The sequence below is a fragment of the Ascidiella aspersa genome, chromosome 2 (assembly GCF_963924565.1).
Source record: "Ascidiella aspersa chromosome 2, kaAscAspe10.2, whole genome shotgun sequence".
NCBI classification, from domain to species: Eukaryota; Metazoa; Chordata; class Ascidiacea; order Phlebobranchia; family Ascidiidae; genus Ascidiella; species Ascidiella aspersa.
The window spans coordinates 24,414,166-24,538,851 of NC_139448.1; the positions used below are offsets into that span (position 1 = coordinate 24,414,166).

The window sequence follows — 124,686 nt, forward strand, 5'->3', positions numbered from 1 at the left end:
TCGGCTAAAACTAACCCGAGTCTGACTCCAGCTGTAAGTTGGATATTTAGCAATCCGCTTATAGCGGTGTCATATGATTCAAAACCAACAATACATGGTTGGAAAATATTCAACCATATGATATTACAACTTTTAACAGATTAATCAGTTTCTGAAATTGGTACTGCGCAAGAACAGGTCGCACTCTAGCAAAACAAACCGACTTTGTCGAGGCCCGAGGCCGACTCCGCAGCACTGGTTGCTAAGACCATTTGTTGGACAAAACATAATAATACAATTAAATTGTACATTTTTGTACAATGTATAGATTTTGTCATTTTAAAACGTTAAAGTTTTTTTTTCCCATCAACTTACCGAAAAATTTAATCCACCCGGTTTGTTGGGTGCATGCTTCAGAAAAGCTGACACTTCGTCTTCTACAGCTTTAATTGTAGTCTCATGAGCTTTTATAACTGTGCCTACAATATATACATCAAGATTTTGGCCCCTGGATAACAATTATACTCAACAATTATTAATATGGCAGGCAACTCTGATAAATAATACTACAACATGTAATTTCTTTTTTTTTTTTTAATTTGCGTTTCAAAACATTCTCTGTTTACCATCAGGGTGGTTAATGTTCACAGAAGTTTGAATATCACACAAAAGTAAATTAGCTGGTAGTATTTCTACTAACATTATCCGTAATACACCTTATGTACATACCCACAATAACTTTACACAATTTAGATTCCATGAATGGTTTCTTTCCTTTTCGGCCTTTATAGCTGAAGGTAGACCAAAGCTTGTAGGTACCAATGTGCTTCATAGCTCTACGTATTGTTTCACCCACGCCCTTTCCTCTGGTTGACCGCAAGTATTGCACCTGTATATAATGTTAGCATTCAAAAATACCTAGATACGGTAAAATATGTAAGCAGTGTAGCATAGCCCCCAACCCCCTTAAGAAAATGATGTGACTTGTGGTTTTTAAGCCTCTTCCACATCTACAATTGGAAATTAAAAAAAGAATGCAGTTTGCTCGTCAGTATCGGTTATTTACAAAAAAAAATACACTGGCCCCTGAATAATCTAAATATTAATAGGCTTATTGCGAAATAATGCACAGATTTGATAAATTGCTATTAAAACAGGCATTGTTATTTATGCAAATACAAATTAAATATTATAATATCAATAGGTAGTTGGTTCATGCAGTCTGAAAAAATTTTGCAACCATGAATTTTTGTTTTAGATATTTTTTTTTAAATTTCTACAAGCTTTACGTCATATTGTACAAGATTTTTAACATTGAAAGCCAATACTATTTTTCCTTGGTTTATTATAATAACTTGTTGCTTTTGGACACACTATACAGACAACAGCTAGGTGAAAATGGGTACACTACTGGATTAAACATGCTGTACATAGCATTGTCTTTATGGTGAAACAAGGACTTTAATGTAAACAAATTTTTTTTAGCAAAATAAACATTCTATGGTGAAAACAAAAAAACTTACCAAATATCTCCTAGTTGTCTTGTTTTTTAAATTTTCTTCCAATTCAGAAAATTTGATTTCGTTGTCCAGTGGCACCATCTCAAAAAAATTGTTTTCCGCATCACTAGCGGAACTCTTAGTTTCCAGTAGTTTTAAAATTTTGTTTTGGTTGCCCAAAATCTTTGCTATTTGAACTAAAAACAATGAAAATATTTTTTTATCTTGGCAGAATTATTGTTTAAACAACTTGTTGCAAAAACAACAATAGTAAGAGCAAACATGAAAGGATTTAAAAGCAAAGTAAAAATATTTTTATATGCTGAAGCAATTTACAAAATCCTATAAAAGTTCTGTTCTATAATAACACATATAACCTAATTGTTTTAAAAAACAACCTGTCATTGTAGATTCGATGAATTCTTGACTGCTTGTAGTACCTAAAAAAACAAATATATACAAAAATATCTTACAATTTAATGATATTCATTAACAGGGCTGCAGAGTCGGACTCAGGACTCAAGGAGTCACCTTGTTTTGCTGGAGATGGACTAAGGACTCCAGTAAGACCACGTAAAACTACCCGGGTCCCGAGTCCGACATGCACATACGCAGTACCAAATTTTAAAACTCAAATGGCGCCAACTGGAAATTGTAAAGGTGTAAAAGGCTCAAGTGCACTATTTGGCTCCTTAAATAACAACAAGGTCTAGATTTATAGTGCAACTAACTTAATTCACACTACTTAAAGAGTACCACTTACAAAACTTATACACAAATTACACTTTTTTTTATTTTAACACATTTGATTTAACATATATATTTAAATCTGAAGAAATAAGGAAACTTCATTGCAAAGTAATAATTAAAGTCATGTTTAAGGTACTTTTACACAAGGCTTACATCAGTGATTCTCAACCTGTTTTGGCTTGCATCACCCCTACTAGTATTTTTAGCTTGGATTACTGTAACATCACAATAAACAAGATTGAAAAACCTTGTTGATTTGTTGCACTCTAATCGTATAAAAAAAAAAACTTAATAAAGCAAAAATGGGAATCCAAAGTAATTTGAAATGTCTCATGGCACCCTTGAGTGTTAGAAATTGCATCCCGGCTGAGAACCACTGGATACATCTTAGGGAATTTGAATGTATATTTTGAAGCTGTGGTTACCAACCTGGGTGTCGCAAGTGTTTTTTTGGGGGTCGCCATGCAGTATTTGATAAAAAAAAATTAATAAGAAATAAGCAATATGAACTAAAAGTTTCGCATTGTAGAAGAAAAAGCAACCATTACACTTTTCAATTAATAAATTAAGCATAGCTTCAGTCAAACAATGTGTAATAAAAATGAATGGACGCTCAAACTGTAACTTTAACTCATTGTGCAATGTGCACACTTAAATCTGGACATTTTAGCCAAATTTTGATACAATCTGTCTAGATTTTTTTACAATGTGAATTTTGCCATTTTTAAAATGTGTTTTTTTATTGACTCTGGTTTATGTATTATACACTATAATTGGGGGTCGGGCAAGTTAACGAAGACTTAAAAGGGGCCACAAGAAGAAAAGGGTTGTAGAACCACTGTTTTAAAGGTTACACTGTTTGGCACATTTATTTAATATAAATACAAATAAATACCTTCATCAAATGATATATCTCCAAGGACTTTTTCAGTATGAACATCGTTCAATGAAGACCCTTTATCTCAAAAACAAAACATCACATAAAAAATACATATTAGTTGTTTACTTATTTTAAAGATAAAATGGTATTCAAAATATTGGTTAAAATGTATATACGTTAATTTAATGAAAAGTACCCCGTTGCTATAATATTATTTGTTAATAAACATCTCCTCCAGTCTGTCAAAAACCTAAACTCAACTTTTGATAATCTCCTAGTAAACAAACATTAGCATCATACCTTCCTCATCTAAATATCTTCTTGGGCGCTTTTTTGGCCTTATACCTTCATGCAACTCACAACCCTCAATATTTGATGTTTCAAGAGCTTTGTTACACTTCACTAAAGCATCACTATAGTCATCTGAAAGGCATTGTTTATCAGCTTTCCAAAATAAATAACTAGCTGTATGTTTGGTAATGCAATCTCACCTGAATAACCAAATACTCTCACATTATATATACTCCAATTGTCTTTGTCTGGTAATTGATTTTTTTTTGCTTTTTGTTTTGGATGATTATGTGGCCAATAACATTTCTTTTTCTTCTGTAAAATATAAAATATATATACACTGTGTAAATAACTCTATACAAAATTATTAAAAAACCTAATGTACCCAACCATTAACAATAAACATACATTGAATTAGGTGTGTATACAGAAATCTAATAAAGAGGGTCTTGGATTTTCAACTAAGCAAGTTCCCCATTTTCCGTCTGATGCTAATGATTGCTTTGAAAAGCCATACAACGCTGTGGGACAGTGGGCATTAATTATTTCAAATAATTGCTCTGCAAGAAGTGGTACGCCTGGCAGTGAGCGTCCAAGTGAAACAAGATCAAAAAAATGAATACACCTTCTTCATAGCAAATTTTTTTGGAGTACAAATGAACTATTGTATTTGCTGAAGTGTCGATGAAACAATTGCCGATCAGCCAACCTGAACGAATAGAGAAAGGTGACAGAGAAAAAAGTCCAGTGTTTATGGTAGGCCCAGGAGTAAACAAGAGACGAAAGTCAACGTTTATCGATTTTGGCTTTGCATTAGCTTCATATGACTGAATTACATTAAAAAAATATTGTGCCTATACACCCCCTGGTTACGCCACTGCATTTAATCAAGTTTTACAAAGTGAGACTTTTCTGGTAATGCAAAAGTGTGACAAAGAGGTAAATATTATTTAGATGTTAACTGTGATAGGTATTAAAAGCCATTAAGAATTTCATCCAACAAAAAATATATTTACATCATCTGTTGTAAAAATCCATGAATTGCACACAACTTCTACCGTTTCTTCATCCAGAAATTCAACAATTGCAAAGGACATCTAAGTACAGTACAAGATAACTATTTATGGGAAAAAATAAAAATTTGAATAGTACATTTTCATCTTATAAATGCAAGAAAGCTTTAATAAGAAGTTGAAAATATTCCAAAAGAATACAGAAAAAACTGGCAAACTACTATACCAAAGCTGTTTCACATGGCAACCATGTGATCCATTTAATTCAGAAAAGCTTCTTTTCAATATATAAATGTAACTGTTTATTTACAAACTAATGTGTACCTTACCTTGTATCCACTTTTGTTACTATGTAAAATATAAATGTATTACCTTTTAACAAAAATAAATCCTAAAAAAAGAGTCATTCTGTTAGTGATTTTACCAAAAAGTGTCCCAAATGAATGATAAAACAATACATTATTTAAATCAGGGGTCGGCAACCTACGGCCCGCCAATGAAATCCATCCGGCCCGCCGTCTCTTAGACAAATCAGACACGAGTCTATTTCACATACTTTTTGATTAATTTAACTACATAATTGCAAAATTCATTATGCGTTTGGTTTTCTAACATTTTTTTATTTTCGGCAATGTAATACTTGTAAAAATTTAAAAGAAATATCTGTATACCAAACAAAAATCGGACTCGCTATGATAGTCGTACTTTTTTGTTGCCACGCATCCATGTCAATAAAAGTTTTTTCATGACAACTAACCAAGTTTGATGCATGTAATCCAGAGGAAACTGTTGAATCACGTTCACTGGCAACTCCAGGAAAGGTGAAATCCCTATGTGGTGCTCTTTGTTAATCTGGTCCCGGAAAGATTGATCACTTCTCATTTTAAATTTTACACATTCTTGGTATAGGTGATTCTTCCTAACCATAGACCCTTTTGTGTACAAAAATCACAACCATAATACCCATTAAATGATTTTGTTGATTTTACCATTGATCGGGCAGGGGCATCACATATAATGCTTTGAAGCTTGATATAAATTTTCTGACTTTTCCACATAAGAGATATAAATTTTCTGACTTTTCCACATAAGTTTATTTTGAAACAATGCTTTTATATCTTCTACAGTGTCTTCAAGAAAATCTAGATTAGCAGGTTTTGAACATCCATAAAATAGAGCAATTAGGAAACACACATGATGGCTGTAAATTATTAATACTGCATAGAATAGGCCACAAACATTTATTTGAACTTTTGAAAAGTGGCAACCCATCAATATTCAACCATATATGTAGGATGTCTGGAAAGCGCTCATAAAATTTGGAAAATTCAGATAAATGATTAAATAGCTGAGTTTGCAAGGAAAAGTAAAAATACTCCATTGAGGACCTTTGTTCCAAATTAACAGTTTTTGGAGTTGCTAGTAGTGTATGACAACTGGATGGCAAGTAAGAAATAACGGCGCTCTTTCACTATTTGTACGTGAAAAGTGAAACTCGAAATTTAGGGTAATACTAATTTACGGAATGATGAATGGTCGGAATGGTCGGAACGCTCTCTAATTTACGGAATGGTCGGAATTGTCGGAATGGAATGAATAGGGCCGAAACTAATTTGATGAATGGTCGGAACGGAATGAACTGTCGGAATGAAATAAACGAAGCTGTAGGAACAGAATGAACTGTCGGAATGAAATGAACGAAGCTATAGGAACAGAATGAACTGTCGGAATAGAATGAACTGTCGGAATGAAATGAACGAAGCTGTAGGAGCAGAATGAACTGTCGGAATGAAATGAACGAAGCTGTAGGAACAGAATAAACTTTCGGAATGAAATTAACGAAGCTGTTAGGGTTAGGGATGAACTTTCGGAATGAAATGAACGAAGCTGTATGAACAGAATGAACTGTCGGAATAAGATGAACGAAGCTAACCCTAACCCTAACAGCTTCGTTCATCTCATTCCGACAGTTCATTCTGTTCCTACAGCTTTCCTTCATTTCATTCCGACAGTTCATTCTGTTCCTACAGCTTCGTTCATTTCATTCCGACAGTTCATTCTGCTCCTACAGCGTCATTCATTCCATTCCGACAGTTCATTCTATTCCGACAGTTCATTCTGTTCATTCAGCTTCGTTCATTTCATTCCGACAGTTCATTCTGTTCCTACAACTTCGTTCATTTCATTCCGACAGTTCATTCTATTCCGACAGTTCATTCTGTTCCTACAGCTTCGTTCATTTCATTCCGACAGTTCATTCTATTCCGACAGTTCATTCTGTTCCTACAGCTTCGTTCATTTCATTCCGAGAGTTCATTCTGCTTCTACAGCGTCATTCATTCCATTCCGACAATTCCGACCATTCCGTAAATTAGTGAGCGTTCCGACTATTCCGACCATTCATCATTCCGTAAATTAGTGTTACCCCGAAATTTATGTTTAAAATTCCCTGCATAGCAAAAACATCAGCAGCGTACACCAAATAGTAATATTCAATATTGGCGCTGGTCTCTAGAATCCTATACCACAGCGTTTAAACAATTATTAAATCCTTGCACAATTTCAGTTAGGGTGTGGTTGGGTCAAGTAAAACTACATTTATTATTTAATAAAATACCTGACCCACCCACACGTAAATAATGTGCGTTATTGTAGGATTCTAGACCAGCGCCTAGACACATTTCTTGGTTATACAGTTTACTTTTATAGCATTTAACGATATTAGTTCGAAATTTAATTAAAGCCCTAAAACGCACGCGCAACGCTGCAGTTGCACGCAAAAAAGCACGTTTTCTGAGCCTTCATTATCGCAAACTAAACTCGCATAAACTGGGAACGCCGATGCTAACATAAGGGGTCATACGAAACACAAATGTTCTTTCCGATTGTTTCAATGTTCGACAAGTATGATAGATCTTGAACGTCACAATATGGGTTAGGTTTGATGTAAAAACAAATTTTATGCGGTACTTTTTTATGTCCTTACACAATGTAGAATTTTAAACTTATTCCAGCTTCTGTAGATGTTGTGTTTTATCGTTAATATTAACGTAACTCTATGTGCAATGTATAGTTTTGGAAATGGGATTCTAAGGTCTGGTTTAAAAAACTTGTTCGAAGAAAAAAACAAATCTGTTTTTTTAACTGTTAGATAACTTTTTTACATTGTTTCATCAAACGTTTTTAAACGTTTTATATAATACGTTAGAATTTTACATTTGTATAACATTTACTCTATCCATTTTAAACCTTAACTAAAAGACATTTTTCTTACAACGTTTCAGTCAAACGTTTAAAAAATGTTGTTTGTTAACATCAATATATGGTTTCGGTTTCACGCAACAAAAACGTTCTTTCAAAACGTTATATATTTTCAAGAAACAACAACCCAACTTTTTTGACTGAAAACGTCCTGCGAGCGTCGGCATGTTACGCTTATTACGACAACGTCTATTTTACGACTTTTGTAACGGTATTTAAACGTCATATATAATACGTTAGATTTTTACCCTGATATAACATTTACTCTATTATTTTCAAGCCTTAACTAGTGGACAACTTTCTTACAACGTTTCAGTCAAACGTTTAAAAAACGTTGTTTGTTAACATCAAAATATGGGCTGGGTTTCACGCAACAAAAACGTTTTTTTTTCAAGTTATATTTTTTTGTCTAAAAAACGTCTTGAAAACGTATGAATGTTAAGGTTATCATGAAAACGTTTATTGTACGACTTTTATAACATTATTTTGACGTTATATTTAATACGTTAAAATTTGACCTATTTAAAACATTTACTTCATTATTTTTCTAGCAATAACCAACAGACAACCTTATTACAACGTTTCGAATGTCGTAACAACGTTACGTGTTTGCTGGGCTTTGTTTGGAATCAATGTCAACTAAATGAAGAAATTAGATGGTTTGCTAAGGTCTTATAGTTACCAAAACCATACACACTATTTACGAGTTGACGCAATTTTGGAGATGGGTTAAAAATTTACCACTCTGATGTTCAAAGCTGTGCGAAACTATCACTTTCAGTAACACGTTTCGCATTAGTGCTAAGAAACGAAGGAAGAGGATGTCAATCACGTGTTAATTAGACCGTGGAATTTGCATCTCGTTGTAACAGCCTCGAGGGATCTTGACTTGTGCGTTAGACAGGTTTGTTCACTATTTTCGCGTTACTTTGGTAAAGCAGAAATCTGCACTGAAATGACGCTCCATCGTAGCTAAACAGCACTTAGCTAAATACAAATAATAATTGTTTCCGAATACCGACTACGCCATAAGTATATATGTACTAAATATGATGAACTGGTAACTATTTTATTGAACGATTATATTAATGGAAGTGGAACAGAAAGAGCGCCCTTTTGCAGCTCGAGGTAAATAGCACAACACACTAAATCGCGATTGTTGTGGCAGTTGTAGCCTATAAACTTATTGTGTTCATCGGTTTGCTGGTACCAGGGCTTTTAACCTGGAGTTGTTTGTCTATGTTATTATTTGTCGTAAATTGTTTTTTGTCTATGTTATTATTTGTCGTAAAACACAACAACCGGGATCAGTACGCTTATATTATAACAGGGTGGTCCAAGGTTGACAGCATCGCGGGCCACAATATTTCATGCATGTTCTTTGCGGGCCACAAACTTAAGGTTACAGGAGCGGATCAACCATTTTTGTTTGATCGGGGCATAAAATGTTAAAAAATGACGTCGCAAAGCATCGTCAAAGACTAATAAGCTTCAGAAACTTGCTACTATAGTCGGACTTATGCGCAAATGAAATGGAGTGTTGTTAAGACTGGGAAAAATGGGCGCGAAGCGTGAAAAAATTGCGTATTTGACGAAAATTGCGAAAAGTTGCGTTTTTTTAAATTGCGTATTTGAAAACTTTTCATTTAAAAGACTGATTTTTATAAGCTTGGAATGTTCGCGGAAACAGTACGACCGTACGTATCTTAGTAAAGTTTGAAGAGCGATGTTGCATACTACACAAACGCTAATACAAAGACGTTATGGTTTCGCGCAAAAATGTATTTACCAGATAAATTTGGGTAAAATTGCATCTTAGAAAGGGTAAGAGCGTTCCAATCCAAATAAAATATAATAAAGGTTTATTGTTTATCCAGAGTAAGTGTTTTTCAAGCTTGAATCACTATTTTTCTCTGCATGAAAAAGAGGCCTTTTGTTGACTTATTTCGGAAAGTCCCAGCACCAGCTATATATGTGTTTCACCTATCTTGGGTCAGCACAGCAATGAACAGGCTAAATTCTAGTTGAAGGCCAACATAATTAGTTTACTTATATAAATAAGAAATTTTTTTAAGATGATGAAATATTAGTGTGAATTAATCTGTGTCAATATTCTTTGTAATTTATTGTAGGTCTACACAGCATTTGTTGCAAACTGTTTATTAATTTTGTTAAAGAAGCGCTATGCTTTAAACGTTAAATACTTCAGCCAAACGAAATTATGTCCATTATCGGTAATCACTTTTTTGCAGAAAAAGTAGTATATTTGTACTATTTTTAAATTAAATTATTCAATTGACCATCATTTCGTAATGGCGTTGAAGACAGCCTATATTTTCATGTTGTGTGTGGTTGCCATTTGTCACTCTCAAGGTATGGTAGAAAATGTGTAATGCGTTTTACTTTAACACTGTGGTAAAGTGAATCAAGACGATCCAGAACAGCTTTCCGGTAAAATAACTATTGTATATACTACTACTTGTAACTAATATGTTATTTTATATTTTTTCGACATAAAATTTAATTTTTCCTGACGCGAACTTTATATTGCTTTTCACTATAATTTTTTTTGCAAACCCAATCCAAAAAATAGGCTTTTATACTTATATTATACAAAGCGTGAATCTTTTTGTGGTGTCCAATGCTGTACTTCCACTGAGTTCTAACGTAAATTTTTTACTTTGTTATAAAATTGACATGCGTTTTAGTAAAAACACTTTTCAGCGTTCCGGTAAGCAAACTATTCTACTTTTACGCCTAGTTTAACCTCTTTTTGTCGGTCAGGCCACTCGGCTTGAACTGTTAAACGACGAAAACTCACACAAACAAATATAAGTTATCAAAAACTGAAATGAATACCATATTTGATTTGTAATGTATGACAAAAAATAATTTCCAAAACCTATATTTTTGGAAGACACTTCTTGTTCACTTTTGGTGTGATGTATCCTACTGGGTATAGTAGTTTATTAAAAATTAGTGCCCTGATAGCATGTGGTATTTGGTATTATTTTTTTAGTAAGTAGAACATGAAGCGAACCCAAGAACCATCAAAACTATATGATAAAATGCCGGCATTTTGTTGACTGAATGGCCTTATTACTATTTTCTATGTTCCTAATAACCAGAACGTGGTGCACAACTCCGCCACATCAGACCATAGTTTGTATGGCTACAAGTTTACACATGACTTGCAAAACGGTCACGTCATTCAATTTTCCCCTTGTAAATTGCATAAAGCTAATTTGCTCAGCCGTGGAGAGAATTCGGATTTCGATGGTCGATACCTACTAAAAATATCAAGCAAGTAACCCATTTGGCATTTAGTGACTCATTATGTACACACTGCTTAAGAGCACACCCCCTTCAAACACCGTGTTTAAAATAGGTAATTTTATTACTGGAATTCAAAATGTTTGTCTTTTTTTGTCTGTCCGACCCGCGTGCGACATACGCTGTATTAGCTACTTTTTCAGTTTTTATTAATTTAAATATATTTGAAACTCTGAGGAGGATTAAACCTTGACCCCACTTAAACTATATCTTTATTTACTTTAACTACACGTAAATATTTTTTTTTCAACTTGTATCCGTTTTTCCTATGTTTTTACCCGCCCAAAAGAGCTATGCATTTACCACAGCATGTGTTGATGTGTTGCACTATGCAATTTATAAACTCGACAAATTGTAATCCTTTTTTTTTATTAAAAAACAAAAAATGATTATAAAACAAGTAGGTATCACGACGAGGTCGATTGACTCGACCTTTTCGGCTTTGGGTTCATTATCAAGCTACATTACACTTTCGTGTATTGTAAGCTATAGTGTACTTAAACCGAATAAATACTATTTTTTTATTGTATTTGTTTGTAATGGACACGAACAATAAATACTATTTTTTTTTAAATATTTTTTTGCCGTTAATTGCCGTTAAACGTTTCAATTTCATTGTACTACTTGTTTGAGCATAGAAATGACGTAGTTTTGGATCGGATCAGATTGTGATTTTTTTTGTCTAAAATGTCGGATATCGGTGTCGGAATAAAATGTCAAGTATCCGATATCCCTACTCTTAATTTAAAGTCAGTTTAATTTAAAAAAATATTTAAAGTCAAGGATTTTGTTCTCGTGAATATGCTGTTTCGCATGGCCGTTCCGCTTCGTCGCATTTACATGTTTAGGGAAGGAAGCAAACTCCAAATTCTGTTTTTATTACAATAGATTTAGTGTTCAATTTCACTTGGTCTGCATCCTATTAAAAGAATAACTGATAGAAGTACATTTATTACTAAGACGCCACCCTTATGCGTTAGTAATAACTTGCGAGTGCTAAAAAGTCGAAACTGGGTTACCTCAGCACAAACGTTTGATTTGGTCTAGCATTCTATGCAATATTTTATTCCTGTTTCCATACACCAATACTTATTATATTCCCATGTACTATAATGGCACTTTTTAAAATATTTCAGCCCAACTTGTTTGTTTGAGCGGTCAAAGAACCACCAATTCTTCCGGCGTGTTCAACAACTGGCAGGGTCAAATATGCAATGATACAACCCAAAAATGCAGAAATTCTGTTTACAACCTTGGTGCCGGAGGTAGGTGAAAGCCAAAGGTAAAACTAAACAACATTGCAAAACATCGGGGCGTAATCTGCTTAAAGTAAAGTTAATAAAAAAGCAAACTGTTTGCACTATTCAATGAGCATATACCTACACTGTTTGGAATGTACAGGCCTTGAGAAACTGTTGCATAATTACGGTGTTTATGTAAGTTCATTGTTTGCAAACGGATAGCATTGAACTTTTGAAATGTCCAATTAAAACACCTATAGCTATTTATACAGTTATTGGTTGCACAATTCTTTCAAGTGATATACTTTTTTAAACAGCGTTTTGGGAATTTGGATCTTGTGTTACGCCAGCAACCCCAACCCCCACATGTCAACAAACTGCAACCGATTTCCAAGTTAGCACCTACGACACGTGCGACACAAGTCAATGTAACACATTTACTTGCAACAACTGGATTCTTCCAGCCGGATGCTCCGCAACGCCACCCACTGACGGTTGGTTGTTTCCTTGTCTTGGCGTTACATTTTACATGATACATAACATTTGCACTGTGTTTACTAAAAAAAGTTTTATTATCTTCGCAAAAGCGAAACTTATTTAACTTTTGGCTTCTTCAAGCGTTTTGCTGTAGGTATATTTCTTAGTGTTTTGCTATAGGTATTTTCCTTAGTCTTTACCTTATATGCCATTTTCTTACTTTACTTAAAAGCCATATTTTTATGTTTTAATTTTAGAGGTATGAAATTTAAGGACCGAACAACAGGAATAAATTAATCACTTGTTGTGTAATTTACATTTCTGACCGACTATAATTAATATAGCTAATTTATATATATATATATTTTATATAAATATTTTCGATTTATCTCCCTTCTTTTCGCGATATGAAAACTTCTTAAGAGATTATTTCTAACACTGGTCCAAAGCAAATACATTACATTTTATATAAAGGAAAAAGAAAAAACGGTGTGCTATTAGGCTAGCCTTGTTACATCCAAAACGATAACAGCTTTATTTATTTATTTATATATTTATTTTTGACGTCATTTCTTGGATTAATCGATTTGTTCCGATAAACTTTTTTTGCCACTCCCAGTATAGGCATATATGTCTATAGGAGTTTTGAACTTTGTAGCCCGAACCAAGTAGGCTACACATTACGTCATTGTGACGTGTTAGTCATGGTTGTTCAGACGATTTTTCTAGCAGTTTCTCGCACCTTTCTCGATGTGAATTAACATTAACCTTTGGTTGTAATTTGTGTTTTTGTGTGATTATTTTACGTGCTTAATAAAGTAAACTAAAACAAATACATTTTAATGTTTACAAAGAAATCACACTGAAAAATATGTTCTTGCTACCACACTGACAAGCCTTTCATGTGTATTTTCAACATTAAACAGCTATTAAACCATATCTTTATTCCAGTTCGAGCTTTATTGTTTAAAATCACTGTTTTTAACGACGAGCTACAATAGCAAAGTTACAAAATGTCAAATTTATAAAAGTTATGTTAAATGGACCTTGAAATCTCAATTTTTGATTTACCATTTCAGATATACAAATCCTTCCCGGTTGCACACTTAAAGAAGCTTTCGCTGTCGATCAATGCCTCAATTCCTTCGTGAAAGGTTTGCCATACTCTGATGGGACTGCAACTTGCAAGTAAGTCAACAAAAGGTGATAAAATACTCAAACGTCAAGTGTGCGTAAAAACTGCCAAAAGTATTTTAGTTATACAAATTATTTTGGTCGACAAACCGTAATTAAGGTCATTTTAATATCATAACTTTACCGACCAATGTATCATAACATATTGAATCACATTACGCCTGATTAAAAAGTAAGCAAGATGGGCAATTTGACAACGTGGAATACATCAAACATTTAACTAGGGCGAGGTATTCAATTGCATAACCTACCTTTTTTGTTTTTGTTTTCTCAGAGTTCATATTAACAATGGGATGACATGCGGCATTACACTGCTCAACAAGTGCCTGGGTCAACATTGCCCTTCCATTTTAGATTCTATTCCGTTTGCATTATCTTCGCTATACCCGGCAAGTAATGTTTTGAAGTAAACAAAAAAATTATTTTAACCTGTTTGGAACGCATACAATTGTAAAAACTAATTGTAACTTGGATTGGAGACAAATTTTATTATAATTGCGTTGTGCTACACACACTTGCGATGATTTGCGAATTTAGTAAATTGGGCAGGAGATATTTCGTTAAATGTGATTTACGAGTAAAATGTTTATATTTTTTGTGTGTGGAACTTGAATATAATATTAAGGTATTTCATACGCGAAATGCAGTAAAATCACAATGCATTAGCTACGAACTACAATATATTTTTACAACATTACGACACTATATAAAAATGCAATATAGGCTACTTAACATGTTATATTTTTTATGTAAATACCATTCACCCATTTTATTCATTTTTTGTAATAGGTTAACGTATTTTTTTTGTAGATGGTGCTTCAGTATACAGCGACTTTCAGTAATATCGATGCTATTTTTAGCCTCCCCAACTTAAGCGACACTCTAAAAGAGCAAATTCTTCAAGCTGTTTGCCTTAATAACAATGCAGTTCTGTTGCAAAATCTAACGGATCTAATAAACACTGTTAACCTTAACCTGACCTTGGGGGAACCAGTATGCGATAATAACATCTTAAACGACCTGATAAAATGGTCAATTGACGCTCTACCAAAAATTCTTGCTGCCTCTTCACATGATGAACTTTGCACGTAAGTTTAATATTTTTTGGCCTGGCAAAATAATTACACTTTATTAGACTACAACTTTTATTAAGTAATCTTAACCGGTTAAAAATCTATTGGATTTACTTTCCGTTCCATGCCTCTAAGAATATCATACTTTTTGTTGTTCATAGCGAAGTAGATGCTATTTTGATTCAAGTTAAAAACGCCTGGCAGACACGTTGTAACAAAACCGCCGCACTGCAGCTCATCAAGGGTTTAATACCTGGACCTTACACACCCCTCTATGATGATATCGAAACGGCTTTCAACATCGTTGAAAGCTATCTACTTTCCTTCCAGCTTCCAGGCTGCACTGGTATATTTAAAATGTGTAATTTGGGCATTGATGAATCAGTTGGTACTGTATTGTAGATAACGATATTTTATGTTTTAAACGGTAGTTTTGGGGTCGAGAAAATTACTTAAATGCCACTATCGTGTTTATTTTTTTGCTAACGATATAGTCCTCATGATCTGCAAATTTGTTTTCAGATGCAACTACAGTAGCAATGACCACAACTTCCTCGGCAGTAAATCTACACAGGGAGATTGTTTACTCATTTTATGCTGGGGTTCTTTCAGTCGCCTCAGCATTGGTCTTGTAATAATTTGTAATATGTAGTGATGTTTAATTTTACAATCAATTATGTAATCCATACCAGTATATAATTATGATTTGCTTTTCATATGATTCAGGAAAATCCCATGATTTCTTTGGATCCAGAGCTGTAAATTTCCGTTGCGCTTTTTTGTCTTTAAATATACGATATTTCTACCAACCAACTTAAATTAGCTTAGGATAAAATTTATACATTTTATGTGACCAACAACAGAAACAGCGGATTTCTTTATGGTAATTTTTACATCAGTGACCCTCCTTTCAAGGAAAGGTCTTATCCGTTCTAGAAATTTGTTTTGTAAATTATGTTCTTTGGCGAAACATTGATTTAAGGTCGATCTCTAAAATAAATACCAGCATGCATCGTGTAATGGTTCTCAGTGCAAAAGGAATGATCGGCTCATGTGTTAAAGCATTTTTGTCACTGTTAATCACAATTTACGTTTATAGAAGTACATAAACACGTTTTTTTCATATTTTTTATGTATTTGGCTGCGTATTTCAAAGCACATATTTTGTACCGTACTTATTTTCACTTTTCTCAGCAAGATATGTAGGCCTAAAATCAGTTCACGCTAAGAATATAGAATGTAGCCGTGAAATACGTGATGCTTTGTATATATAACCTGTATTGTACCTTGCTACCAAAGTAAAACACTTTAGTATAATTCATTTTATTTAAACATCTCAATTCTTGGTAAAACATTAACATTATAAAACCATTCAAAACAAACACTATAGCCTAGTTCGTGTTTAGTAATGCTCGGTTGTATTCAAGGTTTCTTATCATCGTAAAAAACAACAGAATTTAAGAGTTTATGTATATTTTTTCCAAAACCTGATATCATTTAGCATGTTAAAGGGAATTGTTTCAGCTTTAAGGCGCCGTGCATGTGGCGCTCTATCACGAAAGTTGGGAAAACTACCAAATGCGTTTGCGCACTTTTCGGAATGTTTCCCATTTTTCCAATATCAAAAAAACATCAATACTATACCGGCTCTATTTAAATTACAATTTTTGTCAACTTGAAGCGGATAAATGATAAAACTTATCACAGCAGCTTCTAAAAGTATTCCAAATACGTATTTATTTTTTCATTCTTTCGTAATTTGTGATGCCCTTCCAATATCTTTGGAGTTTTAACGACAAGCATGATGTATTTGACAGCCAGTCTATCATTCTGTGAAGGTGCACAGAGTCCATTTTTTTAACGGAATTTTGGTAAATTTGTAAATATTATAAACAATTATGGGAAGGGCTAAGTTGTGCTAGGATTCCGAACATAATGTGTGCGTAAAACCTTGATCGCACATCTATACCATTCCATGAAGACTCCGTGTCTCTACGAAAACTGTTTTGAATGCATCAGAAAAAAAAAACTTGTAGCTCCATATTCTAAAAGAGTTGTTGGTCACAATAATTAGTGATTCTCAAACTTTTTTAGCTTACGGCTAAAAAAAAATCGTGCGGCCATGTGGCTATCCCTCCATCCAAACTGTTTTGTTTTGACTATTTTAACTACCTAAATACATTTTTTTCTAGTACGTCTTGACCTATTTGGAGAAATTTAGTTTTAACTCAAAGGCGACGTACTGCGTCTCCTCGCACCATCTAAAATGAAAGTTTTGGAAACTTAAACAATATAATCGCGCGAGTCGATAACATCAAATTGCGCGAGTTGATAACATCTTTGTAAGTAGCTTTAGTATTGAAAGTATACACTAAATCCAACCTAAAACTTTAACAAATGAACGAACTGTGTATAGTTTTCTAAAGATAACTTTTTTCTGATGTCACGTTTAGATTAACTTTGTGACGCCACGTGTTGACGTAAGTTTGTGACGTCACATTATGACCTAAACTCTGTGACGTCATCTATTTTTTTTGTGCGATTTATAGTAGCTCAAAGTTATAGGCTTCTATACGAAAGTTTGATGCGTAGCTATATAGTGGTAGAAAAAATACGGCTTATGGAGAAAGGTGCTAGTTAGCGTTTCACGGCCATTTATGAACACTTTTTACCTCAATTTGACGGATGGGTCGGTGGCTAACTATAGTCTAATCATTTGGAAGAGAAAAAACCTAAAATTGTTTAATTAGCACAAAATCGGCATTTACAGACGACAATAAACTATACCATAAAATTTGCCCACTGTAACGTAGCCGAACAAACTTTAACATCATCTAAATCGCGAGCGTAGTTTTTATTTAAAAAAAATATAATTACCGACCACAAGTTTATTAAACGTGAGTTTAAGCGCAAGGTATCCAAATTAAAAAAATCTACACTTTGTTCCATTAGTTCTACAGCAATGGTGCTCAACCGGGGGTTCGCAAAAAGTTTTCAGGGGTCCGCAAAAACTAATAAATATACCTTTATTAAATTAATTAGCGCTGGGAAACATGCATAAGCACAATCTTGGTGAGTGGTAAAATTACATTGCAAAATGTTGTAAATCGCATTAAGTGTGACGTAACACTTAGTTGTGATGTATAGGAAGATTAATTTTGACATGTCAAAAAAAGTCTAAATTTTGTCAAAAATTACACATTAAGTCAAAATTTGTCAAAATTAATTCAAGACAAAATCGTTTACAAAATACACAGACGTCATTTACAAAATTAGCAAAAAGCTGTAGTGAGATTTTTGAAATTGTCGTTCAGTTTATTATACTATCAAATTAATGATCAACTAAGCATTTTTCAAAGATTTGCATAATCCCGAAAAAATAACTGAATTGTAACCCACCGGTCGTCAGTAAAACATCAAAAAGAAATGACTGCTGACGTCGAAACATTAATGCAGTATTTTATACAACAAGTATTTTTTAACCTATGTATTCCTAATAGGTCAAAATTTTGTCAACATAAATTATTTGTAGGTCAAAATGTGTAAAAAATAAATTTTTCAAGTTAAAATTTCTTACGTTTTAGGTTGTAGCAACACTTCGTCACATTGTTATTTATCACAGAGAATTTTTTGTTTTATCGCTGTATCACCGTTTTAATATTTCGTCATGGAAATTTTTCTGTAAAAAACATCAATTGCCGATCTAGCAAGATTTTGCAAAGACACCATTTTTCACTGAGTCAGGCTTCGCCGGCTCATACGTACATCCGTTTTAATGTTAACGCATGTTTTGAAATTCGCAATATTGTCAACAATTCGGTAATTTTAGAATCGAATATGCGTTTGGCCCATCACGTGGCTTTGTCGATAGAATGGCTTTTGTTTTAGCCATATTGGGACAAAAATATTATTTCCGTGTATAAGAGAGTCGAGAGAAAAAGCTTAGCTGGAACCGCCCAATTATCACGTGATGCCTACGTATTATAATATAACAAATAACTATTTTATTGCGTATGTACGTCTTGCCTTTCTTCATACAGATCTCTTCTAACCCCTTTATAAGCTTGCGTTATAAGATTCTTTATTATTATGAATTATCATTATGAATTGTATCGAATGAGGTCTTGTCTGTTACTCAAGGAACCAATTGGAGTGCTCGTATGTTAGAAGCAGTCCACAATGAACACTTCAATTTGAATGCAGTATCTACCTTGTAGTTGTGAGGTTGGTACACCGAGGCACAAAAGACATTTAAATGAGTACTCATTATCACCCACTTCTACAAGGTCAAACAATAATCGCCCTAGTGAGCAGCATTATTCACATGTACTGGATTTTGGTGTATGCAATCGTTCGTAAAGATGACATGCGTTAAGCATTATCGAAACCACAATCACGCATTTCAAGGCTTTTTCTGAGATACAGCAGCAGAAATTACATTAAAAACAACGTGTCATAAAGTAATTTGGTGCTGTCTGTTACTTCACTCAACATAAGGTGAACTAGGCAGATATAATGAATTTTTTAAAAGAGCTAAACACAGACATTTTTTACACCAGAAAAATGTAAGGGGTCCGCGACTATTTTAAAGCATCAAAAAGGGGCCACGGGTACAAAAAGTTTGAGAACCACTGGTCTACAGTCTGCATTGCATAAGACCTTATTTGTATTATAAACTTCATTTGCGCCAAATACTTTATTGTGTGGTATAATTAATATGCCTCTTTAAAGTTGTGACTTTATGCTTAAGTGAACTACTTTTGTTTTGGTTTGAGTTCTGTCAAGGTTCGGGAAAAAATTAGCCCCAAGCCATTTCGAGTTCGGTTTGATTCCCCTTATTCATAAAAAATAATTTGTAAAAACAAGTCGAAGCAAAAAATATAGGAGTATTAAGCCGGTATCTGTCCGAAGTAAAATGCTAATAAGAACGCTGATCAATGGAATAAAGTGTAGCAAACTGTGATAAAGCCACCGATAAACCGTAGAGATCAGTGACCGACATTGACGGCATAGAATACTAAACGTAAACGAATTCCTGTGGTATAAAACGTCAACTGGTATTTTTCCTGTGTTATAGTTTGCCTTGTTTTTTTAACTAATTAATGCAAAAACGTAAAATAAGAGGTAAACAAACTCAATAATACGACCTGAAGAATTATAATTGTAGTTTAATTGCATTTAAAAGGTTGTTATAAATTCCCATCAGACATGACGTATTTCTGCCAATTTTATTTTACAGAGCGTGCTCAAATCTCATTGCTTAACAAGTTAACATAGTGCTAAGTTACGCCAATCTAGATTATTTCAATTTGGATTCAATCCTAGATGTAGGATTATACAATTTAGATTGTGAATATTTTTTTTTATTTAAAATACAAAAAATTATTACGCAGGTCTGGAATCATACCATATTTTTGTCCGGCCGTATTGCTAGCATTATTTGTGTTAGGGTGTGAGTTACCTATTTAATATATTTATTGTTTCCTTGTAGTTTCAATTTTCACAACTCGTTTTATTACTGCGAAAAGTTGTTAGGCTAACCCACATATTGTACGTAGCATGCTTTACTAATTGTTTTTAACGCTGTGGTAGGATTCTAGACTAGGGTTCCCTCCTTTTCCCTGCATTTTATGTGAAATGCACAGCTATGACCGCGGCCAAGCAGGAAACTGTGCGGGGGGATGCATTCCAAACTTTGCTTTGTAAACATATAAAGAGGGGTGACACTGAAGTTTTCGTGAAAGGTTGAAAAAATCTCACGGGTGCCCTTGCCATACTTTCCACAGTGGCCTTGATGTAGCTTTAGAAAAAATATCTGACTTGATGAAAGATTGTTGTATTTTAAAATCTGGTTTGACCTGAAAGACAATTAGTCCTTTTGATAAAATTAAATTACCCGATATAATTTGTTATATGTTTATTCCACTTTCTTTGCACATGCATATATTGAAAAGTTACCAGAAGTTGCACAGCGCCTGGAAGTCCATCTACTCTCTCAAACTGCTGAACAATAATTAGAGGAAGTTGTGAATGTTGTTTTTTTAGGATGATCTAGTTGCTATTTTTGATTACCTGTTGAAAAAGAACAGTGTTCATCAGAATTATTCCCACTGCTGAACCAAAGTGCCGTAAAGTCTATTAGTTATGGAAATGTAGCAGTATGCCTTTCTACAGATTGATTTTAATATCTCTTGAAGCCGCTTGAAAGTAGTTAATTTTTTTTTGTACACGTAACAAAATGGAATGGGATATTAGTCTATCAACCCCATATTGAACCCCAACCAAATTAAAAGTATGGTACACAATCAATTTTCCATATATGAAAAATTTAGGTGTGCACCTGCCCCAGAATGCAGTCTGGCCCGAACCCAAACTTGCACCATAACCAAAATAGTTTGGTCAGTATTATTATATTTTTGGCATTTTTTGATTACCAATACTCTTAACCCATAATTATGTGAAGATACCTTTTCTATAAGTCTGATGGATTGGCTACCGTACCAGATTTCCAGGCAAATAGAATCTTTCTAAATTTTGATATTCTGAATTATATGGGCCGAAAATTTATTTTCGGGACATATCTTGTTTTTGCCGTTATTTATATGGGCCGAAAATTTATTTTCGGGACATATCTTGTTTTTGCCGTTATTATATGGGCCGAAAATTTATTTTCGGGACATATCTTGTTTTTGCCGTTATTCTTTTTTGGTTTCCTATGGTATGTTTCAGACCGATTTTTGTCTGAAGCTTTAGAGAAAAAGTAGACATCATAGAACCTTCAATTTTCAGACATGGCATAGAGTGGTATGTAGGTGCTTTGTAAAAGTTTATGAGGCTGCACCCCCAGGGGCCTTTGCTTGGAGGGTAAAAACCTGAAATATTGCGTTTTAACACTTTGTAGCTAACGACTGCCATCTAGCAGCAGAAAAACTTTCATACAGAATTCGTTCATATTCGCTTGCTTTGTCCAGCTTGTGAAGTGACGAACCGACTCACCGCCTGCTGCGCTTTATTGTCCCGCGCGTGAGACTTTCATTGTGTGAAGTGGCACGTCCTAAACTGGGCTCTGTGCGACTTGCATTTTAAAACGAGGCTTCTCTTTAGTAAAATTACTTAATGCTGTGAAGAAACAACTTATTTTACCGCCGCAAATTTAAATGCGAAATCTGGTGGAACTCTAATCCAACATATCAACACCAGGCCTACACAACTTAAAATTGTGTGTTGATATGTTGGATTGGAGTAACATACTATACAGGTGCAAATGGCAAATATTCTCCAAATACGATTTTTCCAATATTCTCCAAATCGTATTTCATTGTATTGTCGCGGTAATACACAAAGAGGTAAGGCCGTGAATAAAGTTTCACCCACCGTACAATTAACGGAGGGAAGCATTGCGAGTAGAGATGTTCAAAGCAGAATATCGGCGACTCATTTATAATGCTTGCTTTCAATGCGGCGTTAGTTTTTTTTCGGGCGACCAATTACTTCGCGATAATCTTCGTCTAATAATTAAGTGTCAATAGGGTGTATTACCGCCGCAAGTTTAAATGCGAAATCTTAAGGCAGTGTACGCCTCTCTGTTAGCACCTGTTGTGCATCTTGCTCCAACCAGCATACTACCAACATCAGGCCTAAACATCTAGCAAAACTTTTGATTTAATAGTTTGCGTATTGAGAACATAATAGTGTTTTTCATATTGTTTAAAACTACAGATTTAAAGCCTGTTTTAACAGTGATTGCTCGGCCCAAGCCATGGTAAAAAATTACCTAGTAAAAGTTTGCAAAAGTATAGCAAACCATAGGCGGTAAACCATTTTTAGTCTTTAAGAGAATAATAATATTTGCTTTTCAAACACGTAAGCTGGTCAAAATTTATTAAAATGGCCATAAGCATTATCTATGTAAATTTTATTTATCAAATATATGTTTCGATCATTCCCCAAATTCTACGCCATATTTGAACCCCTTTCGCATCAAAGGCATATTTTAAGTGGGGAAGTTTTCGGCCCATATCTGTTTTTGCTTGCAGAAACAAGTTAAGGAAAATGAAAAACAAAATATATATTATAAAGTAGGGTTGGCAAGCCTGTCAATTGACCGGTGAAATACGGTCAATTGACCACACTTTATTTAACCGGTCAAATACTTATATTGGATTTAAATGTTGTAAATTTTTTAAGAGTTGTTTTGTTATTTGAGTTTTAAATAATCTTGATTGTAACTTTTTTAAAGAATTCAAATATAAAATTGTAGGGTTTACCTGATGCAAACACAGGTTCTGTGGTAATCACAAAGTGTTTGTAATAGCAAAGTAGATTTATTTTGTTTAGAATAAGTACACATATATCATGAATCGCGTTTGTCATAAAAGAAAACACTAGTTCCAGTGGTGGGATTCAGCCGGTTCGCACCGGTTCTGTAGAACTGTCCCACGAAATTTTATGAGATCAGCGAACCGGTTAGCAGCATTACTGGTTACTGTCAACAGATTTTTGCATCTTATCTGATACACCGAATTTTGAGATCCAAGTAGCTCACGTGCCAGATTGGAAACTTTGGATATTGCGCGGGGGAGATGTTTTGCAGCTGAAAAAATGCGCGGCTGAAAATAAAATTTCGACTTGAACTTGCGCGGCTGAAAATAAACCATCAGGCTACCGAAAGTTGTAAATTGCGAATTTATATTAAACTTACAGCGTTCATAGAATACTTGAATCACTGCGCAATTTTTGGTTAGTGTGCAGGCGCAGTGCGCAGGTAAATATTTAAAAAGTTGGATAGTATAGCATTTAATATGCAATATTACTCGAAATTGACTAATTTGACGTCACTAAACACGTGACCGTTGTCCACTGATGCGTGACCAAATCGCCGAACTGTGCGTTTTTAGCGTTTCGCAAGTGATTCTATATGATGCATTATATTATATACGTCTTATAAACTAGCGTTAAAAAATGTTATTCAACTTCAGTATGCGGCCCGCCAATTTTTTTTGTGCTTGTTAAGTTTCATACAGAAGTTTGCGCGGCTGAAGTTTTGCGCGTTTGCTCGAGTCAGATTTGCGCGGCTGAACACATTTTCTATAAACTGCGCGGCTGGGGTAACACTAATTTACGGAATGATGAATGGTCGGAATGGTCGGAACGCTCACAGTATTATTATTAAATATAATAACACTTGACCCACCTTCACCCAAACGCTAACCCCACCCTAAACCAAATATTGTGCGTTGGTTTAATAATTGTTTTAACTTGGTAACACTTAAATAAGTGAGCGTTCCGACCATTCCGACCATTCCGACCATTCATCATTCCGTAAATTAGTATTACCCCGCGGCTGTGACCGCGGCTGAAAGTGCTGGCCAAACTTTCCAACCTGGCTCACGTGTTTGTTTTTTTCATAATGTACAATGGTTAAGTTCTCAAGTAAAAGTTATACATTGTGTTAATTTTTTATAATTATTTTTTTTTCTTTTGTGATTGTTTGTCTGAAAATTGAATTGCTACGTCATAAGTACAAGTAAAAAAGCTGCTTTTCAATGTGGCTGTTATATAGCAGTGATGGGATTCAGCTAGTTCACACCATTTGCTGGAACCTGGGGTTGCACCCAGTTTTTGCAACTACTTTAATCTCAAGAATAGGTTGTCAGATAGTTTGGTTTATAAGAATGTGATAGGAAAAGAAGACGTTGTCTTCATAAAACGAAGTTCTGTCGTATATATAAAAATTATCTGTTTACTGCCTAAAAATAAGACTTTTTGTAACAGGACCGGTTTAAAATGTGACTTTTGCGATAGAAACTGCTAACAATAAAAATGTTTCCCACCACTGGGTATACCACAATCTTTTTTACTGATGCATTTATTTGTTGTAAAATTTAGTTAATAAACTTGTTGGCTTTACTTGGTGGTTGTAGTAATGGTAAAAGTTACTACAATACTGCTATAGCATTGCTTGCAAGATGGGCATTGTTTTGCAAAAATTCTTATTGATAATCAAAAAATAATTGTTTTTGTTTTGCAAACTAACCAAAATGTTCATATATTTATTTAAAGTTAAAATCAAGGTTTATTTTTAACTTTAATTGCTTTTTGATTGTGTGTATAGTATTTGACCAATATTTGACCTATTTGACCGGTCGACCGGATTTTATTTGACCGGTCAAATGCCCAACCCTATTATAAAGTACACAATACAAAATATTAAAAAAATAAAATAAAAAATAAAAATAAAGTAAAAATTGAAAATAACCACTAAGCCCTGAAAATATACCCCCTGACAAAATATACAACAACCTCACCCCCGTCTAGTAAGTCTACATCGTAGAACCTTCAAATTTTCAGACATGGCGTAGAGTGGTATGTAGGTGCTTTGTAGAAGTTTATGAGGCTGCATCCTCAGGGGCCTTTGCTTGGGGGGCAAAAACCTGAAATATAGCGTTTTAGCTCTCTGTAGCTAGCGACTGCCATCTAGCAGCAGAAAAACTTTCATACAGAATTCATTCATATTCGATTGCTTTGTCCAGCTTGTGAAGTAACAAAGCGACTTGCCGCCTGCTGCGCTTTATTGTCCCGCGCGTGAGACTTTTATTGTGCGAAGTGGCTCGTCCAACACTGGGCGCGTACGACTTGCATTTTAAAAAGAGGCTTCTCTTTAGTAAAATTACTTAATGCTCTTAAGAAACAACATATTTTACCGCCGCAAATTTAAATGCGAGATCTGGTGGCAACTCCAATCCAACATATCAACACCAGGCCTACACAACTTAAAATTGTGTGTTGATATGTTGGATTGGAGTAACATACGAAACAGGTTCAAATAGCAAATATTCTCCAAATACTATTTTTTCAAATGTTCTCCAAATCGTATTTCATTGTACTGTCGTGGTAATACACAAAGAGGTAAGGCCGTGAATAAACTTTCACCCACCGTACAATTAACACAGGGAAGCATTGTGAGTAGGAATGTTTAAAGCAGAATATCGGCGACTCATTTATAATGCTTGCTTTAAATGCGGCGTCAGCATTTTTTCGGGCGACCAATTACTTCGCGATAAGCTTCGCCTAATAATCAAGTGTCAATAGGGTGCCTTTACCGCCGCAAATTTAAATGCGAAATCTTAAGGCAGTGTACGCCTCTCTGTTAGCACCTGTTGTGCATGTTGCTCCAACCAACATACCAACATCAGGCCTAAACAACTAGCAAAACTTTCGATTTAATAGTTTGCTTATTAGGCACATAATAGTGTGTTTCATATTGTTTAAAACTACAGTTTAAAGTCTGTTTTAACAGTGATTGCTCGGACCAAGCTATGGTAAAAATTTACTGAGTAAAACTTTGCAAAAGTATTGCAAACCATAGGCGTTAAACCATTTTAAGTCTTTAGGAGAATGATAATATTTGCTTTTCAAACACGTAAGCTGGCCAAACTGTAATAAAATGGCCATACACATTATCTACGTAAATTCTATTTATCAAATATATGTTTCAATCATTCCCCAAATACTACGCCATATTTGAACCCCTTTCGCATCAAAGCCAGAAGTTAAGTGGGAAAGTTTTCGGCCCATATCTGTTTTTGCTTGCAGAAACAAGTTAAGGAAAATGAAAAACAAAATATGAAATATATAATATAAAATACACAATACACAATACAAAATATTAAAAATAAAAAGTAAAAAATAAAACATAAAAAATAAAAATTAAGAAATGAATATGAAAAAATAAAAATTGAAAAATAAAAAAAATAAAATCAATTGAAAAAAAAAAATTAAAACAAAATAAAAATCAACACTAAGCCCCGAAAGTATACCCCCTGACAAAATATACAACAACCGCACCCCCGTCTAGTTGTTATTTAGTTTTAATTCTCCCTGAAATAAGGTGATCAAAATTTTAGAAAAAATATAAGGAATGACTATTTTCCCAGCTCGTCTTTGTATTGAACTTGAAAGTGTCCACCCGAAAGACTTTAGATTTTGATCTAAGACAATTAAAACAGTATTTTTTCAATTTTTGGTGTGTCAGCTTTTAATACCCCACATCAGAGAACAAAAATACTTTAACATGAAGTTAGAGCCAAAACTACCTACTCCTATTGTCGCACATAGAGACCATGAAAATGGCCTAGTAATGCTTAGGCCTGTTGTAACTAAAAAGAGCTTGATAAATTTTTCCAATTTTTGTCCTATACTCATGTAAAGCTTTTGTAAAGCTTTTTTTCATTTTTCTGCAGGAAAGCTAAAACTATGGAAAAATATTTTTTAGCCGGTACTAAACTTAATGAATTGCACTTTTTCATGGTTCTGCAAAATTGCTATTCTATTTATTGCTAAAACTCAAACATTCCAATTATCATTAGAAAACTTTGTAAATAAACAAAACGTAAGACAAATAGCATGAATTAATTTGATTTTATGTATAAACCATGTCTTATAATGCTTTGAAAATTTCCTAAATTTTTTGAGGATTCTTGCTCAAAACTAATCTTACTAAATCTGGCCGTATAAACTACTGCAGTTGGCGGTTGTTTGGCTGTTTAAACAACCCAAATTATCATCTCTCGTGAAAAGTATTGTTTTGATGATTATAAAAATCTGTGTTTTGTGGAACTATGGAAAGTTGTACTAAATTAAGTGCAATTTTGTTCAACACGTACAATATTACTGATTTGATAAAAAAATGGAATTAAGTATACAGATGAGTTATTTGCTATGATGGTAAGTTAAAGGCTTGGTTATATGACATATAAAGCTTGGTTTGAATTTGATTATTTGAAAGTTCTGTTGATTGATTGATTGATTGATTGATTGATAGTCTGAACATTTGTATTTTGATTATCTGAATCTGTCCTATATTTGTGATCGAATTGATAAAAACTCCCAGTGGCAGCAGGAGGAATTCAGTAAAAAGCAAAGAAAATAGGTAATCCATGGCACTAATGTATGATTGTGAAGGTAAGAAGCTTATTTTAAAAGCCGGTTATATCAGTAAATACATGACATTTTTGATAAATCAAAGAGTATTCCATCATTTTCCTTCGGAGTTTGCCATGCTCTCCTGTAATTGATTACATGAATGTCATACATGCCTTTTACCACTATCATGTTCTACATATTGGCAATAAGTTTGACTAAAATGTCTGGAATGCAGAATCTTTATGGCTTTAAAAACAAAGGTTAATGAGAAATGCAACTGAGCACTACACTTGATTTTGGTATGTTCACATTATATACAGCATGAATAGTGCTCATACAAACAAGACTCTCCAATTAATAGTAAAAATCTTTATATTCTGTAAATTTACGTTTCATAAGGGTAAATAGAGTTTAGTTATTTTGATGCAACAGTTATGGATTATTAACTTTTCCAATTTGCTATATCAGAAATATAATTGTCATATTTTCAAGGAACAATGTCATGCTTGCTGGCCACTAAAAGAGTTTAATGTGCCTTATAAATATGAATAAGTTATTCTTCACTGAAAGTTGAAACATTGTTATTTGTACCAGAAATAATATTTCTTGATGTAGTTCCATAATCCATTGACCATTGATGACATCCAATACTGTCGAATAACACAGGAGAATATAGTTACAAATTAAGTAGACACCATCAGTTCCTAATATACATGCTTAAAGAGAATTTTAGGATTGAAGCCCAAAATTAAGCCCTGTTAAGTTTTCACATTACTATGGAAATTAGGGATTTGCTACAGTAGAGAAATGTTGTTATGTTTGGGTTGTTGTATTTTTGTACTGATTTAGTTAGCCTTTGTTTAGTATTTTACTGAAAAACTTTTATCAAAAAATGAGCCGTGAAGAAATTGGAGGAAGAATTTTTATTGGTGGTCTGGACCACAATTGTGATGAAGAAGTGTTGGAAAAAAGTTTTAACATGTTTGGGGAAGTTGTACAAGTAATGGTGATGAAAGATCGGGAAACCAATCGCTCAAGGGGTTTCGCATTTTTATCATTCAAGGACCAATCTTCTGCTGATGAAGCAATTCGCCGAATGCATGGTGTCGAAATTCAAGGAAGATGTGTAACTGTCAGAAAAGCAGAAAAACAAGCTTCATTTGGGGATAGGCCACGTCGTGGAGGTTACCGAGGTGGTGGACGAGGAGACAGCAGAAGTTTTTCTGGTCGTTCAGATCGTTATGATGAATCATATGGAAGGGGAAGGCCTAGCCGTGGTTTTGATGACTACAGGGCAGGAGGTCGGGACAGTGGCTACAACGATACCAGAAGAAGCAGTTATGGTGATTCTCGTGGTGTATACAAAGCTGATGATAGAGATTCTCGCAGAGGAGGATATTCCCATTCTGGAGGATACAGCGACTCGAGAATGGCTTCAGATACCAGGTCAACTGGTTATGACTATCGAAGGGCTGATTCAGGTGCAGACAGCTATCGCTATAGTGACAGAAGAGATGATGCTACTGCTCGCTACAGTACTGAAATTCTGTCAAGGGATCCTTATGGTGGGCGTTATGAATCACATGCTCGGTCAAGAAGTCCAGTTGCCAGGGTACCTTACAGGGAAGAAAGTCCTGTAAGATCTCGCAGAATGGATGCTAGGAGGGACTATTCTCCACCTGTGATTCAACGTGGAGAGCATGGAGTAAGAGAATACTCACCTGTTATAAGTAGGAGGGTAGATGCTTCAAGAGATCTGGATTATCAAGATCGAAGAGAATTTGTTGACACATCTTATTCGCCGCCAACATCAAGACGTGTGAGGGATCCTTCTCCAGATGAGTTTACAAGTAGATATGCTGGAGCAAATAGTGGTGATTTGGGTTCTCCACCAAGAGGTCGTAGCACCTACACTGCCTCACGAGCAACTTACGACAAATCTCCAGTCCATAAAAGTGAATATCTGCCAAGAAAAGATGTGGGTCGCACAAGAGATAGTGGTTATGCTGATAATGGAATGTCTAAAGATTATCACCATTCATCTAGAGGTTATGCAGCTGATAGGGGCTCAGGTAACTTTTGATTTTTTTCTGAAAAGACCAGTGTTTTCTGCTATTATTAAGTCTTAAGTTAAAAGCAAAAAAATGTTTTTTCGGTTGATGTGTTATTTACCAATGGTTCTGGAAAAATTTGGATACCCTGATTTTGGATTTGTAAAATACAAAGTAGTTTACATTTAGTGTGATTGTAAAAATGTGGTTATTATGACAGAAATTCAGGGTAAATTCTAAAACAATTTATTTCAGGTGTACATTGACATTTGACGAAGCACTGTGAGAAGGTAGTTTCTAATTTGATAGCTGAATACATACTAGCTAGTATCTATAAGTACCAAAAATTGTCCATTTTCTGTTTTGCAACTGTTACACTAACAGCGCTGCAGAAAGTGGCCAATGTTGTACATACAGTGATGTACGAAACAGGACTGTCAACATATTTCACTTTAAGTTATTACCACTACCAGTGTCTTGGATACTTTAAATATATTTGAAGCACCTCGTTAAACAATCTTGAAATATAAATGTGGCAACGTCTTAACAATAAAACTCAAGTTCCAGTTATGTTTCTAAAAAGAAAGCCATAAATTGGATTTATGTTATTATTACCTATTCTACATTATCAAGAATATTTTTCTGCCTTTGGCCAATCATATACTCAATTTATTTTAGATGGACCTTAAAGCTAACCATGCTGGCATATTTTTTCACTTGTATATGAAAAATGCAACATATCTAAAAATAACTGACTGAAACTCAATTGAATTGACAACTAGGGAAAAATAGAAGATATTTTGATCTCACTATTTGCTCCAGTATTCTAGTAACTGTTTTACCGAGGAACATAGCACTTGAAAACTAACTGAATGTATTATATATATTTTTGACAATATACTTTTAAATCCTAATGCAACATAGCATTGTTTTTATTATGAATGGACTATCCACTGTCCTAAATCTACAGTGACAATGCTATGTTTTGAATCAGTTAAATATTTGTACAGAAACAGTAAACTGCTTTTCTGTGTATTGGTATGAAAAGGAAAACAACAAATGTATTTTATAAAATATGGCTACCAGTATCACTGTTAATAATTTGTAAAATAAGCTAGCAGTACCGCTTTTGATATGACCAGTCTTGTCCTTGTTAAAGGTGGTAGATCATCAACTGGTCTTATGGAAAACAATGGAAATAGATATTCTTCCAATCGCTATCGTGGAGCTTCACCACCCACAGTGGCAGAAGTTGGTCGTAGCTCTTCAAAGCGTAGTGCTCCAAGAAGCAGATCACCAGATCAGAGAAATCGAAGATACTGAAAGAAGACACTGGCCTCTTTTTAAACAAACACTGGGAAATTACTAATTCTGTCATTATTTCATCAGTGAATATTGGTTTGTCGCTTGGCATTGTTTGTTTTATTGCAAAAGCAAATAGTAATGGAGTGCTAGTTATGTTTGATTAAATGGACGAATAGTATCAACAACATTATACCGGAACTTTTTATTTGTACCTAAACCACATTTTACTGCCTTTGCTGTGATCATCGTTTTGTTAATAAGATCGGCATTTTTCTGATGGTTGTAATCAAAAGTGGACTATATGGAATGTAAATACATGTTACATGATTTGAAATTATCAAACTGAATTAAGAGAGCTGACAAGTTGGTCTTCGACAGACCGTACATATTTTGTCAACTTTTAAGCAAACCACCAGGTATCATGAACAGGGAAACATTAAAAAAAAGTAATATATGAACACAACATCCACCAATACGCTTATCAGTATTGGCATAAAAATAAAGTTGTTAAAATCTTTCCCTGGTTCTTAAAATGTGACTTGCTAGAGAAAGGTTTCCAAATTCACTACAGTTTATTACTAAATATTTTTTTTAATGCGCAGCCACCCCATCCGTCAGAAATCAGTGCAGTTCTAAGCAAAAAGGTCTACGACAATCAGTGCATTCAAAGGATCAAAAAGTCCGACTTTTAGACTTTGAGGTCTTGGACAATGCACTAATTTGCATTAACAAATGTGCATAAGAAGATTAAGTTTAACAATACTTGACCCAACCAAACCCAAACGCTAACCCAAATAATGTGCGATAATTTAATAATTATAACGCTTCAGGCCCCAATACCTCAATTTGTGACGTAATAATCTTAAATACAATGGACGAGAAACCATCCGAGTTTGGGCTTTTTTCCCCAGCATTTAAAGAATTATTAAAATAACGCACATTATTTGGGTTAGGATTCGGGTTAGCGTTAGGGTTTAGGTGGGTCAAGTGTTATTAATCCTATCTCATATTTTTTGTTATCTTTTCTGAACTTTTAATGAATACTTTTCAATTTATCTTCGCCGGGAGTTTACCTAAAGGTCCAAATCAGTGCATTGCCAGGACCTCAAGGTCTAAAAGTCTAGACTTTTCTGCCATTGGATGCCCTGATTGTCGTAGACCTGTTTGGTTAGAAATGCACTGATTTCTAACGGATCGGGTGGCGCAGCTCATACACGTTAAGCTTTTTAAGTTCATAACAGTTTAATTAAAGTACAGGCCACTTTGGTGTAAAAAATAAAAAGAAGTGATTTAATAGTCGCCTGACTTTAAATATTTGATATTTAAATTGCTATACGCCACTTGAAGAAAATATTTTGTCATACGCATTTCCTTTTTTGCGCCCTAAAGGCTTGCCATACATCCCGGTTTGGGCGGGACAGTCCCGGTGTCCTGCCCTGTTAACCAATTTACCCGGATTTTTCAAATTTAAGAAAAAAATGTAAAACTCTTGAGTAAGCCATTTAGCAATTCTTTCTCAAAATTACGTAATACTTCTTAATTTTTAAAAGGCTGCCAAGCAACATAAATTAATTATTTTTCAGCGTGTGTTAAGAAATATTTTTCTGGGGGAGGTTGCTGGGGCTAATTTCATTTTTTGTGTGGTAAGTAAAAAAAATAAATAGATACTATCCAGCGGGTACTGGGAGATATCTTTTTGAGGAAGGTAAGCGAGCGCCGTCGCAAACCGGTCGCCCTTAAGCAATTTTTATTTACAAGGATTTTTTTCACGTACCGTATGACACAGTTTGGTGCTGGTATTATTAGGTCTAAACAATTGCTGCTACAATCTAAAGTTTAACGTTTGTTAGTAATTCTGGATCGATAAATGTCGCGAGTTTTCAGCTTTACACAAATCAATTTGGAGTCATAACATATTGATTGCCTTAACAAAAATAAGTTTTAATGTTTCCAACTTGAGACTTATATGTTTAAAAACTTCTTAATGTCTGTTATCCGCGCAAAATTTAGGTAGAGTTCGCAAAATTTTTGCGGCGGTTTTAATACTAACCAATTTTCAGTTTCAAACGAGATTTTACTTACGTTGGAGGCAGTATGACACCAGGATTACGTATTTGCTGAATATCACGCCATGCGAACAATGGCTGCTATAAAACTTGAGGTTTTACGTTAGTGAGTGGTTCCCTATCAATATATGTCACTGGTTTTCGTTGCGTAAAATATGTTTGACGTTCTTAGCCGTTGGGTGCAAATAATGTGTGCTTATTTGCATTGAAACGACTATAGTTTGCTATAGGCCTAATTCAGTAAAAAAAAACTTTTGCTATAGGCCTAATTCAGTAAATTACAAAAACTAGAATTATCTATTTTGTTTATATCTTTTTCCACGTCCCTTTAGTGTTTATATTTGTTAAAATTGTTGACATTTGTGCTACATGCGTGCCAGGGGCGAATTAATGACTTTCGTTTGGTCTCGGGGCATAAAATGTTTAAAGATGGCGCCACAAAGCATCGTCAAAAAATAATGTGGAACGACATTATAAGCTCCATAAACTTGCTGCTCTCGTTGAGGTAAATGTTATCAACGGAACCTAAAACAGACTCCAAACCAAAAGACTGAAATAATAACAACAACGTTGGATTAAACACATTTAGGAATAAGACCAATGATTAGGTCTAATACCTTAGTTGTTATAACGTAATAATCGACTGACGATGCCTTATTTTGTGGCGAAATATATTTCTCTTTTAAATGACTAGACTGGCAATGCCTTATTTTGTAGCGAAGTATATTTTTCTTTTAAATGACTAGAACTTATTAATGCCTGACTTTGACTAAGACAGAAAGTCTAAAGAACATTTGCTCACATTTGAAGTCATTGTCGTCATTTACGTGTAAGGTAAGGGCAAGGAGATATCTTAATATATTACTTATTCAGTTTGCCATACTTTTATGTTGTTCTTATTTCGGTCTTATAGTTGGAGTCGCGAATTTAACTCATGTCCTTATTCTGAACAGCAGTACCCTTAAACTCTTTACGTCGGATAAATTCGATGGAATATGCGAGCTTAACGTTGTAATTACGTTTCAGGGGGGTTTCACATTGACGACCATGCAACATTTTCGTATGACGTTATCCAAAAGTCTGCAATACATATTTCTGGGAGTCCATACGTTTTCGTAAATAGACTACAACATTTTCGTATGGCGTTATAGGAAAGCCAGAAATAAACATTTGTTTTATACGTTTCGAGAAAGTTAGAATTGACGTAATATAAGTCGGTTTTATAAACGGTAGCCTACTGGGAGTCAACAGTTTACACAAACAACAACGGTCTACCACAACGTTATTGGTCGTTTCTAATAGCCCATTAAAAAAAACGTTTTTCAAACATTAAATCGTTTACTAGGAAGTCTCTTCCTAGTAAACTTTGTTGACTTTCATGATAAAGTCTTATTTAACAGTGTCAAAAATATATGAAAATATTTCGCTCTTTTATTCCAATTGTTGTAAACAAGGATTTTTAAACCAGTTCATGTCGCAACTTTTGTGGGACCGGATGTGAAGCGGAACGTTAAAATTACTCTGAACCGACACTGGAAATTGAATGAATTCCGAAAAATTATGTGAATTCGAAAAACGCTACCTGATAAAAGGAAACGATTCAGTAAGTATTTTTTTAATAACGGTTTAACTTTTTAATCATAACTGTAATAGTTTTTTAATAAAATTATTTGTACTTTTGTTATGCATGATTGCACGCAATTGTTGCTATGCGCTGAACGCTGGCGAGTGGCGACTATCTACTAACTGTGCTAACAATTGCAAGTTTTTATACTTTACCACTCGAAATTATGGCAACCGACTACAATGAGCTTAAACATCAGGCAGCAAATTTTTATTTGGAAAATCAGGTACCGCAAAAGCTCGAAGAAATTTTAAACACCATGTTTTATGAAAATCCTACCGATGTGTATGGACGTTTGGTAAGAAGCTTTATTTGTTTGATAAATACATTTTTCAGAAACATTATATAAGAGTTCTGCATAAAACTACTGTTCGTTTTTAGGTATTTTGTTACCTGTTATCTGACCTAGGTTAGACTGTTGTGTCACTCTGCGTTTAATAGCACTTTACGCCGAGATTCGTGTGTTCATAATTTTTAGGCGTGCAGGTGTGAAATACTAACTTTTTGTACACCTGAGGTACGGAATCCTACCACATATAAACATTTTTTTTTCGAAATGTGCAATGTACTAATTTAGGTGTGCACCTGTCACAGAATGCAGACTGGATATGGTGGATTTCTTTAAGGGATGGTTTAAATTAATTAGTGGTGTTATTAGGCTACAACTCCAGATAATTTGTTATGGTAATAAGTTATTCCACTTGTGTTAAATCAAAATGGAAAAAAGTATATTTTTTCCCTTTTCAACTTCCTTTTTTTCTTGTGTCATAAATCCAACAGGTGAATGCAAGATATTCCTTACAGGACTTTCATAATAAATTGTTGTAAATAAAAGTGATGTCACATGCATTTTATTTCACTTTAGGCAGATTACTTCGATAGTTTTGCTCACACACCATCATTTGATCACTGCAAAGGACAAGAAGTTTTAGACAGTGGTGGAAATCCTGCTATTAAATGTTCTATTTTTGCTGTTGTTAAAAATCATGTTAAGGTGAGGTCATGTTTTGCCTTGAATTATATTTTTACAAATAAATAAAAACATTCTTTTTCGGTAAAACATAACTAAAAACCAAGCGCGCCATTTACTTTGACAAAAAATAGATTTTATTGTTAAGTACTCCCGAATATGTTGTGTTAAATTTTTTTTTACCAAAATGTTACTACAAAAATGATTTTATACAATGCCAAACAACTCTATTTTCAAAATATAATGACGCTTTTTACTTCTACTGCCAATTTTAACAAAAAAATAGTTGATTTTAACAAAAAAATATTTTGATTATTTGCAACTAACTTTGTTTACTTCCATTTGGTTTTATTAGTTTTTCTGTATGAAAATGTAACTTCCAGAAAAATTTGTTGCAGTAACAATTATTTGTATAAATGCTTGTTGTGGTAATTTCAAACTTATATTTTACCCTTATTTGTATAACATTGTCGTTTAAAAATTTGTAGCATGTCTCATCTGCTCAAATATCACTAGAAAGGGAAACAGCTAACATACAAGAGCAGCAATATCCAGAAAATGGTTCGGTTTATTTAATATTTATATTTTGTTCCATATAAACATTAGTTTGTTGACATCTTTGATTTTCGCACTCTTTTAAAGAACTAGGTTTTTCAATAAAAACTTTTATTACTTATTAACCAGCACATATTATGTTGGTAAAATACTATATTTTCCTCAGAAAAATAAATTGGAAAATTTACTATTTCAAACACTCCATTGGACGATTGTACATTTTGTATATCTTTGTTGAATCTTAAAGTGAAAACAGACATAACTTGTGGTTATTATATAACAACAATAGGGTATATCATTATTATTCTATAAGTAGCATAGCAAATTGACACATCTTAATTTTCTATAGCACAATAATAGTGTTAAACAAATATATAAGTAAAATTTACACATGCATTTTTCATATCATCCAAATCATGTCTCAAATAATAAAATCCTGAAGTAATACTTCATAAAAAAATGTTAAATCATTATCGACTTTGCTGTTTATGAAGATTTATTTTTTCACTTACCTATCATGAATAATTTGTTGGCACCAAAAATACCAAACTTCATGATTACATTTACCTATTTGTTTAGGTGTTACTAACCTTTACATGACATTTATCATACAATGTATTATAGTTTATCTATACTGTTGTGCGCAGAATCTATGCCAACCCCAAAAGAAATTGTAAAAACATGCTTATCAAAATTTTCCGATGAAATCTCTTCAAACCTAAAAGGGATTCCAGTAACAGATCAATTCCTTGTTGACAAAACTCTCAGGTATTCTGTGTACTGGGTCACTTTATTGAATGTAGTCTGGCATAAGAAACTCCAGAATGAATATTTCTAGTATCAGTTACTTATAATTAAGCAAAAACGCACATCCTGGACAAGGGGTGACTTATTAGTAACTTATTTTTGGGCAAAAAAGTCGTCCAGCATAAAGTTTTTCATGGTCCTGCCAACATTTTCTGAATAAACCAATACAAATGAAGAGTATGTACGATTACCTGGTAAAACACATAACGCGTAGTTGTAGGAATAGCTATTTTATCTGCTTTTGTACCACGCGTTTGTAACTAAATTAGTTTAAAAAGTGACTTAGCCTGAAAAGGGCTCTACGTGAATATATTCGACAAAACAACAAAAAACTTTTATATATTTAATAACGTTCGGTAATTGGCCAACTGGCTCCACAATTATCGCAATGACTTCGTCTACCTCTCAAATCTAAATTAAGCACTATGAAATGCATCTCAAATGCATAGGCAACCATATGTGACCATAAGGTCCTCGATGGCCTCAAAAACGCGATGTGCCATAGATTTTTACTGCTCTAGTTAAGATAAGCAAATTATATAGGCCTACCATGAATTATCTCAGACGTATTGTCGTTGTTCGGATTACCACACACGGTGTTCGTAGCGACTAATAAAAGAAACTTTTTAACCGCCCAAGTTAGAATTGAGATTTGTTTACGTAGGACATTGGTATTTACAAAACAAGCGATAGCAGCTGCGAAAACTTTTGTGAAAACAGGGAATGCATGTGTAAAGAAAATCTTGGATGCACAGAATAAAACTGTTCGGCTTAAGGGACCCACTACCGAAAAATATCGATTTTACATATACGTCGCACTTACTGAGTATGTAAATTCTGAAATATTTAGGAAAAAACAGGATAGAAAACAAACATTTCAAAGTTGAGACCCATACTGTAGGCATGAGCGTACAGATGCAGTCGACTCAAATAAGTATTTCCCTTGGTATACTTACAAAGACTTATTTGCTGATGTTCATTATGGTACGATACTTTTAATTAAGTGTCATACATGGCCTAAACGGCTGAAAAACATACAGCGAAACTGATTAGTTGACGTCTTTCACTCGCCTTTCTTAAACTCACTTCATACGATTTTCAAAGAAGCAAATAGAAACGCCTGAAAGCACATTTTTTGACAATTTGTATTTTGAAAAATGTATCGGTTTCTAAACGAAAACTGAATTATCAGTATAACTTATAGTCATTTTTTAGTGATTGGGTGGATGACGTTGAGCGTCTAACCTTTAAGCAATCCGACTCAAAAATAGACGAAAAAGGCGAGGATATGTCTCGCACACCCACTCCTTCTAGTGGAAAAAAAAAGAAACCTCCGTCAGTGAAGGCTAAAGCTGGAAAAGCCCCCGATAAACCGATTCCACCAAGAGAACCACAAGAAGCAAGAATGGAGGTTTGTTAACAGCAAAGTTCAATTTGTCGGTAAGATAGAATATAAATTCTCGAATTTTTTTTTCACACAGGGTTGCAGTTCGGTTAGTGCTACATCACTTGCTGTCCTGAAATCTGCCGCCTCCTATCGACAGCTGCCAGTGTTTATGCATTTCCGCCAGGTGGTATCACGAGCTGAGGGTGATAAGAAAAAGGCGCACCAAATTACCATGCCAACACCAGCAGTGGTCGTTTTAACTGGTGGAAAAAGCGGTCCAGGTAATGTGTCTTTCCTAGTAAAAAGGTCTATTAACTTTTTTGCTGAATTATAACCAAATAAAAAGTCTCAATGAAGCACCCTGTTAGCAATTCTCATTTACAGTGTTTCTGTGTGTATTATGTACAGTTGACCACTGGTCATCATTACAATGTTTGGCGTTTTTCACGCCTTTACGTCACAAGAGGAAATTAACCATTTGTATACCTTATTTGGTAGGGAAACTAAACCTCATCAAAACTGTGTTTGTGATTGCCAATCCAACCTGGGGAGCCCAAGAGTCGGTGGAGAAATTATGTCGTGTATACCAAAACATCGGCAAAAGTCTTGGCGCAAAATCGGTAGGTGTAACAATCGTTATAGCCAATTTAGTATCTTGCATCACGCAAGGTAAATGGCGTGAACGATTTGTTTATTTGCCATCATCTTGGCCAGCTAGAATAACACTCCCTTGAAAGCCTTAACACTTGGCAAATAAGGATATTATGTGATCTGTAAGAATGGTCGTCCGAGAATGGCAAACCAGAAGTTTCCTCAAAGGGTAAAACAATCCACATTTCAAAACTATAATACAAATCGTAATCCTCAACTGAGTTTCATATTACAACTAAGCATACAAAGTGCTTAAAGACTTAACATAAAATAGGAAATTAAAAAAATGATAAAATATATATATTGTATGTCGTATATTTTGTCGTTAGCCTGTGGCGTACTTGGCAAACTTTTCTGGCCCACCAGTGCGCCGAAGCGCACCGATTGGAAAAAGTTACCTTATATGCTTTACTAAACCTATGCTATCAACTACAGGTCCGTAACAGAATTTTTCGACTACACCAAAACAAACTATACGTATGTGTGCGTCCCTACAATTTTTTTTTTAATTCTAAAACAACAACATACAACCCGATCACGAAATGTAAACGTTAGCCCGACTCCATTTTTATCTTATCTCTTTCCGACTATTCAGTATAATCCGTGTGACACTGGTTTCAAGACTACCCTTAAGTTTATTTGTGTTTAAAATAACGCCTATTTATTTTCCCGATTATCTTGTTTCACGTAGAGCACTGGAGTATTTTCCGGTTTGACAGGTGGTTACCAACCCAGCTATGACAAGATGGAACAGCCACTCGATGTTGTGCTTGAGGCAATAACGTCGGCTGGATTTGTGCCAGGCCAAGATGTCTTTATCGGACTTCAAATTTGCGCTCAGGATTTCTTTGACTACGTACGTTTGATAACAATCAGGCACTTCTTATAATTTGATACTCACTTAGTAAAATAACCTACTAACTCTTTAATGGTTACAAAAATATAAGATACGCATTTTCGGAACAACTGCAAGTAATTCAAATTGGGTGGTTATTGATCAATTTTTGTTTTTTATTTGCCATCTGCCAATAATTGTTTTCATTTAAAGGAAAAGGGAAAATACGAAATTAGCACCGGTGCTTTCAAAAGTTCAGATGAAATGTGCGAAATTTACCGTGACGCTCTTACGCGCTACCCAGCGGTCGTTATGATTATCGATCCTCTACGCAAGGAGGACAGAGAGCAATGGCCTAAATTGTGTGAATTAGTCTCAGAACGGTATGAAAATGTTTGAGATTTTTATGTTTGAATAATTAATATTTTATTGAATAGGTTTCGCCAAAACGAATTGTCAGAAATGACATGACATAGTGTAACGTGTTTATTTGACATTGAAGCACTATTATCGATTGGTAATTATGCCGACTGTGGATTCTAACTTTTATTATTAATTTGCGATTTTACCTTTAAATATAGAGTTAGTGATTCTAAAGCTTTTGCATCTCGTGACAGATTTCATTACGTAATGTTTTTTGTCTCTTTTCTCATTTAAATCGACCACTTTAAAAGATGGCTGAATTCAGCTTTGTGCGCTGTTTACACGGTAAATTTGACTTTTGACCTGTTATCTCCTTGGCTCTATACAGTCTGCCAATCTCGCGCTTACATAGTTTTAATGATGTTTTGGAGATAGAAATTCCTTATTTCAAGGTGCAATGTGTATAATGTGAAACTTTCAAGATTAAAAAATATAACAAATTTATTAGCTTTTTCATATTTTGGGTTCATCTAAAGTTAAACGATAAACCCAACTGAACTGCTTGTGTTTTCTAAGTTGTTTCGTGTTGGGCGGAGAACCTACATATGGCCCGCTTCACTCACTGAACAGCAACATGCTGAGCGCACGAAAATCCAGCGGTGTTGCCCTGACAACTGGTGGTCGTGTCACCTGCTCGGATTTAAGTCGGATCGTTGGTGACGTTCATGCGCGAGGTGGAGTCGTGGTAATGACGTCACCGCCTGCCGACGTAGCAGATGACGTATACACAGATTTGGTAAGTTTGCTGGAGACAAAATCGCATTTTAACTACAAAAACAATTTTCTAGCTTATAGTTGGTGCTGCACAAAACAAATATGCTTTCACCATAATGAACCCACCAACGATTTTCCATCAATTTTATCATGCCATTTATTTCACGTGAAATAGCTATATAACTTTTACATAGGATCACGGTTACATTGATTATCGTTACTTAGGGGGTCGGTCTATCCGTAAATTTCTTGGTGTTTGGCGCGCCGTCCAGAGGGGAGAATACATCAAGACTTAACCGCTTTGTGGAGGTAGAAAGGTTTGCGAATGACAGCGACATTCTGGGGTAAGGAACAATATGCTTACCTTGTACGAGCAAGTAGGTTACCTCTTATCACGGACTAAATGTCAGATAAAACCACACGAATATAACTAATTTTGAAAATAGTTTTATAACTTAAAAGGGAAAAAACAATATATATATATATACTGAAATTGGTATAAATTACGCCACTCTTTATAACCCTGTGTTTTGCAGAATATCCCACAGAGAAAAATTTGGTTTTCCGATTATAAAGCCTCCACCAGAGGCGCCAGTAAGTGAGGAAGATGTGGAACCCGTTGAAACCTCGCCTGATATCAAACCCAAGAAAAAGTGAACTTTGTTTAACGAAATAATCAATAAAAATAAATGTTGCTTGTTGATGTTCACCTTTATCGCCTGTAGGTGTCCTGTTTGTCGTATAACGCTTATCACATACATGTTTTACAACTAACATAGAATGACAAAAAAATGTTAAACTTGTAATAGTCAGGTTTAATATTGTGAGGACCATTCACATTTCTCATTTTTATTTAAAAGCATCTATTGTTGACAGGTCATTAAAAGTATCCATTGTTGACAGGTCATTTAAAACTTCCACTATTGATCGTTTACTAAACGTTGTTACCCACAAAAAGTCAACGCTTTTTGGCAATTGTTCGATAACACCGAGTTTTCGGAATGTTTGTGCAACTCTTGTGTGTGTTTTAACGTCCACTGAGGTTGCGACAACCCATGGTGAACCAAACGGCTTTGTGCTGGAGAGACGAATCGGCGCAGCAACACCTGGTGACCATTTCGGTTTCCCCTGATGCATAATTACTTTTGAAGCCACTTTTGCTACATTGCCTTATCGAAAACGCTCATAGAGTGGATGATGGTTTCGTCCTGCAGACAAAAAGCGATGTTTTAGATTGCAAACCGGAATGGATCAAGGGAAACAAGATCTATCTTTGTCACACTAAATCGACGATAATCTAAAATTTTCGACTAGCACTGGGAAATTGTACAGTTTTTGCCAAGAAAAATTCGAAAAAACCGGTTTCTTTCGAAAACATAAGGTACCCAGCGACGGTAAATGCCACTCTAGGTAGTTAAAAAGGCTGAAAACCGCTGTCCTAAAGTGTTTAAAGATTCTTAACTTATTTATATAACAGCATTCGCGCAAATGTTTTACATTATTTAAATAAAATATTATCGAAAATTTAACGTTCAGTTCAAATTACATGTTTTTGTCGTTCTTAAACGTGGCTTTAAAGTTAGTTTTTGCAAAATTATTGAGTTTTTAATGTTTTAGAACATATTTTTAAACGACCTCATGCAGACGAACATTGGGCTAAAAACGGCATAAACCTTTACCGTGCAACAATACACTTGACGACTGGTTTTTATTTTGCACCTTCATGAATTATAAATCGCCCACTGGCCGTTAAGTTTATACAAAAATTGTCGAAGGTTGTCGTGTTTTATTCGGATTAAAAAGGAAGTGTTTGTATACAGTGTATTGTTGTAGCCTACATAAAGCTTTTAGGTTATTTTTTACCTAATTGTTTTACTCTCCGCACATTAAGTATTCAAGTAATTGTAATCTCAGGGAATATCACAAAGTGGACACATGAAATACAAGTGTACTGCCTAAATATTATCATGTAACAAGATTGAATGGTAATATGTTCTGCAGAAAATATTCACGTTAAACATAGAATGACACAAAATCGATCCGGAAATTGAATTTGAAACAACGTTTCTTTCTCCGACGACATGCTGTCGAAAAAATAAATTCGCGAAACAGAAATGTCAAGTCACGGTTTCTTGACATACGGACATGATGCCGATGGAAATTCTAATTCGATGCAGTCAAATCCGGTCTGAATTCCATCAATCTTAGTGCACAGTTTCGCCAACGCGTATACCTAAATTTAGCAGTGAGAAAGCGACTGTGACGCATTTCTAATGTGTGTTGGCCATTAACTGGCTTGATTTATTTAGAAGGGCATTTAAATACTATTGCCCCTAAACTGTATCGACTTCGCCAAGCCTAATTAGACAATAACTAACACCCCGGGAAAACAGAAATTTCAGCATCATTTAAACATAAAAAATATAACTAACGACTAGCTCTTTAAACCTGAAAAATCCCAATCAAATAATGGCTTGAGTTTATTTGTATATTTTGGCCAAAATTCAAAAAGTGACTAAATTTGCATAAAATATGTAAATTGAATGACTAGTGGTTCACGTCGTTGCTTGTAGTGTACTCATTTTCACGAATGTCGCATATCCAAATTTATGTGCACAGAGCATATTTTGTATATAGCCTATACTTATGAGATAAAATCAGTACTGAATAAACAGCAAGATGTTTAGCTAAACTTTTGCGTTGCTTTTCGTCTCAGTAAGGCGGTAAGCTCCCCTCATTTTTGATTTACTACTTTGTCAGCCGTTATAAAAAAACAGCCATATACAATATCGATAAGGGCCATTTATATAGTAAATGACACTATAGGTAAAAATGCATTTTATTTTGTGAGACGCATTGTAGTTTGGGCAAAATAAATACGCCAAAAACAAAAACCCTTTTTACGAGTGTATTTAATTTATAAATTTATTGCATTTCGCAGTTTGTTTACACATTCATCCAACAAATTCGCAGAAATTAACATTAAACTATTAAAGGACGTTTCGGGACGCGTTAATATACAATTCAGTAAACTCTTATGCTTGTACGCAAGCAAACTCACGCAGACAACCAAATGGTTTTAAATTATGTATCGCTCTGATTAAAATATTTGTTCAAATGGAAAAAGCACCATTTTATGCACAAATTATATATATATTTTAATTTTAGGCATGTTTTTTTCATAAAAAATAATAATTAAGTAACGTCTAAACAGGGTGGCGGATATAGAGACAACTGAAATGTTTGTTAGAAAGTCAAATTTACCAAAATTGTTTCTATTGTTGTCACCAAAATTCACCAAAAATTGTTTTGAGCTTTGAGTTTTCATTTAAGCTAAAAAGTTTTACTAGTCATCTACAGACGTTCTAATATTTCAATTTATATTGTTATTGTGATGTTGGAATACATATGAGATGTTTGCACTTAATAAAATATTGCTTCACCGCGATTAATCCATTTCGCTCAGCAAATAAAGCACTGAAGTTGTAAATGCGCTTTGTTGCTGGCGTTTACTTTAATATTATTTACCTTTGCACAGCAATCGCAGAACTCATCCATAGTGACGTATCCATCCCTGTTTTGGTCAAGTTGCGAGAATACCCTGTCTGCGTGTTGTATGTAGCTCTCTTCAGTTAGCTCCGGCTCAACATATTTACCCAACAACATGTAGATAGACTTTACTATATCCACCATTTCCTGTAAAAAAACTTCAAAAGTTTTATCTCACAAGGTTGAATCGCCTAATATAGTGCAATATTAAAAGCGCTTTTCTTATTAGCACAAATTAGAACAGTGATTAAAACCCAAACAAGACTGCCTAAATTTAAAGGATTGATTAGAATAGAAAGATAAGGTGATTGTCTCCGTGATAATCAAGAATATCGATATCTGGTTACAGTTAGTTTTTAATTTTTGGCAGATTCTTTAGTTATTACTTTTATTGCTACAGTAATTTATTATTTGGGTATAGACAGCGATTTTCAAGAGCTGTAACTTCCAGTGGCAGTAAGGTTTACACCTAAAAATAGCTTATCATACTGCGTACGTTGCAACATTGTCGGTTTCGAAATAATAATCATTTCCCATAAAAAGCGCTCGATAATTAAATTCCGCGGTTCGCTGCTTTAACATTACATGCATTGATTTGCGTTCCGATTCATAAAGGAGCCATGGCCCATAGTTTATATCGGGTCGATCAAACATATTCAATTTTGGACGTAGCCTACACCGCCAGAAGTTGTTTTATTTCTTGCATGCTGCTAACTTACTTGTTTTACCACCGACTTTCAAAAAACTAAATTTCACTTTATTATGGAACTTCTTAAAACTTGCCCTCGTTTTTCCAGCTTTTGACAGATTGTTTGTTTACGGCAGGCCTGCATAACTCAAAATGGTACAAGGCCTACAACAAGCAAAAACTTCGTAGGCCTATATGCAGTTTATGTAACGTGCATATAGCGTTTTCGAGCGAACTTGTGCGCGAATAGCCAACTTGAAACTATCACTAAATTAATATACTGTATACACCTATAGAGCAGGGGTTCTTAAACGGTTTTTACCGCGGACCCATAACATTTTCTTTTAGCTCGCATGGACCACTGTAGGCAAACAAAATTCAAAAATGACGTCACAGTACAAATAAACTTCATAAGTTTTCTGGAGTCCATGGACCCCAGTTTAAGACCCCCTGACTTAGGAAGTCACTTCAATTATTATACGCATGGTTAACTATGAGTTTTTTTTTCTTTTTGCCAATTATTACGACAATTATATGTGTGACTGCGCAAAACACAAGCAAGTCCGCTATTATTGAAAAAGCAGTAAACCGAAAAGTGTCAATACGCCGTGGTCCTTGGCTCGCGGACTGTACGTGTGTAGGCCTGATTTACGGTGTACATGTAGGGTTAAAAGTACAATAACTTTGAAGTGACAGTAAAAATGTCTTACTTTATATGTTAAAAATGTTTCAAAAATATTTTTAGATAAGACGCAACTTTATGACACGAAGTCGACGCCATAAAAAAATAACCTTAAGAAATCTGAAGATTTATCGAATGATTTCGCGAGCCAATGTGAAGCTGAACCATAATTCTAAATATATTTAAGGATATGGCGACAAAAAAAACTTAAAAAACGTTTCTTGGACTAAGTTAAATAGATCATCAACGCAAATGTGTAGCAATAGTCCCGTCGGTTCTTTGCCGCGTAGGAAACAAGTACAACATTATAGTTCAAAGCAAGGACTTCGGCCAATACGCAAACTTATTAGCTAAATAGATAAACAAAAATAAGTGTATCTACCAGACTACCACCGATGGAAAGTGGAGTATTTGTTTGCAAGACTAATGTGACTTACGTCTTTGGTGATGCAACCGTCGTGATTAATGTCGTACAAACGAAAAGTCCAATGAAGCCGATCCGCCAAAGATCCGCGAAGCAGCGATGAAAGGCCAATAACAAATTCCTAAATTAACCGACAAAAAATGCCTAGTTTTACAAATAATGCCCAGGTTTCATCAAAAATTTTTTGCAGAATTTGGGTAGAATATATATCAGGGGTGGGCAAACTGCGGCTCGCGAGCCGCATGCGGCTCTCTGGCATGTTTTTTGTGGCTCTTCTAATCGAATCGTAAATTTTCAAAAAAATGTTAAGGTTACCAAGAGTACCATTTATAAACGTTTCTCTCTTTTTCTTTTCTTTATTTAGGCCAGCATTTCGTTTATGACGTAACAGTGGGCATAGAGTTCAAATAGTTAGTTAACAAAAGACTGATATTAATAAATATTGTGCGCGTTATTTTGCTATTACCGTTATTATTGTGTTGATTATTACCGTTTTGTTATACTACAATTCTGTTATTATTGTAGCTGGCCTGGCATTATTTACCGTTTTTGTATTGAAATAATTTTGAGGCTCTTTGGTGCTTGTATTTTCTGCAAATGGCTCTTCCATTGAATACATTTGCCCACCCCTGATATATATATATAGGGAGACAGGCCTATATGCTATTTTCATAGAACTAAAATATCATAATATGTACTACCGGTACAGCTTTTCGTAAACAACTGTTTGCATTTTATTATTTATTACATAATTAGGTCAAAATTTACTGTGTATATAGGTATACATTAACAAATAAAATGATTTAAGTTTAATTAAAGTGAAAATTGTTATAGTTGCCTAAAACACAGGAGATAATAGAATTTAGACCTTTTTTCGGTGGCGATACACTTAAAATAAAAATATATGTTCACAGCCCGGACACGTGTTAGGGTGTTAAAAACCGACCATTGCGCAACTTATTGAGCATAACACATAATTTTAGTCAATAGCTTCTGTTAGTAGATTACCTCGAAATTGACGTGGCCTTCATTCTGCTGGTCAAACGCTCGGAACACATAGTGCGCATACATGTCAGAATCTACAGATCAACTCATTATTAGAAAACTAAGCGTTACAACAGTAAATTGTAACACCTGTCATCTTCTGAAAAGCAAATAGAATTAACTACAGGTTCATGATATTCTAATTAATTGTAGATTCGCATAGTTTTACCATATATGAATAAATAAAGGCTTGCGGCACCAAATGTTGGTTTGTAGGGCCACCTGTTGGAATAACCTGACTTATATTTAAATGGCTTTTACGCTTGTTTGATGCGTGGTATTTTGTAACCCATCACATATAAAAAAAATTATGCAGTTAGATATGGTAGTTTAGTTTATTTTTGTCTGCCTAATTTTGCTAAATTAACTAAAACAATCCTAAAGACCACGGTTTTCGAACTCAAATGGCTTTGAGGGCCAAACAAAACCAAGTAGATCAGGCTTACACTACTCAATACGGTACGAGGGCCAAGACAAGCAAATTAAAAGCTTCGCGGGCCTTATACTGAACTTGATATAATCCTTGTAACATGCATATAACGTTAGTAAGCGAACTTTAGCTGCACTATGCAATTCAAATCCAGTCTAATCGAAAATAGTTTGGCTTTTGGGTGTAAACTGGGAAGCTATTGAAGTTAAAAGCTTACGTGACGTATTGACCACAAAAAGAGATTCGCATATTGCTTATATTCGTATAGTCAAATTTAACAGAAATTGCACTTTCTGGAGGATATGAGTCACCCGATGCAACATGCCATATTGTGCATAACGATTTTGGTTTAAATTTATTTTCCATAAAACGGACATAAACATGTTAAACGGATGGAAGTTGAAAAAAATATTACTTAGATAATGAAGTTACCAAAAAATAAAGTTTGAAGGGGGCATGGTCAAGTTGCAAAACGAACTATAAATAACAAAAAGCAAAAACATATCTTAAGCAAGGTTTTTTCGTGTTGCGTTCACTTGACAAACGAAAAGCACATTGCAAGTGCTCGATGTATTCGGGTTTATCAAGTTATTTCGACAAGAATGTTGTGAGGACATTTTACGCGGCAGCTTTGAGGCTGCATAGCAAATTAAACGTTGCGTTTATCGTTCTTTAAAAAGTTTTCGTTATAAGAAATGTTTAATATTGTAGTCGGGCTGGTCTTAGAGCTGGTAGATTTAATATTGGTCTGAGAATTCTGAAACACACGAGATACTGAAGATATGATGAAATATTCGACTTTTTAAAGTGGGTTGCGGACCGAATAAAATGTTCTCACAGGACTCGTATTTAAGATCCTTATACCATGTAACAACAAACCAAAAGAATATCGTACATTAACAAAAATTAATTAGTTATTTTAGGTGAAATAGTATGCTACCTCCTTGCGGGAAAAATTGGGAATAGATGGATTTGAATTTGTCCTCGCTTACAACTCCTGTTGGACATTCCTGTACAAAAAAATCATTCAATTAAAAAAGTTTTTAGTCCAAATATTTAGTTTAAATGTTAAAACTTTTGTTTTTAATTTATACTAAATAAAACGCATCACCCATATGTGTCACATTTCCAAAAAATGGTGATTAAATAAATATTTCGAGTCTAATCATTTTTCTTGTTAATTGTTTTTACAAACAAAGTTAAGGAAACGACAAAATGTTCGTCGTCCAAATTTGGCAAATACACTTTTTTTCTGTTTTCGGAGTTGCTTTTGCTGCAATGCGTAATTTTACCAAAAAATATGTGATCAATTATTTTACTTGATAGCGAAATGGTCCTATTTTTTGAGGTGAAAATATGGTACACATTTTGCCGGGTGGAAACCAAATTGGGAATAGTTTTGAGCATACAAAGCCAGGTTCTATTTTGGTAAGGGAGTTCCAAAAAATCTGGCCCCTATACGATATATATTCTCCCACCGGACTTAGCTTATCTGTTCCGCCGCATAACACGCCTTATCATTCCAGTTAATCAGCCAAAACCCTGTCGACGTAATCCCATGGTACGACATTCATTATCGAGAAATCGTTGCAAAGACGGGTGTGCAAGCTTGCCTTGTGTTCTTGATTCTTAAAATAGTGCACTGAAACCGACGCCATATGACGTCAACGTAATGCTCAGTTATTCGGAATCGCTTAACGCCAAAACTCAATTAACTCTGCGGCGGTGGTTTTATTAAGATGTATGGCGCGTTGGACAAAGTGATTGAATGCACACCATCATTAAATATTTAACAGCTTGTATAATAGCTGAAGTAAAAAGTTAAAATACGATTGTTTATACAACAGTACTGTTGTATTCAACAAAAATGACCACACTGATCTGTTTAATAAGTTGCGTGCTATACTTTTAGATTTACGGAAACCTACATTTTTGAAGTTACGGTAAAGGGTTCTTATCTCGGTCTTGTCGAATCCAGTAATTGCAAGCAACTTTTCGAGACTCTCCGGCATGTAACGTAAAGTGACCTTTTCCACTTCAGCCCCTTCAGCGTCTGTAAATTGAAAACCAAAACAGAAAATTAAATCTCATTAAAAATTTAAAATGATCTAAAACCTTTCATCTCTTAAGTTTTCCTGTAAGTTTCCCGATTCCCTACATCGTCAAAGTACCACTAAACATATTTCCCTCACCTAGTGGTTAAAACCCTTAGAGAAATTTGGTATAACCCTGTTAAAATGCATTTAACAAACAACAATATCACATCCAAAACTAAACATCTAAACCAGCAGTGCACAGCCTACGGTCCTAAAGCCAAAATTGTCCGTTGCTAATCTTTATGTGGTCATGTACTTGTTTAATAAACATAAGTATTTTATTTGGTGTGGCAAAATCAAGCCCAAAAGAGTGGTAAAAAGGACGTTTCGTAAAGTGTTTTTATAACAAGTTTATTTAAAAGGGTTTGTTTCTGTTACACTAATTAAGAACAAATGCGAAGACATTTAAATACAGTTGTTTTATTACAAATTGTAATAAGTTTAATCTTTCTAGCTGCAATTATTAAAATAAAGATGGCTAATGCGACCAACAATCGCTAAAAGATTGTGCACCCCCTGACCTAAAAGTTTATGCAGCCTTGAAACGATTTTTTTACTAGAGTAAATATTGCAAAATTAATGTTATTTTGGATTTAGACGTAAGAAATATAAGTATCATGCAGACATTTGAAATTTAGTAAAATATACGAACTCTGTAATATCTACACAAAGGCAGCATTGCTATCAAAATAATTATTCAGCTTTCGTCTTTGTTAGTCAGGAAAGCCGAAACGACATTATCCTGCTTTCCTGTGGTCTTCCTCGCAAACGCCCATACCCAATATTTCTAAGTGTCAGAATACGACCGGGGAGAATTTTTGTCAAATAGTTTCATTTACAAACCAGTACGAAATCCGGGCTTGAATGACTCTGAAATCACTCTTCAACTAAATATACTGCAAGTTGTGCAACCTTTTAAACATAGCAAAAAAACTCTTGTGTTGATATATAGGTATTTCAACTGCATTCACAGTTGCCAGCATATAACTTGTACGACAGGGACTACACGAGGTAAGTCGGTCGTCCTCAGCCCACGAGCTTATGTTTTGTTGCCCAACGGCATTCATTCCCTTTTGTAAAAACATTGCTTTGTTACCGCCAACCATTCGGTTCAGAACGTACTTTCGAAGCAAACTACATTTCTATATAAGCAGAACTTTGACTTAGTAACAAATTGCGCTAACATAAATGTGCTAGTTTTATGGATATGACGAAATAAAGTAAGTTTTACCATTACTAAAGCTATAACATAGTTTTCTAATATATATTTCTGCATGAAAGCTGTTTACCATACATCAAGAAAAATGACCTTGCGACAATCTCATTATGTTTTAGACTTTTTTCGTTTTAAATTTTCACTTTTTATTCCACGAAGGTATAAAACAATTTTCATCAAAAGCAGAGACAGCAAAGTTTAAACATTTGTTCCCTGCTACCACTTAGGTCTTGCATTATGCAACAATAATTGATCTTACGTTCAACATGGCGACAGAACCTGGCTTCAACAATTGACATTAGGATTGACCTTACGCAACACAAAATAAAGTCGGCTTATACGGTACATTATTGTTGAAAGAAATTACCTTTTGTCCAGCACTTGAGGCATGGTATGTACCTATGCATCCGATTAAACAGGACCATGACCACGCAAGCAGCTGTGATGGCTACACCTATCTTTTCCGTTTCCCAAAGCGAGTCCGGGTCCGAGCTCATATTCAACACATGAAAAGACATCGAGAGGATAGAAAGTGGCTGTATCGTTGCCGCTTCTCTAAGGTTAACTGTCCCAAATTTTCAGCGGCTTAATGTCAAGGTACTCGCTTCGCCTCGACCGCTACTGGTGGTGGTGGCGGCACATTTACGAGGCAACAAAAAAATCACGACTATTCAATTTCCTAAGTGCCTCTCTTTTTATGGCGCGAAACGTTTATTTAAAACTGTTGGGCCAATATTTAGAGATACTTCCCTAAAGCAGAATTACAAGTTTTTACAACAATTGGAATTGTCTTTTTGCCATCCCAATTTTCCTTTGCCATCAGAAGCTCGCATTGTCTTTCAAACTGTATAAAGTTGTGTACTAATCGTTGCCATTCTGCAAAATTAGTAGTGTATTCTCCACCCTATTTCTGTCGACATTGTTTAATTACGCCGTACGTGCTTTATCTTGTAGATTGCAAGCCTTTCTGTTATTCAGCTGCCTTGCTGTACTGTTGAAAGAATTGTGCGTGTATATAGTTATATAAATAGATGTTGACTTCTATTTTAAAAGTGGCCATATGGCTTGGGATTAGCTAATTACCAGACCGGGTGTTCTATAGCCAAACTGTTTCCCATCGCACATGATATGAACATGCAGACAAACTGAGGTTTACAGTCAAACATTGTACTTCTTGGATGTTTCCATAAAAGTACAAACGTTCAAGGTATGCTAAGAGTAAACTGGCTACCGTAATTAAATTAATTTGATTTGTTTATTTCGTGTGATTGTATAGCGTTTTTTCTATCAAGTTTTATGCCCTTGTAGTAGTCGCACTTTTATGCCAAAAAAAGCTTTGATTTCTAAATTTAGAAATCTTACAGTGGTAGGTCGCCCCTAACCGTTTGACACAAGCGCGCTTTTAAAGCTGGATAATTGACGGTCACGCGTCCTAATGATCGCACACGTGTAACTTGAATACTTAAGGGTAGCTACTTATCAATTATTTATTTTGATCTTCATCTATACCACTCAGTTTGGAGAGACTTGCCAAGCCAATATGTCGACGTAAAAAGCTTTTAACGTCCACGCCGCCAATTAAAATCTTCACGTAAATTTACGTTTAGTAAAAGCACAGAAATATATCAAAAGTCGTACGATAAGTAAAAAAAACATTTGTGTTTATTTAAATTAGGATTAGTCTCGTCATATAATAAATCATTTTACTTTACTTATACCATAAACGATTTAGCAAAATAATAAGAAGTTCCAATGGCACTTGATTTTCACACCTGATATTACCAAATAATCGCCTGACAAAACTACATTTTCTTGGTGCTAATTTATACCCTAGAAAAATAAATGTTGGGAAAAACACTACCTTACATTACGCGAAATCAACTGCCGGATGAATCTGCTGTTTGCAGATAACCACAACTGCACTTATTCTTGGTGATCTCGTCAAAGACTTCAAAAAAATCAACCTCAACTTCCTGTGCCTTTGTGATTTATTTGTACTTAATTAGATACTTTAAATTTAACTGCCTTCGTATTGGAAACCTTAATGGCGACCTGATGCTTCCCGTACCCGGCCTCTGATACCCTGGTTTATCGCTTTTCCAGGCACCCGACACAAATCCTGACCGAGCCATTCAAAATTAATGAGACTCGCGCAAGCGTGCCATTATGGGCGCTTGAATGAGAAGATCAGAGCTGCACTATGCATAGGTTCTGCATTTAACTTAAACATTGTTGATCGATATCACACCCTGTAATTTTAATGGTTCTAATTCCTCACAAGTTGTGTGATTGGTTTAAGCCACGCGGCATTCAACAAAACTGTACACATTCGACAAAAAACTGTTTAATCCATGTACGCGGTCAGTCCGGTAGCATTTGTTTTGCAGTGTGTTTGTCTTTTTAACATAGGATTTGTCTTTTTTTTAGAAATCTTTGCCAATGGCACCGCAGCCCTGCGAGCCAGATAAACAATGATAAATTAGGTTAGCTTCGATTGTACAAACATATTTTTTGTTTTACACCTACAACCATCCGATGAGAACTAAATAGGTAATAGCAAAATACTATACATAAAGGGACACTTTGACAACACATTTTTCAGTTAAAATTTAACCCTTCAGTTAGTATTTGCGGTTATACTAAAATAAAAATATTACGTGTACTAAAATTATTTCAAAGACAACATATTCTAAAAGATAAACACACTGAATATTAGTCGCTGTATTTTAGTTTCAAATTTAATGTATTTTGTTAGGTGAATGGGTAATCCAAAAATATGCACTAAATATGCACAGACATTAGTTTGTTAAATAAACAAAATCAACAAGACGTTTCGTTGAATAAGGATGGGCTAAGTAGGTTGTTATCGGTAAATGGTCGGCCGTACATATATTATTTATCACATAAAAGTTCCATTAAAACATGTGGTTAGATTTTCTGTCAACGCATAAACTCTGATCGATGATTCGTCATTTTACATCACGCTTTAAAATAAATACCAACAAGTCACAATAACAGATAATATCTTTCTTGTCCTAATCTTGTTTATATATGATGGAATGATCCTAAACAGTATATCAAAATGTTTAACTGCAATTTAACGAAGGTCGAATAAACTTACGCATTTGTTTGCTAAATTAAACTGAAAACAACCTCATACATTTAACATAGGCAACTTTGTTTGTGAGAACCTGCAAAATATTCCAAACACAACTACAAAAGGTATACCCCACACTTGCTAAAGAACGATGACTTTCCCCCAAAAATCGTCTGTCGAATAAGTGTAAATTAAAGAAAATTTTTTATTTAGGTACTTGAAAACATTTTGTTTAACTTAGCCTACGCAAGCAATATTTCCATTACTTGACAGTTTCAAATAATTCGTGATCAACTACATTGCGTTTGTTAGTAAATGCAATATTACATACAGAACATAGCATTTCGTATTGGTATGCATATCTTGGTTGTCTTGTGTTAAGTAATGCGTAAAGCAAACAATACTTATTTGCTAAACTGCCTACTTGATTTTGGCAAAACTTAACGTAATGTTGCAGTGGTTCCAAGAAAAAAATACACTGAAACATTAAAAAATTTTAATAATTGAAATTTGGGATTTTATATTGCTGCTAAATCGTTTATATCGTTGAGCTTTCATTTAAAGGTGACATGTATGACAGTAGGCCTATGTGTTTAGTGCAAAGAATGTTATTTAGCAGATTTTTTCTCGAATTTTGTAATCAGTTCGTTAAGAATCAGTTCTTACCTAAACAATAAAGTTAGTTACTTTAAACCCACGCCTATTAGTCGTAAATGAATAAGTTCACTAGTGGAAGTTAAGAATTAGGTGTCAATTCAAACAGGATTTGAGATACCACATTAGAGGACCATGATGAGAAGTGGGTAAGAACTAAGAACCTATTCCATATTTTTCATTGTTCGTAGGACAGAAGTGTTTGTCACGAAAACATACTTGACATTGTTTAGCGTACGTCATTTAAAAAAACATAATTTAAATGAATGATTTCGACCCCTAGGGTCAGCACAAGCAAAGTATGTTGCTTTATTGCCATCTAGTGTCTAATTTATTTTAAAAGGTGCTGGCATAACGTATGCTAGGTGGCGCTCTATACCAACAAAATACCTTCAAGCAGATCAGGCTTTGGCGAGTTATAATGGGCGTTTTGGGTCGTTTGTCATTTTGGGGGCCCTGAACGCACATAAGGAGACGTTACGCAAGAGTACTTTCCGCAAAATTGTATAAACATTTCACACAAAAATAGTAACCAACAGCATTGTAATATGTAACATTTAACCTTAAATGGCAACTTCCGTTCTGCTAACTCGAGGTAATTTCCTGACCATTGTTACTTAATAATTGGCTTTCATATGTAAGATTGTTGGTTGTTGTTGCGTTGCCCCATTTTATACGCGGCAAACTGTTTGTTTACTTAAACTTAAAATCTTGGACTGGTGCAGAAAGTTGAAATTTTTTCAGGTAATAACCTTTGGAAATAATCTATGTATTTTAGGAAGTAATCTTTTATGTTGAGCTAACGACAAAACTGGATTGCATTTTTAAATTAAATTTTCAGCAAGATGCAGTGCAGTGTTATGTTTTAGTATGCATGAAATTATATGTTGAATCGTCAGCCACTTTAAAAACTTTAAGGCAATTATTGTTGTATGTAAATCATATGTCCTGTTACCTATATGCCTTATGTTTTTAAGTTATGCACCTACTTCATTAATTTAGTTCAATTTATACTCATGTTTTTTACGTAAATTCCTATAGTGAATGTATGTTAGACCAGGGGTCGGCAACCTTTTTGGCACTGCGGACCGGTTTAAAACTAAACATTTGTCGCCGACCGGCCTTAGAAAACAACAATTGTTTAGGAAAGTAAATTTATTACAATTTTTAATGCGAAGTTTTTGCTTGTTTTGCCGCAAAGAGACTCCCATCTAGGAATTATTGAACTTACTAAAACCCGCGGGCGGCATCAGGCCAGCCAAACAATTTAATTTAACCAGCCCGCGGATATTCTCACAGCTTGTCAAAATAAGAAAAATTTAAAGTATTGTTTCAAAAGAAGTCACATTTTGTATATAATAATGTATGTTTCCAATTCTGACCAGGCTCTACACTCCATTTCAATAGTTAGCCTAATATAAAAACGAAAAAAATGTCTACATGAAAAAGTACGAAACACAGACCGACACCTGAAAAGTAGACGATAGACATACGTACAAGGCTTGCCAGTATGGCTTTTTTTGACAACAAAACTCATTTTTAACGTTGTTGATGTCAGAAAAATCATTAGGCATTTTCGTCATTTTTATAGAGTCTAAAACTATAGAGGCAAAAACTAATTAATATACACACGTTTTTTCAAACCCGGCGGCGTGAAGTAATATGGAGCCCAATAGGGCACTAGTATAAAAAAGGTTGGGAAACACTGAACTAGATGTACACAATTGAGCCTAACCAGAAGCCCAAAGCTTGCCTCTCTGGGGCTAGCAACTTTAATTTAACTATATTATAAGCTGTTATCAGTAACGTAACCGTGTTCTATACTACTAAAAAACTCATGCGGATTGCGGTTGAAACTAAATCGTTTGACAAGATAGTTCTTAATATTCCATGAAACGTGTTTCATTAAATCAGGGGTCGGCAACCTTTTTGTAGCGGGCCAAAACTCAGAAAGATCTCTGCGGGCCGCACAAAATATTAACTAAGAATTGTGTTATTAAAATGTTAGAACAACTTTTAATCAGGTGGGCCTCGGATCTTTTTTTCACTAAAAAATGTTTTTAACTACCTTTGAGGAGGCAGTAAAGTGCTGGCACAAAGCGCGAAAAAAAGAGTTTGTTTGTTTTAAAATTCGAGTTCACACGTCGTCATCCATACTATACTAATAAAAAGTGTAATAAAGCTACTTTGAGGAAACTCGATTACCTTAATATTTTTTCTAGTTTAGTGTTTATTAACCTTTTAAGTCAGGGCACGATTTTTTTGGTATACCGGCATTTCTTTTAACTTTATATTATATTGCCGAAAATAAAAAATATTCTAATTAAATAGACAGCGTCAAAACGTCAAGGAACCGGACGTATAAAAAATCATTCGCGCGAAGCGCTAAAATTTTTCACACTTTCGTAGTTAAAATAGTCAAAAAGTATTTGAAATGGAGTCGTGTATAGTTTGTCGAAGAGGCGGTGGACCGGATAAATTACATTGGCGGGCTGCGGGCCGTAGGTTGCCGCCCCCTGCACTAAATCATGTAACACAAATCTGTAACAGTAATTAAGATTGTATTCTGGAAACATAATTCTCTAGAAGTAGATAAACAGCGACACTTAAACTAAATAGACCAATTTTAAACACTAATTGCGTAGTGTACAATCTGACGCAATCAAACAGATACGAAAACAGCCAGCAAGACACTCTATTGCTTTTGAAATATGTTTATATTAAAAGAGTACTTGAGTTGTGTTGTTTTTTGCTGATGAAAAAGCCCAACAGAAGTAAAATCTATCCGATTACACAAAGTCGGGTGGCTTAGTATCTCTTGTGGGTGTTACATTAAAATATTTTCCGCTAGATGTCAGTACAGAACAGTAACTGAGTTGTCTTAACACGCGCTGGTTAATTGCGCGGTAAACCACCGTACTAAGTGTTGATTGGATCACTATGCCTTTATTTGGGGTCAATTCAAAGAAAAAATTGTCTTTGTCAAACTTTCATATTTGTGAATTAGGGCTTAAGTATTTGAGTAAAGCGTTCGAAGATAAAACCGCAAATATATCTAATTTGCAGAAAAATATTTAATATCTCGTCTACTCGAATTGCAATAAATGAAGTACTGATGTGGAAAACATATAACTTTACATTTTAGTAGACATTTTTGCGGGCCTTTAGCAAAACCCATTTAAATTTAGTTTACGAATAGAGTAACATTTTTTAGATACAGAAATTTCCTTCTAATTCTTTATCTCAAATACCCTCACTTTTTGTTATTATACATCACATATATAAATGTTATCAAATTTAGGACGGTAATGTTAAGACGAAACTTGTCACGTCGTTGTAAGTCAAATAAACTTCTCATGTTGACGTTTAAGATTTATACACACAACAAACTTTGATGAACTTAGATACTGTACGAGATTTTTTTCCACAAAAAACCAAGGGGACCAAGCCATGGTTTTGCAACAGTCTTAATGTTTGTCATAAAATTCCGTAAGCGGTAGACATGCTTGAGCTACCTAATTAGGTTAACCTAAACAGTTGAAACATAAAGTGTATATTTGTAATAGATTTGAATCACTGGCAACCTTATTTTTCCTATATAGTTATCGGGGACATTGGTTCTGCCCACATTATATCGAACAAACATGAAACGGAATAAATATCACATTACGGTCTATTGTGTCAAAAAGGATATTCATTTTAACAACCTTATAGATTTTACGCAAGAGAGCACTAGCGATAGCACCACACGACAACGTTCATGCTCAAATGTATCGATTGGTGAAATATATCGGAAAAAGTGATAATCGAATATCCGTAAGTCATCTGTGACCCACTTTCTCTCAGTGGAAATCACGCAGCTTGAGTGCAATTAGGTGAAACACAATACTAAAATGGTGACTCACATGGTCGCCATTTACACAATACTTACCATATACCATCAATTGTTTGGACAACCAAACACCATACGGCTATACTGTAGTTTATACAGACTACATTATTATAATAATCTAATAGCCACCATAACATACATGAACATAAAAAAAACAATTCATGGTATAGGAACTACACTTTGTTGGAAACAGCAAACACATTATTAACATGGAGCACGGCTATAATATGAACAAGCCATAGAACAAGCCATAGGTCCTTAGGGGTTTTGATTAACAAAATACTACAACAACCCCTGAATATTTGTACAAAAGAAAATATATATTTTGCTAACAGAAGCGGCCCACCTTCCGAGGAACAACCTTTCAAACCAATATAAAAATGCCAATTAAAACATTGGCCAATGTGCTTTGAAGCTCTATCTCGTGGTTTATCCGTGATGTTACCTAAACCAGTTAAAATAAAAACAATTGCAATATCTCTGGTATAATGATGAATATTGGGCGACATTAATTAATTATTTACCTTAAGTATGACGTCAAAGGTTTTGTGGCTATTTTGACGTATGAAGTTTGGTGGATTAGGTTTCAATTTCCGATTTAATCAACCTAATACGAAATAGTGCATAATCAAAGTGTATAGTAGCACTATAGTTCGGGGTATCGGAAAAGTCAAAAGTAACGCTTTGTTAAGAAGTACAGTAAAACCTAATAAAAACAAAATGTAGTCTTTCTCACTGCAAGTAAAAAGTTATTCGAGTAGCAACAATTTATATAATTCCTAAAAGTTAGGGATTAATTCTCACACTTTTAACACACAAGGATTAATTCTCACACTTTTAACACACATGGAGCGAAGCTAATGTTAACTTCGTTGATTTTAGGTAGATTACATTTTATTTTACATGGATAGCGTTTATAATATAATAGAAAATTATTTTCATATAGTAACCAAATGCAGACACGATGTAGCCTATCCCCGGAGCATTTTGTATAATATCGCAAAACACTTTGAAAATTTACGGCGCAAATAAAGTTAAACCTTTTTCAAGGTATTCCCCAACAACAACCAAGTGTATAGCGCTGCACAAAACTTCGAGTTAAAATGCTACGAACAAGTTTGTGTAAATATACTTATACTCAATAAGGCTTCATGTATACCTTTAAAAATTACGGTAAGGTTTTGCGTAAATACAAAGGGAGAGGTTCAAAGATAACTCCGAAAGCATTAAATTGTCCTCTGAACATTGCTGTACGATCAAAAGCGGAACAACTCTACTACTTTTCGGTACAACTTTGGGTACGATTAAAACGTTTGCATATTAAAACATTGCGTTAATTGAAACCAGATCTGGACCTAAACAGGATTGAAATACATTTAATTCATAGGGAATGCAAAAAATACGTTTCTAAGTTCATTCTATAGTATAATTTTTTTAATACTACAGGGTGTTCCAAACGAAACAGTGCACTAAACATCATAGTTACACACCGTTAATAAATCAAGCATGCGCCAACAAGTGTGGCCATATTATTCGAAAAATACACAAACAACTCCTGTAAAATATTTTTTTTGGTTCAGAGCCTTGCGATTCTTCGTAAATTCACGTGACCCACCGTTATTATCACACTTCAAAGATAAAAAAGGTGCGAATTTGAATGGAAAAAAATCCTAATTTCGACAATATTAAGCTCTGTAATTGCCTCATCGAATACGCAAACAATCTATTTCAGTAACAAATTGTCAACACAGGATTCAAACATTGTTTACCATATTAATCTGCCAAAGTATGGTTTGCAGAGCTGTTTGTAATTCGTTGGCAAAATGAAATTTTATGTCATAGACTCTTAATATATCAACACTGAAACAATTAGAACTAATTACACGCTTACTGTGAAGTTTACATAAAATATTTGCAAAGTGCACAGGCGAATAATATATTTTGAATTCCCTCATTTTTTATCAGTGAAACAACATCAACTTTTACGCATTACTTGACTATAATTTTCAAATAAACATTTCCGAAGTTTTCTGCCATTCAACTTACAGTTCACTAATAATATTCAGCTAAAGAATAATCATATAGCAAAAACAACTGTCTCACTTGCAATAAATCGTATTACGCCCATTTCTTAAAATCCTAAATTTCCGTTAATGGCAAACTATGCTGGAGGCTATGCTCATCTGCTATAAGTGTGTACTTTGAGTATACCTCTTTAAACCAATTTACGTACTTCATTTGCAAGCTTGCTACAAGATTTCAGATAGAAAGTAGTAAATCCATCAACAAACATAATAAATGTTAAAATGCAAAGTAAAAATATTACAAAATACTCACCGCTATCTTTGTCATCCTTTTTATCTTCCTTGACCCGAAATGCTTTTTGTAAGCACAGAGCTAAACGTACTCCTATTCCGCACATTACTACTTTAGAGTTATGCCAAAGACTGTGTGCTTCTAATGCGTGCCTCAACCTATCATAGATGGCGACACAAGTAAACAGCTGTTCAGACACAAGACGCAATGAAGGGGTTGATGCAACAATGCTACTTCGTCGAAACTGGATCAGTTCAAATACGTAGTTATAATGGAGGGGACTCACTGCAACCACGTTTGCTGAAACAGAAGCAATCACTTCCTTTCTGCTTTCATTTGGTCGTACCCACAAGATAATTAAGGCCCGCCATTAAACATGCACTCGGCAAAAATCAATATAGTCAAGTCCCTCTACGCGACCGGCAAGTCGTACCTGAAGGTCGTCGACAACTATGCACAGCGGAATCGCAAATCGTGGTTTTAACTTGGCATTGCACAGTAACATTCATGAACGACAGGATGTCTTTTGGTAGGCTGCCACAATAGAACATCAAATACGAACACGGTTCATATAAATCAACAATGTCAAATCATTATTGCTTTCGTGGAAAGCAAGTAAGTCAAGTTCGTAAATCATGACGTTACTAAAAAGACGTCATGATATACGAATTTTGTCCACTGTCTGTTCTCTTCTGCGTAACTTATATTCAAGTAACGAATTCTGTTATGAAATTTATAAATTTAAACAACATTTGTTTTTATAGCCTCACCAGTTTTTGCAGTTTAGACACGAAGTAGAAAATAAACGAAATGTAGTAGGAAATAAATGAATTATACCAAATAATGTAGTTATGTCGGTAGCTGTAGAAATGTTTTAACAACGACCATCATGACGCCACACAAAAACAATCCAAAAAGTGGCTAAAAATTGTTGCAGAAATGATTTAAGGAAATGACACCTTTTCAAAATAATATTATCAAGCAAAAGTGAATCGCACAGCACTATTTGTGATTGCGAGACAATCAACCAGTATAACGTTAAAAATAAATCGAAAAGTTATTTGTGTTGCTCTCGTATATTCCGCTTTGCAGCGCTGGTGGAATGAGGGAAATACTAATAGCATTTAATATTTCCCTGCATCCCCTGTGTCCACTCTCTAAACAACGTCGCTATCTATTTAAATTGGCCCACAGTTAAACAAACAAAGGCGATGCATAAACAATAATTTAGATACAAATTAGTTTAACCCAAACATATTGCATACTTAAACAACAAAGAAAGTCAGTTTTATTTATATCAACCGATTCGCCTCAAAATGACCTACAATGCAGGCGAGAGAGCGTTGCTGTGAATTCACTTAATGGACGGCCACAAAACGTCCGAGAGAGGTCCATTAAATATTTAGCTGATCGGCCCGCAAATTTCTGAAATGAAATTAAGGCCGACCGACTTTCCATGAATAAGTGACTGACCACATGACGACAATTCACGCACTTATAGAACCGCTCGAAAAACTAAGCAATTCACGACACCGAGATGAGCTGCAATCGTTCAACCTTGAAACAGAAAGATCGATTGTCGATCGAACATCGACCATGCGGTCACTCCACCAAGACAAACACGTTTTCATTTAGTTGACATGTTTTTCTAAAATGTAATATTCTCTAAATTGTTTGAAAAAATAAAGCAATTTTCGCAAATGATCAACAAAAACTCATTCTGCTGTGAAATTCACATAACCCAATTCGGATAAATTAGCCATCTAACTTGTGCACATGGAGTATAGATCGGATTTGTTCGAGTCTTAATTTTATTAATATCACAAATATATTTGTAATTTAGTTCATTTTTTTCGCCGTAAGGTTTACTAAAATTCACAACGTCAATCGTTTGGTATAGTTGGGAGTCGCATACGCGGTAAAATAAATCGTTGTCTTTTACATATGGATGAGAAATTGCCGTGGAACGGTAAATGGATTATCACTACATGATATAACAGATTGTGTAACAAATTAGGTCAACATCACAGTGGCTGCGGTCAAAAAAGCCATACCTTTAGAAAGAGTTTTTCCAGTGAATACCTATGGTAACATTTCTCACGCGCATATGTTCATACAAGAAACATCCAAAATTAAGATGAAGCAAACAACAAAGTGGTAGGATTTTTGTTTAGGCAAAGCATATAGGTGTTTGAAGAAGACCTCCCAAAGTAACGTTATGACATGAATTAATAAAACAATTTCCCTTAAGAACCCTGCTGTCAAATTCGTACTTACTATGCAACTAAAATAAAGTTATGTAATTACTAATTACATACGAAAAATTAACGACAGTGTGTTCGTTTGCAAACTTTTAATTTAACACGAGGTGTGACGTAGTGATTAAACAAAAAATATTCGTACAATGCTGAAAAAAAGGTTGTGTATCAAGATTATTTTTTGGCGAACAAGTTGTAGAGTCCATTGACCTAACATCTGTACATTTGTACACCAGGCTGTATCCGTATGTAATATGGATCGAGAAAATTAAAAAATGTCAACAAAAAGTTACTCAATGAAAGATGCACGGCTGCACGCCCGTATGTGTGTTAACAAATGTGATCTAGCCTTTCTAAAGCTACTTTTTGACCAACGGTTACGGCTTACGTATCATTAGTACACCGAAACCCATCGCAGCAGACTCGAATCTGTCGATCAATGATGCAAGCAGGACAGGCTAGAATAGGGTTTCTCAACCGTGGCCCTCGGCCCCCCTGGGGGAGGGCACGGAGCTGTCATTGGGGGCCACGAGCATAAGTCTGTAGCAATGTCGTGGTGTTGCAAAACCCGTGTAATTGTTTTTCATTTTTTTAGCTTGTAGTGTTAAACCTTCTTTGACTAATTGTAACGCATTTTTCTTACACGTTACTACTTGCTATCCGTGAGCAACAGTCTACTCTTGCAACAGTCTACTCTACGGCTTGCTATTCTTTATCTGCTCGCCTAATTGCCAAAGATTGTTACGTCACATACAAGCAACATTTGTGTTTTTCTAGTTTACTCAGTTTTTTTCTTTGGAACGTTTGACCAGCATTTTATGAGTTTGTAAACCACAAGTTGGAATGATAGCAAAATTAATACAAGCAAGTTTAAAATTTTTTTCACAAAACTATTATTGTTGTTCCATTGATAAAATTTGTGGCAAAATTAATTGTGTTAAGTGGTCGAACGAAGGATAGTTTAATTGCACATACTTCCATAGGAGTTTAGTAATGAAAATACGTTTTTACACGAAGAAACAAGGTTTTGTGTTATTAAATGTCGGAAATACGTCTCTTTTGGCTTAACAAAAGTTAGGCGAGACGGTCATGATTGTGTGCAGTGTCTGCAGTGCACTGCTCGGTGGTAATGTCAAATGCGTCATTACTAGGCTTTCCGGTTTTAAGGCCTTGTCCCGGTGTCCCGCCCGGTTAACCAATTTGTCCCGGATTTTCCAATTTAAAATTTACAAAAATTATTAAAAATGTAAAACTCTTGAGATAGCCATTTAGCAAAAAACTAACTCGCCTAATACTTAATTTTCATTTTTGGTTTGTAAGGCTGTCAAGCCATATTTTTTTTTAAACATAAATTTATTATTTTCCAGCGGGTGTTAAGAAATATTTTTCTGGGCTGAGGTTGCTGGGGCTAGTTCCTTTTTTGTGTGTGGTGAGTAAAAAAAATTAAATGGATATTATTCGTCGGATGCTGGGAGATATCTTTTTGAGGAAGGTGTGGGGCACGAGAGTCGTGCGCTCTACAAAGGTAAGCGAGCGCCGTCGCAAACCGGTCACCGTTAAGCAAATTTTATTTTAAAGGATTGTTTTCACGTATGACGCAGTTTGGTGCCGGTATTATTAGATTAAATATTACGCAAGTCTTAACAATTACTGTTACAACTTAAAAGTTTAACGTTTGTTAGTAATTCTGGATCGATAAATGTCGCGGGTTTTCAGCATTACAAATCAAATTAAAAGTCATAACATACTGATTGCCCTAATATAAATAAGTTTTAATGTTTCCAACTTAATACTTATATGTTTAAAAACTTATTGACGTCTGTTACTGCACAAAATTTAGGTAGAGTTTGCAAATTTTCGCATTTAATGCGGCGGTTTTAATACTAACCAATTTTAAGTTTCAAACGAGATTTTATTCACGTGGGACGCAATACGGTACAGGGATTACGCATTTGCTAAAAAGTTTTACGTTTGTGAGTGATTCCAAAATTGCTTTTTAGTTACATACTTTGTTGTCAAGAGTCTACCAACATATTATACTGTATAACAATAAACGATTAGAGAAATTAAATTGTTTTGTTTACAACTTTACACACTAGATAGAACTCAAGCCAGGATATTACGCTATTCGTTACATTGCTTTTTAGTAACATGGTAAATGACCTTTTCAAATCATCGGCAATAATACGCGGCTCAAGCAAATGACGCAGTATACAACATAAAATATAATAGCATCAAGAGGCCAGTTTGATGAAATCTTACATTATGCTTGAGAATGATTTGGTCCGGGAAATACGGATTTGTTATGGACACAGCGCCTTTGCCAACATGTACGGCCTAATATTGTTACTTCTTTCACGAGGGCCGCATCCTACTTTAATTGCAGAAAGCATTTACCCGACTCATTTTATTCACAACACAATACAGAACATTACTTTCGGCTACAATTCAAATTACTTAGACAAACCACCCTTAGAAAAGGGGCCCTGAAAAATACCCCCTGACAAAATATAAAACAACCGCAACCCCGTTAAGTTAATTATTGCCATTAAATTAATTTGTAGGCTATTAAGTCTACATTAAGTTTTTTAGCAGTTTTAAATATGTGTCCCGGATTTACGTTTCTAAAAAATGGCAAGCCTAGTCATTACGACCTTTGAAACCTAAAAATCATTGTCATTGAAAGCCAAAGCAAAATACGGTATCCAAACAAAACATGATGTCGCTGATGTTATTTCTGCCAAAAGAATACGATTCGAACAGGAAGCGACGTTACCTAATTTTGGATTTTAAGTGTATTTATTCATTGGCTTTCGTTCAATCGAATTGTTTTTTATTGACGTGTTGAAATAAAATAGGCGAAAACACGTTTATCACAATTCTAGCTATATTTATAATCGAGGGGGCCTCGAGGATTGAAGGCCTTTCGAAGGGGGCCACGAGGCATGAAAGGTTAAGAACCACTGGGCTAGAAAAACTAGGCTGCAATAAGGTTTGAACTCACGACCTCCGGTAATACCGGGAGCGTCGCTCTACCAACTGAACACAAAGTTACGTCATAAAATAATTAATCTTAAAAACACCTGCTGTTTCACTCGTGCGTCAAAATAATTGTTGGGCGAAACAATTGCGTATATTTGGCATATATTGACAAAACTTTTATTTTAAAGGATATTTGACGTATTGGTACATAAAAGATTTAATACTATTTTATGTAATGACATTTTTAGTCTAATTTGGAAGAAATTGCACTTTAGAGTTTTTAAGTTCACACCTTTAAGCTGAGAATATTTTTCTAAACGAAAAAAATAATAATACAGAAAGCATTTGGCCGCTATAGGGTGAAAATTACAATTACACAGAGAGAGCATTTCGCAAAAAGTATAATTCTGGTATACCATCCCCCGGTTAGTAATCCCTTTGAAAACAAGATAAACGTAATGTGAGTATATGTTTTTCGATTTATGTAAAATTTCACCATGATTTTGGCACAGACACTAGAGTCAATAGTGCTTATATTCTTATTGGCCTAATGCGTCAAATTTGCTCAATTCAAGGTTTTGCCCTCGGAAACGAAATAAACGAAATTTGTTAATTCAATTACATAGTTGCAAACCAGTTCGTTAGCTATTTTATTTGTTCTCAAGATCCTAGACTAGCGCCTGGCTGGACTAAACATATTGGTGATGAACAAAAACAATTGTCGTAATTAATAGCAAACACAAATAAAAAGTAGCAATCAACGTGCTATCACGCGACACGCCAGGGGCCTATACCAAACTGACAGGGGTATCAAAACGGAGCTGAATTTCCTAAGCCTTAATAGAAATGGTCCGCGCTATGACACAAGAGAGCAAAATAAAGTAATAATTTGTTAGAAGTTTTAAACTGTACACAAATTTAACTTAGCCAAAAAATTCTTTTGTCTTGATTGTTGCATTATATGAGTTTGTCTTGATTGTTGCATTATATAAAATACGAAATTCTTTCCTATATAAGACGTAATAAGAATATCAAAGCCCATACAGAAGTAGGTATCATTTTGAACGTTTCGAATAACTCTTTATTCATTTTCAACATCTTTCCTATATGATGTTACATTTCTTTATACGTTATTTTAATAAAAAAAACAAATTAGCAATTTGCGCACGATCTAAAAACTTTTGGTTTATTGCTTATTTAAAACTTTTTGGTTAATTGCTTATTTGTTAAATCAGTACAGACTTACTTGTGTATTGCGTGATACTGATCATAAATAATGTTTGAAATGTTTAATGAAAAGAACAATGCGCGTAGCTTAGTTATGTGTATAAAATGTTACTGTATAGACCAGGGGTTCCCAACCTTTTTACGATCTCGTACCACTTGGACGCTCTGTACTGCCATGCGTACCACTTTTTAGGGCCAAGGGGGCCATGGCCACCCAAAAATTTATAAATATTGTTCTCTTAATAATAATTTGTTTTGTAGTTTTTATGAGCGGTAACCTACCACCACAGTCGATCACAGGCATGCCACGCCTTCAATTGTTATGGACTGTTACGTCATAAACGATGTAGTCATTAATACGTTTGCTATATTAATGTAGTTTTACTACTTTTTAGTCGTTTTGTTTTTGATCTCTGAATGGTTTTTGAGTTTATTTATTTTTTTAATATTACGATACCGTTTTTGTGGTTGTTAAATATAAACGTGACTCGAAAAAATTTGTGCCTCACCATCTAGGAACCTCACCGCACGTCACTGGTTGTGGGGGTCACAACACAATAAGTTTGTAAAACAATGGTCAAAAATAGAGTCTAGAGAGGCGGCCCCCCAAACTACATTTTGTAAACTTTTACTCTGCAAATACATATTTTTTTACTTCTTTGTTTTTTTTTTATTATATTTTAAAGAAATGTATTCAACCGAAAAAAACTATGCGAACGGCGTGTTGAGCCAAGTTACTCATAAACTATACAAAAGACATTTTTTGTTAATTTTTTTTAGAAAATGACGTTATTTTAAGCAATATTTTATGTGACTAATGTGCAACCTTTTTATCGGTCGAAATAAATGGAATGTGTTCGCGCTTCTCTTTTAGGCGACATTTCAGTTATATATTTGCAAACGAGTTTGCTCGAGAACCAGAGGTGTTTTTAAATCAATTGGATTACGACTTTAGAACGGGTTACCTGAATAATAACATGCAAATTCAGCATGCAACCCGCGGAATGTTTTTTTGCTTGTTGCAGCCTTTGCACCATTTTGGAATGTTTCGGGCCTGACCTAGAGACATCCACAACATGCTGCAAAATACCAACAATATATAGGAGTCAACCGTTCATAGTATTTTAAAACAAGGGTGACTAACCCTTATTAATCAGATTAGTTAAATTTCTCACAATAAGGCACCACAGATTTTTTTTATTTATTGAAAATATACAACCAAAATAGGATATTTAAATCAAAAAAGTACTCTACTAAAGAAAAAAAATTAGACGTTAGCGGATTTGTGTCGTCTGTGTTGTACACCGAACATAATGATCTACTTTACCACCATTATTTCACGCATATGTCAACAAATTTTAGAAGAATAAAATCGATTCGATCGATTAAACACTGGTCTGCAAAAAATGATAACGCTGTTTACAAAAAGATGAATTATTTTAATTATTTTTCGGATGCTGATTCCAAAAATGACCTCAGATTTTAGGTCATTTTTTCGTTACAAAACTTAATTCATTATTTTGCTGATAAAGAGGATATAGGTATACAGTATAGCATTTAGCTTTACATCATCCTACATCATCAATATACATAAATGGTGTTTTAAGGTAGAACTGCTGGGTGCTGATTTCAAAAATCGATATCAGGTTTTGTCTATCACCTTGCGTTTAGCTTCAACCGAACGATTTTCGATCACCAAATTTTATACATAGAAAGGTTAACTTAGGCCTGGTCAGATGACCATGAAGGTTTCACACGAAGAAAGTAAAGTCAAAGTATATAAGCAAAAACAAGAAGAAGGCAGTTAAAACAATCTGATAACAATTTGATTTTGCAAAAAAGCTACCGCCAGATAGAGACAGAGAAGTTTTCACTGCAACAATATCAGTGGAATATCAATAAAATACTGCCTATGTGTTGCTGTTAGCTTTTTCCCGTAAAGTCTGCAGCGTCAAAATAGGCAAACAAAAACAATTTGGTTGCATTTGAAGCGCAATAGCTTTTTGTTCTATTGTGCTTTGCGACTTTAGTGACAAAAATATGTTGAGATTTCGTAAACGGCCCAGTGCAATAAAGTTTGACTTGTATTATAATATCCAATGTTGTAAACACATCATTTTGAAAAAAAGTCCCAGTCATCAGTTACCCAAGTCAAATTACTGAACAATATTAAACTATATACCTTAAAATTTCGTAAACTCTTTTGGAAAAATAAGTTAGAAAAACATTTTGTCAAGACAAAATGTTAAATAAAAACTCTTTAGTTTAAACCCAAGTCCCCTGTCCACAAACATACGTAAAGTTAAGTCTTTTGAAAACAGTAACTTAAGTCACTACAACACTGATATGGCTTCAACCACCCATAAACTTAACAAGCTTTTATAAAAAAAAAAATAAATAAAAAAAAGGGAATATCAATAAGATGGTTGCACTACCTCGGGCCTTGCTTTCTTAATGGGCAGCGAATCCTCCGTTTGTGCTAAAGTGTTGTGAGGCGCAGTACCTGGAGACCAGTTTTTATAGCTGACTGATTTGGTATTCACAGTCACAAGTATTTTGACTGATGTTTCTCTTTGCCTTATCCAACGTTTCAGCTACCTATCCAAGATGCGCCTTCATCAGGGAATGTAACAACACCACGCTCAACATCACGCAAAGTAGGACGACACAAAAAAGGAAATAAAAATGTGCTAACCAACGTTAAAATTAAAAGCAATAAGGGCGAAGACGCGCAACTTACTTAGTTTTACTTTGCGTGGTGTTGAAACATACCCCAATGAAGGCTCCTGGAGAGGTAGCGAAACGTTGGATAAAACAAATACGTACCGGAAATACTTCTTTTCAGTAAATACTATGCCTGGTAGCAACAGCATACGATTATTGTTGGTTTCTATTGACGGATAAAGCATTCTCCAAAGTCAAACAAGTGATATTTTTTTGTATAATTATGTTAAATCAGTATTTCATATAGATATATATGGGCTGTTTTTGTTGTTGTTTTTTTTGCCTTCGCGCATAAGCATATTTAATAATTATTTAGTTGTGAATGTGAATAATGATAAATGGTAATTATTTGTTTTGACCGTAAAATTTTACATGCAATTTGTGAAAAAACTTGAAAAAGCTAAGGTTATTTCTGAACTCAGCAATCTAATGCAATACAAACATATAAACAATGACTCAATGTAAACCAGGGGTTCTTAAACATTTTTTTACCACGGACCCCTCATTTTTTTGCTTCGCGTGGACGAAGGTAAGTAAGAAATTTTCAGAGATGACGTCATAAATAGACAAACAGATTCTGAAATCATCCGATTTCGGTCGAAAAATGTGAAAGTGAAATAGAGTCTAATAGATATAAAGATAAAACTTTTTATATTTAATTAAACTCTTTTCTTTGAAAAGTTGACCACTTCTTGAATATAAACTAATGATTCACTTAGGCCTTCATGGACCCCCTTAAACTAGCCCATGGGCCACAGTTTAAGAATCCCTGATGTAAACACAAGTGTGTCAATGTACGAGTAAAAATTTCAGTTAAGTAATAAAAATGCCCATACCGGCATGTATTTGTTATTTGCATTCTCATTTTGTGGTAATGGAATTTTCTCATTTTTTTATTTTCTTATTTTAAGCACGGCAACAAATCTAATTTTCACGTTCCATTTTGTGGGGAGCCTAATACAATAGGGATCGTTGATAATAATTTTATCGTATAACGAATTATACTGTGAAATCACGCTACAGCTACAGCTTTTGCCTATAAATGTTATTCTAACGGTATATTTAAGCTTGTATATCCTTCTTAAGGTATACTTTATTTGGGTAACTGTCAAGAGCCACACATAACAAATTAGCAACAACTTGGGCAGTAGTACTGTGCAGTGACCACTATACATAAAATGCAGTATACGGCTTGCGACCTATGGTTTTCTTAACCTGTAACTTTGCACAATGTCGCTTTATGAACGCGTAAACTTGCTTACTGCGGCCCATTTACATCATAGGGTAAAGTAGGTAAAATAAAGAGCAATATAAATTACATAACACGAGAAACATGTGTGTACAGATTTTAGCGAAATTGGTTGTATTGATCTCACTAGGCTGTGACTTCACACTACACAGAGGGTGCCAATGCTGTTACACCTATTGTTATGTTGTAATTGCATTAGAAAGGGGCAAATTAGTCAATAAAATGCTTAAATTTGTTTGCATTTAGGCAATTGGTTAAAACAGTGTTTCCCAACCTTTTTGACACTAGTGCCCCCTTGGGCTCAATATTATTTAATATCGCCCCCCCTAATATTGCTTTACAGTAAAGTATTATAATAATCGTTGCCTAACATCATATTGTCTTCACTTTCGTTTCGATAAGCTGTCAGTCTTATTTTAGGTTGTCTAACATACATTCACTATATGAATTTATGATACATTAATTCACCAGGTTATGTCATTACCAGGAAAAATTCAACTTTCTGCACCAATACTTTAAATCAGGGGTCGGCAACCTTTTTTTTGTCACGGGAATCAATCAAACTCAAAAAGGTATCTGTGGTCCGCACAAAATGTTAACTAAGAATTGCGTTATTGGAATGTTAGAACAATTTTTTTTCATTTATGCTACTAATGAAAAGTGTTATAAAACTAGTTTGAGGAAACGTGATAACCTTAGTGTTTATAGATAGTGTAATTCAGTGTTTGTTAAGCTGTTTAAGTCCTGGCGAGCGAAGCGAGCGCGATATTTTTGGTGTATACAAACATTTATTTTAAATTTCGTGCTAGTATTCACTACATTGTTGAAAAAATAAAAAAATGTTAAAAAATATATGTCTAATATTATTGAATACGTTTTCCGTTTGTCCACAACGTTGAAAAAGCGCTAATTTATTCGAAAGACAGCATCAAAACGTAAACAAACTGGACGTAGTAAGACGATTCGCGCGAAGCGCGAAAAATTTTTGCCCGTACTCAGTTAAAATAGTCAAAAAGTATTTAAAATGGACTCGTGTCTAGTTGTCAAAGAGGTGGCGGACCGTAAGTTGGCGACCCCTGCTTTAAATATACAAACATTTTGCCACGTATAAAACTGTGAACGCAACAACAACCAAAACTTTTTTTTTTTTCGGATGATGGCCATGCACTACATTGTTCGGACTTAAAAAACGTTTTATTTAATTTAATGTGTTTTTTTTTTAGATTTGATGCCAATGGCTTTACCGTAACAATATACTTGGGCAATTTATAATTTTTCAGCACATGAGTAGGAATGCAAAAACTTAGCTCCATGAGCGGTCTGTTGAAAATATTACGTTAACGAGACACATTTTAGGCTATATGCCAGGTTTCGTTTAATTGATGAAAATCCTTAGAGGTATAAAACATTAAATATTTTAATATGATCTAAACAAAATGTAGCGGAAACAAATCAAGTCAACGTCAATGTTTTCAAATCACACGAGATAACAGCTTGATTGACATGGCACCACGAAAAACATTTGATCTTAATAGAAACATTGTAAGCATCCAGTATTCAAAATAATAATCCGTCCAACTTATGGTTAAAACTGTCTCAATATTTATTACCAAAATCAGGACTGTCTCCATATCAATATGAATGAAATTACTGGAAAAATATGAAAACACGTACTACACAATCGACAAATCTCTTGTTTTGTTAAAAATATGCCGAAGCGTTAAAATGTGTGCCTTAATATACGCGCTAACCAAACAAGACCTGGCTAAAGTTATTACAGTGAACAAAGCATCGTCTACTACTCTACAAAGTCTTGTATTTTTTTAACTTTCGACCTTGTACAACAAAGTGCTATATAGACATATTTACGATAAGAATGTCGTTCTGCGAATTTCTACGGCTCCTATTTTCCTGTACAAAAAATCAAGTAAAACAAGTTGAGCCTCTAAAGTAATGCTACATCATAATAAATTTGCTACAAATAATGTATAATATATATTGTCACCATTCTAAATGACACACCTTCGATTTATAGCAACACAAACATTTTGTCACTCTGCTTGCGCTTTTTTATTAAAGCACCTTAGAACTATCTGTTTTAAAACGTACAATTTTTATCTGAGGAACATATGCAAGTGTTTAAGCTGGACTATGATCTAATAAATAGTATGTCCAACGAAGTAAAAAACTTAGTCAACAAGTACAATTGAAATACCTTTCTTCGAATGTATAACTCCATAGCGGCCGAGCAATCGAAATAACAGCAGAAGGCCGAGAAACGTAAGCAGCATTTCGAAACCTTGCAAGTCGCCGGTAAACTTCATAGCGCTGCTTTGCTGACCAGCCAGATGGTGGTGATCCTTCCACGGCAAACTCATGAAGGCTGATGAATCCGGCGAAATCGGCCTTTCCAGTTTCAATGGCATAAAGGCAACAAAACTCTCCAAAACAGCGGCAGACACTTATTTCATTTAGCGGAGGATCGCGTTCACGACCAAATCCGGCTGGGCTATCCCACAAACCGGGCTCGGGGAAAAAAGCTCGTGCCGTCTTTTCAGCGTCCCTGACCCTGTGTTTGCGCCATGCTCGGTGAGCGTAACGCGTGACTGGGCCCTTGTACGTCGGTTCACGCCGAGCGTCTTGAACGTGGGTGCTTTTAGGTATCAACGATAGTTTACTGTACACTTTCGAAAAAGCGAAATATACAACGAGCTTCAAAATGGCACACTTTGTTAAGGAGTTCAAGATGGACGTTGTGTGTTTTAGACAAATGCCAAAACGAATAGAGAGAAAAAGACGAAAACGACCACCTTTATGTAATGTAGGTTCTGCTTCTTTGACAAACTTTCTAAAGCGTTTATACAAAAGTGTTGAAGCAGTTTTCATACCGAATTATTCAGCGTCCTTGCTAAAGCCAACATTGCTTATTAAAACAACCGCGTGCGAAATATTAAAGGCTGGAGATGTTCAACAAATTGAAAATAGATTATATCTCATTGTAAGCTACTCACCAGACTATGAGCCTTCGCATAATCATAATACATTATTTAAAAGCAAATATTATTTTATCTAAACAAAGACGCTTAACAGACGTTCCAATTTGTTCAGAAATATGACGCCTCAATGCAATTATCCGACATATTCTACAAATCCCTTGGTATGGTAATTGGTTTGTAGTCTTACACACAAGAGCGAACTGGTTTTAGTATATTGACGATATTATAAATACTTGAATTAACGGCGTTTTAGCAAAATGAAAAACCTACGCCAAAACATATGTATTTTTATTTATTTTTATTTCATTTTTTTATTCAATCGTGTATGCACCCATTCAAACTACAAAAAACTATGAATTCAGAAAGAATCGTTTTAAAAAACATTTTGATTTGATTTGAATCATGCAAATTTTGTGAACACGAACTCGATACGACGAAGTATGTCAGCTTCGTTAATGCACACAAAACCCAATACATTATTCATGTCTGTTTGCTCTTGGCCATTGCGTACAGCAGCTGGATATTACACCATTAAAAATTTGGCAAATTGCAGGCCCTTATCCACTCAACTTGGACGATTAGCGGCAGACCTCATGTTTAAAAAAATATCGTCTACGTAAGGTCATTTAAATGACGCAAAAAATAATAAAAATTTTGCTGATAATCACGTGATGCCACGCTATGAGGATCAAACTTCGTCCTTAAAACATCCAACATGGTAAAAGCACATATATTGTCACATGAGTTTAGCGGCTTGTTTACTGGCACAAGACCCCCTCAATGAACTTCAAAGAACTATTATCATTTGTTGCCTCGTTCTTAAATACGGTATACTTAAATTGAATTTAATTTGCTTCTTAGCCCACGAGTTTGTTAAGTTTACTTGTTTCGTGACATCGCGTTATGACGTAACTTTTACAAATCAGGTGCTTTTGTTTAAATAAAGATCAAATTTATAGTAATGGAGTTGGTAGTACAAAAATCTAATTACGAAATGCGGTACAAGCAATTGTAGAAATTTCCACACTGTATTCAATTTCTTGAGTCGTTGATCGATTTATTATGCCTACCATATTATGTTTACAACGAACAGCTTTATACCTAGGTAATCCGATAAAACATTTTATTAAGTGTCATAAAATCATATATCCATACAAGTAATATAAGCGATAGAAGTTTAATGTAAAAAGGTAAGGGAACGTAGATTCAGAATATTTGAAATTATATTTATGAATATATGAATTGAAGAGTTAAGCCAGCTCAATAAGGCAACGGCCCAATCGATTTACCCTGCTTTACAAATTAACAAAATTAATAATTTAATTTTTTTTAGTGAAGATAAAACGAAATAACACGGTAAAGTCTGTTTTTTTAATTTGAACTTGTGTTACTCAAAGTAATATTTAACACTAACATAACCCAAACAGAATTTTTCTGTCATAGAAAGCTCACAATTTAGCAAGAGAATACATGAGCGCTAAATGGCGGCAGAATTTTTCTACAAAATATATCCGCGGGAGGCGCTATGTCAAAGTACTTTGATCGTTAAATAATTTTTCTATAGTTTTTAAACTGTACAATTTGGAATAATTATACGTTAAAAAATAATTGGAAAATTGAAATATTTCTTGTTTTGCAAATAGTACACAAAAGTTATTATTATTATACCATTTTCTTTTTAAGTAAGTGACAACAAATAAACAAATCGTTAATTACTTACAGAATGCCAAAAAAAGAGAGTGTTTTACTTAAACTAACTCCATATTTGTTCTTACGATTTCAGGATTTGCAGGAAAAAAATCGGATACTTTATAAGAACTTTTAGGAATGATAAAACTAAACAAAAAGGTCACATGAAAATAAATGTGGGAAATAATATATTTTACAAAATGTGGATGAATACTTAAGTAAACGTAATATACACCTATTTAAAGGATACAAAATAGTTTATCATTCCATTAAGATTTCGCAATAAAAGCGAGGCCTGAATCAAATAAACCATCTCGACAATGACAACATTAAATGGAAGCGAAGCAGTGGCAATATTTCTAGAAAACGACTAAAGGCAATCAACATACTTATTATAAGCGGATTTTGGTTAACATTCTCAAGTGTTGCACTTAAACTTAAATGGCAAACATACTAAAGGAATACTCCTTTCCAATGTCTCCGCCTTCAGTAATGTGACCAAAACCGACAAGTTGCGATCCAAAGCTTGTTTTCGATCCTATTAATATTTTATGCAGCAACAGACAGAGAATATCGGAGAAAGGCAGCAAATGAGACATTTCTTTTTCGGACGTGTTTTTGCAATTTGAATCACCATCAGTAAAAAAATGAAACATATGAATGATTCCTAATTATGTTTTTAATTTTATAATTTTGTAAATCTGCGTGTAAGTGACCTTACCCACCCCCATAGTTTGCATTGTATTACAACCTAGGTTCCATCTTAAAACCATCCGCAAGAAGGCAGTTCAAGTTTTCAATTATGTATAGTCATTTTCTTAGTTTTTCGTACTAATCAACAAAACACCTTGTAATTCTTTTGTGCTTGGAGAATGTTGTACAAAAGCCAATATTCTTTGTTAAACAGGAAGGAAATACCATGCTATGTTCCTATAAATACCATAATTATTTTAGAGGCAATAAGCTGAAAAACTTATTCAGCAATCAGATTGGAATTTTAATGGCAACTTAATGAAGCACACAAATGGCACTTTTCCTAAAAGTCGAAAAATCTGCAATTCAGTCAAACAAAGCGTAAACAAAAAGGCCATATAACCTAGTTGCGACAAAGCGTATAAGATCGACTACGTGAGACTGAAACTATGATACGTTTTGCTATTCGAAGTTAGTCATGCCATTGACACAATGTAAGGAAGTTACTGTCACAAACACTCACCATCTTTGGTTCCGTTAACGAGCATTAGGACCCTCCGAGTAAGGCCAGCGAAATAACGGCATATTCGCTGTTTGCAATTTTTGTAAAAGCGACATTTGCCTGGCTCTGGAGTTTCTGCCTCTTCACCAATCCCGGGGGCTTCTCTGTGCTGCAAGCCACAAGCACCAATCGAGTGACGTCTAATGTTCATTTCAAATAAAGCGGAAGTTTTCCTTTTCCTAACAGCCACCGGCTGCTCATTCGGCACTAAACTATCGTGATCTATGCTACTTCGCAAGAAGAGGGCTGTTTCACCTCCACAGATTATGCGAGCACTGCTACCGACGCTGACATCCGAAGAGCGGTGTACGTTGTCAGAATAACGAGATCCGTCGAACGTGCTTACGTTTGGATTGACTTCCTCTTCTATGGTATGGGACGTGTGACTACGAATCTTCGGTGTCAGTTTAGACATGGAATATAGTGTATCACTCATAATGTATCTCTTAAATCGACAGTGAAGGTTTTTAAATAACTAATAAAGCTCTTTGCAACAAAATTTATCACAATTATTTCTCTAATACACTTTTTTGTAATTTTAATTGTACACAACAAATAATAAAATCTACCGGTATTATTTAAAACATACTAAAGCTGTGCTGCGCAAATTGCGGATTCAATAGTAGCTTTGTTATAATCTCGAAATTCTAACTGTGTCGGAATTTTTCTATAATAATTATTCTAACTTCATTAGGTTGTCAAAGAAGCAAAATAAAAAAATTATAAAAAAAAAAAAAAAAATTATTACCATTTAAAAGACTCGATTGTTTTAACGTAAATCCTTGAACAAAACTGGCTCGTCAACTATACATTTGAAAATAGTTCATAACAACTTTCATATAACGCGTTTTAGCTGACACCAATCGTAATTAACGGCAACAAGTAACCATTCGGACATGCTAAATAACGATACACACACTAAGCTGGCCACTTTTGCAATGACTTTAGGTCTAACCTTGGCGATTAACGCATTTGCCCTGATGAAACGTAGCTTGACCATCCCGTGGCACCAAATTGTGCTGGTTGATCAGGCACCATTCCCATGGGAAGGCGAAAAGGCGATTCTAATTTTTCACAAGTAACGCCTATGTATTCAATCGTCATGGGTTTAACAACAAGTTTCAATCCTTAACAGTTGTTCGCACGGTGCCATTATCCACAATCCACATTGAAACTGTCATATCACAGCAAGGCATTTATGGTGTATAAAATATATTGAAGTATACATCATGACAGTTTAAAGTAAACGTTGATCTGAAATGTTAAATAATTTAAAAGGAAGTTAAATTGATTACGTATTCTTTGGGAGAAGAAATACAATTTAATATGATATGTAGATATCAATACGGTCATCAATTTTCTTCTATAACCTTGAATATCGTTTTGCGTCTATAAGTCGTCATTTTGTGTTCAGCCTTACAACAATTTTAACGTTTAAACGTATTCTTCTGTTGATAAAAGTAAAACTTGCTATGCGATCGCCTAACAAACCTTATATTTATACCATAACGATATATATGTTGTACTGCTCAGTTAGGAATATATTCTAATTGCTTTGTTTACCTCCAAACAGTATCTTGTAAAAAGTATTGTACCACAAAATACGCACGCTGCGCTTATTTTGTGCAGCAAAAACCGATATCGATCCAAAATTGTCTTCGATTTTTGCTATCACACGGTGCAGTCCGCGCCGTGGGTAAAATTGCCTTTCTTTGTGGCAACTCGTCGTATAATTGCCTGTGATTTACTGATTTAAGCTTCGCACATCCATAAGTCTGTAATCTAGACGGGCAGTCGTCTTATATTTCTAACCACATACAGAATCTATTTTGTAGTATGTGTAAAACTTCTACTACGGTTTAAATTGAGTTCCATTTGGCAAAGCGTTATTACAGAATAATTAATCAAATCGAGTAGATTTAAATGAAAACAACACATTAATTATTTTTCTTAGCGAGCATGTTTAAAACAGCGCAACACATTGACCCGCGCAAACCTCAATAGTCGCGTACCGTGTCTTCGTTTGATTTTGTTATAATCAATTTGATATTTGCCAAAAACCATATTCAGATATAATTATTTTGCACATAAACAAAATGTGCCCTTTCAGATACTATCTTGCCGGCCCTTGCTTGCAAACTGCTGTGATTCTGATATACCCGCTTTGTTGTCGACCAATATCCCTATCAGCTGGGAAATTGAATTACTACAAAAGTAGACTAAAGGTTTTTTCCAACTAACGATGAACGTCAGATAAACTGCATAAACTCTATAGAGAGCGTGCTTTCGCTTAACTGTTATACCATCAAGCCCATCGAGACAATTTAATCCATTAATGGACATGGTTTCGCCGTTTGTTCGCGCTTCGGGTCACCAGCTCATTAATCTTTAATCACCAATCGCAACAAGTCACATTAAAACTCCATCTTCAGCATGTTTCAAAATTAAAGTTCTACTTCTGGCATAAAACGATGTGCTTTCTTTTTTAATGGTTGCCTGACTAAAGAAGAAGCTTAAAAGTCAACCGAACTACAGTAGAGATAAAGCCAAACCAAAGAGTTTTAGATCTTTATGCAAACCGTCGTCAAATTTTTGTCACACATTTGCAGATGTAAGACATAGCACCCTATCAGTTTTGTTTTGCTCTGATTTATTTTATTTGTTTCGCTCTCAGTTTTCTTGTACAAATCTGTTGGCAATGTCTTTAGTGGGTGAGTAAAGTTTGTAAAACAATCTTTCCTCCTTACGTCACATTTCTATGATATTCTTGCTTAACGGGGTCAACAAATTACCCGTATTTCCACAGAAGCTTTGCAAAAATATTTAGCGGGCTTGGTCGTTACAGAGTTTTTAAGGGTATACCTCTGAACATAACACTAACCACAACCAACCTGACCTCATATGAACAATATCTGTTTTTCTAATGTAAAATTTTAAAAAAGTTTTTAAACAAAATGTTTAGCTCTCATAAAACAAAAACGACTCTTCGCTTAAAAAGTTTTTTACACCCATGCAATGGTTGTAACAGGTATTATGTCGCCAGAGCTTTAATTTTTTTTTTGTTTAAAAATAAACAAAAACTTAAAATTGCTTTCTGTAATTTCAAGTCAGCGATACAAAAGAAAAAGTATGTTTAGGTTAAACTTAAAAAAAAGTATGTTTAGGTTAAATACAATATTTCTGTCGATATGTGCCCTTCATCGGTTGGTCGGTTGGCCGGACTGTCGGCATTGCAAGAGACTTAATGGAAATATGAGAAAAGGCGCCATATGTGCCAAATTACACTCTAAACGAAATACTGTAGTTAAGTGACCCTATATTATCCCATATATCAAATTTTGGAATTATGAATTTAGGAGGTGAGAATATGATCTTAGTTTATTGCAAATATGTGGATATTAAACCTGCTACTATATTTTTCGTATTTAAAGTTAAATAAATAATTAAAAACCTAAATACGGAAATAGATACACTGATGTTGAGCTGCTTTCCCCGTGATGTAAATAGGTAAAAACGTTCATTAGATGCTTACTCATTAACCTTAAATTAATCTTGGTTGATAAGCCGTATTTATCTTATACAAAAACTGAAAACAAGTTGGACTGTTGATAAATTGTATTTTACTGTTGACGAATGTTCGCACAACCGTGCTTCATCAGGTCAGAGTAAGACACTTAAGTTACTTAACGCAGTTTTCTACTTCTTACTATGTTGTGGAAAGCAAAAAACTAATTACGCAAACCAATTTAGAACCAAATCGAAAATTGGTTATTTTAAATTTACGTTCTTTTCTAAAACAGATTATAAGATTTGAATTAGGCACCCAGATCACAACACAATACCTGTCTCAAAATGTTCTCAATTTCTATATATATGTGTGTACATTTTCCCCCATGTACCAAGCGCAAATTTTCCACTCGCGAAATTCTCACACATTGTGCAAACATCTCTATCCCCATTTTCTAGGCATTTTCCGGCCTAATGGACCCTTTTGAACTGGCTGTCTAGCTAGATGCTTGTGCAAACCAGTTTTGTTCTCAATAAACGTTTTTACTGTTAACTTACATATTTTGAAAAGAGTCATTGACAATGACACGACGAATTTATCGTTAAGAAAAGTATGCATGTCAAATCTATCAGCAATAACATGGAGATATAACAGGTCAAAGATCAAGAGCCACATTTCTTACACTTAACCCACCGTATAGGCTATTTTGAATCCACTTTTTACAATAAAACACAACCAGAAATACTCGACGAGTACTACTCTGCGTTACAAATAGTGCTAGCAAAAGATAACTATTGCATTCGCAAACCAACAAAAAAATATATTTTTCAACATAGAAGAACACAACACTTACATATAGGATGTTCTGAAACAAAAATTATATTAAAAATTGGTAATCGCCACTTACCATCTTCATAGTCGTTTTCAGATGGATTAGGCATGCAGCAGAAGCCCAAGCATCGAAATAAAAAGCATCCGCTGACGATCCTTGCTAACACACTCTGGCGGTTAGTGTGACGTTTTACTTTTGGTCTCTTGGTGGAGCCAAGATACGTCGATTCTTTGAGGTAAGTCTTGTGCGTCGATGCACTTCTATTCATTGCGTCTTAACAGTAAAATGCAGTTTGACAGTCTACAATCTACAATATGACCATAAAAGAAAAAAATGATGTCTGTAAAACAGGAACCTAATCCCGTTGACTTCTTTACGCTGACTATGCCGATTCTCATATAACGTTACAGGCTGATTTCTTTAGATTTTTAAGGTATAAACCTATATTTAACCCATGAGGACATGGAATATTAAAAATAACGCAAAAGCTTATTTTGCCTGCGCTAAACTAAAGCCTATAAACTTGCTGGATATGTTTCATTAGAATGCTGCCTTTGCAGTATCCTACACAGATTTGCAGTAAACGGCAACAAAACTTTGTCGTTTAGCTTCACTGAAGCAAAACTGGTGGCTTGCTTTTTCAAGCATGACGTTCATTTTGAGGATGGCATACCTGGGTAAATATTGCAATACCTAACTGGGAAATGCATTTTCATATTTGAAAATAAGACATTTAACAAGACATGACTTTAAATAAAGCATTAAGCATTTAACAGCACCTTGCTTACACCTAAAATGTTGGTGCATGCATCCAACGGAACTTGGTTCAAACGATTTATTTCTCTACGACTTTGGTTTAGTTCGATTTCATATAGATGTAACACTCTTAGTTAAAACAAAATGTTATGCTAAACAACAATTTTGGGCGTTTAGTTTTTTTGTAAAAATTTTAAATTTAGTTTTTTTAGCCTGTTTTGATGTTTACAAGAACATACATTTAGAGGTCGTTTCACATTAGCCTCTCCACCACAACTTAATCTAATGATTGACGATGCTTTATCTTTGTTCCTACAAAAAGCAGTCCTGAAAAAAACTTTTTTTATATTTACAGTAGGACCATTTACAAAAATGTTAAGCCTATAAAGCCTATCTTTTAAATGAAAATTGAAGCATTATTTTGGATAACATTTATCCATAAACTAAACATTTTTAAGGATTTTTCAAAACAACTTATTAAAATAGGCGTATTTAACCTGCAATTTAATCAAATAACCAGATTATAAGCGGATAAAGTAGCCTACCAAAGTATGTCGGGTCGTTACATGGATCCTAACGCAGGTGAGTTGTTGTTTTGCTACGTTTATATACAAAAACTGATAATAGCCAACTAATATAGCTAGATTTAATTATTTCCTTAGGAAGGTTTCCATGGGCTTGAGACCTATGCAAGTGGATTCAAGATAGTTTTCCTAAAAAGTTACCCCTTTTGTTCGACAAAATTGAATTAACCGAACCTAAAAACAAGCTGATAAACCAATATAATACTATTATGAATATAACATCGTACATATTTTTTTACATTTTACTGAGCCTGATTCTAATAAAATGTTGTTGTCCACACCCTTCCTACAATTTACACACCGCTAATAAGGTGACAGGATCGCAACGACATGACCAATACGCTTTTTATAGCAACAAGCGCTGGTGACAAGGCAACATGCTAATTATACAATGCCTGGCCACAAAGTTCTTTTCAATTCGAATAACTTCTATAGCCTACTCGTGGTTTTAAAACTAATTCAAACCTGTCCCAGCCTAACGACGCTTACCAACCACTTTGTCATTGATGAATTTCTTAGTTTCATTGGGACCTAGTAATATGTAGTAGTGTTTCTTGTGGAATTGTTAAAAATGCCCTGTTAAAATACAATGGTTCGTCATTCATAGTAGCAAGCATTGATATGACTTGACTTTGACGTAAGTCATTGAGCCAAATTACTTGAGTTATAATGAAGTAATTTCATTTAAATAGTTTTTCATTTTTTTTTTAAAAAGTGGGGTTTCGATCTCAATGTTTGAACGGTAAATACATAGCTTGCGGTATGTTGGGGTTTGTTTAGTTTAATTATTGCCTATAATCACACAATTTTACCCATTATAATAGTTAAACGCGGATGTCTCAAACACGCGGCCCAAGAGAACATTTTGTGTGGCCGGCGACGTACTTTGAAGTATTAATTATATCTTATTCAATGCCTTATGTTTTTTAGACTTTGAACGCCAATAACATATCGCCAGCGACAAATTTTAACGTATAGTCATAAATATACAGAACACATCAAACATATACATAAAAGCAGGGCGGTGGTTTGGGGCAACAGGCCATGAACCCACAATAATGCAATTTATGCGTAGCCCATTTACCTCTACACCGGAATGCAGCGTTGGAAACTGGATAAACGATTTTAGTTTGTTTCCAAAATCACATGATAAAAATCATTGTACGAATCAAGTCCCTTTCTAAAGTGTAATAAATGCAATTTTTTTTGCGCTTTGTGCGCTTAGACTTGCAGTTGACAAATACGGGCATGCTGTGTTGGCCCGCGACGGATACACAAATAGCATTATTGCACATGATGATAGCCGACACCCAGATCTAGCATATGGCGGCCAGCTTGTTGTTTTATTCTTTCCGCTAATAGCATATTCTTTTAAAGGCACAACGAAATGAATGCAATAGAAAAACCAAAGGGATAAGGAACCACGTTAGAAAGCGACGAAGCGACGAGGGAGTCTTTAAAAGACAGCGGGACATTCGGGAGTTACTTAGACTGTGAACAGAGCCCTGTCCACTTGCAGAGAAGGTCATTTTATTTATTTTTCTTAGTGGCGATAAGAAGTTCGGATTTCGGGACCGATTTGATCATACTGAGGAACATTTTTAAATTTGAAACGAATTCGGCCTACTTGTATTTATCGTGTATAATCCCTGGGGAACAATGTACAATGTTCAGCTGCGTCATGGTTCAACTTGGCAGGCATTTCGCAGCATATAATTGTAAGATTTAAATTGTTTTTTTCAACTCGTTCATTGTTATTCACGTTAGGTGTTCGACTAATGAAAGAGACGACGGCTTAAAACGTTTTAGTAAGCCTTAGCTTTATCGTAAAACCACCTTTTCCTTGCCAGTGACATGCGTACATTTGTCAAATGCCTGGTAATCGTTAAAGACAGTTTCTAAGTAGATTATATCTTTTGCTGTCACTAGAAACTGTGGTTGCAAGATAGGCGACATTGTTGACGCATTGTTTTACTTATCCATTGGTTGTGTTACGAATCTAAAAGCTGCAAGCTCAAAAATCAACGCATATAGAATTGTCCAAAGCACATCGGTGGGTTGTAACACTTTTAAACGCAACATTTTAACCTAAAAATAATAAAATTGACCGATATACTGACATTTCTTTACGATATACTGCCATTTTCTTTCCTTCGTTTTTGTTAATGTAAATCCACGCAAGGCGATCATAGAAAGCTACAAAAGGATTATATTAAATACCTAATCGGTACAACATTAATGGGCGCTAATTAGTTTTAGTTTTTATATGGAAGCAACTTAATAAACTAAGCAAAAATTACTTTTTTGTGATGGTTATTTATGATAGGTTAACTTTAAATGAAGCATTCGTAAAATTACTTTTTTAGGACAACAAATATAGCCCATAAATACTACGGCCAACAAAACACTCAAAATAAGTAGCTTACCACTGCCCATCCTAATCAATATGTTGATGGTTTTCCTCAGCCCGTCCTTGACTGTCAAACTATTAGTTATAATAGCTTAAAAGCTTTTGGTAAATATTTCCTTTACAACTAACATAGAAAACGGCGCTTAATACCCTCTCCCAAATTGTAGCCTAACTTATAACTGTGTCATTTGTCACGCTGTATCGCCGAACACCTCCACTAAAAACAATTAAAATTGCTTTGAAGTAACAAATGGTGGCTTAGACTGGCGTCCGATGGAGGGATTGTGTGTAAATTTTGTCCCTATCCTAGATAAGGTTAGTTCGCTCTTTCGGTTTAAAAAGACGAATGCACTTCACAATTAAATTGAAGTCAAATAAACATTTTTTTAACCAATCAATTTTCATGCAGCGTCAACTGACATTTCTGACTTAACTTGCCAGGGTGTATTTTCACTTAGACCCCCTCTAGATATATTTCTGTGGGTACCCTTGCGGGTTCAGAAGTTCCATCGTCACGGTATCAGCTGTCGGGTGGAGTAAACTTGGCAGACGATCACGAATCATAACATTCCGATGACGATCATGGCGGTATGCCTTAGCAGCTTAGTTTATATCTCTAATCAGCGAGACGCCGAGATGTTACATGGCCAAAACAGGAACACGCAGTAAGATGTACAAAGCATTCTTATCTAAAGACGAGAATTAATCTCCAATTAATAACCACAGTACTTTATTGCACATAAACCTAAGTATAGGTCGGCTTTTTCATGACTCTTACTTGCATTACTCTACTCAGAGGCACAATATCGTATTGACTTGATTTAAAAGTTCCTTCACGAGGAGATAAATTGCGGCGACAAAATTTTAGATTTTAACGTCATATTGCTAACATCCGCGCAGAAAACTAATAGATTGTTTAAACACCGGCATCGAATGATTAAATCACAATGACAAGCATATCACGATAATCATCCGTTGTTTTAACACTTTTTCCATAGAGTCAAATAAAGACATAACAAAAAAAAGTTGCTACTGTCGTAACTTGCATATATTGTACACAAATGTAACAAGTTTAGCGGGGAACTTCTCCGCAAATAGTGGGTCGCGGCCCAAATTTAGGTCGCGGGACCGTTACGTTTGGGTCGCGAAAGCCTATAGACTTCAATAGCGGCCTCTATTTGGTAAGTTTTTTGATTGTTTCCATTAGTAGCGTAAACTAACTTATATGTAAGAGAACCGCCTTACTTTGAGTGCGACTTGAATTGTTATGCGAAATAAAATACACTAAGACCCGTAAAATGCCGTGAGACCTGGACTTTTCGCCAGTGACGTCGATTTCAGCTATCCTTCTCATCAACCCAGCTAACTTACAGAGCTTTCTGACACTGTCTCCGGAAGCATTTGGACGTTTTTGGTATCCTCGAACGACCGTTTAGGCAAAATTCACATAAATTATACAAATGGATTATTCAGACTTGGGGTCCTCCCCCTCCTTCTTCCTTACATTACATACATGGCCTACCATCACTCAAATAGATCGCTACATTTAAGCGATATTCATTTCACACTGCAGAAACTCGTAAATGAATGGCATCACGCAGGTAAGGTTGCTAAAATGTCTCGTAGGGGAATGTAATTTTGTTTTAAGGGTATGTTTAAAGCGTGACACCATAAAATAAGTCTCGTGCGCAAATCTGCAAAGGAAATTATCATAAATAGGCCTACACTAAGGGTAGGGCGACAAAAGCCATCGGCCTTCATATGTTAGCAAACACAGCGTGTTTGTGCTGACAAAGTTTCATAAAAAGGCTAAGGCTCAATGAAAAGATTACCGTGATTCGCGCGAAACACGAAAATATTGCATTTAGTAGTAAAAATAGGCAAAAAATTGAATACACGAAAATCAACACTAGGTATCCTCATAAAATGAAATGCCGCATGCGGCTTGCCGGCCGCGGCTTGCCACCCCTAAATCAAGATGATCTCCATCCTATTAGGTTGGTGCCAAAATTACTATAAGTATAATGCCCATACTACTACATGGTTTTGGGTGTCGGCCTAGAACCAATAATATAGGACTTTCTGATGCAAACAAATATACGGCCATCTGCGGTATTTATTTGGTACAATTTTACTTAATGGCAAAGCTAAAAAGGTCGAGTAGATCGATGTTATCTTAATTAAGACGTTTCGATACGAACTTGTATCATCTTTAATTGCTGTGACTGAGAAGCAGGGCTACGGAGTCTGTTAAAAATAAACCGAGTCCCGACTTCGGCTTAATGTGCGATTTCATCGAGTCCCGTTGCGACTCTACAATCTGTATTTCCCCGATTAACGTAACTAAAATAAGGTGGATATTCAGCAATCCACAAATAGGGGTTTCATATAATACATTCACCAACAATACGTGGATGGAAAATATTCCACCACATGTTTTACACTACTGCAATTTACAGCTTACGGTCTTGTTAATTTCGAAATTTGGTAATGCGGGTGCGCAAGTTGGACTCAGGTAGTTTTACGTAGTCAGTCGAGTCCGAGCCGGACTCCAGCAAAACAAATCGACTCCGTCGACATTAACTGAAGATGATACAAGTTCGTGTCGAAATATTTTAATCAAGATGATGTCGATCTACAAGACCTTTTTGGTTATGGAATTCCTTCTCAAGCTACATTGCAGATCCGTGCATAGTGTACCATTTACTTAGTGTACCATTTATCAACTACAAAGCTAAAACAATTAACAACGGTAAAAAAAAGTACATAAATTCCACCGTGATTGGCAATCCCAAATACATTAGTCACTTATCGGACGAATGTTGTGAGCCAGCAATATCTTACCCTGAAAATCCCTGTAAGTCAAACTAGAAGGTTATTTACGAAATACAGGACAATGTCGACATACTTTTAGGGGCATGTAAAAATGGCGTTCGTTTTAGCTTTTGTCATGAAAATATCTGTATCTGATGTAGGCTATTGCGAACATGCAAATATATTTTGTTCTCTACAAATCATATTTACTTGGATGTTGATTTTTTAATTTGCAATTTTCACTATTGCTTTTTAAATAGGTGTATTTGGAAACTTTAAAAACGAAACATTGTGACAACATTTTTTCAAGTGGGGCAACACGTCCGAAGTATATTTTCCGGTATTAGTTCTTCCACTTTAAGTCTAAAATTCGAATATGGTTTTAAAAGATATAAATTTAACTAAAATATGACGATTTCGCAGTTTAAATAACAAACCGTACTATACTTAACAAACTACAAGATAGGTTAGATGTATCCCTAAAAACATTTCAAGATAATGTAAAACAGCGCACTTTTTAACAAAAAAAAATTATTTTAAAACAATACAAAATATTACTAATTTATCTCCTTGTGTATATTGCAAAACTATACGATTATTATTGCAGTGAACATTTTCATAAATAAAAGATTGGAGAAAAATAGTATTCAGCAACTTTCAATACCATTTAAATTCAGAACGTTTTTCCTCGTGATAATTATGATATGGCTGTTTTTCTCTTGCATTAGTATAATAATATCAAAATTAGTAAATTTCCACCAGCCTTTAACGATATTATTGCCAAAAGTAAACAGGTTCGAATCGAAGTGGTAAAGCATAAAAAAACAAGAAAATGAAAAAAAAAATAAAAAACGAAAATGCTAAGCAGCAGAACATAATACAAATACTCAGTGAAAACACTAAAGAAAAGAAATGTAGCATCGATAGTAATTTTCGCCTGGGTAAAATAAAAAAATGTATGTACTACGTTAGGTACATTAATAAAAATTAAGTTAGTTCGGTAAGACAATAATATTGCAAAATATTAACGGCAGCAAACATCACGTGGTACTGCGAATTGACTTCCGACTTGTCGGTCGTTTTTTTATTGTGGAAACAGCAGTGGAACTACTGGAAGCGCTTGGCGTCGACCATGTCGGCAAACTTGAGGAACTAGATTCCTGTTCGCTATCAATTGAGCGTGAACAAATATTTGAGGAAGAAAGACGGTCTGGTTTAAGAGGCGATTTTTCGAAAGTTGTAAACTTCTCAAGGCCCATGTCGCTTTGGCCTTGATTGTCCAACGGCAAGTTGTGAGGCTTGTTTGGACGAGTGGATTTTCGAGCAGTGTTTCGTACTTTTCGGTTTGAAACAAGGTACTCGCGAGAAACATCTGGCGCACTTTGGGTTCGCGTAACTTTAGAAGTTGGCTGGACCTCGTCCGTTGTCACCTCTGTAAACGGAGAAGGCTTTGAGCTGCCCGGTCTAAAAGTGTTAAAATTGTTTTCAGAGTCGGTTGTGTCGCAATCTGTTTCAGGTTTCGCGTTGCGATCTTTCGTAGAGTTGTAGGCCAAATTTTTCCACAGGTCAGTGCATTTTGCGGTCTTCCCCTCAGTAAACGACTCGTCGGATGGCGGCGAACTTGTCTGCCTTACGGATAAAGACTTCTTTTTAAAAGTCTTATTCGTCAAGCATCGCCGCTTGGTGGCGATAAGCTTTTTGTTCTTGCGCGAGTTTTCCTTTATACTTTCTTTAAATGCTTCACGCTTTTTCTTCGTTGACAGGTGAAAAGAGGACGTGGAATTTTCTCGGGACTTGACCGGTGTTTTCTTACGAGGCAAGTTCAACGTCGGATTGGCGGCTTTAGACAAAAGATCCGACTTCGAAGTGACGATATCGGCTGAAACCGCCCTCCGCACCGAGCGCTTGTTCGGCATTAAATGTGGACTTACGAGCGGCGTGGCCGGTTTGCTCGGTTTGTGCAGCTTGGCAATGGTCGAGGCAAGTTTCTCACTGTGCAAGCTACTGGTGCTGGAGTCTTGTCTCGTCTCGGTCACGACTTTTTCAGTCGGCAAATGTATACTCTTGCGCGCCGTCTGGCGGTCTTTGCCGATTCTTTGTGAACAGACGGGGGAAAGATTTTCTTTGAAAGAAATGAAATTTTCATTTTTATTTATCCGTGCTTCAGTTTAAACTATCTGTAGCAAATATCAATATTAATAACAATGTGATGTCGTATTCTACCTGGCTTGTTTTGTAACCCTGGTCTTCTGAGAGGAACATTATGTTTTTGTACAAGATGAATTACTGCAGTCCTTAAATTGGATTTGTATGTGCCACATATCACGCAATGGTAAGGTTGACAGGTGCCAAGTTTATCTGAAAAACAACGGTTTTCATAAAAAAATCCTCTATTTTGCCACTTTGAATATAAACCAAAAAATGAAAATAAAATATGTAACCTAATTAACCTCATTATTATTTTATTAAATTAATATGTTTTGTAAACAAAAAGTACATCAACTGTTTCTGTACAATTTCTACACACGTCTTTACGTCAGTATCATTTAAGCCTTTAAAATGGATATTTAAAATTTTCTTTTAATATAATTTTTTTGTTACCATTTCAAATAAAACTGATACACTTAGTTTATCTCGCATTAAATGCCTTTAATCGGTATTATTTATGCTTTAGGCTGTTGTTTTACAGAAGAAATGAAAATATGCATTTTATACAAGAGCGTCCTGCTTTGCTTGATATGCTGGGCTATCTATGTGCCATTATGGTTACAACAACACCAAGAAAAGCGTGTCATCTGAAAACGTTGAAATTGGCATTTGCATTTTGCAATAACACTGCTGTTAATTTTATTATGAAACTTTTTCAAATCTTAAAATTAAAAAAACAATTCTTGTGTTAGTTTTTAGGACAATTTAAAAAAATATAAGATGTAGGTTGGAACAAAATTGTTTGATCATACAAATGAAGTGTAAGCAGTGTTAGTGGTAATGAAAGTATTTAATATTGCTACTTAATAGGTAATTAACCAGTATAACCACTGTCCTTTCTGTTAAATTTAACAAGAAAAACAATTATATACCAAGGATATTGGCAAATGGACAAATATTGAATAGGCATCAGGAAAAAAAGACAACTTTTTATCTCTAAAGTGTGTTTATCTGCCCTACTTCATTTAACAAATTATATAAATTTATACATGGTTTTATCTTTACCAGTTTAACGACTATTTTTAGGACCATACAATATTCTAAATAAATATATTTACAATTCTTGATGCAGAAAACTTGTGTCATTTCAATTTTGAGAATCAATGTGACTCCAACGTATAATTTTGGTGGGAAAAACATATCAAGCTAACAAACAGGAAATTGAATTGCCATGTAACTACCACGATCATACAAAATATAGTTCGGAACAGTCCCACACATCTCTATGGCTTACCAGATATACAAAGAAACATTTTCATGGGGTCTGGAACAGGCAAAGGTTCAGTCAAACCTACATGAAAGTAGAAAAAAAAAATATGAAAACATTAAAAACTATAGGTTTTAAACAATTTTCTAAATATTCCAGATTGAAAATTAAGAATATTAGTTTTTAGTGAATACACAAAAAACATTTATTGTAAACATCTATAAGTTTCAGACATTTATAGTTTGCATTTTATATTTTAATCATCTAGTACTCGTTTACTCATTATCCTTAATAATCTTTGTTTTATTTACTTTGATACAACTTTCATTAAGTTAAAATTAAAAGTATTACCAGTTTCAGTTGCAACACATGATGTTTCACATTCTGTTTGAGTTTCTTTGTTATCATAAGTTGTAACAGTTTCCTTAAAAGTTGTATCAGCTTGAGTTGTATATTTTATGGATGCTGCAAGTTCTCCTGTGGAATCCATATTAGAAGAGCTAACATCCATATTTTCATTACCTAAGAGTTGACCTGGCTGAAATTCTGATGAGCTTGAAATGCTGTTTTGCTGTGACTCAAAGAACCTTCAATGTATAAAATCAAAACAATATAAAACACAATATATACAAGTGGTGGTCTACAAAAATTATATCTATCTTCTCTATTTAGATCTTCGCCATAGATATTAGTTTCACTTTAAAGCACAATGCAATAAACCAGGCAAACTTATGAAAATTTCTACTTTGCTTCCTACCCATCATGTTCAGTTTTAAAATGTAGCAGTGTGGCAATAAGCATGTTTACACCAGTAAATGTCTTCGGACAAAGTTTGCATTTCAACTCCTGTATAGGGCTACTTTGTTTTGCCTGAAAAAGTAGTTAATATTATAAATATTGTCTCATTAAACACTTCCAGTGTTGAAAATTTGCACTTGCCTTCTGGCCAATACAAATGCAATTCCCACTGGAAAGCTTTTAGTAAAATACTGGACTTAAATCTTTAAGCAGCACCAAATTATGTTTAACTTAAAATAACTAATGACTAATTGTTTTGTTAAATTGCTAACAATACCCGCTTGCACAATCACAAAAACAATAACACAAGCGTAACACACATGGTCAAAGTCAAGATGTATGTATAATAAACTTCAGTTTTTGCATTCTATACTGTCCAAAACTGTTCATAAAATATATTAACTGTATTGTAATTTCGTAGAACCGTGAACACTGAACAGTATTGCAAATTGCAAAGTTTAATACAGTGTAAATTAATACATTAAAACGGCCGACACATACAATAGGACAAAAACTTCAATAAAAATTCCTTTTAATTGCATAAAGATGAGTTTTTCACCAAGTTGGCATTTGGGTTAGGGTGATTTAGCTATATCATATCAATGCTTATTAACAGATTAGTATTATATTGTACTGTAACATGTAATAACAACCCATTTGTTGTTCTTTAAATTTTACATTACAGTCCAGTGTGGTAGGCTGGTGGCTTGTTGTGCTTTCCAGTAGAGGTTGACCATTTTCATTTTTACAGAGCGATACCCGCTACCGATTATTTTTATTTCCTAAAATATTCGAAAATTTCAAATTAATTCAAGATAAAATCTAAAAAGCATTTGTTTATCTACTTATATTCATTAAACTCTTGTTCTGCATTTTAACTTGGTATAACACTAAAAAAAAATTTTGGAAAAAATAGGTGATAGTGATATATCGGTAGAAGCAAAATATTGTCCAATATTAACAAAAAACCTATGTCTACTTTCAAGTCAAGTTATAAATGTTGCCCTAACAATTTTTAATCTTTTTACCTGGTCAATTAATGTAGCTAATGCTTCATCCGGCTCCTCGTCCATACTTTATCTTCTTATGGAGCCAACTATTATTATATATATTTTATAATTACATTAATTTGTTTTGACGCATCTAATTGCACATCTGTTTATAACGCGGAGCACAAATGTATAATCACAAGATCACAATACAGTGTAAAAATTGGTATGATACGCATCATTGATTCACAAGAGCTACAGTAGTTATAAATATTGTAGTTTATTTTGCTGCTTGAGTCTGCCGATTAACATTTGCATGTATGAAAGCAGTACATGTGTAGTTAATAGGTAATATACCATACATTCATAAATATTTTAGAAATAATTTAAATAAAAGGTATTATTTGATCCGATTTTTTTGTAACATGAACACTACGCTCCTGACGTAACGCTTAAATGCCATGTTAACCTTAATAATTTACCATTGTCATTTCGGCGAAATAATTTTTGGTATTTTTTTGTAGAAATTTTTCAAACCGTTTACCATAAATTATTTTTGATTGCCAATCTTAGAACTAAAAAAAAACATGTTCAAGAAAATTTATTAGCGAGTTTTATAAACGCTTATCAGAAAACCTATACACCGATGTTTTTATAAGTATTCGACATAGGAAGATTCACTCATATTTTATTGCAGTTTGTATTGCCAATAAACAAAACAATCAAAATAAAAAGTATACACTGCTTGCAAAGAGCTATATCTCACTTTCTAAACCTTTATTGATACAACATCAATGTAACCAATAACAATATATATTTTATTTTTTTCATTAGACAAGAAAGGTTGACATGGGGAAATACCTTGGGGCTTATAAAGACGTAACAATAGCAACAATCAATAAAGGAAACGAACAACGAGGCAACAGTTTAAAGGTACAGTATTGAACATTCACACAAAGAAAGGTACTTAAACAAATGTTGTAAATCAACTAAATCAATTCCTGATAAATTTTCCTGAAAATGAATTATGTGAATTTGAACATTTTACAGTTTAATTATCATATAATCGAAACTTGACAGGCTATGACTTTTTTCCTTTCCCACGATTTTCCCAAACAGTTAAACTACCCAATACAACACTTAATAACATAACGTTAGTCACTAACTCATGCCATTCAGATTTTCGCAGAAAAGTAACTTTTTCGAAGACCTCTCAACGAAAAAAATGCTATTTTCTTCGTGCAAAATCTCAAAGAAGAAGCATTGTTTGAGAAGATAAGGCAATTCACAATCATTTCAAGAAAGTGCTTTCAATCACCCGTTGGAATGAAACTGATCAAATCCCGGGGATTCAGACTGTGGTTTGCCTCATTGGCCGCCTTTCAACGAAATTACTTTTACAAAGTACAATTTATTGAAAAAACGCATTTTAGCGCAGTACGTGTATCTAAGTTTAGCGCCTAATAAAAATTTATCCTCACCCAAGAATTGGATGAAAATCGCTGTATAGCAAGCCAGTACATTCTAAATGACATTAAGCCTGGTCACTGATTTGACCCATTCACCGTTTTCCAACGAAATGACTTTTACGAAGTACAATTTATCGTAAAAAACGCATTTTAGCGCAGTACGTGTATCTAAGTTTAGCGCCTAATAAAAATTTATCCTCACCCAAGAATTCGATGAAAATCGCTGTATGGCAAGCTAGTACATTCTAAATGACATTAAGCTTGGTCACTAATTTGACCCATTCACCGTTTTCCAACGAAATGACTTTTACGAAGTACAATTTATCGCAATAAACGCATTTTAGCGAAGTGCGATTAGCAAAGTTTAGCGCCCAATAAAAATTTATCCTCACCCAAGAATTGGATGAAAATCTCTGTATGGCAAGTCAATACATTCTAAATGACATTAAGCTTGGTCACTAATTTGACCCATTCACCGTTTTCCAACGAAATGACTTTTACGAAGTACAATTTATCGTAAAAAACGCATTTTAGCGCAGTACGTGTATCTAAGCTTAGCGCCTAATAAAAATTTATCCTCACCCAAGAATTGGATGAAAATCGCTGTATGGCAAGCTAGTACATTCTAAATGATATTAAGCTTGGTCACTAATTTGACCCATTCACCGTTTTCCAACGAAATGACTTTTACGAAGTACAATTTATCGTAAAAAACGCATTTTAGCGCAGTACGTGTATCTAAGTTTAGCGCCTAATAAAAATTTATCCTCACCCAAGAATTCGATGAAAATCGCTGTATAGCAAGCCAGTGCATTCTAAATAACATTAAGCTTGGTCACTAATTTGACCCATTCACCGTTTTCCAACGAAATGACTTTTACGAAGTACAATTTATCGTAAAAAACGCATTTTAGCGCAGTACGTGTATCTAAGTTTAGCGCCTAATAAAAATTTATCCTCACCCAAGAATTCGATGAAAATCGCTGTATAGCAAGCCAGTGCATTCTAAATAACATTAAGCTTGGTCACTAATTTGACCCATTCACCGTTTTCCAACGAAATGACTTTTACGAAGTACAATTTATCGTAAAAAACGCATTTTAGCGCAGTACGTGTATCTAAGCTTAGCGCCTAATAAAAATTTATCCTCACCCAAGAATTCGATGAAAATCGCTGTATAGCAAGCCAGTGCATTCTAAATAACATTAAGCTTGGTCACTAATTTGACCCATTCACCGTTTTCCAACGAAATGACTTTTACGAAGTACAATTTATCGTAAAAAACGCATTTTAGCGCAGTACGTGTATCTAAGTTTAGCGCCTAATAAAAATTTATCCTCACCCAAGAATTCGACGAAAATCGCTGTATAGCAAGCTAGTACATTCTAAATGACATTAAGCCTGGTCACTGATTTGACCCATTCACCGTTTTCCAACGAAATGACTTTTACGAAGTACAATTTATCGTAAAAAACGCATTTTAGCGAAGTGCGATTAGCAAAGTTTAGCGCCTAATAAAAATTTATCCTCACCCAAGAATTGGATGAAAATCGCTGTATGGCAAGCCAGTACATTCTAAATGACATTAAGCCTGGTCACTGATTTGACCCATTCACCGTTTTCCAACGAAATGACTTTTACGAAGTACAATTTATCGTAAAAAACGCATTTTAGCGCAGTACGTGTATCTAAGCTTAGCGCCTAATAAAAATTTATCCTCACCCAAGAATTGGATGAAAATCTCTATATGGCAAGTCAATACATTCTAAATGACATTAAGCTTGGTCACTAATTTGACCCATTCACCGTTTTCCAACGAAATGACTTTTACGAAGTACAATTTATCGTAAAAAACGCATTTTAGCGCAGTACGTGTATCTAAGCTTAGCGCCTAATAAAAATTTATCCTCACCCAAGAATTCGATGAAAATCTCTGTATGGCAAGCTAGTACATTCTAAATCACATTAAGATCGGTCACTAGTTTGACCCATTCACCGTTTTCCAACGAAATGACTTTTACGAAGTACAATTTATCGTAAAAAACGCATTTTAGCGCAGTACGTGTATCTAAGCTTAGCGCCTAATAAAAATTTATCCTCAACCAAGAATTGGATGAAAATCGCTGTATGGCAAGCTAGTACATTCTAAATGACATTAAGCTTGGTCACTAATTTGACCCATTCACCGTTTTCCAACGAAATGACTTTTACGAAGTACAATTTATCGTAAAAAACGCATTTTAGCGCAGTACGTGTATCTAAGTTTAGCGCCTAATAAAAATTTATCCTCACCCAAGAATTCGATGAAAATCGCTGTATAGCAAGCCAGTGCATTCTAAATAACATTAAGCTTGGTCACTAATTTGACCCATTCACCGTTTTCCAACGAAATGACTTTTACGAAGTACAATTTATCGTAAAAAACGCATTTTAGCGCAGTACGTGTATCTAAGCTTAGCGCCTAATAAAAATTTATCCTCACCCAAGAATTCGATGAAAATCGCTGTATAGCAAGCCAGTGCATTCTAAATGACATTAAGCCTGGTCACTAATTTGACCCATTCACCGTTTTCCAACGAAATGACTTTTACGAAGTACAATTTATCGTAAAAAACGCATTTTAGCGCAGTACGTGTATCTAAGTTTAGCGCCCAATAAAAATTTATCCTCACCCAAGAATTCGACGAAAATCGCTGTATGGCAAGCTAGTACATTCTAAATGACATTAAGCCTGGTCACTGATTTGACCCATTCACCGTTTTCCAACGAAATGACTTTTACGAAGTACAATTTATCGTAAAAAACGCATTTTAGCGAAGTGCGATTAGCAAAGTTTAGCGCCTAATAAAAATTTATCCTCACCCAAGAATTGGATGAAAATCGCTGTATGGCAAGCCAGTGCATTCTAAATCACATTAAGATCGGTCACTAATTTGACCCATTCACCGTTTTCCAACGAAATGACTTTTACGAAGTACAATTTATCGTAAAAAACGCATTTTAGCGCAGTACGTGTATCTAAGCTTAGCGCCTAATAAAAATTTATCCTCACCCAAGAATTGGATGAAAATCTCTGTATGGCAAGTCAATACATTCTAAATGACATTAAGCTTGGTCACTAATTTGACCCATTCACCGTTTTCCAACGAAATGACTTTTACGAAGTACAATTTATCGTAAAAAACGCATTTTAGCGCAGTACGTGTATCTAAGCTTAGCGCCTAATAAAAATTTATCCTCACCCAAGAATTATTTTAGATTTGGAAAAAAAATTTGTTGATGTTTGTAACCGTATTAAAGATATTATTTTAAAACCACAGTCAACTGCAGTAACAATTCCAGAATGTTGTCGACACTTGCTTTTCATAGAAGGCCGCCGTTGTTTATTTAATTTTAATTTAACTTTAACATTGGACAATAGTTATTTGAATCCTGACCAAAGAACAGTTCTGTGGAAATTTATTCAAAGCAAACTTTTAAATCATAAATTTCGGGCAACAAAATATCCAGATGGAGAATTGATTAACGAAACATTTGCCGGAATAGAATTTAAGATAGAAAAAAATGAAGAAAAATCTTATTGTGAATGTGTTAAGGCACTCAATAATTTGGATGTAAATGGATATTTTTGGAAGGTCATAAGTCATGAGTCAGTTATATTTTTTGAAATGCTTACTAGAAGCATTACTTATGTAGATGCTTCTAAAAGGTTAGGGTATCAATCAAACACATATTCGGCTATAGCTAGTGAAGGCTTTTCAGTGGAACAAGGCATATTATAAAACATATATAAATATACATTATAGCGTTACCTATTTTGAATGGAACAAATACATACAAATAATTTAGTTGTCCTTTACCCTAAAGACTAACCACTAAACACTCTTGTTGTTTTTTTAGATTCATTGACAAATTGTTAGTGTAATAACAATTAAACGCAACTTGTTGAACTTCTGGATGTGAATATTATGTTACGAGTTTTCAGCTTGATGTCCACTATTGACCAGCAACTAATTTATATACATTTTTTTGTGATTTTTTTTTAAGTGGCTAAAAGTTTTTGCAAAAAGATTGATGTGGTTAAAGTTTTTGCAAAAAGATTGATTAAGTCATATCGACAATTAGGTTGAATTTGATTATTAATTTTAAATATTTCAAGTATTAAACTTTTTTTGTAAGTTTACTTCAATTTGTAGATGAAAAACTTTGCTATTTGACTGTTTTTTTCACTTGGAAATAAAATGAATATTTTTTACTTGAAATGAAAAACTTTAAAAGTTGACCAATAAACTTTAATTTCAATGTCTTGTCTTGGAATTGACTACTATGGATTTATGTGAACTAGACCTGATTTTACCGATGACTTGCAGTTTATGTTGAAAACGACTTGACTTGGACTTTTTTGTAAATACTTGTTTATGAAACTGCAAATGTTAGTCAACACACTTAAACGGTAAACCAATAGAGATTTGAACTTATATTCCTAAATAGTACCAGTTACTTTTTCCCATGTTCCGATAATGCCTATGAACATGTGGTTTTTACTCTGGTTGAAAGGAAAAACCTGAACAAAGGGCAACTCCTTGACGTGGAGTTCAGGCTTAATACCAAGTTTGCCCGGCATTGTTGATTCACTTGCAAGTTGCAATATTCATTAAAATATTTCGTTGGAAAACGGTAAATGGGTCAAATTAGTGACCAAGCTTAATGTGATTCAGAATGTACTAGCTTACCATACAGCGATTTTCATCGAATTCTTGGGTGAGGATAAATTTTTATTAGGCGCTAAACTTTGCTAATCGCACTTCGCTAAAATGCGTTTTTTACGATAAATTGTACTTCGTAAAAGTCATTTCGTTGGAAAACGGTGAATGGGTCAAATCAGTGACCAGGCTTAATGTCATTTAGAATATACTGGCTTGCTATACAGCGATTTTCGTCGAATTCTTGGGTGAGGATAAATTTTTATTAGGCGCTAAACTTAGATACACGTACTGCGCTAAAATGCGTTTTTTACGATAAATTGTACTTCGTAAAAGTCATTTCGTTGGAAAACGGTGAATGGGTCAAATTAGTGACCAAGCTTAATGTCATTTAGAATGTACTAGCTTGCCATACAGCGATTTTCATCCAATTCTTGGGTGAGGATAAATTTTTATTAGGCGCTAAGCTTAGATACACGTACTGCGCTAAAATGCGTTTTTTACGATAAATTGTACTTCGTAAAAGTCATTTCGTTGGAAAACGGTGAATGGGTCAAATTAGTGACCGATCTTAATGTCAATTAGAATGTACTAGCTTGCCATACAGCGATTTTCATCGAATTCTTGGGTGAGGATAAATTTTTATTAGGCGCTAAGCTTAGATACACGTACTGCGCTAAAATGCGTTTTTTACGATAAATTGTACTTCGTAAAAGTCATTTCGTTGGAAAACGGTGAATGGGTCAAATTAGTGACCAAGCCTAATGTCATTTAGAATGTATTGACTTGCCATACAGAGATTTTCATCCAATTCTTGGGTGAGGATAAATTTTTATTAGGCGCTAAGCTTAGATACACGTACTGCGCTAAAATGCGTTTTTTACGATAAATTGTACTTCGTAAAAGTCATTTCGTTGGAAAACGGTGAATGGGTCAAATTAGTGACCGATCTTAATGTGATTTAGAATGCACTGGCTTGCCATACAGCGATTTTCATCCAATTCTTGGGTGAGGATAAATTTTTATTAGGCGCTAAACTTTGCTAATCGCACTTCGCTAAAATGCGTTTTTTACGATAAATTGTACTTCGTAAAAGTCATTTCGTTGGAAAACGGTGAATGGGTCAAATCAGTGACCAGGCTTAATGTCATTTAGAATGTACTAGCTTGCCATACAGCGATTTTCGTCGAATTCTTGGGTGAGGATAAATTTTTATTGGGCGCTAAACTTAGATACACGTACTGCGCTAAAATGCGTTTTTTACGATAAATTGTACTTCGTAAAAGCCATTTCGTTGGAAAACGGTGAATGGGTCAAATTAGTGACCAGGCTTAATGTCATTTAGAATGCACTGGCTTGCTATACAGCGATTTTCATCGAATTCTTGGGTGAGGATAAATTTTTATTAGGCGCTAAGCTTAGATACACGTACTGCGCTAAAATGCGTTTTTTACGATAAATTGTACTTCGTAAAAGTCATTTCGTTGGAAAACGGTGAATGGGTCAAATTAGTGACCAAGCTTAATGTTATTTAGAATGCACTGGCTTGCTATACAGCGATTTTCATCGAATTCTTGGGTGAGGATAAATTTTTATTAGGCGCTAAACTTAGATACACGTACTGCGCTAAAATGCGTTTTTTACGATAAATTGTACTTCGTAAAAGTCATTTCGTTGGAAAACGGTGAATGGGTCAAATTAGTGACCAAGCTTAATGTCATTTAGAATGTACTAGCTTGCCATACAGCGATTTTCATCCAATTCTTGGTTGAGGATAAATTTTTATTAGGCGCTAAGCTTAGATACACGTACTGCGCTAAAATGCGTTTTTTACGATAAATTGTACTTCGTAAAAGTCATTTCGTTGGAAAACGGTGAATGGGTCAAATTAGTGACCAAGCTTAATGTCATTTAGAATGTACTAGCTTGCCATACAGCGATTTTCATCGAATTCTTGGGTGAGGATAAATTTTTATTAGGCGCTAAACTTAGATACACGTACTGCGCTAAAATGCGTTTTTTACGATAAATTGTACTTCGTAAAAGTCATTTCGTTGGAAAACGGTGAATGGGTCAAATCAGTGACCAGGCTTAATGTCATTTAGAATGTACTGGCTTGCTATACAGCGATTTTCATCCAATTCTTGGGTGAGGATAAATTTTTATTAGGCGCTAAACTTAGATACACGTACTGCGCTAAAATGCGTTTTTTCAATAAATTGTACTTTGTAAAAGTAATTTCGTTGAAAGGCGGCCAATGAGGCAAACCACAGTCTGAATCCCCGGGATTTGATCAGTTTCATTCCAACGGGTGATTGAAAGCACTTTCTTGAAATGATTGTGAATTGCCTTATCTTCTCAAACAATGCTTCTTCTTTGAGATTTTGCACGAAGAAAATAGCATTTTTTTCGTTGAGAGGTCTTCGAAAAAGTTACTTTTCTGCGAAAATCTGAATGGCATGAGTTAGTGACTAACGTTATGTTATTAAGTGTTGTATTGGGTAGTTTAACTGTTTGGGAAAATCGTGGGAAAGGAAAAAAGTCATAGCCTGTCAAGTTTCGATTATCGCATGATAATTAAACTGTAAAATGTTCAAATTCACATAATTCATTTTCAGGAAAATTTATCAGGAATTGATTTAGTTGATTTACAACATTTGTTTAAGTACCTTTCTTTGTGTGAATGTTCAATAATGTACCTTTAAACTGTTGCCTTGTTGTTCGTTTCCTTTATTGATTGTTGCTATTGTTACGTCTTTATAAGCCCCAAGGTATTTCCCCATGTCAACCTTTCTTGTCTAATGAAAAAAATAAAATATATGGTTATTGGTTACATTGATGTTGTATCAATAAAGGTTTAGAAAGTGAGATATAGCTCTTTGCAAGCAGTGTATACTTTTTATTTTGATTGTTTTGTTTATTGGCAATACAAACTGCAATAAAATATGAGTGAATCTTCCTATGTCGAATACTTATAAAAACATCGGTGTATAGGTTTTCTGATAAGCGTTTATAAAACTCGCTAATAAATTTTCTTGAACATGTTTTTTTTTAGTTCTAAGATTGGCAATCAAAAATAATTTATGGTAAACGGTTTGAAAAATTTCTACAAAAAAATACCAAAAATTATTTCGCCGAAATGACAATGGTAATAATTTCTACTACAGTATGTATCATTTCACCACCGGTGTTATTTCTTATCCACTGTCAAAACTGTCTGTATTATAATTGTTAATTTTGTAAAAGCTGACGATAAACGATCCCGATCATGATGACGCTGCGTCATATCTTTCACGTAAGACATTGATGATAAGTCATTATGGCGCTAGTCTACAATCCTACCACAGCGTTAAAACAATTCTTAGGGTGTCGGGTTAGTGTTTAAGTGAGGGTGGGTAAAGTATTTTTATTTAATATTAGTGCTTAACCTAACCATAAACTAACCCTTACCCAAATAATCCTGTTGTGGTAGAATTCCAGACCAGCGCCACATTTAGATGTGTCAAGTATTAATATTATATTTATTTCGCTTTTTTATTTCTTTCTGGCAATTTTTATTTTGACAAATCGTTTTGTTACTACTAAAAAAAGTCTGGTAGGATTCTAGACTAGCGCCATTCTTATGGGTTGTATCTTGTGGGATTGCTAAATAAATGTTCAATAATTAGCTATTATACCTTGGCATCCACTATGAAAAGTATGGCAAGTGCACCTGGGAGTTGTAGTTAACAAACTGACCCTGCACCCTAAAAAATCAAACATGCACCCTGATTTTATATACATTGCAAAAGCGTGGTGCACTGTTAACCTTTGGTGCACCCCGTGATTGCGGTGAACCTGATTTTTTCAGTTGTGTATCCGCGATCGCTAAAAAAAGGATTTCGACTTGAATTCTCGTTTTATTTTGGAACTGGAATGAACTTAAAACATGTGGGAAAATGTTATTTGATATAATGGTCTCTAATTGACACAAATAGTTGTAACAAGAAGTTTACCAATAGAGCAAAAATCTTCTTAAAAATTCTGAAATACCTATCAGCACCCTTGAGCATTAGAAATGGCACACCAGTGCGCTGCGGCACCTCGATTCAGAACCAATGATGTAAGTAATGCAAACTGGGGAAATTAAACTTAACAACAAATACACCAAACATGAACCCCTATTCAAACCCAAATCAATGTATAATCGCCAATGGTTGTATACTGTATATACCCATGCAACTAACCATTCCCTGCCAATATTTAGGATATTTAAACAAACTAGTCCTAAACTGAATACCTCAACCTCAATGTTGCATTTCTAAATAATATATTTCCCTAAATTCTCAGCAAGAATTTGTAAATCTAACAAAATCAACTCTGCTGGTCATACCTGCTTATTAAGATTTGATTGTTTTGTTACACTTGATGCCTATATATATATATATATATTTATATATATAATACACATAAGCTTTAAATACCATATACCTCTTTTTATGGTAAACTTATAACAAGATTTGATAATAATTGAAGTATATATGATTTTACAGTCAAATCTGCTAAAATGTATTGCTGGGAATACCGGTAGAAGTATTTCCTCATCAGCTCAACTCAGTGCACCTACAGAGGTAAACTAACATGTAACACTAATATTTTTGCTTAGACTTTTAAGTTAGCCAAAATATAAATACAGTAGAACAAAACTTAATTGTTAATAACTGCTGATTGTCCCAAGCTTTTACAATTTAATGTTTATCTTACTTGTAATAGTACCACTATGCCTTGGGAGATAATATTAAAAAAGGATAAAAGTTTTAATATAATTGTCCCAAGCTTTTACAATTTCATGTTTATCTTATTTGTAATAGTACCACTATGCCTTGGGAGATAATATTAAAAAGGATAGAAGTTTTAATATAATTAAATTTAGCAATTACATTAATGCACTATGTTTTTCACTGATTTCACACAATACCAGATTGGAGTCATACCAAGAGTGCAGAACTAGAATTTGTCTAAACAAGCTTATCCAGATCAAATTTACAACCAAATTTATTGATACAGTGTTTTACAAAAAAACATATTATGCAAATATAAAAATATGATACATCAAACTAATGGTGAATCACTTCAGATTATTATTGCAAATTGTAATTTCAGAAATTTTCCCTGAAAGAAAACTAGTTTATTTTGCTGTTGACACCCCAAATTTCGAACAAAATATTGTATCAGTATTAAAGATTTGGTCAGTATTAGTGCTAAACACCTGTAAAGATAAGGACCCCTTTTTAAAATGAAGAATATCTATTTTAATTTGCTTATTTACATAAGTCAAGTCAAAAATTACTTTTATTAGATGTATGTACGAGATGCACTCAATTCTGCAATGGATGAAGAAATGGCAAGGGATGACAAAGTATTTCTTCTTGGTGAAGAAGTTGCCCAGTATGATGGTGCTTATAAGGTATTTTTATTATTCTGTTACCATTAAATAAAGGTATTATATATTTATTTTTTTCAGGGCTAATTTTAACTATATTTCTGTCTAAGCAGCTGCCTAACTACATACACATGCTATTGATTGATCTATCTTAACATGTATTATATAGTTACATAACAATTTTTTTAAATGGCATAAAATGATAAATTTTGTGTTTATTTTAACAGTTGTGATTTTTTAGTATTATATTTTTATATTATATCAAATACATCTAACCTGGAAAAAAAAGGCAATGATAAATATTAATTTAATCTTATGGTTTACATTTTTTTCAATCTAGGATTATGCAGTCCTTTCAAAAATATTTATATTGTTACATTAGTAAAATGACATTTTACTTAAAACCATTTATTTCAATACAATATATATTCAATTTTGCGTTTTTAAGTTAAACCACTCGATTGTAACAGATTTCAAATTTAAATAACTTTAATTATTCTAAATATTTTGGTGTTTTCAGGTTAGCCGTGGTCTTTGGAGAAAGTATGGAGACCAGCGTGTAATTGATACACCTATCACTGAAATGGGATTTGCTGGCATAGCAGTGGGAGCTGCAATGGTATATGATATTTATGAATGTCTGTACTAATTCCTTTGACCATGAAAAATAGATGATTGATTATGCTATATTCTTTAGACTTCCTTGTCTTAGTCAAAGTCATAATTAATGACTGACTTTGACTAAGACAGGAAAGTCTAAAGAATATTTGCTCCCATTTGAAATCATTGTCGTCATTTATGTATAAGGGCGAAGAGATATCTTCATGTTTTGCACAATCAATTTGTCATTTATTTAATCATTTTTAGGCTGGACTAAAACCTATTTGTGAGTTTATGACATTCAACTTTTCAATGCAAGCCATTGATCAAGTGATCAACTCTGCTGCCAAAAGTCACTATATGTCAGCTGGCTCAGTTAAAGTTCCAGTGGTGTTCCGTGGTCCAAACGGTGCTGCCGCAGGTGTGTATTCATTGTTTCACCTATTTTGCTTACAAATAAACTTGCCAACCATACAAAGTTACTTGCCAATAAGCCTAGAATTAAATATTGGGAAAACAAAGTTAAAGTACAATTTGTCTATTCAGGTGTTGCCGCACAGCACTCTCAGTGTTTTGCTGCCTGGTATGGTTCATGTCCTGGGTTGAAAGTTGTTTCGCCTTTCAGCTCCGAGGACTGCAGGGGCTTACTCAAAGCTGCCATAAGGGACCCGAATCCAAGTAAAACTTTTTTTTTTTTAAATATTATATTTATTCATATATAAAAGACAAATATCCAACAAACAAAAAACGGCATACCAGTTATGGCTAGCAATACATTTTGATAAGAACAATTCTACATACAGTTCTTGCTCATCTAAATTTGTAGAGTTAAATATTAAGTACATACAACCCAGTTGGATATCGCATTTTAGCAAATAATCTCCTACACAACCTTAATATGTGAACTTGGCATTAATGCTTGTACTTTTACAGTTGTGTTCATGGAAAATGAGCTCATGTATGGTACAGCTTTTCCTGTCAGTGAGGAAGCCATGTCTGAAGATTTTCTCATTGAAATTGGAAAAGCAAAAATTGAGCGCCCCGGCAAGCACATTACTCTCGTTGCACACTCCAGGCCTGTAGGCCAATGCATTGAAGCTGCCAAGCAACTTGCCAGTGAAGGAATTGATTGCGAGGTATAACATAATAACCTAGTCCTAAGCCACTAAAAAATCATGGATATTTATTAATATCAACTAATATCTATTTTGCCTGTGCACTATTCTCTTGCCGTCTGGCACACGTTCGTCAAAAAAGAACAAAAGCAGTTAAACAAAATAAATAAAGAGGCCAACCATATGTAAATAGGTGAAACCTTTCATCCAGACAGTAAGAAATGGAATTAAGCTACAAATAGCTAAATTTGGTAAACACACATAGAACCGCATTAAAAATACCAGTTTTTGCGCTAAACCTCTAAAAACGCAAATCTTTTGGTGGCATTGTTTGTGTTAGTCCTTTCCTCGACAAACTTTTTATTATAGCTAAGGTCACCTAGCTTCCCAATTTCATTCTTTGACCGTACTGGGTTTTTTTAGAGCTCGGGAAAGTTGCGTAAGCGTCACTTTAAATATTCCAACAACAATTTGTACACACTATTTGTAGAAAACCTTAATGTTTCCACGCAATCTTGGAGATTGTCAGTTTTGTTACTTAACTACAGTTTGTTAATTCCATTCACGTAAAATTCAAAATTATAATATCTCAAGTCAATATTTATTATATTGTTTTTTTTTTTGTGCATTGTAAAATGTCTGTAAAACTTGTGATAGAGAAAACCCTTATTGTACTCTATTGTAATCTAAAAAAGCTCATTACTCACTGGTTACTAAGCGCTGCCCTTAGCAGTTAGCATTCAACCAACGTTGATCATTCACCTCACACAAGCTGTTTCAGCATAAGGGTGCTGGTAGTCAAGCATTTCAATTTGAGCTGAAACCCCAAAGTGTTGACAGCGTCCCTAAGGTGTATAATCACTGGTGTATACGAATTGATTGTAATGTATAGCAATTTTGACGCTTTACACGACAAGCAATTCAACTGCCCACATTTAAAAAAAGTGACAATGTGTGTACGTTTATTAAAAAATAAACAAAAAACGTTGACACATTGTTACCTATTTTTCTAAGGCTTTATGTCATTTTCTGTATTGAGATTCCTTTCTTTTTTTACAGTGTTTTTTGTTTTCGAAAAGATTTAATAATAAAAAATCGTTGAAATTGTTGGTTTTATATTTGGGGGGCTTTGAATGGATAGTTGTGCCCTGTAAAAAAATGTTTGACGGAAACCTGTCCGCTTGACCAAACACCAGCTTAGCTCACCTGAGTTTTATGTTAGATTCTGACGTTATATATCGCCAATTCGCCATTATTTTTTGACTTGGTCAGATCAGTTAATCATCTTTTCTGACTATTGGTAGTTCATGGTCAAGATTCTGTTGTACAATATTTACATGGGTATTACGTATGAACTAAATGTAAATGCGTTAATTACTTTGCAAATGAGTTAACGGTTGTACATCACAATCTAGTTGTTATTTACATTGCTGATATTTTGGGTATTTATGATAACCATTTGACGTTTCTATAGTTAAGAGATGGGATTCGACTTTACAAATTAACTTAGTTTTTTTTTTTCACCTCACGTATGTTTTGCAGGTAATTAATATGCGAAGCATCAGGCCTCTCGACATAGAGTGTATCCAAAAAAGTGTAATGAAAACGAATCACCTAGTGACAGTTGAGGGTGGATGGCCGATGTTTGGAGTTGGATCGGAAATATGTGCGCAGATAATGGAAGGTATTTAATTGTTTTCAGTGTTTTATGTGACAGATTGGAATATTTCTAGGTATAATAGGAGAATAATTATAAGTATAACAGGTTTCGAATCAAGAATAACGAGTCCTAGTATATTTATGATAAATAATTATCGTGTTTCATGGGATTTTAAATGTTTTTAGTAAAATTGTGTGGCAACCCGGAAATATATGTTTTGGTGAAACATTGATGTTATTGTAAGGAGAACACAATAGGACTTTCGAAGCAACAATATATCTAAAGCAAAATAATCTTTAATATTACAGTATTAGGAATTTAAAATCGTTTGAATAAAACCTAATCTGTGAGAGCAAGTCCTAAATTCATCAGAATAATACCTGAATGGACAAAATAACGCCCTAAACTGTATGGAGACACCTGTTCCGGAACAGTTTTGATGTTGACGTTTGGGCGCCCTACTAGTTTGAACGGTGCCATTGGGGCGCCACTGTTTTGGAACTAGATTGTTTGTTTGGGTTCGGGACGGGTAATACGCGCGGTTAAAATTGGGTTAGGGTAGAAATTATTAGTGGATTGATTGATCAAGCTAGGTGTGGGGCTACGGGTTGGGTAAAATGTTGTATATGTCCGATTCTGGCCATTTAGGTCTTGTTCCGACGGGTTTGGTTTGTTTTCATTCATACGTTATTACGACTATTACGTATTAATTCTATTTTGAATTGACAAAAAAAATTTCAAAGCATTACGTTGCATAATAGGTTGAGGAAATCAGTTTTAGATGATTTTATTGCCTTCCATTCTTCACGACTATTTGTCTTGCCTGGCTTTCAGATTAAGAATTCGACAAATACGGCTACCAACCAAGATCGACAAAAAAGTTAACAATATGTAACAAACTCATGGCTGGATTTCATGATTTCCATTTTTCCGCAGGCCCTGCTTTCGACTACCTCGACGCACCGGTTGTAAGGGTTACTGGCGCAGATGTACCAATGCCCTACGCCCAGGTTCTTGAAAATGGTGCTTTGCCCGACGTTAAGGACATAGTGCTGTCCGTTAAAAAGACACTGCACGTGCAACCGGCCTCTGAAAAGCTCTAATTTTGCATTTTTACCTTTAATATTATATTTATACTTGTTTCATCGTTAAATTGCTATATGTTTGCGTACAAGCCTGGCATTTTTATTGTTTCACATAGATATTAAATAAGATATTCTTTAGGTAAAGCGACTAACTCCTAGTTTACCGAAAGCCTGTTATTTTCTAGGCTGATTGTTTCGAAACGGTTAACTACTGGTTCACTACATGTTAGTCAACGAAAACATGTGACCTGTGTTTAAACCGGATTGCCAAGCTTTTTCACGATAAATTGCGACTCTGTATTCTGTGCTGATTTTTGGCTTCAAGATAGTAATGTACGTTAACATGTGGGACTAGCAAATACACAAATCTAACAAAATTCGACTGTGTTTGTAGCAAAACGGCTATTGTTTTCAACTGGCGTCGTCAGAGTCTTGATATGTTTCCTCATTTTAAGCGCATGATACAAGTGAAAAAATGGCCGTTTTTAAGTCCGAGGTGCCGCGACGCGAACTGGTTTACACATTTTTGTTAATAGCTTCTATTCAACGATTCTCATAACCAGCTACCGAGCAATTTCTATAGATTTAGACACAACTTTCGTTGACTTTCTTGCTAAAAACAATCTTACCTTTTAAGGGAAGAATTAGCTTGCAGAAAGATTAACGATCTAAAGTGAAAACTTGGCAGAAGAAGGAGCAATGTATGAAGCTAGTATGTATAAAGTTTGCCCAAATAAAAAACTATGCCAAGCAAATTTCAAAAAACCGAAGTCGAATTGAAATAATGCTTTGACATACCGGGCCGAGGCTTTTGTTTGGGGGACATCAAGTCACAAAACTACTTAATGGACATCACTTTTTAACAGTAAACATGCTATGGCCAATCGAAAAGTGTTAATTCGTTCAGGTTGATTTAGTCAAATGCGCCGAAAGAGATTCGTGCCAACTCCGAAAAAAATAAACAAAATAAGGTTTACCGAAATCCATGACATAAACACAAAATACTGTACTTACTCACCTTTTTGCGTTCATATCGTTTACGTAATTTGTCTTGTTCTCGAAAGTGGCGAGTATTTTTTCTACGTTTTGCCATTTTTATATCTGTAATGTATATAATTAATAAATTATAAATAACAATGTAGGCCTACAGTTAACACCAAGTGGTTTTCTAAGCCACTTTCAGAAAATTGTTAGCCCTTTGAATGTAATACTCTTGTCTTATTATATGTTAAAAAACTAAAATGTTTCGGTATCCTACATTAAATTTTTCCTTAATTTCAAATGCCCTCGCGGATCCCTTTAAGTTTTACGAACCCCTGGTTGGGAATCTAACAAAAACAAACAAGAGACCCTACGGGAAAACAGGTTTATACATTTGTAGTCGTTCATATAACGTAACATTAACTTTAAAAAAGTTACTGGGGAGCCATGAGAAATAGAACAATGTTTCGCACTGCCCAAACGTAATATTGCATGTTTTCTGTGCAAGAGAATGCAGGGTTTTCTGTGCAAGAGAAATGCAGGGCAAGCAAGATCTCTAATTATTTCTAAATTGTAATTTAGGCATAACGAGAAACCAATCCTCAAGGAAACTGAAAAGCCTCTTTTATTCGTTTCGGTATATTTAAGGGAGTGTAATGATTGGCAAGCAACAGCTTATATTAGTGGTTCTAAACTGGGGTGCTCATTTTAACGCTCAAGGGTGCAAATTCTTTAGATTCCAATTTTGCTCTATTGGTAAGCTTCTTGATACAATTTTGTGTGTACGAAGTTTTTTTCAAACATGCACACTTGCGCAGTTATGTTCTGTTTTAATCTCGTTCATTGTAACGTTACAGTTAACCACTCAGCAGAAATACTAGCAAGGGTGCTATGAACTGACAAAAAAGGTTGCGAAACACTGGCTTAGGCCTATAAATATAAATCCCCAAACCGCCGTGACGGTTAGTATTTTTCAAAACATTGTAGACAAACGATGAACTGCCAACGACGATTGCAATATATGTAATCCTGTTATATCATCGTACGTTCCTATTACGTATAGCATTTGCTCGTAGGTGAAAAAAGCGAATATCTCTTTATGCGTAAATCCCATTATTTGCGTAAGACTAATACCAATGACCTTTTGTAGCGTATAGTTGCGATAGAGTATAAAAAATATCGAATCCTTAGATTCATTTACGTGTAATGCCAGGTGCAGAATTTGCAATTTCTTTAAATGCGTTTAGTTACAAAGGTTACATTCTATCGTAAAACACGCAAAGTACGCTACGGGGTTACTCAAGGTCAACTCTAGGCCAAAATTCAACGAGGTTCTGCTATATATAGCGTTATCGTCAAGTAATAATAACGCAATCCTGGCCATAGTACATTCTGTATTGTTTGCAGCATATTTTTTCACTGCAGACCACATTTATATTTTATTCCGACGTCGAAGTTGTTCTTATTTTTTCGTTTCATTTTTTAAGTATTTTCAACTCAATCATGACTGAAATATTGCATCATAAGCATTTCATGTGGCAACCTGGATTATTGCATCATAAGTGGTTTTCTGAACGTTTGATGGCAGTCGGCTTACTCAGCTACAGTAGCTGCCATTAGCCGGCTAAGACTGGTGTAAGCGGTAGCCGCACAGTTACCTTACTTTTTTAGAAGATTATTAGGCACTGGTCTAGAATCCTACCACAGCGTTAATTTAAAACAATTACTAAATTGCCGCATAATGTGTGAGTTAGGGTGAGGGTTAGCGTTTGGGTGTGGGTGGGTCAAGCATTATTATATTTATTAACCCAAATGCTAACCCAAATAAAAATATGCGTTTTGGTAGGATTGTAGACCAGCGCCGATTATTTTGCCAGCTTGTATTAAACACATATACCTCAGAATTCTGTTAGACTAGCGTTTTTATAAAAGTCACTGATAAACTTGGGATTAGAATTGAGAAAATTGTGTAATATTTATTCGCCTGAGCAGAAACTCATCCGTTTCAGTTCGAGCTATAGGTTCGTTTCTTTCGATTCGAGCTATAGGTTAGTTTCTTTTGATGCGAGCTATAGTTTCGTTTCTTTCGATGCGAGCTACAGGTTAGTTTCTTTTGATGCGAGCTATAGTTTCGTTTCTTTTGATGCGAGCTATAGCTTCGTTTCTTCTGATGCGAGCTATAGCTTCGTTTCTTTTAAAGCGAGCTATAGGTTCGTTTATTTTGATGCGAGCTATAGTTTCGTTTCTTTTAAAGCGAGCTATAGATTCGTTTCTTTTGATGCGAGCTATAGTTTCGTTTATTTTGATGAGAGCTATAGGTTCGATTATTTTGATGCGAGCTATAGTTTCGTTTCTTTTAAGCGAGCTATAGGTTTGTTTCTTTTGATGCGAGCTCTAGGTTTGTTCCTTTCAACTAGGTCATTACAAGTTGCAGGTAGTATTGTTAAAAGTACGATCAATCCTTTGTTTGTAATAATAAATCATTGTTTCATAGATCTGTGTAGGCTACTAACATCTGGTTGTCTGTGTCTTTCATGCATGTTAGAAAAATACATTTTTTGAAATTTCAAGCTTGGGTCGTGCGATGTTCATAAAACTCCGATTTGGGTCGCGCTCAAAAAAGTTTGAGAACCACTGCTATAGGCTATCGTCCAAGTAAAAATTGTAATTGGAAAAAAATATTTACAATAAGTTAAAAAATATTATTGGACTCAGCCATAAACCGAGATAAGAACAACAACAACAACAACGTCAGAATAAAACACAATTCGGAATATGGCCAAAATAGGACTAATACCTAATAGTGGGTTGCTGAACATCGCTGGCGTATTCATGGGGGGGGGGGGGGTAAGTGATATTATCGTTTTTTGTCAGGGTTTACAAACTGTCCGAAGCGGCAATGTTTTTAATGTAATTAGGTCACGTGTCTTAAGCTAATGCGAATTGCGAAACCAAAATAAAACGCAAAACGCTGTTTTTCTTCTCCTGTTTGGTCGACCGTAAACGCAGGATATTTTTTTCTCTTTAGCCTTTCGTTATTCGTTCAGGTTGGCTGCTTAGCAAGTGCGTATTCGACAATTGACAACGCTAAGTCAAGCCTTCTTACTTGTTTCTTGCTATAAACGTCGAGCAGCTAATGGTCCTCGCTGTTCGCTGTCTGTGCTAATATCCGATGTTAGTGTAACAACTACATTTTTTAGTGAACCTGTTTGCGCTAAAGGTTAACTGTGACTGTCTTGCCTGTTTCAAAATCGCCATTTTTATGTTATGATAGTTACCGAAAAAAATTTCTCTGTAAGCATATTCTAAGACCACGTGTTTAGCGTTCAATTGACGCAACTTATTTTCCCTTAATAGCAGATTGCTTGACTTGGCACACAGCTCGGCGAAGATGTTGCACTAATCGTGGCATAATAACACCCGGGAAAAACGATCTTCGTTTAGTTTTGCAGGTGGCTAAAGGCGTGTTTGTAATTTAGCGCAGTTCCGTATATGAAACTTAGGACACTGCGCTGCTGATAGTCGAATTATGATTCCTCCAAAATCATTCACACATATTTTACGGTCTTCGTTTAGTTGTTCGCCGGAAGATAACGATTGCACATTAAGCGTTTCGCAGCTGGCGCCTGACATGAGTGTCAACGACGCACGTCGGCACGTGTTCGCTTTTGCTGGACGTTAATTGTTTATGGTTAGTTTTTTATGACGTCATTAAAATCACTATTTATGACGTCATTATTCATTACCGTCAGACGGAAAAAATATTATCCCGCTAAGTTTTTCGCGATACAAAATCTACTGAACTGCTAATTATTGTACCCAGCCTGCCCTCATAAACAGGATAAAATATTTACCTGGTGCAGGAAATTTGGACAGCTTGGTTTCGTCTTTGTTGGTATTCAAAATCCTTTTAAAACCAATGCTTTAATAGTTTTAAGCCTACTTAGTTAGATGAAGAAAACACTGTAGTGTCGAAAATCGGCTCTAACGCTGAAAGATGGGCACCTGTATAAGATTAGAGACTATGGGCAATATGGAAAGATTATATTCGCTGTAGCAAGCCAAGAAAACCTAAATAGATACAAGAACCGCAGTATCACACTATTTTTCGCGATCCGCAACATTAAAGTTCCTGTAAACATTGTTGCGTGTATACAACACAATATAGTCAAAGAGCTGTTTAGTAAAAATTTCGCTCTATTAAAAAATAGTTAACAAGGTCACTTTAGGAGTAAGAAATACCATTATATATTTTGTTAAGTGTCTACAATACATAAACATAAACAATAGGAAGAAATCGCTCTTAGGTGTAACTGAAGTTAAAAACCGACGTTTCGGTAGCAGATACCAGCATCAGGATTACAACTAAAACGAGATATGTTTACCAAATTATACACTGAAAGAAAGATAAAATAAAATACTTAAGATTAACAACAAATCTAGACTTCGGTGAAGTATACTATAAGTCTGGCGCGACAAGGTCTTCCGCTGCAAAACTGCAACTTAAAAGTACTTCTTGGCTGTACCTTGGGCGGTCAGTAGCTTGAATATTTTACTGTCAGTGCCAACAGTCCGCCCAACCGTCTAGCAAGTTGCGCTTTTTTGTTAAACAATCGAGAGATATACAGCTGTGAAGCTTGAGGCCTGCCAGACGAAATTCCGGCATCAAGATTAAATAGGGCATTTACCAGTTTGAGTTCATGTCGCCGTGCATTAAATAAATGTAATGTGACTGCCGCTCTCACAACGATGTCAACTTGTAGGGTAATAGGTGTTACAATACCTAAGTATGGTATTCTGTGTGCCTAACCCTAATTTTGCGAGGTTAAAGAAATGTAAAAAAACATCGAACTTTTGTCTCTATTATGTTACAGCCGATGATATTAAAACGATTTTGGTAGTTTAAAATGGAACCACAAAGCACTGTTACGTATAGCTTAGCCTAGGGAAAGTGCAAAGCGTCATGCCTCCCAAAATATAAAGCCTGTTTTAGGAAAAATCGAATCTTTTATTTGCACGCATACACGATGTGAGAGAATCTCTTCAGTCACTAGGCACTGCACTGTGCGTACCATTGCACTCTTTAATTTTTTTCAATTTAACAAAAGTGACTATACATAAGGTATAGGCCCTGATATAAATAACTGATCCGACTTTTATTTGTGGAAGGCTTTTTTTGCGCTTTGTTCTAATTTTTACGTGACTTCAGTGCGACCATTCAGGCGTGGAATGAATAGCCCTTATAGATATCGAGCGACGTGCTAAGACTACAGTTTTAAGGCCCGTTTACAATATAGCTGCACTGAGCTGGGCAAAGGGTAATTTGCATTTAAATTCTATTGTGTCACCGTTTCACGCTTTGCTAAACCCCGTGCAGCTGTAAAAAATACACTTCGGAGCGATTTTCACGCTTTGCTAAACACGAGCACAGTGTAGGTATAAAAAACGTTACGTTTTGGATCAATTTCTACGCCCAGTGCAACTGTAGTGAAAAAAATTTCACGCCCAGCTCAGCTCAGTGCAGCTGACTTGCGTCAAGTCTTATTTCTGTTGCATATTTGTACACCAGTTGACGTTAGAGAACAGAATGCGTATTAGGCCTAAGCTCCGTCACCGAATTAAAATCTTTTATCCGCCCCTGGTTGTGGCTCAGAGGACGTTTTACTTTTAAGGAATCGAGGCAAACAGCTAGTTCTTATAGTATTACTGCATTTGAGCTTCGATAAGGAACGTTGACGCCTTTAACGATCTAAACCAGTACTCCGCAACCGGTGTGTCGCGGCACACTGTCGAGAGACCATGTGAGGTGTGCCGCGACGTTCCCGGAGGTGTGTTACTTGCGTTTTTAAGGATACTCTTCAATAATTATAATCAGTCGAATAAGTTAAGTTCATGGGAATTTCCGCCTAAATGGACAAAATAACGCCTGAACTGTAGTGAGAGTATATGGGACGACCGGGGGCCATCGGTCTGGCATCGGATGATTTGGTGTCGACGTTTCGACTCATTTAGTTTGAATATGCATTGGCTTGTTTGCCCCTGTTTGGTGTTATTGGTGGGTTATGGGTTGGGTTCGAAATTAAGTTATGGTTGAAAGTAGGTGAAGTTAGAGATGGAATTTAGGGGTTGGGTTTAAGGTCAGTTAAAATATTGTATAGGCCTTATTTAAGCTATGTAGGTCTTATCCACACGGGTTTAGGACTTTCCGATTTAGACGTTATTATCACAATTAGATATTATTTTGGTCTTATTGCGAACTGTCTTTTAACTCGAGGTAGTGTTGTTTTACTTTCGTTTTATGGCTGGGGTACTTTATTGGCCGTCTTAAGATATTTTAGTAAGACCGTAAAACAGCAAAATCAAAACATAAAAAAATTGTAAAACATCAAAATTCCGGCCCCTTCGGCGCGTGTAATAATTAACCGCTCCTTTATCTATGTGCTGCCTAGAATGTTTGCCTTTTTGTGTATTGTTGATCTTCATACATTTTGTAGGTGTGGCCCAAATTTTTTTAGCTCTTTTCGTGTGCCGTAAGTGGAAAAAGGTTGCGGAGCACCGATCTAAACGACGCGCCAGGAACGACGCGCCGATGCTCAGTTTAACAATCTTTTCTATAACCAATAGGTTATCGCGTTACTGAAATATTTGAAGTAGGCAAACCCACTGTGTGTATGTAATCGCAGGCTAGCTGTGTTGACTAAAAATAGCAAATTCGTCTAAATTAATCTAGTTAATGTAATTTTGATATTGGTTTTGCGATAATTTTTAGCTTTAATAGTTATTAACACATCTACAACTTGAAGTGTGACAATAAGGTAAACCGAATACAGCGTCGCGTTTACTCTAGATACCAAGTTTGTCAATTTAAACATACAGACTTATTTTTTGTTGCGCCCCACGTTAACACCTTCTTCTTCAATATTTTGACTCAATTTTTTTAGCACATTTTCTGCACGAATTTGACCGATAACAGCAATATGTCAAGGTGCCTGTTTTACGGCACCACTTTATGATGTCATTTATTTTTAGCATACCCAAACAAACAACCTAAACTGCCTCTGCCCTTGAGCATTGCCTTGAATAGTATACCGAGTTACAAAAAAGAACAACCGACAAAAATCCCGATGCATTAAAAACAATAATCAGAAAGCTTTGAACTGATCTAGTATATAACGGCGGTATTTTAAAGAATTAGGCACTTAGGTCCAGTGACGTGCTGTGAGGTTCCAAGACGGCGAGACACTAATTTTTTCAAGTCACGTATTTCTTTGACAACCACAAAAACGGTATCGTACTAATAAAACTAAAAAAATGGCAGCATGCTTTCACGTTGCTTAGAAAATTGAAAACAAAAAACAGAGAAAGTAGAAAATGCGATTTTTTAAGGCACAGCCATCGGTAGCGTAGCCAGCCGAAAATTTGGGAAGGGGGGCAAATAGTTTGAACGTTTTTTGTTTAGCTTTTGCCATTGTATGAACAGCGTATCAAACTAAAATAAATATAGCTAGCCAAGCTTTTCGAGCAGCAACTGACTTTGTTTTACCGCCAAACTGAAAACACATTCAGAGAGGAAAAACAAAATGACTATAAAGTAGTAAACCTGCAATAATACGTATAGAAAACGTAATAATAACTATATCGTTTGTGACGTAACTGAGCATAACAATTGAAGGTATGGCCTGTCTGTGAGTGTGATGGACTGTTGTGGCACTGCTCATAAATGCTGCAAAACAAATTATTATTAAGAGTAAAATATTTTTAAAATTAAAAAAGCACGCATATCGCAGTGCTTCACCTGCCTCCCCTAACTACACGTCCCTGCTTAGGTCCCAGTCAAGTCATTCGTAAAATGATAAGTCCAAATCAAGTCTTTCTGAAAAAATAACAAATCAAGTCCCATTCCAAGTCATCGGTTGCCCCAGTCAAGTAATTGGAGCAAGTCAACTTTAAGTCAAGTTCTTGTCGTAAAAGCTATTAAAACAGGTAGGCGTAAACTCGTGTGATGTATGAGCTATAACCAGGGTTGCCATCGACATAGACCCAAAAATAAGGACAACCAAAAAATTTAAACAACGTTTTTGTACATGCATTTGATTTATACGAGCCGTGTATATCACATTCCATACTTTTTGCTAGAAACTACTCCAGCAATTTGTTAAGGTTTATAGTTTGTTTTTCGGTCTATACTCCTGTTAATGTTGCTTGAAAAACGCTTTTTTTTAATCCGATACATAATTAACGCCGATCGACCAGGGGAAATGTTGCAATAAAACTGTCGATCGCGATCGAAGTGTTGGCCACCCCTGGTTATTGGTTTACTGATTTAATTGAAGTGTCGACTGCACTGCACACATTTCCCCATCACCAACCACTTGGCAAAAAAATGCTGCCTTCGCCGCACCCTATTTTGCTGTAGCCTAAACAGCAGTAACTGTTGTTTACTGCTAAAATCTCGTTAACATCACTGCCCTACCTATCTCACCACTAAGAAGTAAAATCCTGAGACTTAAATGCCAGGGGGACGGGAGTCTTTTTTCATTTATGATGTCATAAAAACTCGCAACAGCATAATGTTAGAATACTATTCAACACTGGTTACCAGAGGTAAACGATCGAAGTTCTGTAGTTGTTAAAAATAAGACAAAATAAGGACGCAAGTCGAAAATAAGGACATTTCTTAGAAATAAGGACATTTGAGTTTTTTAAGACCTGGCACTTTAAAATAAGTACAAATCTTAGAAATAAGGACGGTATGGAAACCCTGGCTATAACCCAAGTAAAATATAACATACACGCAACATATAGCAAACAAATTGTTTTGATGTGCAAAAAATAAGGTAAACTAGACGGGGGTGCGTCTGTTGTATATTTTGTCAGGGGGTATATTTTCAGGGCTTAGTGTTTATTTTCAATTTTTACTTTATTTTAATTTTTTTTTTTTTAATTTTTTTTTTAATATTTTGTATTGTGTACTTTATATTATATATTTTGTTTTTCATTTTCCTTAACTTGTTTCTGCAAGCAAAAACAGATATGGGCCGAAAACTTTCCCACTTAAAATATGCCTTTGGTGCGAAAGGGGTTCAAATATGGCGTAGAATTTGGGGAATGATCGAAACATATATTTGATAAATAGAATTTACTTAGATAATGCATATGGCTATTTTATTAAATTTTGACCAGCTTACGTGTTTGAAAATCAAATATTATCATTCTCTTAAAGACTAAAAATGGTTTAACGCCTATGGTTTGCTATACTTTTGCAAACTTTCACTAGGTAATTTTTTACCATAGCTTGGTCCGAGCAATCACTGTTAAAACAGGCTTTAAATCTGTCGTTTCAAACAATATGAAAAACACTATTACGTGCCTAATACGCAAACTATTAAATCGAAAGTTTTGCTAGATAAGTTTAGGCCTGATGTTGGTATGCTGGTTGGAGCAAGATGCACAACAGGTGCTAACAGAGAGGCGTAGACTGCCTTAAGATTTCGCATTTAAACTTGCGGCGGTAAATACACCCTATTGACACTTAATTATTAGGCGAAGCTTATCGCGAAGTAATTGGTCGCTCCAAAAAATGCTGCGCCGCATTTAAAGCAAGCATTATAAATGTGTCGCCGATATTCTGCCTTGAACATCCCTACTCGAAATGCTTCCCTCCGTTAATTGTACGGTGGATGAAACTTTATTCACGGCCTTACCTTTTTGTGTATTACCGCGACAATACGATGAAATACGATTTGGAGAATATTGGAAACATCGTATTTGGAGAATATTTGCTATTTGCACCTGTTCTGTATGTTACTTCAATCCAACATATCTACACACAATTATAAGTTGTGTATAATAATATAATAACTTATGGCTTTGAAGCGAAGGGGGTTCAAATATGGCGTAGATTTTGGCAAATGATCGAAACATACATTTGATCAATAAAAATTTACGTAGATAATGCTTACGGCCATGTTATTACATTTTGGTCAGCTAGCATGTTTAAAAAGTCAATATTTTCATTCTCTCTAAATGATTTAACGTCTATGGTTTGCTATACTTTTTCCAACTTTTACTGTGTAAATTTTTACCATGCCTTGGTCTGAGCAATCACTGTTGAAACAGAGTTTAAATCTGTAGTTTTGAGCAATATGCAAACACGTTTATGTGCCTAATAAGCCACGTTTTATATTGAAAGTTTTGCCAATTTAAATCCAATAAACGCAAGATTTATTTATTTATGACGCCATGTTATGACGTAGCTTTGTAACGTCGTCGTTAAGAATGCGTTAAACTTAAGCTTTTTGTTGTTGCGGCCCTTGTATAATTATATTTGTTTAGACCTGGTGTTGATATGTTTGAATGGTGCAACAATTACAACAGGTGCTAACAGAGATGTGTACACTGCCTGTAGGATTCGCATTTAAATTTGCGGTGGTAAATATTTTGTGTTGTAAGAGCAATAGGTTTTTTTACTTAGAGAGGCCTCTTTATGAAAGGCAAGTCGCATGTGCATAGTTTTACTAGGCAAGCCACTTCCAACACAAATGTTGCACGCGCGGGACAATAGGGCGCAGCAGGGATACCAGCAGTCGCCTCGTCGCGACGCGAGCTGAATAAAGCAAGTGATATGAAAGCATTCTGTATTGAAGTTTTTCTGCCGCTAGATAGTAGTAGATAGCTGTTATGAACTAAAACGATGACATAACACTTTTGTTTTTTGTCCCCCAATTGGAGGTGCCTAGGGGTGCAGCCTCATAAACCTCTACACAGCACCTTCATACCACTCTACGCCATGTCTGAAAATTTGAAAGTTCTACGATGTTCACTTTTTCTATAATGCTCTGGACAAAAATCGGTCTGATACATGCCATAGCGGGGGTGCGGTTGTTGTATATTTTGTCAGGGGGTATATTTTCAGGGCTTAGTGTTATTTTCAATTTTTACTTCATTTTATTTTTATTTTTTATTTTTTTTATTATTTTTTTTTTAATATTTTGTATTGTGTACTTTATATTATATATTTTGTTTTTTATTTTCCTTAACTTGTTTCTGCAAGCAAAAACAGATATGGGCCGAAAACTTCCCCACTTAACTTATGCCTTTGATGCGAAAGGGGTTCAAATATGGCGTAGATTTTGGCAATTGATCGAAACATACATTTGATCAATAAAAATTTACGTAGATAATGCTTACGGCCATGTTATTACATTTTGGTCAGCTAGCATGTTTAAAAAGTCAATATTTTCATTCTCTCTAAATGATTTAACGTCTATGGTTTGCTATACTTTTTCCAACTTTTACTGTGTAAATTTTTACCATGCCTTGGTCTGAGCAATCACTGTTGAAACAGAGTTTAAATCTGTAGTTTTGAGCAATATGCAAACACGTTTATGTGCCTAATAAGCCACGTTTTATATTGAAAGTTTTGCCAATTTAAATCCAATAAACGCAAGATTTATTTATTTATGACGCCATGTTATGACGTAGCTTTGTAACGTCGTCGTTAAGAATGCGTTAAACTTAAGCTTTTTGTTGTTGCGGCCCTTGTATAATTATATTTGCTTAGACCTGGTGTTGATATGTTTGAATGATGCAACAATTACAACATGTGCTAACAGAGATGTGTACACTGCCTGTAGGATTCGCATTTAAATTTGCGGTGGTAAAATATTTTGTGTTGTAAGAGCAATAGGTTTTTTTACTTAGAGAGGCCTCTTTATGAAAGGCAAGTCGCATGTGCATAGTTTTACTAGGCAAGCCACTTCCAACACAAATGTTGCACGCGCGGGACAATAGGGCGCAGCAGGGATGCCAGCAGCCGCCTCGTCGCGACGCGAGCTGGACAAAGCAAGCGAATATGAACGAATTCTGTATGAAAGTTTTTCTGCTGCTAGATGGCTGTCGTTAGCTACAAAGTGCTAAAACGCAATATTTCAGGTTTTTACCCCCCAAGCAAAGGCCCCTGGGAGTGCAGCCTCATAAACTTTTACAAAGCACCTACATACCACTCTACGCCATGTCTGAAAATTTGAAGGTTCTACGATGTCTACTTTTTCTATAAAGCTTCGGACAAAACTCGGTCTGAAACATACCATAGGAAACCATAGGAAACCATAGGAAACCAAAAAAGAACTAGACGGGGGTGCGGTTGTTGTATATTTTGTCAGGAGATATATTTTCAGGGCTTAGTGTTTATTTTCAATTTTTACTTTATTTTAATTTTTTTTTTTTAATTTTTTTTTTAATATTTTGTATTGTGTACTTTATATTATATATTTTGTTTTTCATTTTCCTTAACTTGTTTCTGCAAGCAAAAACAGATATGGGCCGAAAACTTCCCCACTTAAAATATGCCTTTGATGCGAAAGTGGTTCAAATATGGCGTAGAATTTGGGGAATGATCGAAACATATATTTGATAAATAGAATTTACTTAGATAATGCATATGGCTATTTTATTAAATTTTGACCAGCTTACGTGTTTGAAAATCAAATATTATCATTCTCTTAAAGACTAAAAATGGTTTAACGCCTATGGTTTGCTATACTTTTGCAAACTTTCACTAGGTAATTTTTTACCATAGCTTGGTCCGAGCAATCACTGTTAAAACAGGCTTTAAATCTGTCGTTTCAAACAATATGAAAAACACTATTACGTGCCTAATACGCAAACTATTAAATCGAAAGTTTTGCTAGATAAGTTTAGGCCTGATGTTGGTATGCTGGTTGGAGCAAGATGCACAACAGGTGCTAACAGAGAGGCGTAGACTGCCTTAAGATTTCGCATTTAAACTTGCGGCGGTAAATACACCCTATTGACACTTAATTATTAGGCGAAGCTTATCGCGAAGTAATTGGTCGCCCCAAAAAATGCTGACGCCGCATTTAAAGCAAGCATTATAAATGTGTCGCCGATATTCTGCCTTGAACATCCCTACTCGAAATGCTTCCCTCCGTTAATTGTACGGTGGGTGAAACTTTATTCACGGCCTTACCTCTTTGTGTATTACCGCGACAATACGATGAAATACGATTTGGAGAATATTGGAAACATCGTATTTGGAGAATATTTGCTATTTGCACCTGTTCTGTATGTTACTCCAATCCAACATATCTACACACAATTATAAGTTGTGTATAATAATATAATAACTTATGGCTTTGAAGCGAAGGGGGTTCAAATATGGCGTAGATTTTGGCAAATGATCGAAACATACATTTGATCAATAAAAATTTACGTAGATAATGCTTACGGCCATGTTATTACATTTTGGTCAGCTAGCATGTTTAAAAAGTCAATATTTTCATTCTCTTTAAATGATTTAACGTCTATGGTTTGCTATACTTTTTCCAACTTTTACTGTGTAAATTTTTACCATGCCTTGGTCTGAGCAATCACTGTTGAAACAGAGTTTAAATCTGTAGTTTTGAGCAATATGCAAACACGTTTATGTGCCTAATAAGCCACGTTTTATATTGAAAGTTTTGCCAATTTAAATCCAATAAACGCAAGATTTATTTATTTATGACGCCATGTTATGACGTAGCTTTGTAACGTCGTCGTTAAGAATGCGTTAAACTTAAGCTTTTTGTTGTTGCGGCCCTTGTATAATTATATTTGCTTAGACCTGGTGTTGATATGTTTGAATGGTGCAACAATTACAACATGTGCTAACAGAGATGTGTACACTGCCTGTAGGATTCGCATTTAAATTTGCGGTGGTAAAATATTTTGTGTTGTAAGAGCAATAGGTTTTTTTACTTAGAGAGGCCTCTTT

The 124,686-nt window shown here is 34.8% G+C and overlaps 7 protein-coding genes and 1 non-coding gene across 14 annotated transcripts in view; 5 read left to right on the forward strand and 3 right to left on the reverse strand.

Moving 5' to 3' along the window:
• LOC146164434 (uncharacterized) overlaps positions 1-5,896 on the reverse strand; it is a 6,206-nt gene extending 310 nt beyond the window's left edge. The window contains exons 1-8 of one of the 2 annotated variants that reach the window (XM_083382015.1): positions 5,170-5,896; positions 4,416-4,496; positions 3,600-3,714; positions 3,124-3,183; positions 1,877-1,918; positions 1,503-1,675; positions 709-868; positions 355-458 (exon numbers count right to left, since the gene is read on the reverse strand). In XM_083382015.1, the coding sequence (XP_083238141.1) occupies positions 355-458; positions 709-868; positions 1,503-1,675; positions 1,877-1,918; positions 3,124-3,183; positions 3,600-3,714; positions 4,416-4,496 (735 nt within the window). In that variant the 5' untranslated portion in view covers positions 5,170-5,896. Of the gene's footprint in view, positions 1-354; positions 459-708; positions 869-1,502; positions 1,676-1,876; positions 1,919-3,123; positions 3,184-3,599; positions 3,715-4,415; positions 5,145-5,169 lie in introns of those variants that run through there. The other variant, XM_083382016.1, reaches the window with a different exon arrangement.
• Positions 5,897-9,729: 3,833 nt separating this feature from the next.
• On the forward strand, positions 9,730-16,746 carry LOC146164435 (uncharacterized). Its single transcript, XM_083382287.1, has 8 exons — positions 9,730-10,046; positions 12,143-12,271; positions 12,565-12,741; positions 13,804-13,912; positions 14,193-14,307; positions 14,729-15,006; positions 15,153-15,337; positions 15,514-16,746. The coding sequence occupies exons 1-8, from the start codon at positions 9,986-9,988 to the stop codon at positions 15,624-15,626; spliced, it is 1,167 nt and encodes a 388-aa protein (XP_083238413.1). The 5' UTR covers positions 9,730-9,985; the 3' UTR covers positions 15,627-16,746.
• A 6,093-nt stretch (positions 16,747-22,839) lies between these two features.
• Positions 22,840-31,599, forward strand: LOC146164436 (uncharacterized). The gene is made up of 2 exons (XM_083381905.1): positions 22,840-29,987; positions 31,126-31,599. The coding sequence occupies exons 1-2, from the start codon at positions 28,808-28,810 to the stop codon at positions 31,287-31,289; spliced, it is 1,344 nt and encodes a 447-aa protein (XP_083238031.1). The 5' UTR covers positions 22,840-28,807; the 3' UTR covers positions 31,290-31,599.
• A 3,486-nt stretch (positions 31,600-35,085) lies between these two features.
• LOC146164437 (enolase 4-like) lies at positions 35,086-43,106 on the forward strand. Of its 3 annotated transcripts, none has more exons than XM_083381302.1 (12): positions 35,086-35,259; positions 35,827-35,955; positions 36,420-36,492; positions 37,134-37,254; positions 38,509-38,704; positions 38,775-38,961; positions 39,179-39,300; positions 40,023-40,187; positions 40,380-40,549; positions 41,106-41,325; positions 41,529-41,647; positions 41,840-43,106. In XM_083381302.1, exons 1-12 carry the CDS (start codon positions 35,128-35,130, stop codon positions 41,958-41,960), a joined length of 1,755 nt encoding a protein of 584 aa, XP_083237428.1. In that variant the 5' UTR covers positions 35,086-35,127; the 3' UTR covers positions 41,961-43,106. The 3 variants fall into 3 exon arrangements, with proteins under 3 accessions (XP_083237428.1, XP_083237429.1, XP_083237430.1); XM_083381303.1 differs by having other exon boundaries at positions 41,529-41,670; positions 41,840-41,892; XM_083381304.1 differs by lacking the exon at positions 41,529-41,647.
• On the reverse strand, positions 41,477-82,407 carry LOC146164438 (calsenilin-like). Of its 4 annotated transcripts, none has more exons than XM_083381308.1 (7): positions 61,413-61,509; positions 50,049-50,173; positions 49,061-49,130; positions 47,655-47,725; positions 46,660-46,767; positions 44,832-44,999; positions 41,477-42,511 (listed from the first exon to the last, which is right to left on the reverse strand). In XM_083381308.1, exons 1-7 carry the CDS (start codon positions 61,495-61,497, stop codon positions 42,464-42,466), a joined length of 675 nt encoding a protein of 224 aa, XP_083237434.1. In that variant the 5' UTR covers positions 61,498-61,509; the 3' UTR covers positions 41,477-42,463. The 4 variants fall into 4 exon arrangements, with proteins under 4 accessions (XP_083237434.1, XP_083237433.1, XP_083237432.1 ...); XM_083381307.1 differs by lacking the exon at positions 61,413-61,509 and adding an exon at positions 51,800-52,264; XM_083381306.1 differs by lacking the exon at positions 61,413-61,509 and adding an exon at positions 82,187-82,407 and having other exon boundaries at positions 41,478-42,511.
• LOC146164439 (small nucleolar RNA SNORA13) lies at positions 69,766-69,896 on the forward strand. Its single transcript, XR_014494617.1, has one exon. It is a non-coding gene; the product is annotated as a small nucleolar RNA SNORA13 (small nucleolar RNA).
• Positions 82,408-88,929: 6,522 nt separating the features above from the next.
• On the reverse strand, positions 88,930-94,050 carry LOC146164440 (uncharacterized). The gene is made up of 6 exons (XM_083382157.1): positions 93,917-94,050; positions 92,848-92,960; positions 92,442-92,677; positions 92,118-92,174; positions 90,899-91,033; positions 88,930-90,797 (listed from the first exon to the last, which is right to left on the reverse strand). The coding sequence occupies exons 1-6, from the start codon at positions 93,959-93,961 to the stop codon at positions 89,716-89,718; spliced, it is 1,668 nt and encodes a 555-aa protein (XP_083238283.1). The 5' UTR covers positions 93,962-94,050; the 3' UTR covers positions 88,930-89,715.
• A 9,144-nt stretch (positions 94,051-103,194) lies between these two features.
• Positions 103,195-110,299, forward strand: LOC146164441 (pyruvate dehydrogenase E1 component subunit beta, mitochondrial-like). The gene is made up of 9 exons (XM_083381219.1): positions 103,195-103,344; positions 104,582-104,659; positions 105,388-105,495; positions 105,992-106,090; positions 106,339-106,492; positions 106,618-106,749; positions 107,005-107,207; positions 108,729-108,870; positions 109,783-110,299. The coding sequence occupies exons 1-9, from the start codon at positions 103,318-103,320 to the stop codon at positions 109,947-109,949; spliced, it is 1,110 nt and encodes a 369-aa protein (XP_083237345.1). The 5' UTR covers positions 103,195-103,317; the 3' UTR covers positions 109,950-110,299.
• The last annotated feature ends 14,387 nt before the right edge of the window (positions 110,300-124,686 follow it).

Excerpts from the sequence above, each read along its gene's own strand:
- LOC146164435 (XM_083382287.1), top strand. The coding sequence starts at position 9,986 with ATGGCGTTGAAGACAGCCTATATTTTCATGTTGTGTGTGGTTGCCATT. Across the intron at positions 10,047-12,142 it reads TGCCATTTGTCACTCTCAAG|CCCAACTTGTTTGTTTGAGC; the intron begins GTATGGTAGAAA and ends AAAATATTTCAG. Across the intron at positions 15,338-15,513 it reads CCAGCTTCCAGGCTGCACTG|ATGCAACTACAGTAGCAATG; the intron begins GTATATTTAAAA and ends ATTTGTTTTCAG.
- LOC146164436 (XM_083381905.1), top strand. The coding sequence starts at position 28,808 with ATGAGCCGTGAAGAAATTGGAGGAAGAATTTTTATTGGTGGTCTGGAC. Across the intron at positions 29,988-31,125 it reads TGCAGCTGATAGGGGCTCAG|GTGGTAGATCATCAACTGGT; the intron begins GTAACTTTTGAT and ends TCCTTGTTAAAG.
- LOC146164437 (XM_083381302.1), top strand. The coding sequence starts at position 35,128 with ATGGCAACCGACTACAATGAGCTTAAACATCAGGCAGCAAATTTTTAT. Across the intron at positions 35,260-35,826 it reads CCGATGTGTATGGACGTTTG|GCAGATTACTTCGATAGTTT; the intron begins GTAAGAAGCTTT and ends ATTTCACTTTAG. Across the intron at positions 38,705-38,774 it reads CACAAGAAGCAAGAATGGAG|GGTTGCAGTTCGGTTAGTGC; the intron begins GTTTGTTAACAG and ends TTTTTCACACAG.
- LOC146164438 (XM_083381305.1), bottom strand. The coding sequence starts at position 74,257 with ATGCCATTGAAACTGGAAAGGCCGATTTCGCCGGATTCATCAGCCTTC. Across the intron at positions 49,131-50,048 it reads TTTACCGTAACTTCAAAAAT|GAATGTCCAACAGGAGTTGT; the intron begins GTAGGTTTCCGT and ends TTTTTTGTACAG. Across the intron at positions 42,512-44,831 it reads TCTGCGATTGCTGTGCAAAG|GACGAAACCATCATCCACTC; the intron begins GTAAATAATATT and ends TTTTGTCTGCAG.
- LOC146164440 (XM_083382157.1), bottom strand. The coding sequence starts at position 93,961 with ATGGACGAGGAGCCGGATGAAGCATTAGCTACATTAATTGACCAG. Across the intron at positions 92,961-93,916 it reads TAGCTACATTAATTGACCAG|GCAAAACAAAGTAGCCCTAT; the intron begins GTAAAAAGATTA and ends CTACTTTTTCAG. Across the intron at positions 90,798-90,898 it reads AGGGTTACAAAACAAGCCAG|AAAATCTTTCCCCCGTCTGT; the intron begins GTAGAATACGAC and ends TTTCTTTCAAAG.
- LOC146164441 (XM_083381219.1), top strand. The coding sequence starts at position 103,318 with ATGATGACGCTGCGTCATATCTTTCAC. Across the intron at positions 104,660-105,387 it reads AACTCAGTGCACCTACAGAG|ATGTATGTACGAGATGCACT; the intron begins GTAAACTAACAT and ends TACTTTTATTAG. Across the intron at positions 106,091-106,338 it reads TAGCAGTGGGAGCTGCAATG|GCTGGACTAAAACCTATTTG; the intron begins GTATATGATATT and ends AATCATTTTTAG.